The following is a 144,179-nucleotide window of genomic DNA, read 5'->3' on the forward strand; positions in this document are numbered from 1 at the left end:
CAAATTTAAATATTTCATAGTTCGAGGGGAGGGGGGCATGACCACCATGGCCACTCCCCTGGGTACGGGCCTGTAGACCGTAATATTTTATTTATTCAGAGTTGCAAAATTTTGGATCAATGGAAGAATAATATAATGGACGAGAGTCGAATATGAAATCATCCACGAGAAATAATATACCATATTCGCATTTTAGAATACAGAAATTTTCTCACTTGTATGACATTTGAGGCGTTGCGGATACGAAGGGCGAACTCAACAAACGTGCATTGTGAGGAAAATGCGTTTCAAGTGGTCAAGCACAGTGCGAACTACACAAGAAACTTTGGAAATCATTCCGATCTACCGTTACCAACATCCATGCCCAGGCCAGGATTCGAACCCGGGACCCCTGGCGTCGTAGCGCGATGTGTTAAAACACTCCGCCACGGGGCCCGGCTGATAATGTTACATGAAAAACTCTATATCCATACACACACCTATACAGGATGGAAATCAGAGCAGTCATTCCTGCCCCGGATGCTGTTCCCCTATACTTCCCCCCTCCCTATCCTTCCTATGTCATGTCATACCTTTCACTATCCCTTTAGGCTTGCAATTTTTTCCTTCGTTCCTTCCAGATAGTGTTCAGATAGATACCTAGGGCTCTGATGTCACGTTCAATTGTATATTATTTAAAGTAAAAATCTCCCCACCCCCACAAAATATCGATGGCGCGATCCGTCTGTTATTCCCTCTCAATTTCCTGTGGCCATCCCTGTTAAAGACGCGGCACAGTCTGCCGGGTAGAACATATTATCATTACAAATGAAAGAAATATGCAATCTTAATCCCCGATTAAGAACACGTGTTAATGAAGGCCCATTGTTACTAACGTTCAGACAACAATTGAAGGGCTCGAAACAAGGCCTTGAAAAGCCACACTTTTTTTCGAAATCGATTTTTTTCTGTCTAAGTGGTGCTTTATTCAAATATGATTTACTAAAGCTGCTAAACCACTGTCTAAGAGTCATAATACGGTGACGACTTGCTCTCTCTCTGGACGAAATTGTTTACTTATGATAATTCATTACGCAATTCTAGTGATCAAGATCAAGATTTATCATGGCGGGTTAAGATATTTTGAAATTTCTCTGAACGCAACTTCAACTGGCGGCTGACCTTGACTGCTATTTCTGGCCGTTTCTGTCACCCAATCGTCTTCGGGGGGTGGCTCGATGGGTGTCAACAAACTCAGTTTCGAAGTAAGAGCTGAAGGGCTCACATCGCTCTCCCGAAGCAACGTTGCCAAGTGTACTTCTGTTTTTGCCAGTTGTCTATTTGCGTGTTTGCGTATGAAACTCCTTCATGTAGGACCACGTGTGCAGTTGTACCATGAACACCCCGCTGATTTCTGGTGCTGGCAATATCGTTGTCCGAGAAGACTCTCTCGCGCTTTACAGTGCGTTCGGCAACATGTGGTGGACCCAACGCTCATTTGTTTCGTCTTGCGAACAACGTTCGGCACTTTGTAACTCGAAAATGCCCGATTTCAGTCGAAGAAAATTCAACTGATCGCTGATTCGCTGTTTCCCAGCCGCCAGTTGGAGTTGCGTTCAGTTATAGTTCGTGTTGTGGCCTTATCTCTATGTCTTGGTTGCAAGTCTGTTTTTTTCCCTTTCCTCACGGCTGTCGTGCTACTTGGGTATGTGAATCTTGAAACACTGTATAGTTGTATATCTATCGCCACGTATTTCCTTTGGACCAGGTAATAGGAATAATAGGCGTAATTTAATGTACTCCGAACGTGACGAGTTTCATGTAGTAAACTTTTAATTAACAGTAATTGAAATGTTTTGATTTGATAGAATTGACTTCCACAATTTTCATCCAAGTGCTTACCAGACATAGCGCTGTTTGACTTTCCTTTTTATTGGATTACATTGATAAACTGGCATATTAGATTTGTTTTCAATTAAGTCTAGGCATTTTGTGAATGAGTCTTCTTGGATCTCGTTTGCCTATGGTACATGTACTTATTTATGGTCGGATTTGGATGGTGAAGTGACTTATAGCTGACACTGTCGATGTCAACAGTGTCTCAAAAGCAACATATCTCGTTGCGAGTGCGCACAGGTACAACAGCGACAGCTAAAAATCAGCGAAGCCAGGGTTGGCTCGGTATCTCAGTTGGTCGACCAAGGTGGCGGAGTGGTTAGCACAATGTAGGGGTTCCAGATTCGATAAGACAAGAATGTTTCTGTTTATTCTTAATGAGAAAATTAAGTAAAAGTAATATATGTGAAAACAGAAAAAGATAATGGGGGAAACTCCATTTTGGGGGGGGGGGTCCTTTTTACAAACTAAAAAGAAAAGTTGGTATAGCAATGGCAGAGACCGGGTTTCGAGTCCTAGCCTGCATTTCTCGCTAATATTTCTACATAGTACAGTCACGGACACTTCTGGGCTGTAAAAATCCCATTAACTTGCAATGTGATCGTTACAATCCAGAAGTGTCCGTGACTATATCTGTGTGATCCCCCCCCCAAAAAAAAATGTTCACCGGGGTCATGAATTTGTATGGTTTACGCACTAGTGACCATTTCCTATGTTTCATTTAACTAATACCATTTTAAAAAATAAAATAATAGCCTATACCAAAGCCATTCGTAAATGCAGCATAAAAGAGGACAGACTGGATAAAACATAGTTCAGTTTTAGGCCTAATATTTTCAGCTAAAGAGTGCAAAACGATAATATACTCTATGAAACATTTGTACAGCTAATAATCAGCAATTTCCAAAAGTAGATTGGTGGAATGAAGAATGTTATCATGAAGACACGAAACAAATAGCACGATGCAAGGATAGCGAGAGCTCCCATATCTTTCCTTCCACTAGGCTGGTACATTTAACGATCAAAGTCCATTTTCCGAATAATCAAGTACCAGCATTGTCAGTGTTCACGACAAGCCTCTTAGTGGTGACGTAAACATCATATGAATATACTTTTTACGGCATTTTTACCATGACAAAGCCGAAGCCCTCGTTGAACGTGGTGTCTAACCGTGTGGAAAGCGTGGAGGAGGACTTCGGGAGTTTGAGAACCGCCTGCGGGACGTCGCCGGACAGCAGACACCCCTTGGTAGCAGCGACACCGGAGTCCAGCCAGCGTTGCAAGATCTGAGCGCGGCCTTCCTGGATTTCAAAAAGGAGGCCGAAGAAACGCTGAAATCCGTGAAGTTGGACATCGAGGCTCTCAAGAGATCTTCGAACGAGAACGCCCGGAAGATCGACGATCTGGAGATGTACTCCAGGAGGAACTGCCTCCTGTTGCACGGTATTCCCGAAACGACCGGCGAGAACACGGACGAGCTCGTTCTTCAAGTGATCCGGAAGAACCTGAATATGCAGGACATCAGCATCGATCAAATTGAACGTTCCCACCGCATCGGTCCCCAGAGGAGAACAGTGGCGGACGCAGTGAAGTCCGGGAAGAGGCCCATCATCTTCCGCCTCTGCAGTTACCGTACGAGAAATTCAATCTGGAAGAGAAAGAAAGCTCTGAAGGGATCAAGATTCCTTCTGACAGAATCCCTGACGGCCGCTCGACATCAGGTGCTGCAAAGGGCCAAGGACCAACACGGCCCCAGGAACGTCTGGACCCAGGATGGAAGGATAATTATACTTCGTAGCAACGGGCATAAGATCTCGGTCACGACGATGGAGGACTTGCAAAAATTCGAGTGAACGTGGAGGGGAAAGGACACCCTGATACATGGACATGAAAACCCTCAGCGTCCATTTTAAAACTGTGTTGTACATACATTGTGCAAGTTTCTTTTCTACATATATTTGTTATTGTTTCTTGTGTTTCCGTGTTAGTGTATATGTTTATCTGCGTGTGTGTGTGCTTAAGTGTGTTGCAAAGGGTTTTCAGTGTTCTGCAAACATCATCTCTTCTGCCGCCTTGGTAAGTAGACTTATAATTCCTTACATAGCATGCCTTTTTGGATCATCCAATAAATTGAAATTCAACTCTCTGCGATGGCTGGAACCGGAAGTTTGGTCACTGTAAATTTGGCAACGCCCCCATCCAGCCCATTTGCGGAACTCGGAGACTTGTCCCTCTCCCCAGGAAGTGTGACCGACCCCTCCCCACCCCCTTCTCGGCAGACGATTGTAAACTTTTTTCCCAAACCCAGGTCAACTTTCGCCGCCGGCAACCTCAATTTAGCGCACATAAATGCCCAGAGCGCCCTCAAACATTTCCTCGAGATTCAAAATATATTTTCCACGCTCGATCATATCGATGCTCTTTTAATCTCCGAAATGTGGCTGCAAGAGTCCCTCTCGAGCGATCTGGTGCATGTGGCGGGATTTAAACTCTTTAGGAGAGACAGGATCGGAAAAAGTTGCGGCGGAGTAGCAATATATCTAAGGGAAGACATTAACGCAAAAGTAATAGGAGAATCTCGCGGAGAATATAACTATTCTTCTGAATTCCTCATACTCGAAATCACCGTAAGACAACAAAAGGTTCTTTTGTCCGTAGTGTACCGACCTCCTTGCACTTCCCTCGTCAACTTCGAAAATGAAATCGGGAATTTCTTGCCCAACTATGAACATTCGATAATTTTGGGGGACTTTAATATCGATCTCTGTAGCACAAAGAAAGAAGTCACGTCGTTCCGAGACACGGTGTCTGCTCTGAACCTTTCCTTCCGTCCTCTCGACCCAACTCACCACACTCCAACCTCTGAATCGTGGATTGACTTAATTCTTGTTTCCAGCCCATCACGCGTAGTAAGTCACGGACAAACCCCAGTACCCGGAATCTCTTACCATGACATGATATTTTTATCTTATGAGCTGCGCGTTCCCAAGTACAAAGCCAAACTTGTATGTTACAGAGACATTAAAAACATAAACGATGCGCAATTATCTGCCGATGCCGCCCTTCTCCCATGGCACGTAATCAGCACGTTGCCCACTCTCGACCAACAGGTGAATCTCCTTAACACTTTCATTCTCCAGCTGTACGACAAGCACGCCCCGGTGAAAAGGAAACGCGTCTCTCGCCCCCCTTGCGGCCAGTCGGCAAGTGGCAGTTTCGAAAGTTTCAGAATATTACGAAATCGTTGTAACCAAGAGGTCAGGAAAGCAAAGCGTCGATTCGCGTACGACCTTCTAAATTATGAGAAAAAGTCGGATGTTATTTGGAAAAAACTGAAAACTTTAGGTGTGGGTAAACAAAAAAGGAACGATCAATTAAACTTCTCCATAGAAATGTTGAACGAATATTTCAGCGAAGTTCAAACACTCGACAATAATGTAAGGGAAGAAACAATACGAACGATTTCGACCACCGTTCACAGCACCGCACCAAAATTTTTCTTCTCGCCCATTCGGTCAGAACACGTTCAGTCAGCTCTCAATAAAATAAAATCCACTGCTGTGGGAATAGACGAAATCTCTGTTTTAATTATTAAAAAAATTCTCCCGTACGTTCTCGTTCCTATAAGAGGCATTTTTAATTTCTCCCTGTCCTTCGGCATATTCCCGTCGATTTGGAAACTGGCTAAGGTTAGCCCTCTACCGAAAACAAACAAAGTTCTCAGCCTCGGCGACCACCGGCCGATAAGTATTCTTCCGGCTCTGTCCAAAGCTCTCGAACACGTTGTCAGTAACCAAACGCGTAATTTCTTATCACAAAACAATCTAATGAATCCCCTCCAATCGGGATTCCGGCGCAACCATAGCACCTGCACAGCGCTCATCAACGTGACGGACGACATAAGACACGCCATGGACATTAAAGAAGTAACTATTCTTGTACTTCTGGACTTTAGTAAAGCTTTTCAGACTATTGACCACGACATCCTGCTATCGAAGCTATCCTTCCTGTACAACTTCTCTGACCCAACCGTAGATTGGTTCCGTTCGTATATTAATGAACGCCAACAATGTGTCTTCAACTCTGGTGAGAAATCGTCGTGGCGGTCAATCAGCGCCGGTGTCCCCCAGGGAACCGTCCTCGGTCCACTCCTCTTCTCTCTGTACATTAACCATATTCCTGACGCACTCGAACACTGCAAATATCACATCTATGCAGATGATGTTCAGCTGTATTTGTCCTTTCCTCCAAAGAATATTGAAAATTCAATTCGCGATATAAATTATGATCTGAACAAAATCAGTACCTACTTGGTCAGCTAATCATGGGCTACTAATTAATCCTTCGAAAACCCAAACTATTATTATAGGTTCACAAAAAATGCTTTCCGCATTTGAAATTTCTTCCCTCCCGCCCATAATGGTCTTAGGGAAAGCTATTAAATTAAGTAAAACAGCCAAAAATCTGGGCGTAATGTTTAATCAGCATCTCTCATGGTCAGATCACGTAAATTTAACTAGTAAAAGAGCCTTCGCTGCATTACACGCTCTTGTTCGGCTTAAACATTTTCTACCCGTTAGCATTAAAATCAAACTGGTGCAAGCACTTGTTTTTCCACACTTCGATTACTGCGATTCTGTCTATTCCGAATTACCAGATGATATCGCTCAACGTCTTCAACGAGTACAAAACACCTGCGTCCGCTTTATTTTCGATCTGAAATATAGGGACCATTTATCCGTTTTCTTTACAAAGCTAAATTGGCTCAAATTAATTGATCGGCGAAAGGTACACAACCTCACCCTTCTCTATAGGGCAATCAGTTCAAAGGAACCGGCTTATCTCTCGAGCAGATTCTCAATGCTTTCCGAATCACACAGCCTTGACACCAGATCGCGAGGGAGAACTCAACTACTCATCCCCCTTCATAACTCAAATTTTTATTCAAAATCTTTCACCGTTTCTACTTCTCGTCTTTGGAACTCTCTGCCCCTCGAAATCCGGAACTCATCTTCAGCATATGTCTTTAAGACACAATTAAAACATTTTTTATTGGGCACAAATAGTTAGTACATTATATTTTAGTGATAAATTGAATACAGTTAAGCGCAGAAAACACTGAAAACCCTTATTCACCTTAATATTTCAAATCCCTGACTACTGTCATGAATATCTGATTGTGTGTGTGTGTGTGTGTATGTGTGTGTTTTGTTGTATGCTCGTGAGTATAGGTTAGGTTTTTATTCCCGTATGTATTTTTTTTCTTATCATTTTTTTCTGTATTTTTTTTTCTTTGTAATTTTATATTTCTCTTTTTATATTTTAATATTTACCTTTCTATGTAATGGTTTAAATGTTGTTGTAAACATGGTTAAGTGGTAGAAAAGGCTACAAAGCCTTAACTTCGCCATGATAAACAAGACGAAATAAATAAATAAATAAATAAATACAAACAAATATAAACACTGATAAAATTTGCAAATAATCCTTCAACAGCAAATTTGGTAAATCTATAAACAGCGAAATCTCAAAAGTTAAAAGATAGTTGAACCAAAGGTGATCGACCCTAGTTAGGCTTCTAGGGCAATTTACAAATATATTCAGATAAATTTCTGAAATTAGAAAAAAATAACTCCTACAACTAAATAACAACGTGTACCAAATAGATATTTTGTAAAATTGCTTGCAACTTTTTTAAAAAAAGAATTACAAAACCGTTACGTTTAGTTCGTTTCCCAAGGTTGCCCATGGGTCTCGAAGGTGGCCAGGGCCGGATTATGGTGGGTGCTATTGATGCTGCAGCATTAGGCCCATTCCTGAAATAGGCCCAGATGAAATCCGACGAGAATTTTCCGAAAGCTGAACAGTTTTCTTCTGCTATATTAACCTGAAAATAAATCTTAGAATGAAATTTGCAGCCCCAATTTTGGACGCCTAGACACGGGTAGTAAATATTACACCTTGAAAGTTAGTTGTACAGAAAAATTCAACGGCATGCAGCATCAGGCCCAATTTCGTCTTAATCCGGCCCTGAAGGTGGCCCACGGCTTATAGTTGGCTTAGGAAATGATGCTTGTGCTCAAGAGAACACATTTATTCACGTTTCTACATCTTATTAAAGTCAGTAACAACGAATAGCCGAACGGCAGACACTATTGGACAGTAGAAATACTGAACAAAAAAATTCATGAAACATGGGTTCAATTGTTGGCGACTGTCAAATTTAATCGCAAATATCGACCAAATTTTATGAACATCATCCTCAAGAGGACTAGAAGGAGAAGCTTCATCTTCGCGTATGTTATCACAAAGTCCTGGCTCATCAAATCAAGCTGAGAAACGATTAAAACGGACATCCTCAGCCGAAAAAACTGGGTTTGTCAAAAATATGTTTTGTGTGACAGACAAAGAATTCCATTCAATTCCCTTCCCTTTTACAAGAAAGAGGGAGAGTAAGGAAAAGACTTACTAAAGTTGTTGAGCTTAGAACTGATAAGAAACTGCGTGATATTGCAATTAAGATAGTCTTTATAAAAATCATCGCAATCACATCAAGTGATATCGTAGCAGGAGAAGCATATTATCATAAATCTTGTTACTTTGTCTGCAGCAGATTCAAAATAAGTCCAAAAATATTGTTGAATATAGTGAAGCAGGGAAATTCGCTCACAAAAATACGACTTTTTGTGCAAGAAGATATATTCTTCAATTATAGGATTGAATCTGAAAGTTACTTACTAATCGAGTACTTCAAGGATGATGTTGATGAATGATCCCTCCTTAAGTTTTCCCTCATTGACTGTAGGGTATATATTTCGCCAGATAATCTGATTTACGAAATGTGTGAGGGCTAAAATCATATTAGAGGAGCACATTTCAGCTAAGAAAGGGTAGAAACCTATTCATGAAACTGCGAAGCAAATAACAGCAGATGTAAGGGTTGCAGAAAAACCGCAAGTCTGATCTCCATCACCTCACGCACTTTACATGAATTACGTAGTCATACCTGATTAATTGCTATCCTTCTTGCAGAACCTTATTAAAGATTCGTCCCCTTGAATGTCTAGATTATTATGGTCCATTTCACAAGATATAATACATGCTCTTTCCAAGGATGCCGTTTGGGCATGTTCTATCAGTGACTGTGAAGACTTCGGAAACGTTCAGATGATTTTAATTCTAAATCACCTAGGCCATGGAGATAGTCACTAAACGTTTAGAGGTGTAGTGGTGTCATCGACATCTTGTAATCAAGGAGCCCCGAGTTCGATACCCAGCAGAGGTGCATAGTAGTTTGGATCCCACTTCAAACTGTAGGTCCAGTCCGGATTAGCCTATCTGTGGACTTAAAAGTGTACTTAAATCAAAAACTCAATCAATTAAACTTTTAGAAACAGATACAGAGTGTGCATGGAGAAACTTAACAATAAGGGATGGGGTGAATATTCTTACTGTTGAAATCTATGACAATACAGACCTTAAGAATTATAACCGGAAATATTACATAGTTAGGAACGCTGGTACTCGCCAACCCAAGTGCGATAGCTTGCCGCCGAACTGACCGTTGAGGACTACGCACTATAGCGTCCCGTACACGATTCGCGTTTTCCGGTGTACGTACCGAACGAGGACGTCCTGCAGGTTTCCTGTCCTTCACAGTTCCGTCTTGACGCCATTTCGATACACATAGCAACAGAGTATTGCGACTAGGGGTATCACGTCGACCAAACTTGCGTCGAAAGTTATGTTGTGTAGCCGTGATAGACTCTGTCTTTATAAACTCCTCTACCGTCGCAATGCGGTGTTGCAAAGACCAGCGCTCCATCTCAATTGAACTTCAGAGGACAGTGGCCGTAGTGGCGTGTAGTATTACAACGACGCGTAGTGGGTGTCCTGAATGTAAAAGAATAAAAACCGTCAGGTGTTTATGGCTCACCCTGTATATAAAACGAGCTTCTTTGAACGAGTGTAGCGCCGAAACGACGCACCAACGAGAAAAATGTTACTGAGAAAAGTTGTTTGTCTTGATGTTCTCTATATGTTTCTGTGGTCTGTGGGCGCCATTAATATGACACCCTGTGTATAACGTAAATATATGTATAGTGTATATATATGTGTGTGTGTGTGTGGGTGTGTGTGTGTGTGTGTGTGTGTGTGTGTGTGTGTGTGTGTGTCTAAATCTCTTTGGGAGTGACATCTGCGAGGAGTGGATTATTCCCGTAGATACATCCGACATAAGGTCCCAATGCTGCGCACATCGAGGCATTGTTCATAACAAAGTTTGAAGAGCCACAAGCAAACATTTATGAAACGGTATATTCTACTTCGGTATTACTTTTTAAATATTTGGAGCTTTTTGTGATTTTTACAAGGGACTGCATTAATTAAGCGGTCACAAATTATGGCATTTCAGTTTAGAACAGGCAACTTAAAGATGAGTTTGCAAAAGTGAATACATTTTTTCCACCCTTGAAACTCATTTTCCCCAACGATCATGTGCTTTCTTCATTTTGCATTGCCCTAGGTTATTCACTCACCATTTTTGTTGTGAGCCTAGATTAAGTGAGACTGAATCTTATCCTTGATCCTCTCTTCATACAACTTGGCTATGAATGGGCTACAGGTTTCACATCTTAACAGAACTCCTATCAAACATCACTCATATTTCACCTATCAGCCCCTGTTTTCCAAAATTCTGCATGTTACATATTCTAATGCTACGCCTGACATCGTATCATTAGAACATGCTACATTTTCATTATATACATGTGGAGATTGCTAAATGCCAGCAGTGGCGTAGCAACATATCGTGAGGCTCTGGGCAAGATTAGTAGGGGAGGCCCCATCCGTTCCTTAAATTTGAAATCTCAATGTGAATCGATACAAAATCTTCAGGGATACGTCAACAATTCATCAAATTTATTATATTAAATAATTTCACTCAGACTAAAAATGTCTTTCTCTGTTTTCTGGGAGTTGAAATCTGAAGCTGTAGGAAAGTCCCGTACCCAGGAGATGGGGTCATGTGGCACATGCCCTCCTCGAAATATATAACATTATAATGTGAATATATAGAAACCTATGAAAATAACATTGACAATTTTTCAGATTGTGCAAGAATTTCGATTTCGCCCTTGCATATATGAATTGGTTGTTTGGGGAGAAAGGCAGGCTGCAGAAGTCTGAGGTCTGCAGCATTGAATACTTTTTGTCTAAAAACTATTGATGCAAGTCTACAAGATATCCCGATTTAGCAGGACAGTCTCTTCTTTTTAATCCCTGTCCCTACTTTTTTCAAACTGCAGTCGTGTTGAGAAAATGTTTCGTTTTTTGGTCAACACATATTTAGATGCGTTCTTCATTGTAATAATCATTGCAAATACGTATCATTTAATTTATAAATATATTATTTTCTAACAATAGTAGATAATATTGGTCATTGTGAATTCACGTAAATCAGCAAACATTTTACGTTGTTTCGAGATCATCCGTTAGTATACTGAATCTGAGTAGAGAAAATTCTACTTGCAAATCATAAATGCAATGTCCAACTGATCTCCGTATGTAGCTGTTTCTGAGATGTGAATAATATGTGGCCAGCCCCCTAAACAAAACAGGGATTGCCAACCACGTCCCTGCAGAATAATTTTAGATCTAATGTCACTCAGAAACTAAGTATCCAAAAAGAAGGTATTTAGCATGAGTAGAACAAAAAATACTCCTTAGTAATTACAAATAATTATAAGCCAGCTCGTGGTCGAGAGTTATGCCCAAACATCTCCATTTTTGGTTTCGAGCTCGAGTCCTGATCTGATCAGGACTATCTCTTTGCAGTGGCCGAACAACGGGGGTGGGGGGGGGGTTAAGGGGGGAAACATTAACGATTAAGAACACCTGCCAGGGGCACAGAAGGACAATTGCCTCCCCTCGATTTCAAATTTTATGCAAATAAAAATAAATTTATTTTTTATTTTTGCTCGCTTCGCTCACAATGCCGGATTTTCTTCGTCTCATCAAGTTCAGAGGGTCGGCGTGATCTAACGCCGAACGATCTAAATGAAGAAAGTTGTAAAAGATAATGATTGGTTGATTTGCTTTATTTTACTTCGCTTTTGTGCCACTTTTGGATAATTTGCGAAGATGGGGATGAGTGATGATATTATGAAATTGATGAATGACACTCACAAACTTCCATGCCCAGGTCAGGACCTCTGACGTCGTAGCGCGATGTGCTAAGCATTCCGCCACAGGTGCCGACTTGTAAAACAGAGGTTGCCATGGTGCCTCCTGAAATTTTGCTCTCAATATTGTTATCAGTTTGCAAAAAAATGCGTCTAAAACTTTTCTTGCTCGCTTCACTCGCAGTGTGGTTATTTTCTGTAATGCGTTGTTAATTATCATAGAGAGAGAAGAAAAACTTCTCTTAATTGAAAAGGTGCGCCCACATTTAAGAGACAATTTCAGTCCCGTCCCCAAAAAGGGGGGGGGGGCAATGGGATCAAGGTTTCCCCTCCAGCTATGAAATATTTTAATGTGAACTATAAGAACCTGTGAAAACAACATTAACAACTGTTTAGATCTTGCAAGAATTTCGGTTTAGTCATATTACAGAAATATATGTAATTGTATTCACTATGTATCCTTCACATGGGCTCTGTAATTTGGTATGTACCTGTTGAGTTCGATAAATAAATAAATAAATAAAAAAATAAATGGGTGTGTTGTTTCTGGAGAGAGGCAGGGTCCAGAAGTCTGGAGTGTGCAATATTTAATAATTTTATTTTTATAACCATTGCTGCAAGGCTATCAGAAGTCCCAACTTAGTCCGAACAGTCTTTCCTTTTAGTCCCTGTCCCAATTTTTCGAACTGCATTAGTGTTGCCCACGGGACGAGACGGCACAGGCTTTTAAAAATTCGAGACGAGACGAGATTGATCATGTGTCCCGAGACAAACGAATATTTTCGAGACGAGACAGCATTTCCACGAGACGAGACAGGCCAAAGTCTCGTCTCGTGGGCATACTGCATACGCAGCATTTAATTTATAAATATATTATTTTCTAAACACAGATATTATCATACCTGTTCAATGGTGCTGATATAAAAAAATTAAAGAAAATTTCAACAGAAGTAGTTGATAATTACTATTTTGTGGTTTAAGAGACCATTACTTACTTTTCAGTCATCTGATGTTCGAAAACGTTGTTAATTTTCGGAATACAGTACTATTCAAATACTTCAATTGAATGTACACAATAAGCACAAAGCCTTTGTCTGTCTGCAACTGTGTTGCTGATTGTCAGGTCAGAGAGGCCTATTATTGGTGAGTTGAATTTCTCAGTTACTTTGAACTAAGATATTGCAATATTGCAACTCTACAATTGTAAGTCTATACCCTGTATCAGCTAACTGTAGACCAGGCGAACGAGAACAAGTCTCTGCGCAAGTAGTGACGCAAGACGGCTCCACTAATGAACAGTGAGAGAAACGGGATTGCGTAATTTACGGCTGGAGTTACCGCTTTCTTCTGCAGCGTTGCAATATTTTGGAAACGATAATACCGTACGCACATGGTAATCGGACCGTATTTTTGTCTCCAGGTCCGTATGTGACGGAATTACATTTTGGACAACTATCTCATTACATATTTCCCTCATACACTTACATGTAATACAATATGTGTGTTTTCGACCTATATGTAATGATCCAATGTGGTACAACTCCAAGCGTGCAAAAGCATGTAAATTAGCTGGATGTACTAGGCAGATATTGTGTCTATAATCCGTGTGACGGAATTACCTTCTTGGAAATCTTCTTAGCAGGTGCATTTTGACATTTTCCAATTTTTGTTAATTGAATTTTTGTATGAAATATTAATATTAGGAAAAATAGTTCAAAGCATGCTCATCATGCCAGGGCACAACAACTGATTTTTTTTAATTTTTTTTTTGTATTCTGATACTTATTCTTTTCGAAAACAGTGTGTGACGGAATTAGCATTTGTCCAAAAACGTTATACATATTTAATTGTCTTCTTGTTTTCAAAATAATATGATACAGCCCAACTGAAAATTTATTTTATTGATCGAAATGCAAAACAGTATTCGTCTTCTGAACAATACAATACAATAACATTCATTCATTCATTGTTTTCTGCCTAATTGGCAGGTTTTTCACTGCAATCTCCAGCTTTCCCTGTTCTCTGCCTTACGCTTCGTAATAGCATACGACCCAGTTAATTTAATATCATCCATAAGCTGATATCTCTTTCTTCCACGGACTTTTCTTCCTTCAACCATTCCCTCCAAGGCATCTCTTAGCAGGCAGTTTCTTCTTAGACAGTGTCCTAACCAGTTTATTTTCCTCTTCTTGATGGTCTCCAGTATAGATCTTTTTTCACCAACTCTTTTCAGTACGGCTTCGTTTCTTACCTTGTCCGTCCATTTTACACGCTCCATTTTTCGCCATGTCCACATTTCAAAAGCTTCGAGTCGTTTCTCTTCATTTCTTCTCAACGTCCAGGTTTCTGCACCATATAGTGCTACACTCCACACAAAATATTTCACTAATCTCTTCCTTAGACCTATGTCCATGGGTCCACAAAAAACATTTTTTCTTCTATTGAAAGCTTCTTTTGCTATTGCGATTCTCATTTTCACTTCTTGGTTGCAGCTCATGTCACTGCTTATAGTGCATCCCAGGTACTTGAAGCTATCCACTTGCTGGATTCTTTCACTGTTTGCTCTCACATTAATATTCCTTGGTTTCCGTCCTATAACCATTGCCTTTGTCTTCTTTACATTAATCTTCATCCCATACTGCTCACAGCTGCTGTTTAACTCTTCTAACATACTATTTATGGTTATTTCATCCTCAGCGAATAATGCCATGTCATCAGCAAATCTTATGCAGTTTATTCTTCTTCCTCCTAATTTGACACCTCCTGTGCCCTGGAAACAAGTTTTCACTATATCTTCTAAATAAATATTAAACAAAGTAGGCGATAGGCAGCATCCTTGTCGTACTCCTCTTCCAATTTCACAGCCTTCTGTCATTTCGTCTCCTGTTCTCACTTTAACTCGTTGATTCATGTATAAGTTGCTTAGAAGTCTTCTCTCTTTCCAATCTACACCAATTTTCTTCAGAATTTCTAAAAGTTTAACCCAATTCACTCTATCAAAGGCTTTCTCCAGGTCTACAAATACTACAAACACCTCCTTTCCTTTCTCTAAATATCTTTCCCCAATGGTCCTCAGTAAACCAATTGCATCCCTTGTACCTCTTCCTTTCCTGAAACCAAACTGTTCTTCCTCTAACTCGCCACTGACCTTCGAGTATAGGCGTCTGTTCAGAATTCTTAGAAGAATTTTTGCCGAGTGAGATATCAAACTGATTGTCCTGTACTCAGAACATTTTCTGGCATTGCTTTTCTTCTGCAGAGGTACCAAAACAGTCTCCGTGAAATCTTGTGGCCAATCCCCTTTCTCATAGATTTCATTGCATAAGTGCAGTATTTCTCTTTTTCCATCTCCCAGGCATTTGATAAGTTCAACAGGAATTTCATCAGTGCCCGTTGCTTTCCCATTCCTCATTTCTTTGAGTGCTTGCTCAAATTCTTCATTCAGGATATAGTATCCTTTCTCATCGTCAGGCACGTCGTCTTCATTTTCTACATTCAGACTGTCTGGGCGATTCTCTTTCTGGTAGAGCTCTTCAACGTACTTTCCCCACACATTCGATATTCCTTTTTTGTCTGTGATTTCACATCCTTCCTCGTCTTCTATCATCCACATTGTTTTCCATTTCTTCTTTTGGAAGCCCAAGCAGTTTACTTCACGATACATCAAGTCATAAATACAATAACAATATGACAAAAATATTTAGTATGAGGTGAGAAAGTCAAAATGTAAACCGAAATTGTCACTTTTTTCGAAACGAAATCTCGTAGATATTTGGAAATTGTATTGAATAATTGTTTGGCTGGGCCTATGTTGCATGTACTGGACTGTCTAAAACATGTCAAACACGCTGTTCAGAAGCAAACAGTATTGGCTGTTGGCATTGGCGTCCGGAAGCCCTTCCCCCCAAGGGGGGAACCACGCATGAAGGGCTTCAGCCATGTGATGGACGCAAGCAACAGAATTTGGACAGGCCACATTTTATATGAGGATGCTTTTTCACTGAAGAATTGAAAAGATTCTGCTTCTGGATGTTTTCATAATTTTTTTACACATCACTACATAATCTTTTTGCCCTGGCGGCATCCAACAAATGCTATCTTCATTGAAGGAATGAAGCACAATGCTAATCAAATCATTACATTTTGATGATGGTCATGGTGATGAAGCACTGAACTAATACATGAAGGCACTGTACAGTTTTGTGTAACTTTCGAGGACTTTTGGGAAGACTTCGTTGGACACGGCGGATGGTTTGCTAAGATTTTGACGAATCTTGTATGGCGATATAACCATTGAATAGCCTCCTTGGTGATCACCATTAATGCTTGGAGTGCCCGAAGTACCTTAATAGCATCCGTTCTGTTCCCTTAATCTTATCAGTTGGCGTGAATGCATATGCTTCCTCTTCAATCGCTTCCGATCATGGTTCTTCTCTTTCATGTTATCATAGAAACCTGTTTTTTCTGCCTACTTTCGCATTGACGTTCAGCACCTGTCTTAGTCATTATACTGCAGTAATATTACAGATTCACCTGAAAATGAGTTAGCAATATACCTATGGTAATCTAACATTATGATACATCACAAACACAATTTGGAGCAATTTGCAGATATCACTGGTAATTCCATCATACACAGTTGCTAATTCCGTCACAGAGATGTACGGCCATTCCGTGAACATTGCTGGACACGTAAGTGTTACACATGTGAGTAGCACCAAAACATACCTTTGCAGGAAAAGTTTTATTTCCGTGTATCAACAACCTACGTTTTTATGCTAAAAAACTTGAAATATTGTGACGGAATTACCATTTTGCCTTACCTATCAAAACACGCGAATGTCTCTCACTTTACATACACAGGATATCATAGTAAAATACACCAATTAGTTCTTCTAGGACTTGTTAATCTTACCATACTATCATATTAGTTACTTCTTGCAACATACAGCGAGTTCTTGGTTCGTTAAGATGCACAATCACCATATCATGCCATGTACCTTGGGGCCATCTTGTAAAATGGTGTTTCTGACCACCTACTGCATTCCTTTTAATGAAACAACGGTATGTTCCATTAACTACTGTACAAGTATAACTCTCGTATGATATTATCTTCATTTTCATGTATAAAGCTTTTGACTTTTTGGTCTGGAGGTTGACATTTCCGTGGAATTGCCCATTTTAAACCTAGAGATCGATTAACAGATCTACACCAATAGCAGTGGCGTGCGGTGACATTTTTCGTTGGGGAAGCAGATCCCGAAAAATTAAGAAAACCAACAATTCATTGCTTCTACATGGTACGTCATACTGAAAAAAAAAGCACTCTACCAGATACTGTTTCCATAACGCCTCTAAGGGGAAAGGTGAATGTCCTGACGCAGTTGTTCATTTTTTCGAATTTCAGTTGGTCTGTTGACAAACATACATATTTAATGCAACAGACGATCGCGGATGATTGAAACAATTTTCAAGGCTTTCACACACTAAAAAACCGTAACTTTTCGCCTCGCAAACCGCTTGAAAAAAAATGCAACCGCGGGCAGCGAGTTTTACCAACTATTTGGCGGATGTGTCCATGAGCATGTTAGCTGTCTTAATAGACCGACCGTTTATCATTACATAGAATATGTCCTCAGTATGTCAGCAATCATATTTTTGTTTTTCTCCTGTGTTTTGAAACTTTGTAGTTTATTTATGAACATAAATTTTAACTAGCTTGGTGGATATGCTACATCGCTGGCAGTATACAGTACACTTGGACACTAAATCGTGCAGTTCGCAACACTGAGGACACCAGCAGACTGGAGCGATGGTACTCTGGCTTTCTTTCCACTCTTGCCGATTGGGAAAAAGAATTTGCTCCATACAACGTACCCTCCCATTGGATCCTTGAAGGTCGCCTTTTGATTTTTCGGGCCCTTGGTGGAATTAGGATGGCCAGGGTGATGTTACGCAGATGTTTGTCAACACGCCGCGAGAGGGTGTTGATGGCCCCATATCGGAAAAGGACGAACCATGGAAGCTTGCAGGTTGATTCTGCTGAGGTAACACGGAAGGAATAATGAAAAACCAAAAATTAAAGAAGTAATTTGTAACAGTTATGCTCTGTGCCACCACTGCTGGCCTTGCTGTACCGGAGTGCACGCGTATGACCAATTGCAACATGTACAAAATAAAGATAAAACACGAATGCAACCAGGCACGTCTCCAGAGGGGGGCTTAGGGGGCTCGAGCCCCCCCCCGAAAGTTTTAGGTTTACACTAGATAAAATGAGGTTTTTGATTTCTTGTGGTGTGAAATAAAATAATGTGACAATAATTTAAGGAGAGAAATAATTATCGATGCTAGACGAACCCTGTTATTGATAATAGCACGTATCCAAGATGGGACACAGGGGGCTCGACCCTCTCCCCAGGAAATTTTTCAGTTTTCGTTGGATAAAAATAAGGTTTTTGGCTTCTTAAATAATGTGAAAATAATGTAAGGAGAGAAATAATTATCGAGGCAAGACGGAGCATGTTTTATACCCCTGTTATTGTTAATGGCTCCAGCTCCCCCCCTCCCTCAGGAAATTTTTCAATTTACACTAGATAAAATTAGATTTTTGGCGTCTTGAATAATGTGAAGATAATAAATTTATAAATCTGAGAGAAATAATTATCGAGACAAAACGGAGAGTGTTCTATAACCCTATTATTGTCAATAGCACGTATCCAAGGTGGGAATCAGGAGGCTCGAGCCCCCCTTCAGGATTTTTTTCTGTTTACACTAGATAAAATTAGGATTTTGGCTTCTTGAATAATGTGATGATAATTTGGGAAAAATTATTATCGAGACAAGATGGAGAATGTTCTATAACCCTGTTATTGTTAATAGCACGTATCCAAGCTGTGGTTGAGGTGGCTCGAGCCCACCCCCCCAGGATTTTTTTTTATTTTACACTAGATAAAATCAGGTTTTTGGCTTTTTGAATAATGTGACGATGATTTAAGGAGATAGACAATTATCGAGGCAAGACGGAGAATGTTCTATAACCCTGTTGTTGATAATATTGCACGTACACTTTTCTTGCGCTTTCGGTGTTTTCAGCATTTGGAAGCTGCACAACAAAGGTAGCGCCACACGTAGGGCGATTCGTTGTAATTTCTTATCTCTGGAAGGCGGGAGAGGGTACGTTCTTGAATGAGAGAAGGAGTCAACTACAGGTGGTATTAACGAATCGTTTTATCTGCGGAACGTTCTAGAATATAATGATAATATAAATACGTGGATTCAATTTTTCGGTTGATCTGTACAAAGAATCGGTTAATGAGATTTCAGAGGTAAGTGTGACAATTCATACAGTCGATTGGTGATCAGATCAGTCAGCGTCCTCTGGTTGCTTTGTAAGATATAGTGATTTGAAAATGAAGACATTGACGACAGCAGAACTTCCGAGGCCTCAGTGTAGTGCTAGTTCGGTTCGAGGGCCGAAGAGATCAAAGGTCTCTCTCTAAAGTGAATATTTCAGCAGTACTGGATATTGTAGTGGTTTATTAAAACAGAAATAAACTGCATAGATCAAGAAAAGCAAAGTTTTGAGTGATGATTTAGTTTTGCCAGAACTAAATTTCGTATATGCAGTCAGAGAATTTCATGGTATAAAAAAATACTTTTGTTTAAGCCTACTGGGTTTGAAACACATTCAAACACTTAACTACTATAAAGACACAGCCGAAAATTTCATGAATGTCGAGAAGAGAAAGCAAGAAGATGTTGAATATGTAGACATTTTAGGCTCTACCAGAACCCGAATCAGGGCTCTACCAACTGAGCCACCTAGCCATCCTTGACTTCAACCGATTTTTCGTTAAAATGTCTACATAGTACATATCCTATGTATATCAAATCATAAGGTGTTGCCTGTATTGTGAACAAGCACAGAAAATATAGGAGAGAGAAGAAAACTGAGGAGCATTCCCACCGGTTGAGAATATTTTTTTTCTGTGGTCAACAAGAGCTACTACTTCGAGGTGACAATGACAGTGGCCTAATAAGGGAGATTTCACACCGTGTCGCCTGAAGATTAGGTTTGTGCTGACTTTTGTGTCGCTACGGTGTGAAACGTTGCTGTTGATTGGCCCATTCCAATCGACATATATCGCGTGTCCCTTCGGTCTGAAACCTTTCTAAGTCTTGAAAATCCAAGTCACAAGGATGGAAAATTAGGGCCTTGTTAAGGTTAGGTGTGAAGGCAGGCAGACGACAACACCCTAAAGGATCATATCCAAACCTGCAGGAAGAACGCATCTTACTTCAATCTCCAATACGGAATGATAGAATCTTCTGGTGAGTTGATTTTAAAAAATGTGTCCGAGATAAAGAGAGGTGTGCCCAGGATTTTCGGAAGGGAGAGGCGTTATGCATACTATTTTTGGTGGTCAGTCCCGATTTTGCCATTTTCTTCCTGTCTTTGACGTTCCTCTTTTTTATATATATATAAAAAAAAGGAATATTGGGTCAAATGGGGTTATTACCTCACCAAACCTCCCTTGGGCACGTCACTGGAGATAAATGAATAAGCATTTCATCATACTGAGAGACGAAACATTAGATGTGTTGGGAACGGAAGGGTTTTCCCTGTGCATTAATTGTTTCGTGATCCACCTGTATTCGAGAAGACTTCCTTTGTTTCGTGCCGATATATGACAAGACAGCGGAAGCTGTGACAGGCATTTTTGAACACTTGCGAGTGCTAAGGCCTGAATCTGAACAATTTGGTGGGTTTCGGCTTTTATAAGAACTGAAAAAATGGGAGGACAAGACACGTTAGTGGTGTTCAGGCTCGAATCAGAGAGAAATATTTGAGAGCTGTCTGCTTCCAGTTCGCAGCCCACAATTTGAATCTTGCGTTGTCGAGTGGATTGTCCATCCCGTGCATGTGTAACAGCTTCGTAAAAACACTCAAAGACACCATAGATGTTTTTATGCTTGATGAGAAGAAATGGACAAACCCACATACTGAGGTGGTTCCGGCACACAATATTAATGCATGGAAACAGAGGAGTCGAGTGATAAAAAATGTTCCGATTTCACGTTATGATTAAAATGACAGCCTACAGTGGCATTGATTTAAGGGATAGTTGCTCTCCATTTTTTATTTTTTTGCCTCAACATTATTACCTCGTAATGTTAAGCCTTGGCTACCAAGAGAAAATATTAAGTAAAAATTAAATAAAATGTAACACTTAATAAAACACACACAACTATTTCTTAATTTCTTGATATTTTAAACTAGTTGGTAAAGGAATAAATTTGATAGTTTGTAAATATATCACACCCACCCACACACACTATCTCTCTCTCTCACACAAACACACACACACACACACACACACACACGCACGCACACAGATAGATAGATAGAAAGAGAGAGAGAGAGAGATATGCATAAACGTTTAAACACATTTTCGGATTTAGCACCTCCTCAAAGAAATCTTGGGTACGGGCCTGGACATTTTACATCATTTTTGCTCTTGGTTTATTATGATGTGGATGAATTGATTATGTAATGTATTTAAATAATATATGTTGTATATATGATTCGTTGCTTGTTATTAATTATTAGTTAATGTAAAATTGATCGTTTTGAAAAAAATAAGCACCGACTTCTACCCCCCTTTTTGCGTAATTTACGAAGTTAATAACGTCTTTGTAGCTACTAGTACTACTACAACTAATAACAATATTATAATACCATTATTATTGTTGTTGTTATTATTATTATTATTATTATTATTATTATTATTATTATTATTATTATTATTATTGGTACATTTATCCTTTATCGTGGTACTTGCACCGGCCACCGATAAAAAATCGTGTTTTTTAAAAATAATATCACTGATTTAAATCACTCTAAATAAATATAATTTATAGAATAATGTACATAAGGATTTTGTAGATATCAGAAACACTTTTGGTGAAAGTACAGTACTCTCGTGATCATTTGGACGGGTTAACGTTACAGTGGCGTAAGTCAGTTTGTTAAAAAGCAAAAACAGCCTGACTCACAGCACTTTGCTGATCAACACAACAGCTGTTTCCTTTATTACAAGACCTTAAACTGTCATCTGTTGACAGTTGAATGACTCTATGATTTAGTTCACGTTCTCTGTTAACAGATTAACTTATCTCGATCTGGTTTCTATGTGTAAGTGTTTTTTTTAAAGTGACTTACACCACTGTAACTTTTACCTGTACATTTAATGGTGATTATTAGGTTCTAAGATAGGAAAATAAAGGAAATAAAATATATGTATTCATACTCATGATGTGAAGCTCATACGAAAGGAAATGTAAACACAAGATTTCTCTTGATTTAAAATTTTATAATTTTATGGGCAAAAATAACAAACATTTTGTGTAGAAAAATATACAAAATACTAATCATGTTAATAAATAGTGTTAATATCATTAAACTGTAAGTAAACATGGCAGCTGATATTTTTCGAACTATCATTAAAAAATCTCCAAAATTTAGGTACTACAAAGACTATAAAAATATTTAAGTAAATATTTTAAGTTACAATTATAGAGTACATCCAGAATGTTTTAGTTTCACTGGGAGAAAGTTACTGAAATTATTATTAGTTTAATTAATAAACTCAACAAACATTTCCATAGTAGTTACAGTATCAGAAACAGAAAAATGTACGTATGTTTACGTATATTTTTTATTTGCTTTAATCAAACTGTTCAAATATTTTACAGGGTCATTTACTAGAAAAAGCCTTTCTATAAAAAACATACGGTCTATGTGCATGGTGCCAAAAACCATGCAAGCAATTTTGAGCATGTTTTTTAAAAAATAAAAAAAATGATTTAAAGTAAAAAGATAGAAATGATTTTTATGCACCCTGCTCACAAGCCTACAAAAAAGAAGAGAGGAGAGGGGACGAGACGATAGGAGATGAGAGAAGGACGAGGATGAACAAATGAGGACAGAATAAGAAATGAGATTGTAGACTTAAAGGAGACATCAGGTGATGACAATTTACGTAAATTTCGATTTATTGATAGGTTTAGGGATGTTTGAAGGGCGATTGGCCCCTCAGTCCTCTCTCTCTTGTCTAAATAAGATAAAAGATAGGATTCTGGCAACATTTCTAGGAACCCTTCTCCTAAACTTCCGCACTCCCGTAGGAAATTTCCCTGCCACTCATACACACACACGAAAGGAAAGAGATTATACAACAGGAACGAGAGTCGGTTGGTTGGACGGCCACCAGGTCGCCAGAACTACCGCGAAAGGGATTAAGCGCGAAATTGAAATTGTCACTGTTAATCCGTTTCGCGGTTGTTCCTTTCGCTCTTATTCCTTCGAGGTTATTCCATTTGCGTTTAATCCGTTTCACGCTTCATATTTTCGATCTTATTCCGTTCACACTTAGTCCGTTTCGCTCTTATTACTTTCGCGCTTAATCCGTTTCGCGGTTGTTCCTTTCGCGCTTATTCCTGTGTTCAATTTTGGTTTCGCGCTTAATTCGTTTTGCGGTTGTTCCTTTCGCGCTTAATCCGGATTTTAATTTTAGTTTTGCGATTAATCAGTTTCGCGGTTGTTCGTTTCGCTCTAATTCCTGTTTTGAATTTTTGTTTCGCGCTTAATCCGTTTCGCTGTTATTCCTTTCGTGCTTATTCCTGTGTTCAATTTTGGTTTCGCGATTAATCCGTTTCGCGGTTGTTCCTTTCGCGCTTAATCCGGATTTTAATTTTAGTTTCGCGGTTGTTTCTCTCGCTCTAATTCCTGTTTTGAATTTTTGTTTCGTGCTTAATCCGTTTCGCTGTTATTCCTTTCGTGCTTATTCCTGTGTTCAATTTTGGTTTCGCGATTAATCCGTTTCGCGGTTGTTCCTTTCGCGCTTAATCCGGATTTTAATTTTAGTTTCGCGGTTGTTTCTCTCGCTCTAATTCCTGTTTTGAATTTTTGTTTCGCGCTTAATCCGTTTCGCTGTTATTCCTTTCGTGCTTATTCCTGTGTTCAATTTTGGTTTCGCGATTAATCCGTTTTGCGGTTGCTCCTTTCGTTCTTAATCCCTTTCGCGGTTATTCCACCGCCCCCGGCCACCGACAGAACGTGGAATCTTCCGCGAAGCCCCTTTCGTGCAGCAACTGTAAAAGCCATCGACGGGAGCGACGAAGTGTGCCAGGATGTAAGGGGCCGACTCAGTTTGTTTTGGTTGGTGCGCGATTAGGCCTAACTGCATTGTGTGTCGGTGGATCTCAAAGGCCACATGGAAAGCCAACCGCTGGCGTCGGAGGAATTGGATGCTCCACGAGAGTCGTCTGGCAGCTGGACGGAATGACAGGGGCAGATTAGGAACATGAGATTGCCTCACTGCTACACGCTGTGCCTTGTGGCGTCGTATCTCGCATTGCAGTGCAAGTGGGCAGCAACTGCGCCAACGGAGAAGCAGGAAAGATCTATCGGTAACGGACAGGTATGTTTCAATTCCATCATAATTTTATTGCTTGTGTTTCTTTCTCATATGAATTATGCTGCGACTTCTTTTCGTTTCTTTTTTTCTTCTTTTTTTGGTATTATATGCACGCGTAGGGCACAGGACAGGTCAGAAAATGCGCGGGGAGTCAAATAGGGGAACTGGGAAAGATAATATTTTCTAAAGGATGGGGGGGAGGCAGTTATGTAAAGTATACTCCAAAATATTTTTTCTTATTTTCTAATAATTGCCCTTCATTTTGTTTTTCCATTACCCGTTGTGGAGGGGTCGATAGTGGGGCTGAATGGTCGACTGTTAGGGCACTCACCCCCTCCCCCCTCTGACATTTGTGACCATCGTAAGGTGCCCTCAGATATGTACTGCTCTTCGCTTTTTTCTGCAGATGTGGCGTTTTAACAGGAAACTGTATAGATCACATAACGTTGATTTGTTGTTTTAAGTCCACTTTATGCACAGATAGGCTAATCGGGACTGGGCCTACAGTTTTAAGGTGGATCCGAACTACTGTGCAATATGTCTCCACAGGGTATTGAACCCGGGACCCCTTGATTACAAGGAGACCCGATCACATAACGTACATGGTACATACAGCCTCACCAAGCCATCGCAGACATTCTTATATATTTATTCGAGTGGAGCAAATGAAACGTGCTGGGAAGTGCATACGTCATTGTGTTCGCCCTGTCATTTCCATCGTCAGTACATAAATCATACTCTCCACACCTATAGAGGTAGAAAAAATCGTAGAATAAACAGATGTATTTTGCTGCTTTAATTTTAGAATATCGACGATAAGGTTGATGAACTAAAAAATATAAAGCAGTTTATGTAAACAACTAGGGCTAATAAACATGCACCTCCCAGTTGTTGTTTTTTTCCCACGGTATGAGATCTGGTGATATGTGTTGTGCGTTTCCTTCAGTCCTTGTTTCATAAATGCATGCCGGCAGATTGCGAATTAACGGGGTGCAGTGTTCGAATTGAAGGGTGGGGGGAAGCTAGGGAATCCCCCCTTCTACTTTTTCATCCCTGGATTTACATTTATATTTTCATTCCCAACCAGCGAAAGAAAATTCCCCCCCTCTGAACGTGTATTTTTATTTGGCATGGTATGACAGTCATTCACTGATTAAGTCATAAATTCGAACCTGCTGTTCACGATGTTGTAAAAGAAGATACAGTCATTGCACTTTAGATCCTCTATGGATGCACTTTATTTGATGTTCACTCAAAACAGCAAAAATCAAAAGGATCTGTTCGAGAGTTGTCAATCAGTGGCATCAACAATGATGAAAATGAACAAAATGTTTGACATTTGTTGGGTGGCATCTTATCAGTCTGTATCGGCAGAAATAAATAATTATCCGGCCCTTGTACATTTCTTTTCGAGTCATGAGCTGTGCAGCTATCCGTTGAAAAGAAAGAGAAAGTGCAAAGGAATACTAACCATGGCAGGAACTGGCTGTGACAATAACATCACTAACTTCAATGAAAGAGCGCCCTGGAGAAAGTGTAAGGATGTAGGATTTTAGTTTTCTCCAAACAAAGCATTTATGAGTGTATCAATCATATTTTCCGAAGCATTTCCTTCATGGATTTACCGAGAAACATCAATTCCAGATTTGAAGATCATGGAATATTCGAAGAAACATCTGTTTTGAACCATGCGAAGTGGCCAGTAGGATAATTTTGAACTCTACCTACAGGGACGATTTTCCTGTGACAAAATTTTCTGAAATGAGTCTACAGGAAGGACATCATGCTGCAACACAAAATGTATATATACATGAAAATCAGTAGTGGTGATTGAGTGCCAAAACAGGGGGGAGGGGCGCAAGGGCAGTTGGGAGTTTAATTTTTCTTTGTAAACAAGGTTTAGTATTAAGAGGGCATAATGCGGGGGCAAAAAGTAGGGGAGGGGCAACTGCCCAGCACACCCCTCTAGTTACTGCCACTGATCAGTAGTTCTGAAGTTCCCTCCCTTCATTTTCTCCCCATAAAAACCGTATTCAATTTCGGAACACAAATATTTCAACTAGATTTTTAAAAGTAAACTGCTTTAGAAAGCAAGTATCGTTTCTTACTTGCAAACGTCATAGGTGCAATCCAATGGCAACGATTAGGTTCCAAAAGAGGGGGGCAAGGTACCAAAACTTCGGGGGCAAGGACAGTTTACTTCCCTTGGCAGATAATGTTTAGCATAATGCGGGGTCAAAAGTGGCAGAAAGTGGTGGGGGGGGGGGTAATTGAACCTCACACACACACCCCTAATCGCTACCAATGGTGCAATCGCTCCACTCGCAAAATATTTGACTATCTTGAAAATGACAGCCATTCCGACTAGGGATGGCCAAACGGATCCGGATCCGAAAATTCCGGATCCCTTCGGATCCGGATCCGGATCCAAAAGTTACGGATCTGGATCCGGATCCGAAAATTCCGGATCCGGATCCGGGTCTGAAAGTTTCGGATCTGGATCCGGATCCGAAAGTTACGGATCTGGATCCGGATCCGAAAATTCCGGATCCGGATCCGGGTCTGAAAGTTTCGGATCTGGATCCGGATCCAAAAATTCCGGATCTGGATCCGGATCCGAGAATTCCGGATCCGGATCCGAGAGTTTCGTATCTCAATCCCATTATAATATTACCACAACTTGAAAGGTATTATGATCTTCTATTACAAAGAAATTTTTCGTTAGTCCAACAAGAATTTTTTTCAAGTGTTGTTCCTAAAATACTTTGCTACGCATCGGCTAACACACTCGTGCACACATGTCAGAGGTGATTTTGTAAATGCCATTGAAACGAATATGTATTCATTCGAATGTATTGGAAATGAAAACACACATAAATGTGAGACATTCCATTCCAGGATGAAACCTTTAACACATATAACAAGATAGAAATGTTATACAAAAATTATACAATTGTTCTACAGTTACAGTTCTACAAATTAAAATAAAACATTATAATATATGCAGTGTTAAATAATTACAAGGGAGGTTATCTAAGTATCCCCCTCCGATTTCCATGAAACTTGGCAGGTGTATAGTGGGGCCCAAAGGCAGAATTACGTGTTTTTTTGTTTCAGCTAAAAACTGTGTTAAGGGGCAAAACGCCCTCAAATGTCAAGATGAAGACAAATTGAAGTGAGGATCTGACCCCTGTGTCCCTCTCCGATTTCCATGATACTTGGCAGGTGTATAGTGGGGCCCAATGGAAGAAATACGTGTTTTTTTTGTTTCAGCTAAAAAACGGGTTTAGAGGGCAAAACCCCCTCAAATGTAAAGATGAGGACAAATTGAAGTGAGGATCGGACCCGTGTCCCCCTCCGATTTTTACATGATACTTGGCAGGTGTGTGTATAAACGGGCCCAAATGAAGAAATTCGTGTTTTTTTTTTGTTTCAGCTAAAAAACTGTTTTAGGGGGCAACCCCCCCCCCCTCAAATGTCTATATGAGGACAAATTTAAGTGGGCATTTGACTTATGTGTCCCCCTCCGATTTCCATGAAACTTGGCAGGTGTATAGTGGGGCCCAAAGGAAGAAATACGTGTTTTTTTGTTTCAGCTAAAAACTGTTTTAGGGGGCAAAATCCCCTCAAATGTCAGGATGAGGACAAATTGAAGTAAGGATCTGACCCCTGTGTCCCCCTCCGATTTTCATGAAACTTGGCAGGTATATAGAGGGGCCCAAAGGAAGAAATACCTGTTTGTTTTTTTTTGTTTCGGCTAAAAAAAACTGTTTTAGGGGGCAAAACCCACCTCAAATGTCACGACGAGGACAAATTGACGTGAGGATGATCTGACCCCTGTGTCCCCCTCCGATTCTCATGAAATTTGACAGGTGTATAGAGAGTCCGTATGCCCCTTGTTTCTTCCTATGCCATATTTACGTGGTTTCAGGGTCAGATCCCCACTTCAATTTTTCCTTATCTTGACATTTGAGGGGGGGGGGAATGAAAACACACATAAATGTGAGAAATTCCATTCCAGGATGAAACCTTTAACACATATAACAAGATAGAAATGTTATACAAAAATTATACAATTGTTCTACAGTTACAGTTCTACAAATTAAAATAAAGATCTGGATTTCGGATCCGCTAGGATCCGGATCTGACCATCCCTACTATACACCTGCCACGTTTCATGGAAATCGGAGGGGAACACAGGGGTCAGATCCCCACTTCAATTTGTCCTCATCTTGACATTTGAGAGGTGGTTGCCCCCTAGAACAAATTTTTTGCCGAAACAAAAAAAACACGTATTTCTTCATTTGGGCCCTGCAAGTTTCATGGAAATCGGAGGGGGAGACTTAGACCTCCCTTGTAAGTGTATTAATTAATTACAAATCGCGCACGCGCGCACACACTATATATATATGTGTGTATGTATATTATATATATCGGGTGGGCTGAAAAGTTCGTAGGCTGACTCATAGATGGCGTTACTAGAATTAAATCCATGTGATTTTTACTTAGTACTAACCTTCAAAATATACGTGTATAAATTTCACAGCTGCCGGATAATTAGTTCGTGAGATATAGCATTGTGAGCGAAGCAGCTTTTGTTATTGTGAAAAAATGTATAAAAAAGAATTTCGTGTGTTAATAAAGCATTGCTTTTTGGCGAAAAAAAATACTGTTGAAGCCAAGGCTTGGCTTGATAAACATTATTCGGACTCTGCACCAGGAAAATCAGCCGTTGAGAAGTGGTTTGCTAAATTTAAACGAGGCGAAATGAGCATCGAAGACGATGCACGCAGTGGACGCCCCAAAGAGGCTGTTACCGACGAAAACATCAAAAAAGTCCACAAAATAATTTTAAATGATCGTAAAGTGAAGTTGATCGAGATAGCTGAGACTTTAAAAATATCAAAGGAACGTGTTGACATATTGTGCATGAATATTTGAACATGCGAAAGCTGTGTGCAAAATGGGTGCCGCGCGATCAAAAGCAACAACGTTTTGATGATTCGGAGCAATGTTTACCGATATTCAACCGTAATAAACACGAATTTTTCCGTCGATATATTACAATGGATGAAACATGGCTCCATAACTACACTCCAGAGTCCAATCGACAGTCAGCCGAGTGGACTGCACGTGATGAACCGAATCCAAAGCGTGGAAAGACGCAACAGTCGGCTGGCAAGGTTATGGCATCAGTATTCTGGGATGCGCATGGTATTATATTCATCGATTACCTCAAAAAGGGCCAGACCATCAACAGCGATTATTACATAGCGTTGTTGGAGCGTTTAAAGGATAAAATCACGAAAAAACGGCCCCATTTGAAGAAGAAAAAAGTGCTGTTTCATCAAGACAATGCACCGTGTCACAAATCAATGAAAACGATGGCAAAATTATATGAATTAGACTACGAATTGCTTCCCCATCCACCATATTCTCCAGATCTGGCCCCCAGTGACTTTTTCCTGTTTGCAGACCTTAAAAGAATGCTCGCTGGAAAGAAATTTAGCACTGATGAAGAGGTAATCGCCGAAACTGAGGCCTATTTTGAGGCTAAAGAGAAATCGTACTATAAAAATGGCATCGAAAAATTGTATGACCGCTATAATCGTTGTATCGCCCTCGAAGGCAACTATATTGAATAATAAAATCGAATTTTGTCAAAAAAATATTTTTTACTTTGTTAGCCTACGAACTTTTCAGCCCAACTGTTATATGTATATTAGCAGGTAACAATATGTTATAAGCACATTGTTACTTTCCAAAGAAGCGCATGTGGGATGGCAAAACGGATCCGGATCCGAAACTTCCGGATCCGGATCCGAAAGTTCTGGATCCGGATCCGAAAGTTCTGGATCCGGATCCGAAAGTACCGGATCCGGATCTGAAAATTCCGGATCCGCGGATCCGGATCCGAAAAATTTTAGGATCCGGATCCTTAGGATCCGGAACCAACCGGATCCGGATTTCGGATCCGCTAGGATCCGGATCTGGCCATCCCTAATTCCGACATGCATGGTCCCATGAATTTTCAAAATTACAAAAATGAGATTTTTATGTCAGTGTCTTCACATGACTAAAATTTTCTCCAAACTCTCAATTTTCTGACTCACAAAAAATTTTATAACTATTTATTTATTTTATACTACCATTTTAGTGTATCAGCTGTATACATTTTTTTAAAAAATGTTGGACTGGATAATGACTCACTCATCTGTGGATCGAGTACAAAAGTTATCACCGAGGATACAATAACAATAAATAGGAAATACAATAATAATTTAATACTAGTATTTTATGATAGCATTGCTATTCTTTATTATTATTATTATTATTATTCCACTGTTCTATTTTATGTCACAGCTGCCCCGTCCTTTGAATATTTTTGATGACTCCTGTTATAGCGCTCTTTCCCAATATCAAGCAGAATGTTCAATTCGCACCCTGCACGCACTGAATAGCATGCCAATAAATTTCAATCAATGTGCGTACAGAAAGGGTGGAGAACGGTCACTTCCTGCCCCCTGTAAACTAATATATCAGGCAAAAATTAATTCTCTTGAAGGGAGAATTGATAATTGAAAGTATAACTTAATATTCGCCATATGACCGCCAGAATTTGAAGTCGGCCAGCATCGTTTGAAAAAAAAAAAAAAAAAAGCTTCCTTCTTGCTCCTCTTCATGCGGACAACCGTGCTTTATCTGATCTTCAAATCAAATTTTATCCAGAGGCACTGCATAATGGAAGGTACGCATTATTTGGCAGCGAGGCAAGAGAGGAATTATCTTCGCTTCTTTTCATATATGCATTCATTAATTTTTCAATCTGAATGGATCAAAATAATATTCAATGGAAAATTAGAATATACAGAAGTAAAAGGATTGTGTATCAGGATGTTTTTGCAGGCTAATGAAAATATTACTCACACTAGGGGAGATTAATTTGCAATATTCATGTCTGAGTTGAAGTCCAAGGTTAGAAATATGTGTGCCCCGATTTACAGATAGCATAGCAGTCCTCAGGGAAGAAGGTCTCAACAATATAATATACGAAATTGAAGAAACCCTCAGAATTGTTATAAAAGGAAATGTATATGTAAAGGAAGTAAATATTATGATATGCCACAGAAAGCCCTGGCCCTTCAAAACAAGCATAATGATAGGAAGAATAAATCTGATGAGATGGAAGAATTTTGACATCCTGGGAGAAACTAATTATGAAATGTGCAGGAAAAATCTCAAAAGTTGTACAGCACAGGCAACGAAGAGCTTTTACCAGAAGAAGCAATTCTTAACCTTCAGGAACACTGATGTGTCTATGAGGAACCTCTTCGTAAAAAAATCATCAAAATGTAGGCAGCGGCTGACGCTAAAAGGAAAGGATTGGGAACCTTCGAAGTGTGCTGCTACAAGATAATGCCGATGATAGACGAAGTTTGTCTGAGAGACTCACATATCAAGAGAAGCACGTGGAAATCTATCGTCCAAAGAAGATGCAGGCTGTTATGTCGGGATGTTGAGACAAGACGAGACGAGACATCTCAGTCTCGGCCTCATAAAGAGTTGTAAATCGTTGTCTCGTACTCGGTCTCGTCTCGAGTTATAAACTTCGTTCTCGTCTAGGTCTAGAGGCTCGAAATAAATAAAACAAAATTAAACGAAAAATATTGTCACAAACTTTCACGGCGTATAGAAAACATTAAAGGAAACAACTGTTCTCGATAAAGTTTTTCTGTTCGACGCCTCGCTACGAAAACGGAATTTTACGCTGAGCATATGCAATTACATGAAATAGATTGACTTTGTTACTACTATAAACAAAATACACAATTTATCTATAAATAATGAAGCAGATATCCGCTTAGTTGTCTGAAGAAGTCACATAGCAAAGTTTGTTTATGGAAAATTTTCAAATATCGTACGTAAGTCTCGAATGAGTCCGAATGTCTCGGACACCAAGTCTCAGTCTCGTCTCCATTTTATACAGCTCTGTCCGACCGTCCCGTTCTCGGCCTCGTCTCGAAAGTCTAGATAGGCTGTAACCGGATATAGGTAAAAACGAATGTAATATTCAACCAAATCGTACCGGATTATCTCACCTCGCATTAGCGAGTAGGCAAAACACTAATGTCACAAAGAGAAATAACAGTCTGTGTTATAGAAGATTAATGTATTGATGCATTGAACACATATGGAAGTAACAGATAACTTACACAGAAGATTACACATGAAGAAATAACTATTTATGAACAAAGTCCGCGACACAAAACATTTTACACAACCGTCTCGTCTCCGTCCTCCATTGTCACTCCCTAGTGTTGCCAGGTCCTATTCGAAATTATTTTCTGCTTTACATCTACAATATTACAAACACTAAGAAGTAGTATTACCTATCTGGTTATAAGGCCTAGGCTCGTTCTCGTCTCAGTACAGTGGGATCCGTGAATATTACCGTGCCAAATTGTCCATCACCATGTTCGTGCACTTTATTTGACCCAATAATAGCTTCAAGAATTAAAACTCAAAACAAGCTGTTGACAACTTCTGCACCAGCATACATAAAAATCCATCTCTCAAAAACACATAGGATGTAAGAGAAAAAATAATGAAAATAGTCATGGACAATTTGTAATATTCATGGATCCCACTGTACCATCCTTATAATCCATATCCTGAGATGAGAAGCAATATTGAGAGAGTAATCGAAGGAGGAATGCAAATAAAAGAAACACACATTGGCGGGTTCAGGATGGAATATATCAAGTAAATCGCTCACGATATGAGTTGCGAAAAGTACAGAGAAATAAAGACATAGGCGGAAGGTGGGGGGAAAATGAATGAATGCCACAAATTAAGAAGAACCTAATACAACCAAGTTTCACAACCCGTATTTCCTGTATAAGAAGGATTGGGAAACAAAGAAACGAGGAAGGAACAAGAGAAGGGAAAAAGGAAGTAAACAGAGAAATAGGAGGAGAAGGATAAACTTCTAGAAAGAAAAACACTTGAGGACGATATATTTTTCCTATTGAGATTATTACTTAATTCTGTGGCTATGTAATATAAATGCATTGCTTTAAAAGCCACTGCCACCTTTGGCTAATCGCGACAATGAGGATTTGTGATAATATGATGAAATTGATAAAGAAACACTCACAAACAACACCCTTCCCAATCCGGGATTCGAACCCTCGACCCCTGTCGTCTTAGCGCCCTCTACAAACCACTTCATGACGGAGGCTGGCAAAGGCTTGTTGTAATTAACGTTTCAATCTATGGTGATTTTATATAATTATGAGGAAAAGTGTAAGTTCTTATCCTGGCATACATTTCTGAGAAGAGGAACCAGTGGTAACGCAACATTTTTTTATTTGCATTTTTTTATTTACATTTATATTTATTTATTTAGCTAATGTTCCATCAGTTCAGCAGGAGCCCTTAAGTGAGAGAGACGTATAGCAGCTGTTGCAAAAGAAGAGAATGTAGTTACTATTGAATGCTAACAGCTACTCTTGAAAGGGGGAAGGGTGTCTGCACATCTTTTCTTCTCTCATTTAAGGTGCTTTTTCACTATTGTGTTGTTATTCGTATCCTGAAGGAAGACACCTCTCCTCTTAATACAATTAGACTATGTAGATTTGAAGTATGTGTGGAATTTTTCACAATATTTGTCCCAAAAATAAACTTGATATATTTCTTTGGATCATGATGCTCCCTCCTTTTCTATCTTCGTCGCAAGGTAAAGCAATGTTGCATTTTAAAAAAATCTCAAGATTACTCAGAGACTTTTATCAAAAACAAAGAATGACAGGAAAGCTTACTGTAATGTTGCTGCGAATAAAAGAAAAAAGTTCATGTCAAGAACGCAACACCACATAGGTAAACTGTGATGAAGAGGATACAAGGTTAGCAAAGTAAATACCTCATCCTGGATTCGAATATATTGTACTCTACCGGTTTAGTAACTCTTTCAGTCGAAAGTCTGGCAAATATAATATTCAAATTTACATGTTTTTGAATTCATGTATTCATGTATTAAACGTTAGAATATTAGGCACAGTGATTTGCCATTACTGTCAAATCCACTTTTTAAATGGTAGACTTAATTCGCTTGTCAGAAATTTTTCTTGCATTTAACAACATAAATGATAATCACTTATTCTTTATTAATATTTTTTAAATAATTTTGCTACATTCATTTGTTGCTTGTGTAGATGCTCTTTACCGCATACATTTTGAAGCCGCCCTTTTTCTTTAATAAATAAATTATATTTGTTGTGTCTTGCACCAAAGCTATCCTCTCTGTTGATAACGGATTTCCGCCAGCGCGCTTTTTGTAATGGCATCAAAGAGTTAGTCGGCTGCCAATTTGCATCTGAAGCATTGCCACTCCCAAGGCCTGTCTTCTTATCGTCCAATTGAGAACAAAGGCGCCGGCGGGAGAGATGTGTGCGCTGGGGAGGAGCCCGAAGGGACGGCTGGGGGACTCGCTGACGGGATCACAAATCTTCCCACAAAAGACCTGCCTCGGCTGCAACCACCTGTAAAAACGGTTGTCACGTGACTTGAGATCATCCCTTCAACCCCCCCTCCCTTTCCCTTCTCCCGCACGATAGTTTAGGGGGCTCACACACTAACGTGATTCCTTGCGCCAAAATACATGGTGGTATTTTTTTTTTGACACAGAAAAAATAAAGCATTCACATTGAAGTAGCGTACTATTATACAACTTCAGTGTGAATATTTTCTTTTCTTTGTGCCGCTTTCAAAATTCAATAGCATTATTTGAGCTTATATGTAACTGCTGAAAGACATACTGACAGCTCAACTTGGCACCGAACCGTTACTTGTATCCAGGTTTTGTTACGCACAATACTAAAATGCCACTTTACTTCAAGGTCGGATTAAAGAGGGTGCAGATGGGGCGACCGACCCTCAGAGATCCTCGAGGGGGCGTCGTTGGCGACTTTCACCGAGGACCTATTTCATTTCTTTACATATTAATAAATAATTTACACAATTGAAATATAACACACATAGTGGCAATTAAGAAAGATACAAGAGAGGAATAAAGGGGGTCGAAGAGGGCGCCTCGCTACCCGAGGGCGACAGACCCTTAAGGGCCTTATTTTATTTCTTCAATAAATTGCACGGTTGAAATGCAATAAAGCAAATATTGTGGCATTTTACGAAGAACTACAGTTAAGGGAGAGCAGGAAGCTTAACGGTGAATGCAACAAGTGACTATAATATGGGCAACGAGAGATAGGAAGCGACGAATGACAAAGGGGCGACGGAAGATAGGAGGCGACGAAAGATAGAAGGAGACGAAAGATAATAGGACGATGAAACATAGGAGATGAAAGGTAAAGGCGATAATATGTAAGGTGCGACGAACGATAAGGAGTTGAAAGGAGGATAAATGATAGGAAGCGGTAAAAACTAGGGGGCTACGAAAGATAGGAGGTGACGAGAGACAGGGGCGAACAAAGATAATAAGATGTCGAAGGATGGGGGAGACGAGAGACAGGGTACGAACAATAATAAGGATGACGAAGGATGGGAGCGACGAAAGATAGAAGGCGACGAGAGACAAATGCGAACAACGACGAATGATAGAGGCGACGAAAGACTGGGTGGACAAAGATAAGGATGGGGGCGATGGAAGATAGGCGTTAACAAAATATTAAAGGGTGACGAGTGAGGGGAATGCGAACAATAGATGGCGAACTCTCACTGAAAATGGCAAACGGGCTGAACAGAAACGCCAATAAGGAAGTCAATTCAAAAGTGTTCATATCCAGCCTCGTATCGTGCACCAAAAAATAAATGTAAAACTTCACAAAATCCAGAGAGCGAACCTGCAGATGTGGAACGTTGTTATGCTACGACGGAAACAACTTAACCTTCGTCATTGCGGCAAGTGGATCTCAAGATGTATAATAGAGGTGATTCGACGCACTGTTGATTGATCTTCAGAGATCACCAAGAGTAAACACTAATAGTGGTCGTTCATATTCATTCAAGCCTCGACCAATGGAAGGCTTTCTGGCCCAGACTGTGGTATTCTTCTTTTCTTGAGAACGTAGTTTGTCCTTTGCAAGAATCACTTTGTTTCTCGGCCGAAGAAATCATTTCGGGCTCCTCCGCACACGCAGAAACAAAAATGTATTTAATACATCCAGCGCTTCCTGCTTCCGAATTGTGGAATTTGAGGTGCGGTTACTACGCCATTGGACAAGTAGAACGGTTTAGTAGGAAAACTAATCGGTCAGCATTGTTGATATTTATGAGCTTGTAATGAACTATTGCATCTGAGCGATCTAATGAAAATTATTTCGTCTGGTGAGTTCTTCGGTTGTCAGCAAAATATTGGACTTTAAATTTTGTCAAAATTATAGCTTCTATCAAATATAAAGTTGTATGTGACGATTCTATTATCATTCAACAATTTTCGAAACTTCTTTTTTACACTCGAAAGAAGAGTTAAATAATAACTTATACCATTTCTGATTTCAAGAATTCAGAACAAAAAGCATAATTTCTCCATATTTACTTTGGACGTTACCGTACATAAATAGGTGGGCTCTGATTCTTCTTCTTCAAATATTTTCCAGAAATTAGAAACAGCGAATTAGCACCTCCCTCTGAATGAATAATACTACATCGACATTGGTTTTCAGGGCTTTAAAATTTAATCATTTCTGAGTGGTTCAGTGATAAGTAACAAGGACATCTGCAACGGCAATTTCTATTCTGATATGGATCTTTTTTTTTAATTATGGAGTTATCGATTCTACGGACAAAATTTTTAATTCGAAAATATTGGGTTACGAAATCCAGAAACATGAACATTAAATCTACTTTGCAACAATATTTTACCTACACGAGCTCCTCCGCATTTCACTGGTACTCTCCTTTTTCACTAGGCTTGGATATGTTGCCACATTAATTCTAGATCGTTTTCAACAGAGTTGGTCTGGTATTTTCAATAATATGTAGTATGGGTCAACAATACATCAATTCAACAATATATAAACTAAATAAGCAGTTCATATTGCCAAGCAATTGAGTGCTAGATTTAAGTGATAAGGACTATATTTCAAACGTTCCACCCAACGTAACCTAATGGTTATAGATTTTGCCTTTCATGCCTGTGGTCCTGGTTTAGATCTTGGAAAGGACCAAAGTTTTCAGTGTCGACATAACATGAAGAAAATTTTGCAACTTCAACCAGAATTTCGATGTTCACCCAGCATAAGTGAGTGGAGTTACAACTGTAATCAATCTGTTTGATACAGAGCCGAAAGGCAAATGATCTTGTGTCGATATACCAAAAAATCTTGTCAGAAAGTTGCACGGCTAGAAAAAAGGTAGGAACGAAATTTGTGTACATTTTTTCGGAAATAAGTAATTTTCTCCGTTGGCATTGCAAACATTGTCAGTAAAGTCAAACAAGTTATCTACGAAAAAGGACATACAAGTGTTGCTTGCGACACTTTTTGCCTTTCGTATTTTTCCAGAGTTTGTGACTGTCTTCTACATTCACAAAAAATTAACATTTAATTTATTTCTATTGTGTACAAGTTTATAAAATTAACAGGAAACCATTGAGATAAAGAACGCAGTATCAATGTCGATATTTGTTTTAAGTTGTTGATTTCGATTCGTTTTTGATATATGTAAAAAGACTGACTTAAATGTCTTGTGTTAAAAGTTGGAAATGAGTTTATATCGGATTCTTTGAGATGAAATAATAGTTTAAGGAAGATAAATTGTGCTCTTTCAATTCTTGAAAAGTAAGAGATTTAATATTACGTGAACCCAGATGAGCACTGAGGACATGAAACGCAATCTTTAAATTGCTTAATAGTCTGCTCACCCTTCGCGTACTGTATAGACTATATTCAGTGTAATGTATAGTTGCAAGTTCGTTTCCTTCCAAACTCCGCACAGGCACATTATAATTATAAATACATCAGAAAAACGTTTTAAAAAAATTTAGCCTATGGACCTTTCAAATTGAATGTGTAGTCTAAAGGAGAAGGTGTTTTGTGTTGTAACGGAGTGAAAATACGTATGTATTTTCAGCACTGCCTGTTACTGAATATCGACAAAACGTTTTTTCATACTATCGTAATTCATAGGTCATTATTAATAGCATGATAATAATGACAAAATAATAATGTTTTTCGTGAACTACTGTAGAGTACGAAGATATACAAAGTTACAGCAGGGCGTTGGATTTAAACTCAAAAGCTTCCATTTCGTTGGACGATTGTGGAAATTTTAATAATATTAAAAACACTGTTAATCCATTTTATTTATCTCAATTCGCATTTCTGCCACTTTTGACTGACTAATCGCAAAAATGAGGATGAGTGATGATATTATGAAATTGATGAAGGGACGCTCACCGGAGATCCCTGTCTTCGTAACCCGCTGTGCTAACCACTCCAATACAGAGATCGGCATTGAATTTAAAACACTGTGAACCTCATTATATATAGCTAATAATTATTTACTACGAGATATTTTTTGTTGCTTACTTTCCTTACCAGCGTAATTCCACTCTTAAGTGAAAAATGTGACTGTTATGTTGGCCTTGTTTCATGTTATAAGTTCTCCACTTAAATCTTATGAACGGGCAACTATAACTGAATTATAGTTTATGTGACTTAGTAACTTAGATTGGGATCATGCTCAGAAAACATGGTATCCCATAAAAAATTATTAAGAAAAATTCAAAGTTTTCCATCTGAAGGCTTCGTCGCTGAATTGAACTGTTAGAGCCGCGGCCGGCTGAAGATCCTCGAAGGAGCATGCGGTGCTCGTTACCTGCACGCGTGCCGGGGGAACGTGAGGAGCATGGCAGCAGTTTTTGTCCGCCTTCTTCTGGCCGCCACCGCAGCAGGCAATCAGCGCCCCGCTGCCCCACATCCTTTGAAGTCGCCGCCGCTTCGGAGGAGATGCAGAAAATGCTTAAATCTCTCTAAATGGCGTTTCATCTTCCTTTTCCCGATGAACGTTCTCGAGAGAGGGGATGTGCCGAGAGGATTCCCAATCCCAAACACTGTGAAGCGACCTTGGGAACAGCGTTGGCAAGTCCGGCATCGTTTCACTCTTGTGGTGCTCATCCTGATTAATCTAACGGCGTAAGAAAAGAAAAACAGTTACCAAACTGTCTGCAAACTGCACAGTATGTTACCAAACCTCACGTGCGTTCTACAATGACCACATGCTCATAAGATCTGAACTAAAGTCAATACTCCCTTTTTTAAAGTACTAATCCGCAAAAAAATGCTAAAAAAGAAAAATACTCTTATGAGACAGTCGGGTCTGTGCATCCGTCTGTCTTATCTGAAACACTACCAGAGTTAAAAATATACATTTTGATGAAGCGTAGCAAATGGTAATTCTCTGGAGGTTAGTGAAACAGATAGGCCAAAAATAACCGAACATGCATGGATTGAATCACATAGAATTCAGTGGAGCAACGTAACAGTACTAAGCTAAGGAAGATAAGGAAAATCAAAGAAGCAGCATTCATAGCAATGGTCCAAAACCCTATAAGCCAACCCAGTGTAGAATTCAAGGACATATGGTGCCCTCTCCTAAAAATATAAATAGTAGCATAAATGAAGCAAAAAATAGTATAGAAATCTAGGGTGTGCCGTGTACTAATTGGTTAAAGCACCGGATTTGTAGTAAAAATCACAGATCTTTGGTAGCCTCGATTCCCACCACCGGCCGTCTGCCTGACCCCGAGGTCAAAAGTCGGCTGTCCCTTGCCTGTAACGTTGTTTTAAGTGTTCGTCACATTCTTCTAGAATGTGCTGACTTTAATTTCTTCAGCTAGCCTTTCCAACGATTTGTCTTCCATTTTGGGAGACAATGACGTGTTTTAGCAAAGAAGAGCGGGCCTTTTCCACTGTTTCTGAGGATGTTTTTGGACTTACCTTTTAAACTTGTTTTGCATGTTCTGTGCACGTCCCTTTCCAACCATCCACTTTTAACTTTTGCCAAGTGGCTCTTTACACCCTGTTTTAATTTTAAGATAAGGGTTTTAGATAAGGGGACATTTCCTGCTGTCCTTCGAAGGGTTCAAAATGGCCATACATGTCGACGCGCTGAAATATTTTAACTCAATCGATATCTTGCAAACAAACAATTGTGACGATCTGAAATTTTCTTACCACCAAAAAGCATAAGCTAGATTAGTGTGACAAATAATTTCGATTGGCTTTTATCAATGAGAGCAAAACCATCAAAAGTCAACAATCGGAATATTTTTAATGGTGCTATTATTCCATTTGAGCTATAATGTAACATGTGGGAAGCTGTTTAACGCTCCCATTAAAATATTCCAGTCAACAATCAAAACCAATCGATACATATCAATTGCTCAGAAAATATACCAATCTAATAAGGATTTCGATCTTAATGTACTGTCTGTCTATGGCAGCCAACTATTCGAAAATCAACAATCGTACTAACTTTCCATATCTCCAAAATAATTAAAGCTACAAACAAGAGACTTCTCTACAAAGTATCCTAAAGATCGGCGTCATACGTTTCCTGACACAGTTTTGAATTCTGGATGAAATTGCAACATCCTTATTTCAGGATTGTGTGAGAGTTTTTCTGCCCTCAATACAGGAAGGAAATTACGGTACGAAGTAGAAACAGTCCTTCAAAGCCATCCTGAAATCATAAATCTATCAATAAGAATTAACTAGATGGAGCCCTTTTATAGACATACGCTCCCCTCCTTGACGGATTGATTGATTTTATTTTACTTGGCGTTTTGTACCTCTTGGCTAATTTGCGAATATGGGGATGAGTGATGAAATTGATGAATGGACATTCACAAACAACCAAGCCCGAGCGGGATTCGAACCCGGGACCCCTGGCGGCGCAGCGCGATGTGATAACCACTCAGCCACAGGGCCCGGCCCCTCCTTGACGGAGTGGCCAGCGTAACGCAATGCGTAGCCAGATGTCCCATGTTCGAACCTGACTAGTGGCGGCAAATGGCTTCCAGAACTGGGGGCGGGGGGATAGTTTACTTTCCCTTGGTAGATAAGGTTTATCCATGGAGGGGCAAATGTGGCAAAAAGTGGGGGGCAAGTGCCCTCCTCGCACCTACTGAAGCTCGGTAAAGCATCGATAAAGCATTGTGTTTGTCTCACCGTCCATATCGCCAGTTTATCATTCATCTTAATCGTCGCAATTAACCCAAGAGGTAGAAAAACGATGTAAAATGACCGATGGAGAAAGAGAGAAACGTACTCGCATAATTGAGGAGCAATTTTTTAATGATTAAAGAATCTGTTGATATATTGAATATTCATTTTATATTGAATAATACATTTTTCTAAATTTAGTATTATCCTATTGAACATTCTTGGATTCGCATAGATTGACAAATTGTTGTCCTCTAGCCCCTTCGAGGAACGGTCAGATTCTAAGAAAAACTTTTAAAAAAGTTTTTCTCCGTTGTGACCAAGTATGGTGTGATGTTGGCCAACATTAAATCCATGCAATCCATTAAACTCTACTGTAGGTTGCGCACTCGTAAGGGGTTAAAGCTACTGATGTTCTTTCCGCATTCGTAACAACACACACAAAGTCGAAATGACTTTTTCATTGATTGCTCGCCAGCGTACGTAAGTGTTTTTGTATACTCTTGGCGTTGGCCCTTTTTCCTACCATTTGTAATGTCATATTTCTTACGAGAATAGTTGGCAACACTGCCTTTTGGTTAGAGGACAGGAAAAAGTTCTAGTTTCCACCTGCTGTAAGCATGCATAGGAATTGTGCGGTAAGGAACAAACACACAAACATAAATCTTTGCCCAGATATCCGGACCCAAACGGTACGTACACATAAACAACCCAAACGGAGGTGCTTTGGGAAACAATGGACAATTAAGGACGAGTCGCGGGGTTCACCACCAATTCCAAGTAAACAAGAATCGTGAAAGCGTCCTCGTCGCTACGTTATAATTTGTTCCGTGCCGCTGGCTCCGAGGGAAGAAGGTTTCGACACTCCACGATCATCATGTCGGACGGAGTAGTATCTCTGGAGCCTCGTCCTTCATTTGGGGTTTCTAGATGATGTTAATAGCGTGTAATTTTTGAACGAAAAAATGCGTTTATCGGTCATTTTTTGGAAGGATGTTTACACAAGAGGGATTCTACCGTGGAATTCGAGACAGGTTTCGGACCTCCTCCTCTTTTTTTTCGGACAAATTTTCTGGAACTGAAGCACCTCTTTCGGCAGCTCTCCTTTAAATAATGTAGTAGCAAGTTCTTGTTAAGGAAGGAGGGAGGACAAGGGAACTCAGCCCTCCAATACCCTAGGAACTTTTTTTGGAACAGATTGGGCCTCTCCGATGTCATACTGTAATACCCGTTCGATCCGTTCCGCTATGGAGGCACATTGCATCGTGGTTAGTATCGCACTTTAAAGTGTAGGACCAGTTACGATTAGCCCATATGAGCATAAATGAGACTTAAATTAACTGTCCGCAGATGGACTTGTACCACAATACCAATATGTTAATTCTAGAATTATATGCGGCAAATACGTTTACTATAATACATTTAAAATCAGGAATTTTTGAGAACTCGCTACACATTTTTTTTGTAATATTTGAGTTGGTCCCGGTTGAAAGAGTAAGGTGTATGCTTTCATGAGGGTAATCAAAGTTCGATTCCCGAGAGATGCCAAACAGTATTTCTCCAGTTGCTTAATGTAAGGCTACACAGAATGAGTTCCAAAGAATCTTCAGGAATGTGGGCAGTAGCTGGAACCTAGTGCGGAGAATATGAAACACTACATAGTATCAGCATGTGCCGATAACTTTTATAATTTATCTACTAGAAGTTTCTGGAGAAAAATTTACATTACAGTATAAAACGAGCTGTAAACTTTGAGTTGAAGCAGCCAAGATTCACATTTTGTACTGTAAAGTACAGTATGTTCCCAACAATATGAAATATAAATGGATTTCCTAACATAAAGTCCCTAGTTTGCCCGAGACACGATTCAATAAAACAACCATTAAGAAGCTGGTTTAAATTTTTTTAATAATTGAACTGAACAGAATTAATAACCTTTTGGTTGTTAATTCTGTTCAATTCAATTTACTTTGAATCTTACATATTTTCTAGTCGTTCATCTCCATATTTTTTCAACTTCTATACTCCTTTGTTCTACCAATGCAACAACATAGAGTTACTGAAAAAAAAAACAGCAACTCAGATTTAATTTACATAATGTACACAAGGCATGAAGCTCACAACCAAACGGTGAGTTGTTTCATTAAAAAACACACGGAAATAGCGTAGTTACTGTTGGTCACTCGGATAGGCTCCAATATATAATCAGAAATACGCCACCGAGTGGGCATCCTCCCCTCTACACCCATCCCAAAGCAAAGAGCTTAATTTGCACAGTGATTACATATCATTGGATATGTAGTTTTAAACTAAAATAAGTGTTTTTTACCAGTTGAAGGTTAATAAACATTTATCTGGGCTTATAAGGATTTACCTAGGTACAACTGACATATATGTGTGAAAGTCTGGACTAAATTAATGCAGTATTAAAAAGGTTCATAGGAATTCATAACAACAACAGGAGTAAGACAAGGTGATATTTTATCCCCATACTTGTTTATCATTCTGATGGATAATGTTCTGAAAGAAATAAAACCAAAGATGAGAAAATTCAAAGTAGGAAATTGGAAACTGAAAACTGTAACTGTATCTGAACTTTTATATGCAGATGATATTGTATTGTTTGCAAATTCACAAGCAAACCTACAAAGAAATTTAGAAATAATAAATGGTAATATGTCAAAGAAATATATGAATATAAACAAAGATAAAACAACTGTGTTAAGGATAGGGAGAATTGAAAACCCCTGCATAATAAGCCTTGAAGATTCAGAACTAAAACATGTACAAAGTTTTAAGTATCTAGGTGTTACAATCAATAGTAATGGAAAAATAGATGAAGAATTAAACACTCGAATAACTAATACAAACAGATTATATTATGCCATAAACAAAGGAGTTTTAGGGAAAAAGGAAATAAGCCAAATAACAAAAATATTGTGTACAAATCAACTTATGTACCAACATTGATATAATGAAGTGAATCCTGGATAATTAATGAAAAACAAAAACAAAACTTACAAACAGTAGAAATGAAGTATTTGAGGAGAACAATGGGAAAGACCAAAAGGGACAAAATCAGAAATCAAACAATCATAATAACATTAAACATAAAACCAATATATCAGGATGTTGAGCAAGCACAACTCAGATGGTTTGGACACCTCAGCAGAATGCCTGAACATCGAATACCTAAACAGGTATGGGAAGCAAGAATGAGAGGATTGGATGCAAAGAGACCGAAAGGAAGACCACGTAGGACATGGAATGTGGGAATGAAGGATAACCTCAGCAGGAGGAACATCTCGTGGAGTGAAGGAAGGAAGGAAGGAAGGCGAGCTCTCTGCAATACCTCGACACCAATCGGTAGAAAAGGATCGGAATATGTAAGTAAAAAGGAAAGTTTGTATCACATATGTCGCTATTCGTTTTGTGAAGCAAATATTTTTCTCTCACATGGAAAAGGAATGCACGCACGGTTTAATGGGAACATGTATAGTAATTGAGGTAACAAATAGTTTACGCTTTGAAGAAAGTGACGTTGTATAGGTGTAGTTTATGTTTTTAGAGCGATTCTCAGAAACATACACAACCATACAGTTTTGAATCCTTGTCCCTAGGTTCAAAACTTGCAGTACCTGAAGTTCTGTGGATGCTAGTTTAGGCAATAGACAGGCACTTCTTCAAATTATAACTTAACGCCCATTTCCTTTTAGATATATATAGGTTTACTCATATTATATTTACATAAGTTAATACTTGGCCGTCATTAGCAAGGTCCACATTTCAGTGCTCTGTCCCCCTTCCCGAAGAGAGTGTGTGTAGACTCGTGTAGACTCGTGTAGCCACTGACTTCACGAGTAAAAAAAAATATATAACCTTCAGTACCAAAAAAGGTGACTGGAGGTATGTGTACATGTGTACCCGGTTTCCCACATGAGATGTACTATTGAATTAAGTGTGAAAAAAGATCAAGTGGGTGTATTAAAAGAAAGAAAGAAAATTAAAGTCCCCGCCGATTCATAGTATCAAGAAAATTCTTCCTTTCGTCCCATAGAGAAAAGACACCTCTTTACCTCGTCGTATTACACCAAACATCTGAGGCCGACTCCTCCCTTCCCTTTCTTTATATAGGCCCCGCTAATGACCTAACCGTTACTGGAAACTTTCCGCTGGTCGGCTGTCCAGCGACACACCTACCTACCCAACGGCCAAGAATACGCATGTACATGAATACATAGACATCCACAACATTACCAAACACATGACACTAAAACCCGACCGATCCAATTAGATTAATTAATTAAACATATAAAATAAAAAAGGATCAAGTAATGATCGCATCATTACAACGTGGACTCAAGAAATTTATTCAAATTGATCATCGTAGCTACCCGGCAATGCATATATTTTTCACAGGTTACTGAGGGCTGTAAGGGTGACGTTTTCGGAATACACCAATGTCAACCCCTCGACTGGGTATTACTTAATTTTTGCAGGTCATCGAGTCCCAGACGCCTTGAACCACGGTCAGGGTTATCCTCTGTGGGGTTTGTGCTCTGTGTCTTACGAATGAATTCATGATTTGATTTATTTTATTTCACGTTTCTGCCACTTTGGTCTAATAGCTAAGATGACAAAGTGATCCTACCACATCAAGATGTAAAATTAGTCCAAATACTATTTATCAGCATTAAACTTAAGCCTTAGCTTTAGCTTAGTGCTGGACACTAAATAGTTACTAATTTGATATTTACATGTCCTTGAATGGCTTTAACAATACCCGGTGGAGGCGCAGTGGTTCGGATCCCACTTTAAACTTTAGTTCGTGTTCAGATTAGCCTTTCTGACCATAAAATTGACTTAAAAACAAACAAATATAAACGTTTTCTGATCAATTTGTGACAATTTTTTCTTTTTACCTCAGCTGTACTCACAAATTCTGTTGAATTCTCTGACGCTTCTAAAGTTAAACACTTCTAAAGTTAAACACTTCTAATCGTGTCTAATTATCGGTCTCTAAACGCCTCCGACTGAAACATTCTTTCCACCCCTATCCCTCTTTTGATTCTATGCGAGTTAATTTCTAAAAAAAATCACACAATTGCACAACTGGTGGGGAATATTTATGCGTAGAAAGAGGACGTCTAAATAAGAAGCCACTTATTATCGGCTCGATAATTCTGTAGTTTTTCTCCCAAACCTACAAGCCTGTTATATCAAAATTAAGTCATCTCGGTACTGTACTGATTATTATGATTTATTAATTAGAACAAATACAAAAAAAAATATTTTCAATGTCATATCGTTATTTGAAGATAACATGCATGAAAATTGTGATGAAATAAAAAAATGCATCAAATTACCCATGTCTTTCCTGGTATTCCAATGTGGCTCTAACTAACTAGCTCCCTAGCCTTCTTAAACCCGAAGGTTCATGGCTGCAGCAACACAGGCCTTCCATCTTTCCCTATCTTGAGCAAGTTCTATATACTCATTTCCATCCCTACCGATTCCCCTTAGGTCCATCTCAACGTTGTCCCTCCATCTTCGTCTTGGCCTTCCTACAGGTCTCTTACCATCAGGTTTCCCAACAAAAATCCTGTAAACTCCTCTTTCCTCTCCCATTCGTGCCACATGGCCTGCCCACCTAAGTCTTCTTGATTTAATTATTCTAATAATATCTGGACATGAATACAAATTATGTAGTTCTAAATTATGTAACCTTCTCCACTCACCTGTCTCCTCATCCCTTTTAGGTCCAAATATTTTCCTAAGGATCTTATTTTCAAATACTCTCAATTTATGTTCCTCTTTCAATGTAAGGGACCAAGTTTCACATCCATATAATACTACAGGCAAAATTACTGTTTTGTATATTTTAACTTTTAGTTTCTTAGATATTAAACGAGAAGACAAAAGTTTATGAAGAGAGAAGTAACATGCATTTCCTGAATTAAGCCTACTTTTTATTTCCTCTTTAATATAATTTTCATTTGTTAATATTACTCCTAAGTATTTGAATTTGGAAACTGGTTCAAACGAGTTGTTATCAATAATTAGATTTTGATTATTACCTAACACTTAGTTTCGGCCTGTAAGCATATACTTAGTTTTCTCTTTGTTAACTTCCAAACCTATCTCTTAGGTTTTTAGGAGTTTTGAAAAATATTTTAGCATTATTCTTAATTGTATTCACATCATCCCCCAGTAAGTCTACATCATCTGCATATGCTAACAACTGAGTCACACCATTTAATTTTAGTCCTTCTTTAGTTTCTTTTACCTTCCTTACAGCATATTCTAAGGCAAAATTAAAGAGCAATGGAGATAATGCATCTCCTTGTTTTAACCCATCATGAATTGTAAATTTGTCAGACATATTAATACCCACACGAATTTTACTTTCTGTTTCACTGGTGCATATTTTTATCATACTAACAAGCTTCTTAGGTATTCCAAACTCTACTAATATATTATATAATTTATCTCTTTTGACCGAATCATATGCTTTTTTGAAATCAATGAATAGCTGATGGACATTTTGATTATATTCCCACTTTTTTTCAAGTGTCTGTCTGATGTGAAAAATCTGATCTGTAGTTGATCTGTTACGTTTAAATCCACATTGATAATCATCTATAATTTCATTAGCATATGGGGTTAGTCTTGTTAAAAGAATGTTAGATAATATTCCAATGTGGTTCTAAGCTGCGATTTTATATGTAGAGACCCAAGCACAACACCTATTTTTACTTTTAGGCCAACTTGCATCAGATGTCTAGTTATGTTTGAAAATGCATTTACCACGTTTCCAATACCTCTTTCTTATTATTACAGTATATGACCCTTTCCAAATATTCAATATCCGCCAGTGAAGGTCCGGAGCTGCAGCCCTGAAGCCCTTCGAATCCGGCTCTGATGACACCCCTCATAATTTTGCGCCCTGCATAAAACCGACCCCTGGGTTCAGATTACTAATCACCGAAATGTTTATTATATCACAATTATTGTTTCAAGAGCTCGTTCATTTTCTTTCGTGCTCTTAGTAAAGTTAAGGAAGTTTAAAGAAAAGCTTAACTTCTTTCAACAGGTTATTTCCTCCAATATCGTAAACTTACTCACTAAACGAATATTTATCCAAAAGAACAGCAAAGCTTATTATGACATGATAACTAGTATCGACAATATTCGGGAACAAATTATTTATAAGGAATACCAGAATATACTAATTTATTGAATCATTAACTTTTTCTTCAAGTGCTTTGATTTAGTGAATATGTTCGGGTGGACAGAGTAATTTTTGTCGCCCATCTTTGTCGCCGTCCCTAAATATTCTAGACATTATAATGCAATACATTACATTACAATACAATGTGATTAGTAGGAAAAGGATTAAGGTGCAAAATTATGGTCGGGAAAGGGAAGAAAAAGAGGTTCTGAAAATGTTTTCAAGAATGTGCAAAAAAATGTGTTGATAAAATGCCTTTATTCAATGCTCTTTTTCTGCGCCTTCTGTATACAATTCGCGCGGACCGCACAGAGAACTGTGGTTCTGCCGAAAAGATTTTGTTCAAGTTTGTGTTTTCTCTCGCGGGTTTTGCTACATTATCTTGGGAACAATTAGGGCTGCAATGATTATATTATACCATTTCATAGCTCTCGTTCTGATCTACAAAATGAGACTATAGGATTATATGTAGCTCCTCAAGAAGATGAAAAAATATATATTATTGTCCAATTTTTTAACAAAACATGAAAGAAAGGGAAAGGAAAAGATTCTGAAGCATCAAAGAGGAGATAAAAAGGGGATAAATGTGCTAATCGCACGAAAAGGTGCAAAAAGGTGCAACAAAGTTGTTAATTTTACTTGATTTCATGTCCTGAAATACATATCTCAAACGATCGGCATGAAAACAGCTATATATTTGGAAAGGTGTTGCACCTTAAAATCCGTTTACTAGTGATTAGAATCAGCATGAAATAGAATCTCATCCACGTTCACATCTATTCACTTCATAATTCCAATTATCAATAAATTATATTCAGTAACATTTCCACTCGCACACTAAACCCTTGTTTCTTTGCCTTTTAAATTGTACAGTGTCTCTCAAAAGTTTTAGGACAACGACATTTTAAACTAGGCAACCCAATTTACACAAGGCGTTGGTGGGTTGCGTGTAGAGTTAGGCTTAATTTCAGGGTTGCGACATGCACAATAAATATTTATAAAATACGCGAGAGAAATAAAACACAAGTTTTAGTGTATAAAAGTATTAACAATATCACTATTATATCGCAAGTGACAAAATTCTTCATGAAAGAAAAATAATAGGTTTTCTAGTATTTCATCGCTGATGAGTCTACAGAAAGGAAAAGAGGTGAGGGAAAACGAGAGGTGACAAAGGAGAGGAGAAAGAAAAAGCGAAAGGAGAAGAGGAAAAGTAGAGGAGAGAAGAAAGAGAGGATAGACGAGGAGAGGAGATGTAGTGAAGAGAGTGGAAAAAGATTCTAGGAGAGATGGGGAAAATGGAGCAAAGAAGAAAAAAGAGACGGAAAACGAGATGAGAGAAGAGTGGAGAGTAGAGTAAAGGAGAGAAAAGGAGAAGAACGAAAATAAGAGGAGAAAAGTGCGTAGAATCGGAAATCTAAGACAGGAAAGGAGATACGAGGAGTGTAGATGAGTGGGATGGAGATAAGATGCGAGAAAAGTAGGGAAGGCGATATGAGATAAAAGCAGAGCAGAAGGAGGGGAGAGAAGAAGGAGAAGGAGAAGAGAAGAACAGAAGGGACTGAAGAGAAGTGGTAGTTGCAGAAAATATCGTCTCAGCGTCAAGAATTGATGCATTGGTCAAATTATCGACATGAAACATTCAATAACATTTTGAAATGTATTGGAGAATGTATTAAATCGGTGCGAAATGCCTTTTGGCTTAGTTCAGAGCAAGATAAAATCTTCCATGTAAGATCTTTGATTTTACCTGCGATTATACCACTAAAAACATGAATGTAATTTTAATATTTATAAGAATTATCCAATTTTTGTCCACTTCTCGGTTCGTTGAAATGGAGATTTTGTAATTTAATATTTCCCGTCACCTCATCGTTAATTCGAAACTGAATCATTCCGTTTCACACGGTATGAACAATGAACACAATGGGATTGGTCTAAAACTTACGAAAATTTTCTGCCACTGGAAGGGTTTGAACCTACGACCATCAGATTGACAGTCCTGAACGTTAAACACTACCCTTGTAATGATGCGATCATTACTGGATCCTTTTTTATGTTATAAATTGTGTATGCCTATGTCTATGTCCTGTACGTTTGAGTTCTTGGCCGTTGGGGAGCGGTAAGTTTCCAGTAACGGTTTAGGTCATTAGCGGGGCCTATAAAAGGAAGGGAAGGCAGCAGTCGGCCTCAGATGTTTTGGTGCGATACGGCGAGGTAAAGAGGTGTCTCTTCTCTATGGGGCGAAACGAAGACTTCTCTTGATAATATGAATAGGCGGATATTTTAACTTTCTTTCTTTCTTTTAATACACACACTTGCTCTTTTCACATTATTTCAATAGTTTATTTCATGTGGGAAACCGGGTACACAACACACATACCTTCAGCCACCTTTTTTGGTACTGAGGGTTATATTTTTTTTTTTACTCGTGGAGCCAGTGGCTACGCGAGTCTACACACTCTCTTCGGGAAGGGGGGACAGGGTACACCGGAATGTAATGTTGTGAATAACGGCCAAGAATTAACTTCTGTAAATATAATATGAATAAACCTATATATATCTAAAAGGAAATGGGCGTTAAGTTGTAATTTGAAGAGGTACGTGTCTATTGCCTAAACTAGCATCCACAGAACTTCAGGTACTGCAAGTTTTGAACCTCGGGACAAGGATTCAAAAATGTATGGTTGTGTATATTGTGTATGTTGCCGAGAATCAGCTTAAAAACACAAATTATACCGTCACATACTGGGGGCTCATAGTCGGGATATTTTTTGGGAGAAGTACTGAAGGCATATGTTATTGCGAAGTGGAAAGAAAATAATAGAAGACAAAATGGCAATTCAAATAGACAGGGAGCTCATTAGCAAGTTGCTAGGCAATGCGAACTTGGAGGGAAGGCCTGAGGAAGATATTGTTGGGGAACTTGAGAGACTTTCTCTAAACCTTACGCAAGGAACTTCGGCAAGGACGGGCGAGGAGAAAATGAACAAAATCTTGGAAAAAAGCAACATTAACATTCCGATCTTTAAGGGAAACGTCGGCGATGTAAGTCCACACGATTATTTGTATGAATTACGCAATTATCAGGAAATCATGGAAATTGGGGATACTTTTCTCTTAGATAGAATCTTGCCGCTTTCGTTGAAGGAAATCGCTGCAGATTGGTTCAGATTTTCGAGACCATTCGGCACTTTTAGGGAATTTGAGAAGGCGTTCTTGGAAGAATTCTTTAGTGTCGATTACGACTCGGAAATAGCAAGGATCATTCAGAACAATTACCAGTCACCAGACCAGTCTCTTCTTGCATTTATTCGACACACCAGGAAGCTTTTCGCAATGAGGGAGAAACGGGGGACAGAAGACGAGGTCATCCAGCACGTTTTGAAATTTTCCCATCCTAAATTCAGAACACACTTGTACAACAGAACATTCGCAACAATCAAAGATTTGGAAACCCATTCTATGGACATTCAAAAGAGATTGTATTCAGAAGCCTTGTACTATTGTCCAGAACTGAGGGACAACAGTTCGCCGCATCTGTCTGCCATGCCGACTTCAGCGAGTGGCACAAGGCAATTAGCAGCCGCGGGGACAATGAACACTTTCGGCCGCGTGGGAACAGAGGTATCGATGAGCGCCATAAATCCTGGACTGGTCAACCGGCTAAGCTTTTCCGGGAATGTTGGGACCCCGTCGAGAGCAGAAGAACCGACGAAGAGAAGGGGGATCCGTTGTTTTCGGTGTGACGGTCTTGACCACAAAGCCGCCATGTGTACTGCTCCAAAAAACTCGTTAGGCCCGAACAGAGCGACACCGCCATCGTAGCAGGCGCTGCGTGGAAGAAAAACAAAGGGGGGAGTAGGAAGATACGCAACTGCAGGAATTTCACTTCTGGCGACAAAGAGCCGTTAGTCCCCTGTAAAATCAATGGAAAGGACTTCTCCTTATTCGTAGACACAGGGGCCTCTGTGAGCACTGTAAATTTAGAGATAGCAAAACAACTGGAAAAACAAGGAAATAAGATTAACAATAAACGTATCAATATTTCTTTGGCAGTAGGCTCTGTACAATCATGTGGGGAAATGTATCTTACTGTACATTTGAATGGGGTGAAACTTAGGCATAAATTCGTCGTTTTGCGCGATTGTTTCAAGGGATTCATCGCAGGTCGTGGGTTCATAAGGCAAGCCGGATTATCTCTGCACTTGAAAGAGGGAGGCTACAGCTTTGCAGACAGTGACGTCATCTATTTGTTTTCTGCGGAGAAGAGGGAAGCGGGGATGAGTCTTCCGATTCTGCAGGGGATAACGTCGACTGTGGAGGCTGGAGCTGGGGCAACCGCGACGGTAACCGCGACGATGGGAAAAAGTGAAACATCTGATGCAACAACCGCGACGATGGGATATTGCCAAAGACGTCCCGAAATAGCAGAATTGATTGAGCGTGCAGAATGTTCACCAGAAGTAAAGAAGAAATTAGCAGATATTTTAAACATCTACAGTAACGTCTTTTCTGAAAAACCTGGCGTTACACACATCTTACAGCACAAAATAGAACTAACCGATAGGACACCATTCTATTCTAAGCTTCGTATTTTGACTCCAGAAAAGCAAGAAATAATGGATAACTGTATAGATGAGCTGTTAGCTGGGGGTTTCATTGAGCCCTGCAAATCTAATTACATTAATTCACCGTTGTTAATCAGGAAAGGGGATAAATACAAGGTGATCCTGGATCCTCGAAAGACAAACGCAGTAACAAAGAAATCTAGGAATGAAGTCCCGGATATGTTTGAATCTTTGAGTAAATTAGGCAAGGCTAGATATTTCTGTAAATTAGATTTGGTAAACGCTTTTGGCCAGCTTTTATTGGAAGAAAACTCACGCCAATACACGGCATTCAACACTTCACGAGGAATCTTTCGCTATTTGAGATGTCCCTATGGATTGAGCATGATTCCTAACACACTGGCGAAACTGATGAATATTGTCCTTGGAGAGCTGCAGGGTGTCTCATGCATTGCATTTTACGATGACATTTTGGTTTATGGAGAAACGGAGGGAGAATTGTTGCTCGCGCTGAAAGAAGTTTTGGAGAGAATACACAAGGCGAACTTAACACTTTCACCATCGAAGTCCCAACTTTTTACTTCGGAAGTGGATTACCTGGGTTTCAGAATTTCTCACAAGCAAGTGATGTGCCACCCATCCAAGATTGAGTATTTGGACCAGATAAGGGCTCCGAAGAATGTGAAGCAACTCCAGAGCATTTTAGGATTCTTCGGATTTCTGAAAGGTCACATTAGCCACATGTCAGAGTTGACGAGTCCTCTCACTGACATGTTACGTAAGGGAATTCGCTTTCGGTGGACGGATGTTCACGAAGAGTGCCTGACCAAACTGAAGGAAGCTGTAAAGAATAACGTTTATTTGTACATTCCCGTACTGAATGAGCCGTTCGTCATCTACAGCGACGCGAGCGATAACTGCGCCGGTTTCTTACTAGGACAGAGGGACCAAGGGGGGAAACTGCATGTTGTATCCTTTGGAAGTAAAAAGTTCTCACAAGCCCAGAAGAACTACAGCACAACGCACAAAGAATTCCTCGCTTTGCTCCTTGCAGTCGAGACTTTCGACAAGTACATCTGCCACGCTCCGGCAGTGGAAGTTTTCACTGACCACAGTGCTCTGACCACGATATTCAGTACTGAAAACAAGAGCGCAAAGATGTCAAGGTGGACAGCTCGTCTCTCGCGCTACCCTCTGCTCATCAAATACGTGAAAGGAGAGCTAAATCTGGTAGACTTTCTATCGAGAAATGAAGTATGCAACACCCATCCGTCTGAGTACGACGGGTTACCCGCAGCGCAGGAAACATTCCCCCTGGAAGATGAAAATGATGAAGGCTACGTAAAATTCGAGATGGAAGACGGAGTTGTGATCGATTCGTCAGATATTGCACAGAAACCAGTTGCTGACCTCAGTGCTTTGTGCACTATACAAAGCGCGAAGCAAATAAAGAAGAAACGACGAGAAAATTTGCTTCGAGGGATCAAACTACCCAAGGTTCGTCTCTCTAAAAGTGAAAAGATGCAGGGCTTTTCATTGTTGCCTTTCTCCGTGGCCGAGGGGAATGAAGAACACGAACCGCTGGATCCGAGCAGGCTTCTGGACACCACTTCAATCATTTCAGAGCAAATGAAAGATAATTTTCTTGCAGACTTAGCGAAGACTGTTAGGAACGAGGAGGTGGAAGGGACGAAGATGTACAAGGAAAAGTTGAAGACACTGGCCAAATCTTCGTATTTCGACGATGATGGAATCCTTAGGAGAAATTTGCCTGCAGAAAAGTACAAAGAGAAAGGAACTGGCAAAATATGGGCACCTCTTTCTCTACGTGCGCAAATTCTTATGTCCTTGCATGATAGTGCATTCGCTTCTCATCCTGGAAGATTAAAAACTTTAGCAAAGGTCAGAGAACAATACACGTGGTTAGGCCTAACAAAAGACGTTATTCAATACTGTAAGTCGTGCCAACCATGCTGTGTATTTAAAGGGGACACGACTAAGAAGCAAGGCTTCATGGCAAGTAATAAGGAAACAGAAGTTGGCAAGAACTTATACTGTGACATTCTGGGACCAGTCGTTCGTTCGAAAAAGGGAAATTTCCAATACGTTCTAGTATGCGTTGATAGTTTTAGCAGATTTACTATCTTGCGCCCTCTTCGCGTTGTGACTGCGAAATCTGTGCTAGAACAATTACTGGATATATTCTCGATCCATGGATTCTACCCGAGAATCTCCACTGATAATCAAAGCATTTTCAATTCCAGAATGTGGAAACAGATGATGAAGATGTTTGATTCCAAGCAGATCAGAATTTCTCCATATCGCCCGCAGGGCAATCTCGCAGAATGCTACGTAAAGGCAACTAAACGTGCTCTTTCCACACTAATTTCGTCGCACAACGAGTGGGCGTCATCGTTACCGTACGTGCAGTTTGCATTGAATTCCCAAGTTTGCAACACGACCACATTCAGTCCAGCATATTTGCATTTTGGACGTTCTGTGAGGGGTCCTTTCGAGAAGGCCAGGGACGCTTTGCCTCAAGGACCTGAAATCAGACAGGAGGACATCTTGGAATTCGTGGAAGAAACGAAATTCAGGATAGAAGAGGCCAAGAAGATAGCTTGCAACAATCAAGAGCGCATGCATAATGCACAGAAGAAAGTATATGATAAGAAACGCCGCAAGTGCACGTTTAAGGTGGGGGAAAAAGCTTGGCTTAAGGAACATCCTCTCTCTGATAAGGCCCGTGGAGTAACTAGTAAACTCTCGGGGAAGTTCTCTGGACCGCACGCAATTGTTGAGCAAACTTCGGCAAATACTTTCAAACTAAAACACAGCGAGGACGGAAGAATATTGAGAGCCAACAGCGATCAGTTAAAACCTTATTCTTCGCCGCCTGAGTTCGCGAAGAAAGTAGCCGGGCAAAATTCAGCGAAGGGAGCGCACGTATCTTCTCCAGAAGACGAGAATGAAGATGTACCCCAGATGCGTTACAAGCTGAGAAACAGATTCTGATCTAATTTCAAAAGGGGATTTTTGTAAATATTGTATATAGGGATTTATCTATCTTTTCTTTATTTTTCATCTTTCATTTATTTTCTCTCTCTGATACCTCAACACACTACTCCTGCAAACGTTTCGTTCCGCAGTCAACAAAAGTAACGCAAAGTTAGTGCGTATTTTTTTACCGCGTATTTTCGTCGAGAAGCCGCAGTTCGGTGGTGAGAAAATCCAGTGAATAGCAGTGACATCTCTGGATGTAGAGCCATTTAGACCCATTCATGTGGAAGCCGGTCGAAGCGGTGTCTTCCGATCTCGGCAGGAGCGCAGAGCAGTGGCGTTGCCGGGAGTCGAACCAGCAGCCTTGGTGACTTGGATGGATTTCCAGGAGACTGTCCCTAATTGGTCCAGGAGGAAGGATGGAAGAGATGCTGAGTGGGTAAGAATCGACGTGGGTTAACCAGCTCCAGTGCTGAGGGAAGAACGCAGATCTCGAAGTACACTTGTGGACAAAATTAGAGTGAACATTGACTGTCAGTGTCGTGTGACCTAATGAAAGTGTGTTTGTAGTGAACAGAAACTGCGGACAAGTGTATTGTGTATATTATTATTATTTTTCTAGGTTACAGAACTTTGATTTTTCTCTCTTCAGGAAGGGGGGACTATGTAATGATGCGATCATTACTGGATCCTTTTTTATGTTATAAATTGTGTATGCCTATGTCTATGTCCTGTACGTTTGAGTTCTTGGCCGTTGGGGAGCGGTAAGTTTCCAGTAACGGTTTAGGTCATTAGCGGGGCCTATAAAAGGAAGGGAAGGCAGCAGTCGGCCTCAGATGTTTTGGTGCGATACGGCGAGGTAAAGAGGTGTCTCTTCTCTATGGGGCGAAACGAAGACTTCTCTTGATAATATGAATAGGCGGATATTTTAACTTTCTTTCTTTCTTTTAATACACACACTTGCTCTTTTCACATTATTTCAATAGTTTATTTCATGTGGGAAACCGGGTACACAACACACATACCTTCAGCCACCTTTTTTGGTACTGAGGGTTATATTTTTTTTTTTACTCGTGGAGCCAGTGGCTACGCGAGTCTACACACTCTCTTCGGGAAGGGGGGACAGGGTACACCGGAATGTAATGTTGTGAATAACGGCCAAGAATTAACTTCTGTAAATATAATATGAATAAACCTATATATATCTAAAAGGAAATGGGCGTTAAGTTGTAATTTGAAGAGGTACGTGTCTATTGCCTAAACTAGCATCCACAGAACTTCAGGTACTGCAAGTTTTGAACCTCGGGACAAGGATTCAAAAATGTATGGTTGTGTATATTGTGTATGTTGCCGAGAATCAGCTTAAAAACACAAATTATACCGTCACACCCTACAAGCTTTTGCTCCTGAAAGTAAGTAGAAGGAGCTGACCAATGTGAAATGTAGATGCAACTCTCCTCCTACATGTAATGTGCAGTGGCGTAGCATGAGCATTTCGGATGGGAACGCCAAGTTCGAAGGAAGGGTAGGCCTTTTTTTTTGCTTAAGAGTTTACTTATGGAATTAGCCGACATATGTATTGTCTATTTAAAATCACAATCTCATTGTGTTTATTACATTAAGTCAGCCGGGTTCCGATAAAACATGATCCGTGCTTGTTTTATCTAGAAAATAAGATGCTTCATTGTGAAATAAATGCTTGGAGCACTGGTGTTTTATACCATTTTTAATTACATTGCTCAAGTCAGAAACACCGGACACCATTCGGAGTATTTTGCTCCACACGTTACACATGTGTAGCAAAACAGTATTTTATAATCAAGGAAACCTTTCGGCATGACGCAAGTAATTAAAAAAACAACAACTGAATCACAAGCGCCTCTAGAACAACACTAGACTTCAATGTTGTGGATGATACAAGTATTGATTGATTGGGTTTATTTTACTTCGCTTTCTACCACTTTTGGCTAATCGCAAATATGAATATGAGTGATGATATTGATGAAGTTGATGAAGAGACACTCACAAAGAACAAACATGCGTAGGGCGGGAAACCTCTGGCGTCTTAGCGCGCTGTGCAAAACACACTGACACGAAGGTGGGTGGATGATCCAACAATCGTACACTCTACTGACGTAACAGTGCCTATTAGTAGTAATTCAGAATGTCAGACCACTGTTATTGTATCTTGAGAATGCTGATCAAAATTTTAAAATAATTTCGTTAAGAGATCATACGATGTTAAGAGTTTTGAAACGAATGCTAAACATTTCCACTGGCACAATATTAGGCAGTTAGATACTAACGATTTTTTTTTTTAAAAAAAGTAAATAGTTTTGTGGGTTAGGTGGTAGAGCAGCCACAGGCTGAACTTCTACCACGAGGACTTTATCAACTTGTTTGACAAAAACTTTTTTGTTCTTTTAGTTTTTAATGCACTTCACTGTTCTTGCGATGAATTACACAATGCAGTGGTCATTAAAGATACGTCAGTCAATATTGCGTATTGTAGCATCACACAGCACGAGCAGAGGCACGAGCGCGAAAAACCGGGTAGAAATTCTACTTCTGTCGTCTGCATCGGAAGTACAGCGCCTTGAATCGGAAGGCAGGAAAGGTCACATGGCCCCTAGAACCAATCAGGTCTCCGTACGCCCGCGTATGGCGAGAGCATTTCGCCCGTGCTGTAGAGATCCAAGCCACAAACTTTCCCTCCTTCTCTCTGCCTACAGGAAGGCATGGTCCTGTACGCCAAACCTAGCCGGCGTCCTCAAGCAAAGACATTAGAGAAATGCTACAAGGAGAGCTGTTAGTGGAGCGTTGCTAGACGGATCGCGAAAAATAGCTTTTATAATGCCATTATCCTCAAACATGTATATAATTAGTCACGTTTTACTTTATATTTACAGCATTTAAGCATTTTTAAAATTTTAAATCAGGGAACGCCGGGCGTATGGGCGTACTAGGACGCTACGCTACTGGTAATGTGCAAACAATACTTGTTTGTAACAAAGAAAACGAAGGTAGTACGACTCGGCGAAAACATTTAATGGAGAATTGCACATGATGAGAACTTTTCATTCGATATTTGCGGAGGTATCCTTGCATTGAACTCGAGTGGGAAAAGGGGTAAAATTAATATGTCCTGAATTGCCAAAAATATAAATAGTTATTTCATTAATATTTGCCAATGTCTTTGAAGCAGTACACAATTATCGTTAGAGTATCATAATTCACGATCGTATACATGAAAATATAGGGTTACCAGATCGCTATGAGGGAAATGTAGGACATTATGTTCCAAAATGTAGGACATTGAGTCAAAATGTAGGACACAAAACATTCACAATAAATAATACATATTTCTATAGAACACGTTAGAGAGTAATTTAAAATTGACACTTTTCAGTAAAAAAAAAAATATTTCTTAATGAATTCTTTAATTCAAAATTTCCAAACTTCTAATTATACTAAACAATGCACCTGTTTTAACGGTACTTCTCAGAGGAGCCAATAATTCCCAAAATTTCAGTCAAAATATATTTATGAGAGACTGAACAGTCAAACTCTTATATATTTTATGGGCCAGTACCAAAATTCTTACAGACTTTATGAAAAAAAAAATCTCTCGTGAGTCCGTTGTGCTGATGGTAATAAACGTAGTCTCTCAACCTTTGCATTATGACCTGTAATGGCAAACAAATATTTAGCAATTACCATAGAAATAGTTCCAGAAGTTTCATCTTGGGTACTTTTTAGTTGAATAACAGGGTGTCTACCAAAATAAAAAATCCAAAATTCATTTATTTTTCGTTTTTGTTTACCTAAGTAGGGTCGAATAAATAAAGGTTAAGTTTGAAATTAGCAATTAAGAAAATAATATTTAATAAGAAAATACATTTATTTTACGTTTTTGTTTACCTAAGTAGGGGTAGAATAGATAAAGGTTAAGTTTGAAATTAGCAATTAAGAAAATAATATTTAATAAGAAAATTCTACCAAAAGGCTGGTTAAAATGTAAACTGCAGCAGTATACAACAAGAGATTTAGATCTATATCTATTAATGCATGCTGGACTGCATTTTGCAGACTAGCGAGGCTCTGGCGTTTGGATTCACAGCCAGTATAATCTTATGTGGGGCTCGTGTTCTCGTCCCTATATGTTTGTGATTGTTTCTTCATCCATCTTATCTTATGGTTATTCATCCTCATCTTCGCGACTACCCAAAGGGGCAGAAAAGTTAAGTAAAATATACTAAATCCACTAATCAGTCATTGCGATAGCAAACATTCTTGACCACAAGTATAATTTCTTGACTTTTTATTGACTTCTTGACCTACTTTCTTTATTTTTTTTCTTGATTTTCACGACTTTCTTAACTAGTAGACACCCTAAATAACTTCGTTCTCTCAACCCCTGCTTTACAATCAAGATAATGAATAAGAATGGAAAAAAAACTTCTTTCATCAGTATAAACCCCAAGGCAAGAAATTACCCTCAGGCATTGAACGGTCGCATCATCAGAATGAAGCCCCAAAACTTTTGTTCATTAATTGCTTCCGTTTTTCCGTTTGTCCTGTAGCAGGACAATATTTTATTTTAATTTTCAGCAATGACTGAATCAAAATAAATGCCACTATTGAGTTTGAGAGTGCAGTCCATAGACATGTAACTTGCATGATTTCTCTTTGTTAAACTGAAACACGTATTTCCCTAATTTTATTATGTGACGCTCAAAATGTAGGACATTTATGACATATTTCAAATTCCTCCGGACGCCGGACACAAGGCTAAAATGTAGGACATGTCCGGGAAAATCCGGACGTCTGGTAACCCTATGAAAATATCCTTTTTGAACGTGTGGCAATTCATTTATTTGTTTATTTTTTTATAAATCCCATTTGCAGAACAATGTAGCTACTATACATTGCTATTACAAATAATGTTATCATGCTCTTGTTTGTAATGAAAGGAGAATTAAAAAAGAACACCTCCTAAGGAGGATCGAACCTGGGACGGCAATCAATGCTTTCAAGAACTCTAACCAATACACTACGCCCTTTGCTTCCCTTGAAGCAACAGTTCTTAAGTATTCTGTCGCGTCAATATTGTAAACGTTATCCTGCAAAAAGAAGTTCAATACTCTGATATAGCTCTGTACTTCTAGAATTACTCTATACACATGCATTTGAAAATTAACTCTGAATTTATTTCTTTGTTGTAAGTATATCTAGGCTTGTGAATATACTTTATTTGTAATTTTATAACGGTTACATGAACATCTACGAAATAGTTTCTTATAATAACCTCAGGTTGACCAAATTGCCAATACAAACAAATGGAATACAGATTGTCTTCGAGCTAACATTGTTAAAAAGGAGCGGATACACGTATTACCAATACTTATTCAATAAGGTTTCTTGGTTGTCAGAAATTATCACTTAAACTATTGCATGTTGAGCTAGTGCCCACCTAGCCGCCTGTGATGAAATCTATCACTCTTCAGATTCTCTTTAATATTCGACTCTGGTCACTTGTAACTTGCTGGGTGCAGACACTGTGCATCGACGCACAGTGTTTTGCGATAAAAAGCGGCCTTGAATAGCGTGAGTGAGTCACTTTGAACGCAAGCAAGCTACGCTACCAAGGTTGTCTGACTTTGAAAACCAAGTCATTTTTTTTCACCGTTTCCGATCGCGATTGCTATTGTACAGGTATATATTCTTTTAAAAAGAGCAAGAAAGGAAATTATACCAATAATCTCCCGTCGTTTAAAACCAAATATTATCTATTAAACGAAAAGTTCACGATTGTCAATAAACCTATCTGAGCATAAGGTGGATGTAAATAATAAATTTAATACAAAGATTCTCCAAAATTTCTCTCCCACTGTCTACGTCAGGCCAGTACCCAGGGGGGCATGGGGGCCATGCCCCCTCGAACCGTCAAATATTTAAATGTGAATAATACGAAACTACGAAAATAACATCGTCGATTTTAGAAATGTGTAAAAATTTCAATTTTGTTCTTACATAAATGAATCTGTTTCTTGCCCAAAAGTCTTCAGGCTGCATATTGGATGGTTTTAGTTTTATAATGCAAGGCTAGCAGACGTCCGATTCACCGATTTAGTTAGGACAGTGCGTTACTTTCAATCCCCGTCTCGACTTTTTCGAACTGCAATCGTGATGCGAGAATGTCTCTTTGTTATTGTTTTTTTCTTAACTCACAATTAGACATGTTCTTTAATGTAATAATAATTCCTAGTACGCAACATTTAATTTCTAAATATATTATTTTCTAAACATTTTCTGCCACATTCAGCGAAAAGAAAGATAAGTTAATTTCCACTTTGTCTGCGCCAGAACGCGCCCTTCCGGCACCATTCATTTTTCTCGTCGTTGCAAACACTTTAATCACCAATACACACACACACAAACAGAACCACGGTAACGGAAGATACAGGAAACTCGTTAGCAGAACACAGTGTGTACGACACTACAACTCTTCTACGTCCAGTATTTCAAAGTCCCTTCGAACTTTTGCAGTCCGGTCTGTTTGGTTACGAGGACACAAGCAGAATAGTCCTGTTGAATCTTCATCGCGGTATTAACACTGATTACTAGGTCTGGTTCGATACTCCGTCTGCATTCTCCTTCAAACAAGTGAATGGGGCTCATTTCGAACATCTTCTGTAAATAGTAGGTAAGTTCAATTTGACTTTTAGTGGTGTACGTGTTGTAACATCTTCATACCCCTCCCCCCCTCCCATTTGCCTTAAGTTGACATTGCACATGTAACTACGTGCCTCCTTCACCATTTGCCTTGAGTTGCGATTGTGCATGTCGGTCCTTGTCCTCCCCTGGTAGCAATCTCAGAGGGCGCGATGATATGCGGTTTTGTGTACGGACGCTTGCCATCTTCTTGGGGGGGGAGGGTGTACGTATTTGTAGACACTGCTAGGATATCTCCGAATCATGCTACAGTGTATGAACATTTTTCCAGCTCCCACTGTTGTCTAGGATTAGTACCGTAGGAGTTGGAGTCCTGTCCAATGCTGGTCATGTTCCACATTTTTGATTTCATGCCATTGTGAATTGGAGCTACGTAGAGACCCCGGATTTGCTGTATTATTGTTGTTATGATAAGACCTTTCAAACAACATATTCTTCGACCCCCCTTGCTATTTGAAGAAAATGAGTCGACCCTAGCGTATCCCCTTGTGGGGGCCCGGGTAGGGAATGGTTGCCTCAAAACGTTTCCCCCTGAACATCATGGAATACGTGTTTCGCCATTTCTTCCTATTTACAGCCGTTCTCACAATACCCAGGGTAGGGTGAGACTTTATGGACACCCTGTATATAAAGCCCAAATCCCACCACTCACTCACTCACTTACTCACTCACTCACTGACATAAATGTTCTCCATGAAGGAAGCTCCGGAGGCAAAAAATGCCCGATTACGCCCCCCACCCCCCCATGAAAGGCCGAGAAAATTTAAAAAATCGCGCACTTGCCCCTTTTCTAAGGGTAAAAATGCCCTTTTTTACGTCCTTAGCAAGAGTTTCCACGGCATTTTTTGCAGCACACATTGTTTCCTTCAATTCTTAATTGTCTCTCTACATTATATTTCTCACAGATCACACACAGATGAATGAACTCCTGGTTTTGAAAAGGTACCTTAAACAAGGGTATCATCTACATAAGGAGATTCAGTCCAGATACAATTACGTATAAATTGTTATATACTCGATGCGAAAATATCTACATCGTGCTTCTTTTAACTAAATGTTTAGAGACATAATAACAAACAATTATTTAGAGCTTGCTGTGCTTGTTCTCAATGGAAATGGACATTGCCTAGGGAGCTTAAAAAAAGTTTAATTTCACCCCGGAAACTACTGTTAGTGAATTATGCTAGACTTTTCGAATTTCAAAATATGAGCGTCAGAATTTATTGCAGAGGAGAGGTAGGAATTTGAGGGGAATGACGGAAAACAATTATTTTTCAATTACATTTAAAAATGTCATCAGAAGTAAATGTTGCTCTTCCAAATTTAAAAAAAATCACTAAATTAGCCCTTTTTAAGGGGGAAATCCCTTCTTTCATGTCCTTAGCAACTCGTTTCCACGGCGCATTTTTTTCTCACGTTGTTTGTTTCATTATTCATTGTCTAGATACAATGTTTCTCACAAATCAATAACACACAGATGAATCATGTCCTGGTTAGTAAAGGTGTTTCAAACAAGAGTGACATCTACATGAGGAGATTGAGTCCAGATTGGTATACTCAATACGAAAATATCTACATCGCGCTTGTTTTAACTAAATGTTTGGAGGTATAATAACAAACAATTCTTCAGAGTTTGCCGTGCTTGTTGTTGGCCATGAAAACGTACGTTGCTAGGGAATTTAAAGAAAGTTTATTTTCACCCCGAAAACTAAGTTAATTGAGCTGTTCTAGACTTTTCGTATTTCAAAATATGTGCAATTCGAATGGAATGACGGAACACAATTATTTGTCAATTACGTTTAAAAATGAGAAAATTACAAAAGACGTAAATATTGCTTTTTCTATTTAATGTCGCTATTGAATTCATTCACTTAAAACATATCACTATCTTGAAAATGTTTTACTTACCCAGTTTAATATTTAAGAACGCAGAATATAATATTTTGAATATTTGTACCATATTAGAGCACGTACAAGTACGTTCACAGATTTTCAAACAAGCGAACCACGTCAGCGAGTGCACGAGCTGTGGCCTTTGGCCACGACGAATGTGTGCGAGTTCATTATATATATAGCCCCAATCCCACCACTCCTGACATAAATATTCTACATGAAGGCAGCCCCGAAGGCAAAATAATGCCCAATTACGACCCCTCCCACCCATGAAATTGTCCTAAAACACCGAGAAAATTTAAAAAATACTAAATTTGCAGGATTTAAATGATGATGAAAATATAAATGAAACAGACGTAAATAAGAATTGGGAGCACATACGTAATGCAATAGAATCAGCAGCTAAAGAAAGTATAGGATACCATAAACCGAGAAAAAGTAAGCCATGGTTTGATAATGAATGTCATAATCTAATAGAAATAAGAAATCAGGCTAGACTTGGGTGGTTAAATAACTATGATGATACAAATCTAAACAATTATAATACAATAAAGCGAGAAGTTAACCGCACGTTTAGAAGTAAAAAAAGAGATTACTTGAAAAGCAAAATTAACGAAATTGAAACAAACAGCAAAAATAAAAATATCAGAGATTTATATAAAGGTGTAAATGAATTTAGAAAGGGGTGGCAACCTAAAGTAAACTTGATAAAAGATAAAGACGGTGATTTTCTAGCTGACCCAAGCAATATTCTAAATAGATGGAAGAACTACTTTAATGACCTTTTAAATGTTCATGTAGGAGATAAATCAGAAGTAAATGAAGTCCACACAGCAGAACCTTTAGTTCCAGAACCTAACTTGACTGAAGTTAAAGATGCTATTAAAAAGCTAAAGAATAACAAAGCACCTGGCATTGATTTAATACCAGCTGAGTTAATTAAATATGGTGGAAATTCATTAATATGTCAAATTCATAAATTAATTTGTTTAATATGGAATAAAGAAGAAATCCCTCAACAGTGGAAAGAATACATAATTGTTCCTGTGTTTAATAAAGGCGATAAAATGAACTGCAATAATTACCGTGGAATTTCTCTACTCTCAACAACATACAAAATATTGTCTAACATTCTTTTAACAAGACTAACCCCATATGCTAATGAAATTATAGGTGATTCTCAATGTGGATTTAAACGTAACAGATCAACTACAGATCAAATTTTTCACATCAGACAGACACTTGAAAAAAAGTGGGAATATAATCAAAATGTCCATCAGCTATTCATTGATTTCAAAAAAGCATATGATTCGGTCAAAAGAGATAAATTATATAATATATTAGTAGAGTTTGGAATACCTAAGAAGCTTGTTAGTATGATAAAAATATGCACCAGTGAAACAGAAAGTAAAATTCGTGTGGGTATTAATATGTCTGACAAATTTACAATTCATGATGGGTTAAAACAAGGAGATGCATTATCTCCATTGCTCTTTAATTTTGCCTTAGAATATGCTGTAAGGAAGGTAAAAGAAACTAAAGAAGGACTAAAATTAAATGGTGTGACTCAGTTGTTAGCATATGTAGATGATGTAGACTTACTGGGGGATGATGTGAATACAATTAAGAATAATGCTAAAATATTTTACAAAACTCCTAAAAACCTAAGAGATAGGTTTGGAAGTTAACAAAGAGAAAACTAAGTATATGCTTACAGGCCGAAACTAAGTGTTAGGTAATAATCAAAATCTAATTATTGATAACAACTCGTTTGAACCAGTTTCCAAATTCAAATACTTAGGAGTAATATTAACAAATGAAAATTATATTAAAGAGGAAATAAAAAGTAGGCTTAATTCAGGAAATGCATGTTACTTCTCTCTTCATAAACTTTTGTCTTCTCGTTTAATATCTAAGAAACTAAAAGTTAAAATATACAAAACAGTAATTTTGCCTGTAGTATTATATGGATGTGAAACTTGGTCCCTTACATTGAAAGAGGAACATAAATTGAGAGTATTTGAAAATAAGATCCTTAGGAAAATATTTGGACCTAAAAGGGACGAGGAGACAGGTGAGTGGAGAAGGTTACATAATTTAGAACTACATAATTTGTATTCATGTCCAGATATTATTAGAATAATTAAATCAAGAAGACTTAGGTGGGCAGGCCATGTGGCACGAATGGGAGAGGAAAGAGGAGTTTACAGGATTTTTGTTGGGAAACCTGATGGTAAGAGACCTGTAGGAAGGCCAAGACGAAGATGGAGGGACAACGTTGAGATGGACCTAAGGGAAATCGGTAGGGATGGAAAAGAGTATATAGAACTTGCTCAAGATAGGGAAAGATGGAAGGCCTGTGTTGCTGCAGCCGTAAACCTTCGGGTTTAAAAAGGCTAGGGAGTTAGTTAGTTATCTAAATTAGCCCTCTTTAAGGGGGAAAATGCCCTTTTTGCATGTCCTTAGCAACCCGTTTCCACGGGCAATTTTTTGCCCACATTGTTTGCTTCATTCTTCATTGTTTAGATACATTGTTTCTCACAGATCAATAACACTCAGATGAATCAACTCCTGGTTAGAATAGGTGCTTCAAACAAGACTGACATCTACATAAAGAGCTTCAGTCCATTATATATATATATATATTGACCCTCAATACGAAAACATCCACGTCGTGTCTGTTTTAATTAAATATTTGAAGGTATGACAAACAATTCTTTAGAGTTTGCCAAGTTTGTTGTTGACCATGGAAACGAGCGTTCCTAGTAAAATGAAAGAAAGTGTATTTTCTCCCCGAAAACTAGGGTAAGTGAGTTATACTTGAATTTTCGTATTTCAAAATATGAGCGTCAGAATTCATTACAGAGGTAAGGTAGGAATTTGAGGGGAATGAAGTGAAAATAATATTATTTCATTAACGTTTTAAATGTGAAAATGACAACAGACGTAAATGTTGCTTCTCTAATTGAGTGTCGCTATTGAATTTGTTTATACACAACAATTAACTAACTATTTTGAAATAGATAGCTATAACTTACCCAAGTTATTATCAAGAAAGTAGACAATATTATTTTGAATGTATATATACAGTATTACAGCCCGTGTCCCACATAACGTTTCGTTCTAAACTTTTCAAGTAAGCAAACATACTAGTTTCCCTTCCTCCAATAATACACTCCTATATTGTCAAAAGCAATAGTAGCATTGAGGAACCCAAAACGTTGCCGAAGCTCAAGTATGTGAGCGCACAAGACGTGGCCAAAGGACAAGTCAAGCGTGCGTGAGTCTCCTGTATAAGACACACCAGTTGCAACAACATATTATCGACAATAATTAAACAAGTTGTTTTTCAATTTCAATTCAATCTCCTCACTCTGTTTACTTAATCTGTACAGTATAAATATAAGTCTATGATGCTTGGCCTTCACTTATGGTGTGTTTCCATTTATGCAATTACTGTTGCTCTTTCGTACCGTCACAGGCAGGCGGAGGGAGCGCTTCTCTTACAACCTGCTTCCACCTGTCTATCTTTCTCACTCGTCTCCTATCTCTGTTAGGAAGTGTACGGCCACCTGCATATTGCCCCTTCTGACATTTAATCTTCCATATACTTGTACCAGAGACAAATTTGTCTGTGCTTGTACTTACAAAAAGGTATATATTGAAGTAGAAATTTCAGTGAAACTCTAAAGGGAAAGTTCAAGTATGTTGAAACTCGATTTCAACTTAATAAGCAATATCTTAGGTACAATGTGATGAAATTTATACCTATTTTGTTACGGCATCTATTTATATTTCAATTTATTTCAGGATCCTTCTCCGCTGACTCCGTGTCCACTGATACAATCTGAAGAATTCAGCAACATGCACATCAGCAACGAAGAAACTGTTGCGCAATCAGAACAACGAAAGAACCGCAAATACCGTCACAGAAGTAAGGAGCGTCATGGAAGAAGAAGGAGTAGGAAAAACAAGGGAGGGAGACGGAGGAATCGTAAACCCTTGTCCCTGGAGCTGAGCAACGAAGACTTCATCCCTTTGCAACCGCCAACAGTACACGAACATCGTCACTTCGAAAAACAACAGCTAGTGAAAAACAAGACACTGAAACTCCTGAATTCTTTGGTGGGCGGGGCATCTAGGATTCTGGCAGGTAATCACGAACTCGGTGTTAATCACAACACGAGGCAGACTTTAAACGATCATCTGCATCACATATATGCAGATGCGAACTCCACATCCTCATGGAATAAAAGTGGAACTGATCAAAGTGGAACTGTTGCATCTTCAAGCGAAGCAGTGTCGTCTCAAACGGATTATTTAGTGATAGATCCAGTTTCGTCACAAGTTTCCCACCGAGTGGATGTTCACGGCAATCACACTAGAAAGAAAAACAACGCCTATTATTCCGACAGCTATGAAGATTACGGTAGCGAGGTGCAGCCAAGTTGGTTCGGTCTCTCGAGCATGAACAGCTTCGATCCTTCGTCTTCCGGTGGATTTGTGGCGAGTATGGAGACGAAGGGGGAGGAGGGCCTACTCTCCCGTTTTGGGTCCTCTCTCTCTCACTTCCTAGGATTCGGTGACGAACACCAACCGGACGCACCTAGCGCTGGTTTCAAAATCCTCGATGCAGACATGCTCTCAGAAGAGGAAGTACCTGACTTGTGGGGCACGGACTACGACTTTTTCGATTCCTTGCTGTACGACGGAAGTGGAAGTGGGGAAAGAAGTGATGACGTGTCAGAATGGTCGCCTTGGTCTTCGTGCAATGCTACTTGCGGAGAGGTAAGTTAATAATTGTAAGTTTAGAATTATTAAGTTATCATAATTTAATTTGTGTCTGTTGTTGGTATTATTAGAATAATTAACAAGAAGACTTAGGTGGGCAGGCCATTTGGCACGAATGGGAGAGGAAAAAAGAGTTTATAGGATTCTTGTTGGGAAACCTGATGGCAAGAGACCTGCAGGAAGGCCAAGATGAAGATGGAGGTATAACGTTGAGATGGACCTAAAGAAAATCGGCGAGGATGGAAAAAATTGCATTGTTCTTGCCCAGGATAGGAACAGATGAAAGGCTTGTGTTGCTGCAGCCATAGATCTTCGGTTATAAGAACGCTGGAGAGTTAGTTAGTTAGTTATATCTGTTGTTGTTCTTACGTTTCACCAGTTTTAGTCACGGTAAAAATTACTCCCAGCTCCGTCATCGGAGAACAATTAGACTCAAACGGCTTATTATAAGTCTACCTCAGACGTACCCACACCACAGTACCTACATATTTCTCAAGTTCAGTACTAAACACTGTTTCCACTAATATTCGTTCTTAATACTTTGTACGCGGAAGGAAATAATATTGAACTTCCTTTCTTCCATAACATTTGTCAAAATTACACAAACCATGTAATACACGCACACATTAATATGTAAACAACAATTTCCTTTATACGGAAAATCTACGGGATGGTTCATAACCATTTTTTGAATCTACGTCACATACTAGAATTGACGTCGTATCATTTGATTATAATTAATCATAGCATTTTTAAATGTTCAACAAAGGCGGAGGTGTAAGATGGTGAAAGTGTATTGTTGTAAATTTCTACAATCAATATGAAATGTATTTTCGTAAATCATCTCTCTTTTATCTCGCTTCTCTCCACTCACTTTCTTGTTTCTTTTTATTAGCACATTCATCTTTCACATTGTTCACCTATTAGAGATGATTGATCCTTCGTCTTTTTCAAAATTAGCCTCCGATATTTTCTGTTTTCATTGCTTCAATTTTAGTATATTATCCTATGGGGGACAGGTGGCTTTCTTTTGCCTGCTAGCTTGATTTAAGCTTTGTTGATATTTGCAGACATCTCGGTCGTAAGCAGTACTTTAATTTTATCTACGTCAGAGGGTAATGATCCCCTTATTGGATGTCATGATGAGCTGATAACCTTCTCATGTCTCACCTAGTCGGCTCATGAATCAACATCATCAATCATTCCTTCCAATTTCAATTTCTTCTCTCTTAATATTGTTTTGGACATTCTGTTCTTTATCTTCCTCTGCATGCCCCAGTAGTTGTATTTGATATGCTTTCGTTTATCTAATTGAACTGTACACTTTCACGATTTGTCCAATATCATCATAGATCCTATTTCGCAGGTAATTTGAGAAGAATGCCATTTCTTCCTTATTTAAAGCTGTGGAAACATATTACAATTTTTATCCTCAAAGGTGGTGGAAGAATGTAATGTCTACTTAAGTAGAAAACACAACTATTCAATGTACACTAATACTTCCTCGCCTTTCATGGTGCAGTGCATTCTGGAACTGAAGAAGTGTTTGATTAAAATTTCTATCTGTCATAATATATAATGTATTGGTCTTCCAAATTTAAAACTTGTGCGTAAACCAGTCTTCTTCCTTGCATTTAAAAGATGGTATAATTTTAAAAAGATAAAAGAGGGTTTTAATGAAACCGCATGAAGGCTGTGAAAACTATATGGCATGATTAGCCTCATTATCTTACAAGGGCTAAACGCTTTTGTACAGCACGTCAAGTGGATATCCTTTAAAACGGGAAGAACTGCTTTGGAGGGCAGGTTGTGGACGTCTGACGATCAGTCACGCTGTCCCATATATCTCAAGAGACAACAGAACTTGATAACTGAAAGGTATCAACTATAAAATAGTTTGCGCATTATTTTAACCCCAAATATTGCTTTTCTTCCAAAATTTACTCTCATCTCCTCTACGCTCATCTATTCATTTGTTGCTGAAGACGTTACTGCCTGAAGGCTTGGGGAAACTAGGGTGTCCTACATGCTATGCAGAAAAAATGGAGGCCAATCATCAGGATAACCGATGGAGCAACGAGACTTGGCTTCTTTGTTCCTGAACAGAAGTTCCAAGTTGATCGTTCCATCCGTCGTAACCATTTGGGATCAAAAGTAACTGGATTTGCCATGAATCAGAGTCAAATTATTGGAGCGCAGTTGTTGGCGGCGTCTTTTGTCCATCAATGAACGTTCGTCATACGCATCACACACTGATCTTTCCCATTTGCAAGGAATTACTCAGTATTGACCCAACACAGCCAATTGAAATTCCTGCAGCCAGATCGTAAACTTCTGCGCTTGTCTCGAATCACGAGAGCATTGACACGGATGGTGTCTTCTGGACGAGTTGTATTCCCACAAAATTATTTTGGAGAACAACTGTCCTTTACCACTTGGCCACTTTTCAATGTGGATATGAACATCCTGTAAATAATTGTGAGGAACAAGTACATTATCAATGCTCTCCATTAATCTTCCTCAATTTCGATAAGGGTTCTGTCTTTGACAAAATCAAGACGGTTGCTATTGGACAATAGCTTGAATTGATTTGACAAAGTGTTATCTTGAGAAATTTGGATTACGCTATACTAGTGCCGCTATACGAACATGCCTCCATTCAAAGCGTTGAACGGCTATTTTGACAATATCCTGTCTCCCTGCTGGCTGGGGGGTTTCAAAGGTTTTCCCTTGTTGCCCAAAGAGGGGGCAGCGGTAAGTCTAAGTGGCTGTTTGACCGCAAGTTCTTTCTTAGGTAAACGCGGCAACAGCGGGTTACTGACAGGCGGGTCCCGCGGCGGGAAATACGACGGTTTCACTATAGTTGTTAGAAATGTATTTTAAAAATCTATCTTTCACAGCCGGTCTTGTATTTAAGATTTACAAATCTTTATGTTTGAGTATTTAGTGACATTAGGTTAAAATTGTAATATTATACAAAAAGCAAAGGAAAATAGTCATTTATGACTTACAATCCCGTTCAAATAAAATGCCGCAAGGAATTTGTCCAAGTCCAACGTTTCTCGAAATAATGTTGGCAGCTCTGCAACAAGGAAGTGCTTCGAAAAAAATCGCTCCTCGAATCAGAGTGACGTTGGCTTGGGAGGGGGAGGAGGCGCCCAATAAACAAGAATGTTGTATTTTCGTAATTTAAGCACAAAATGTGTTGAAATTCGTGGTAAAGGCCAAGATTCTCATTTGAAGGGTCAGTGCAAAAACCAGGTTAAGTCAATTTCTTGTCGTAAGAGAAGTAGTGGTGTCATTTCCTGTCATGTGAATCCTGTACTGGAATTTACAACATGCTTTCTTTCGTTTCATACATTTGACACTTCCATTCATCAAACTTTTTTCTTTCATTTGCATGTGCAATAACGTTTTGCAATTAAAATTTAATTTTTCTGGAGTTCGAAGAACGTTGACTTGCCTTGAGGGAAAAACCCTCTGACCCATCATTATGGCAAATTCGCGTTATTTTGCGGTTTCGAATGCATGAAAATGTGTTCAGAACATTCCATTGCACATACATAAATACTTTCTTTGCAACAGTCAACATTTTCCCGTGTTGTCGTGTTTGCGAAAAATCAAGGTCCCTAGCTATGACGGAACATCGAGGAAAAGCGGTGACAAACTACAGACAAGAGATAGAGAAGCACATGTATCAACCGTAGTGGATCTGTGATACATGTGCTGTCTTTAAACTAACCAATTCCCTAGCCTTCCTAAACCCGAAGGTTCATGGCTGCTGCAACACAGGCCTTCCATCTGTCCCTATCCTGAACATTCTTTTCATTCCCTGCCGATTTCCTTTAGGTCCATTTCAACGTTAACCCTCAATCTTCGTCTTACCATCAGGTTTCCCAACAACAATCCTGTAAACTCTTCCTTCCTCTCCCATTCGTGCCACATGGCCTGCCCACCTAAGTCTTCTTGATTTAATCATTCTAATAATATCTGGACATGAATACAAATTATGTAGTTCTAAATTATGTAACCTTCTCCACTGAACTGTCTCCTCATCCCTTTTAGGTCCAAATATTTTCCTAAGGATCTTATTTTCAAATACTCTCAATTTATGTTCCTCTTTCAATGTAAGGGACCAACTTTCGCATCCATATAATAATAGAGGCAAAATTACTGTTTTGTATATTTTAACTTTTAGTTTCTTAGATATTAAACGAGAAGACAAAAGTTTATAAAGAGAAGAGTAACATGCATTTCCTGAATTAAGGCTGCTTTTTATTTCCTCTATACTATCATTTTCATTTGTTAGTATTACTCCTAAGTACTTGAATCTGGAAACTGATTCAAACGAGTTGTTATCAATAATTAGATTTTGATTATTGCCTAACACTTGGTTTCGGCCTGTAAGCATATATTTTGTTTTATCTTTGCTAACTTCCAAACCTATCTCTTTAGCTGCTTTGAAAAATATTTTAGCATTATTCTTAATTGTATTTATATCATCCCCTAATGAGTCTACATCATCTGCATATGCTAACAATTGAGTCACACCATGTAATTTTAGTCTTTCGTTAGTTTCTTTCACTTTCCTAACAGCATATTTTAAGGCAAAATTAAAGAGCAATGGAGATAATGCATCTCCTTGTTTTAACCCATCATGAATTGTAAATTTGTCAGACACATTAATACCCACACGAATTTTACTTTCTGTTTCACTGGTGCATACTCTTATCATATTAACAAGCTTATTTGGTATTCCGAACTTAACTAATATATTATATAATTTATCTCCTTTGACCGAATAATATGCTTTTTTGAAATCAATTAATAGCTGATGGACACTTTGATTATATTCCCACTTTTTCTCAAGTGTATGTCTGATGTGAAAAATTTGATCTGTAGTTGATCTGTTACGTTTAAATCCACATTGAGAATCACCTATAATTTCATTAGCATATGGGGTTAGTCTTGTTAAAAGAATGTTAGATAATATTTTATATGTTGTTGAGAGAAGAGAAATTCCACGGTAATTATTGCAGTTCATTTTATTACCTTTTTTAAACACAGGAGCAATTATGGATTCTTTCCACCGTTGAGGGATTTATTCTTTATTCCATATTAAACAAATTAATTTATGAATTTCACATATTAACAAATTCCCACCATATTTAATTAACTCAGCTGGTATGAAATCAATGCCAGGTGCTTTGTTATTCTTTAGCCTTTTAATAGCATCTTTAACTTCAGTCAAGTTAGGTTCTGGAACTAAAGGTTCTGCTGTGTGGACTTCATTTACTTCTGATTTATCTCCTACATGAACATTTAAAAGGTCATTAAAGTAGTTCTTCCATCTATTTAAAATATCGCTTTGATTGAACAATATAATTTCACCTGAGTATCCATGTGCAATTAACATAAATTCCTTGCCTGGTCGCTTACAGGTGCAAGCGAGCTGTATCTTTAAATTCCTTTATATTGTTACCATTCCTCAAAGAATGTATTTCACAACTGCAGAAACTATATATGGTGTGTGTACACCAGGCCCACAAATGAGAAAAATATACGTATCTATCACATAACATACACCGAAGAAGACGGATCTTTCAATACTAGAGAAACAAGGAGAATGTAAGAAGATGGAAAGACGAAACAGGGACGACGGAGAAAATAGAAGAATGTAATATAGATTTTAAACTATTGAACAATTTTGATTAATAAATTGGACCCTAAAAAGGGAGGAGAAAGAGGGGAGGAGAGATGAAGAAAGACAGAGAGATACGGACTGTTACATGTTGAAACTGCTTTCACTATGTGCTCTGTGTGTTAACTTTCATGTGCTTTAAGGAATATATCCACCATATTATAAATCAAGCGAACAGAAAATTTTATTTTCTAAGACGTTGTGAAGAATGTCTGACAAGCTTGGCAATATTAAAAATGTTATACCTTGTTCGCTCAGTTATAGTGTATGGTCTGCAATATGGCAGTGTCTCAACCAATGCTATATAACAAAGTAAAGTAATTCAATTCAAATTCTGTAGATATTTCAAGCAGATAGAAGACAAACTTGACCTTAAATCCATCCCATATTCTGAGAATTTTAACTTAATTCGAAACAATTTAATTTAAATGTGTAGAAAGTGCTACATAAAACTGCAAATAACAGAATAGACTCAGTAGTGTTAGTACCCGCATTTAAATATCGTGTACCTTTTGTAAGAACCAGACCAAAGATTAAATTATTTACTTGCTCATGCTCCTTCATGAGAGAAATCTCAGAAGTTTCAAACATTAAGAAAATTAGAATCGATCGTTCATCCTTTCAATATTTCAGCACGTTTAGTTTAATAACGATAATGGTAAAACTTAGTGAGAACATAAATTGTGTCACATAAATAAAATATATAAATTTATTCCGCTTATTGAATTAAATGGCTTATTTGATGCATTGTACAGTCCCGTTAAAAAAAAGTGGCGTGAAATTTTGCTCCAGCGTTATTCGAAATTATGTTGGCAGCTCTGCAACCAGGAAGTGCTGCGAAAAACTCGATCTGCTAATCAGAGTGACTTTCGCTTGACCCGGAGGAGGAAGAGGCGTGACTCATAGTCTTCTTCACAGGAGGATCAACGAATATAAGGGTATCAAACGTTGATATAACGTCGCCATTTGTTTTTTGATTTGATTTGATTTAGTTTATTTTACTTCGCGTTTTGTGCCTCTTGGCTAATTTGCGAAGATGGGGATGAGTGATGAAATGATGAAATTGATGAATGGACATTCACAAACAACCAAGCCCGACCGGGATTCGAACCCGGGACCCTTGGCGTCGCAGCGCGATGTGCTAAACCACTCGGCCACAGGGTCGGGCAACGTCGCCATTTGTAACTTATGTTAAAACATACTGTTGACCTTAATAATTTCCGTATATTATTTCAGCTTCTGTTACCTCTTTTCCCGAAACTAACGACTTAGTCTAATCACTAATTCGACAAATAAAGGAATAGGCTATATCTAAATTAATTAATGAAAATCAGTTTTTGTTAATAGATCCAAATCACACAATTCTCCTGTAACTAGCTATAAATGAAATCGCGTAGTGACGGTTCTAATGACTAATATATGCATACATAAATTAAGTTGGTGAACGATCACTGACACTATTTATTACGAACTGGAAACAATGCGACAAAATAAACTTTTATTCACTCTTTATGCTGATTCGCGTTAGTGAAACAATATTTAACCAATGGCGACGTTAAATCAACCTGCATTGGTTGATCTTCCTATGAACGAGATTGTGTGTCACTCCTCTTCCTTCTCCGAAGCTAACGGCACTGTGATTAGCACATAGAGCTTTTCGCAGCACTTCCTTGTTGCAGAGCTGCCAACATAATTTCGAGAAATGCTGGACAGCAAAATTTCACGCCACTTTTCGCCTGAGGGAAGAAATAGACAGGAAAAGAACGGCTTACATGTTAATAATACTGAAAGAATGGAGACACAGCTGATACATTATCTATCCTAATGTGCCTCAACAAAACACTACATATAAAGTAGCAATCAAAGAAACATGTTCTGTACTCACGTCTTAAAGTTGATAGTCCACAATCCTAGAATATTCAAAACTAAGGAAAATCTATTTGTATGACCAACAGTCGGATATATCTCATTTATGCTACTTACATAGATTTACAGAAAACATAGCAACGGAAATTTATAACAATTGGTTACGTCATTATTGATCACTATTAAAAACTAAAGAAACAACAATCCGACAATATTGTTGCATACATTTGTGACAATATGAGATTAGTCTCGTAGAGAAATTGTCCCCATCAAGCGCCTCGAAGTCAGAAATTCCACGTTCGATTTCTGACCAAGGCGTGGATGTACCGTTGTGCTTGTACCATACATTTAATCTGTTACATTTTCTTCGTCGCGATTAACCCAAGAGGTAAAACTCCGACGCAAAATAACCGAAATAGACAGTTTGAGTTACTGTGCTTTATTTGATCAGTCACGACGATAAGGGCAATGCCTTTACTGGGACTCTAATCCAAGTTCCTTTGCTTCTAGCTTGTTCATTCTGTAATGTAGGCTTAAATAATGCAAGTAAATTGATCGTGTATTAAACTTTTCAACAATACTGGATAGATATAAGACTTCTTGAAGTTCATCTTGTTTCAAAGTGTAGTTTCAATAAGAAACACGCATCTGAGAACTCAAACAGCATTGATCACTTCGCTCATCAAAATATTAGGCCACAGAATACAGTGTGTCTATCTGGTTTTGATGTATGCGGCTGACATCACCAGGTAGAAGATATTTATTGTTGATGTGCAGGGATAGATTCAGTATGTACAAGTCTTCAAGGAAGACTTACATTCACTCTGACATGTGTACTGAAATTGAATGTCGTTATCCCATTTATTACACCATTAAAAGCTCTCACCTAGAAACTCGATGAAACAGTATAGCCTACATCTTTCGGATTTCTGAAACAAACAAACAAGAAGAAGAAGAGGAAAAGTCAAGATCAGCGTGTAACCCTTATTTTGCAGGTAGCTCACGAAAGCAAATTTTTCTTGGACACCCTGTTTATTAGTGCAACTAAAGAAAGGTTAGGAACATCGGCGCAGGGCTGTAGTCGAGGATATACGGCGGTATACGTTCTACTTTTGTTTACATATATTTATGTAATTTTGTAACGAGTGCACTCACGGTCCCCGAAATGACGTGTGAATCATACCCCGGCACGGGGCCAAACGTCGTTATGTGTACGGGAAGCCGGTCGTGACTCTCGGTCCAGGTTTTCAAGTTCGGTACTGAGACGGTCGTTTATTGTCATACTATTGCGAGGCGGGGATTAATACCTTGAAATGTTACACCGTTTTGTTTACCTTTGATACGTAGATTCGAACAATCATAAAACACTAATAGCATAATATCCGGTACCTGAAAAACGTCAAATAACAACACTGACGAACGGTAAAAAAGTGAATATATATTGTAACAACAAAAAAAACATTGCAATCAACAACTCTTTACAAAGCCTCCTCAAACGCTTACTCATTCACTCTTTCTCTCTTTCACACCTCTGAGGTATTTTTACATGTGAAGTATAGATACAAATCATGGATCTCATTAACATATCATTCCTTTTAATTTTTAAACCTTTATGTGAATTTAGGGCATTTGTCTGCCAGCTCCTGTGCTCTTTTAAATTAACTTAAGTGCCAGCCCTCGGAAAGCGGTTAACTAAGACAATTGGGTCGGCGTGGTTAAATCTTTCGTTCGAATGAACGTATGCATCCAGTCGTAAGCACGACATTATACAAGTTTCTCGGACGGGGGTATTACACATAAGCCTCTCTCGTCCAATGAGAACAACTACACAATTACATAGGGATGCAAAAACTTAATTGGCTCCAGCTGCCGGAAATACACAAATCAATCGTCGGCACGAGCAAAAATTACATCAAAAACCACTATGCAACAAATAATACTACTTCATGCGCACGACCTTGCAATAAAAATTACGCTTTCCACAGTTAAAAAGGACTCCTCAGTCAACTATTGACAAGTTAAATGGCGCGACGGGGCGGTCGGTTACACAAAAAATGGAGCACACTTTGACAATTTACACTAAATATTAAAGAAATGAAATGGAGCTTCTAACTCTGAATGCAGACAATTAAATTAGAACATCTGAACATGAAATAACCCTTTTTTACAACAATACCAAAAATTATCAGACACGGAAGTTAGGTTTGGGGTTTCCTGAGTAACTTTGCAAATAAGTGAGACTTCGGCGTTAACAGTACGGTGTTGATACTAACAATGCACGTTTACATGGACATAGACCCTCTGAAGTATACTCTACCGGACTCTGCTACTTTGCGTGGTCATTCATCTCTCCTGGACGCGGGACTTGCACACGGTTCCTTTGTGGCGAAATTGTTCTCCGAGGTCGATCGCGACGAAGAATAATTGCGACGATATGGTGTACTTGCACCTCCTCAGTACTTCGGGCGTTCCTCTCGTCACTAGCGTCGGGTGTACGTGGTCACGCGCCGGTCCGGAATCTCTCTAGTGTCGGGCATCAATTGGGCGTCGATCTGCAATCATCTCTCTCTGGTAACGGGCTTCGATTGGAACGTCGATCTGGAAACGTCCTTCGGGCTTTGGTTGGAACGTCGATCTGGAAACGTCCTTCGGGCTTTGAGCAGTGGTTGGTTTTGGCGTCGTCTGGCTGGCTTCTGCATCGTTGCGGGCGTCAGGGGAGTCGACGGACTCCCTTCTCTATCTCCTTTAGCCGCCCATAATTATGTAGTCCACGCTTGGCAAAAACAGATCACCGCGTGATACTTTACCAAAATAAGGCGCACACTGGTAACTCTCTATCTGCAATTCGCTCACGGTACGTAAGAAAACAAAGTCCACGGACACAAACAATAACCACGCGAGAGTGTAGCGCGGAGATGCTCTCTCTATGAAATCCGGGTAAAAACTGTGTCTGGAATCTTGGTACTCTTGTTTATATAAGAGATCCAAATTCGTCCGTTGAAAAGCACGCTCAGGGTGGCTTCGCTTCGGTTTTGGAGGAGATGCGAATGACCTGTGTCCATTGTCTTGAAACGCGGTCACCGAGGCGTCTTCGATCCTTGCAGGCTTGGGCTCCAGCTGAGTTTTCTGGTCATCCGTGAAGAATGGGTTTGCTCACCCGCTGTTACTTCAAGCCCCGGTAGCGACGAAAATAATCCTTTCTTTTCTCCGTGTTGCTGCAAATATGTCATCTTCAAAGCAATGACAGCTCGGCTGTCACTCAGGAAAAACCCGTCTTCCAACTCCCGACGTCTGGCTCGGATACAAATTTATCCACAAAATAAAGAACCTCACACTTTTATATTTGAACATAAAATGAATCAATAAACAAAAGATAATTTATATCGAACTGCGTTTTACATGTCACTAGATACCGTGACATCTTGCCCTCCTTCCAATCAAAAAATTCTGTAGGCGAATAAAATTTTTCACTACTCAGTGGCACGAAATTTTGACTACAAATTTTTTAACACCCTGTACAAGAAAAGTAAACCAGTTCGATAACACAAAACACATGATATAAATGATACCTCCAATTTACATAATAAATATATATATTATACACTCTGGGTATGGCGCAGTGTTATTATATACTTCTAAAACGGCGCGATGTCGCTTAACCATGTTTCGCCATCCCATTCCTCCCTTCGGCACTGACGACCTGACGTCCCCGGCTGTGGAGATGTGTTGCTGGGATTCGGCCCGTTCGCGTTTCGCGTCGGGCTCCTTTGAACCCTCGGCGGGCTGCGCCTTGTGTGCCCGTTGTCAGAACGCGGGCTCTCCGGTCTACTGTCGGGGTGACGCTGATAATAACCATTGTTCACTCGCCCGTTGGAAAAGTTGCTGTCGTTGCTGTGGTTACATTGACCCGGCGAAGTGCGAGTCTGACCACCTCGACGTCTCTGTCCCCGATAGTGGCGTCTCTGTCGTGGCGAAGGCGGACCATCTCGAAGCTGGCGAACTTCGGCTCCTGGAGCGCGTTGCTGCCCATCGTACCTCCTATGGACGAAATGGACGCGTGGGTGCTTGTTTCCCCGGTTTCCTTCATCCTCCGGTCGCCTCCTTTTGGTCCATCTGTCACTCCGCGTCCTCTCTCGTTCCTCTTCACACTGGTTTAGGTTCTCGAGTGTGAGCGACATGGCTTCTGCGTCGAAAACGCACGCCCCGTTGAGATGCCGTCTTATCTCTTGCTGGTAATGATAAATTAGGGCCGCAATTATCTCCGACGTGGTCATCTCTGGCTGGAGAGCCTGGAACTCATTGAACTTACGCCAGAAATATTGTGCAAAATTAAGTCCCCCGTTCCTGTCGTACCTCTCGTTCCTCAGTTGGATGAGCATCCTTTCCACTTGCATGGGGCGCTGAAAGTGTGTCAGGAACGCTTCCCTAAATGCCGAGTATGAATGAAAGTGTCTTTCATTCCGATCCAGCCAGTTCTTTGCCCGATCTTGCATTAGGCCTTTTAGCACGAGTAATCGCTCCCCATCCGCAAGTCCTAACTCCCGGGCTGTTGCTTCGAATTCCTCGATGAAGGCAGACGGAAATATTCTGTCGGCCCCGGAGAACTTCTTGAAATGTTTCTTATATTCCGGCGGGAACACAGCCCTTCTCGCCGGTGTTGGTTCAGACCGTATATCTTCCCGGCTTGAAGTTTGGGCTTCGAACGGCCGCGGCGATGGAAGATGTAGTCCAGGTTCCACTTCGCTTCCCCCGTTGACAAGCGTAGTCGGTCTTGCGTCACTCGCGCGCCTTGAAGACGAGGGGACCGCAGCTGGCTGCGATGACGTCATGGCTGCCGGCTCTCGCGATGATCCGGGAACGTCGGCTACGTTCAGTCGTTGCAGTTTCTCCTCTATTTCCTTTATCTTTTCGGAATTCCCTTCCGCTAGACTGGCTGCTCGCCGTACCTGTCGCTCGAGGGCATCGTTACTCCGATTACAGGCTGACTCCAGCTGTGCACATTGTTGGCCGATGTGTTGCAAAGCTCCTTCCTGCTCACTTACGCTCTGCGCCAGTGTTGCCACCTTGGCTTCCTGTTCATTGATGCGAGCGTCGGTCCTGGCGATCCTGGATTCTATTCGAGCCTCGGATTCTAGGATCGTCTGAAGGAGTTGTTGCGTTATTTCTTCTCCGAAGGCGCGAACCGTCCCTTGGAGGCGTTCTTCCATCCCTCGTGCGTCGGTCTGCATCCTGGTTTCCAATCCCTGGATGTTGGCTTGCATGTTGACTTGCATCTCTTGGAGCATCTGGAGAACCAGCTGGAATTGGTTGGCAAAACTGCCACTTCCTACGTCATCTTGTTCCTTGCTGTGGTCGCTGTCCGCACGTGACGATGTACCCCCTTGGTATCTCTCTTTCCATTTCCAACGGGCCCTTGCACTGGGGACAAACCGGTCTGGCTCCCTCCCTGTCGATTTCGGAGTCAGAAAATTCCTGTCCACAAGCATCGCAAACCATCATGACGTCACTCTTGTTCAAACAGTCTATACGACTATTTCTTAATCTCATGAAGGCTTTTCGCTAAATATCTGCTCAATCTTCTGTCGCACTTTGGAACAGTTACGCAAACTTACGCGAGCTCACACAATATATGAATTACAAATTGGAACATAAAAAGAAAAAGGAGGTCCGTCGGGAATCCCTTATCCCGCAACTCAGCCTGATGCCATAAATTACGCCAACAACCAAGAAAAAAAGTACACAAAAAGTACATAAAAAATGCCCTATGCAGCTGCCCTTGCTGCTTTCGCCGAAAAAAATATCTGCTCTATTGTTACCAATTACGCCCAATAACATGTCCTTACACATGAACCTACGACAAATACATGAAAATAACCCTCGAAATTACAAAACGAAAAACACACAAATAACCAGGAACCTAACACAAGAATTTTATGCATGACGTATACAACAATGAAATTTCTACCGCTCTCGCAACCTGGTTTTCTTGGAAAGGAATGACAAAAGTTGCCGTCCCATGTTCGCGGTGCCAAATGTAACGAGTGCACTCACGGTCCCCGAAATGACGTGTCAATCATACCCCGGCACGGGGCCAAACGTCGTTATGTGTACGGGAAGCCGGTCGTGACTCTCGGTCCAGGTTTTCAAGTTCGGTACTGAGACGGTCGTTTATTGTCATACTATTGCGAGGCGGGGATTAATACCTTGAAATGTTACACCGTTTTGTTTACCTTTGATATGTAGATTCGAACAATCATAAAACACTAATAGCATAATATCCGGTACCTGAAAAACGTCAAATAACAACACTGACGAACGGTAAAAAAGTGAATATATATTGTAACAACAAAAAAAAACATTGCAATCAACAACTCTTTACAAAGCCTCCTCAAACGCTCACTCATTCATTCTTTCTCTCTTTCACACCTCTGAGGTATTTTTACATGTGAAGTATAGATACAAATCATGATACGGCGGTATACGTTCTACTTTTGTTTACATTTATTTATGTAATTTGGCCATATTTCCAGTGAGTTTATTGAGATTTGCCTTTTGTTATTCAAAAACAAACAAAACGAAAATAAAACGCTGCCAACATCAAAGTTAAATGCCAGTATAAAATGTCGTTGTCCTGATACTTTTGATAAACACAGTACAGTCACGGACACTTCTGGGTTGTAACGACCCTTATGAAGAAGCAGTGAAGCAAGCCATCCATGTCTGACCACCAAGCGCCTTGTGACTAGACAACCCAACCAGCATTGCATTTCTGCGGCTTGTATACCAGTCACGGGTATACATCTCTGTAAATTGAGTAGTGATGCCAAAGAGAAATACGAGATGAAGATTGTCGATCGTAATGTCTCGTGTTCTCGACATGGAATAATACTCGGTCCACGTTACGTTCCATTATTTAATGTTGTTTGGGAACGAACCTGACGGACTGGGGTTATATTTTCACTCCTTGCATTACAGTAAATTCCATATTTTGCAATTATATTAATGCTTTGAACGAAAATAATCCCCAGAAAAGAATCGAACACACGTGCACACCACTCTTCTCACACACATGCACGTGAAAACAAACACACAAAGCTAAGTTTTAACTTCCAAGTGAATGTCCAAATAACAGTAAATGGAGAAGCACGATGTGCGAAACATTTGATTTTTCACAGAAAGAATGCGTCTATTTTTGACATACGTGGTTTCTATTAATAGGCAATGAAACAATTATGAGACAAATTAAGATGCATTTTCGTTTTCAGGTGTTGAGGAAGGAAACAGACTGACTGGAAAAAACAAAACGTTGTGTTATTGATAGAGTGTTGGTTAGCGTACAGAGCTTTCACCAGTAAGATCTAGGTTCGATCCCCACCAAGGACAATTTTCTTTATTCTTTTCTATTAGTTAAGAAGTATGTAATATTGTTTTCTAGGCATTTTGACGAAAGGATACACATGAAATTCGTTCGTTTAATCTGTATTTTCATTCTTCTAATAAGTTCTCTTTCACAAGGGGATATAGAGATTCTCTATCTAGGCGATAGATATCCTCTCAATGGTTCCGTAGCTACGATTCTCCAGTCCCTTCCACCCACTTGTCTTATTTATTTACTTTATTCATATCAACTCACGAAATACCATGAATCTAACGAAAACACACAGATATAGTTAGAACAAGAAACACACCTCGCGTCGAAGGTTCCAGACTCGAGTTTTGCCTTTTTTGCGAGGGTGATTATTCCTGTGTGTCTGTTTATCATCTTTGTCTAAAAAATATTCCTCATTATTGCCGTGATTAACCTAGGGAGAGACCAAAGCGACTGAAATAAGGAGCGATTTGACAATACCGGGAATTTCTTCATTTTGTTTGAAATTCGGCATAGTCACTAAATTATAGCTCCTAATCACGAATCTGAAGTTAAAATTTGGCGCTCACGTGTCAAACTTGCAAAATAAGAGGGTCCGTCTTCGCAACCGACAATCCATAATTGCTCATTATTTATCGCAAGATTTTCCGTTTCGAATACTTAAAGAACGAAATATATATATTCCTGATATTACTACGACCCTAATATTTAACTATGTTTCCTAACCTAACCTAGCCTAACCTAACCACGCGCCAATAGTTCGTGGGGCTAGCGCCAATGGTCCGTAGGGTTAGCCATAATTCAGGAATTTCTATACGTGAGCGCCAAATTTTAAGTGCAGATTCGTGATTAGGAGACCCAAATTAGTAAGTATCCGAAATTTCAAATAAATTGGAGAAATTCCCTGTATTGTTAAATTATACCTGAAAGAACAAAACTACAAAAAATGCAAGACACATCTGCCTAGGCATGTTATATCTTGGGAATTAGCAATCTGAAAATTAACCTGCGTTTCTGTCGACTACTTGCAAAAGAGTTTTGTGTTGTCTCGTTTGGAGTGTTGGTTATCGTGTCGGACTAGCATGCGCGCAACCCGAGTTCGAGCCCAGCGGAAGAGAAGTTCTTTTTTTGTCTAATTTCATTAAATCTTTTTTATAAATCTGAGGTATCTGCAAAACCTTTTGAATTGCATGCCACTTCGTATGTTGGTAATCTGAAAGCAGCAAAGATGAAAAGCCAAAGCCTGGCTTGTCTGCCAAACACAGTTCAGGATGCATTAATACGAGAAAGCAGATCTAATTCTCTTATTCAATTCAGCTTCAGTTTTCATCTTAACTGGCCCATTGGTAGGGGGTTTTCATTAAATAAATATTTATTTTCTTAATTACTAATTTCCAACTTTATCTAAGTAGGGATCGAATAAATAAACGTTAAGAAAAACTGGAAAAAGATCTAGAAAAGTAAAAGTCAAGATTTGTGGATTTGTTATTTTTGTAGACACGCTGTTATTCAACTAAAAACTACACAAGATGAAACTTTAAATTACGGTAAATGCTGAATATTTGTTTGCCATAACAGGTCATAATTCAAATGTTGAGAGAGTACTTTCATTACAATCAGCATAACAGACTCACGAGAGAAATTATTTTTTCATAATGTCTGTAAAATATTTGGTACTGGTCCCTATAATTTCAAAGAGTTTGACTGTCCACTCTAACGTAAATAATAAATATAGTTTGACTAAACCTGAAATTTTGATAAGAATTGTCTCCTCTGAGAAGGACCACTTAAATCATGTATTAAGAGGTGCATTGATTAGTATGATTACAAGTTTTGAAATTTTACATTTAAAAATTCATTAAAAATTCATTTTTTTGAAACTGAAAAGTGTCATTTTTCAACTACTTTCTACCGTATTGTATAGAAATATGTATTATTTATTGGGAATGTTTTGTGTCCTACATTTTGACTTAATGTCCTACATTTTGGGTGAGCATGTCCTACATTTCCCTTACAGCGATCTGGTAACCTTAAGTTAGTGTAATGTGCCTGAAATTGAATGCCCTACTTTTTACCGTGAACGTGTTTTGTCTCTTCAATTAAAACTTTTAGTTTACAATTTAGTTCATCATACCAACCTGTGCCCTTCTCCTTTGTTTATTTATAGTTATAAATAAAATCCCATTGGAGCATGGAAAAACCTTTCACTGTTCATTAGTCAATCATTATTCTCTGCAGTTTTCAATGCAACATTCAGGACCTCTGATCGTGCATCGTACGTTTCACATCAGGTATCCACATAATTTAATATATTTATAAGTTGTTTTAAGCGAAATTCTCCATTTTTAGTCTTTCCATATATGATATCAATATCACATTGCAAACGGTTATTAATGGTTTCAATGTCATTTGCTGGGCAAGAAATTTTCGTATTACTTTAGATTCGAACATGCGAACGCAAGTATCAAAGTATTGCTTTAGACAGCACTCATGATTTTAAAACGTGGAAAGGTAATCATTTTACGGGGAACGTGAAAGTTGGTGTGTGTTGACAGACTGTAGCTACTGCCATATTAGCACTGACAACTAGGAAGCGTTCACAATGATCACGTGGCTGCATGCTTTTGCTAATTAATAACTACTTTTTTCAAAACATACACAAATACATCGTCGCTTCGAAACATCAAATTTTCATCTTTGCTGCTTTCAGATTACCAACATACGAAGTAGCATGCAATTCAAAAGGTTTTGCAGAAACCTCAGTTTTATAAATAAGATTGGATGAAATTAGACAAAAAAAAAAAGAAACTTCCCTTCCGCTGGGCTCGAACTCGGGTTGAGCGCAGGCTAGTCCGACACGATAACCAACACTCCAAACGAAACAACACAAAACTCTTTTGCAAGTAGTCGACTGAAACGCAGGTTAATTTTCAGATTGTTAATTCCCAAGGTATAACATGCCTAGGCAGATGTGTCTTGCATTTTCTGTAGTTTTGTTATTTCAGTCGCTTTGGTCTCTCCCTAGGTTAATCACGGCAATAATGAGGAATATTTTTTAGACAAAGATGATAAACAGACACACAGGAATAATCACCCTCGCAAAAAAGGCAAAACTCGAGTCTGGAACCTTCGACGCGAGGTGTGTTTCTTGTTCTAACTATATCTGTGTGTTTTCGTTAGATTCATGGTATTTCGTGAGTTGATATGAATAAAGTAAATAAATAAGACAAGTGGGTGGAAGGGACTGGAGAATCGTAGCTACGGAACCATTGAGAGGATATCTATCGCCTAGATAGAGAATCTCTATATCCCCTTGTGAAAGAGAACTTATTAGAAGAATGAAAATACAGATTAAACGAACGAATTTCATGTGTATCCTTTCGTCAAAATGCCTAGAAAACAATATTACATACTTCTTAACTAATAGAAAAGAATAAAGAAAATTGTCCTTGGTGGGGATCGAACCTAGATCTTACTGGTGAAAGCTCTGTACGCTAACCAACACTCTATCAATAACACAACGTTTTGTTTTTTCCAGTCAGTCTGTTTCCTTCCTCAACACCTGAAAACGAAAATGCATCTTAATTTGTCTCATAATTGTTTCATTGCCTATTAATAGAAACCACGTATGTCAAAAATAGACGCATTCTTTCTGTGAAAAATCCCATGTTTCGCACATCGTGCTTCTCCATTTACTGTTATTTGGACATTCACTTGGAAGTTAAAACTTAGCTTTGTGTGTTTGTTTTCACGTGCATGTGTGTGAGAAGAGTGGTGTGCACGTGTGTTCGATTCTTTTCTGGGGATTATTTTCGTTCAAAGCATTAATATAATTGTAAAATATGGAATTTACTGTAATGCAAGGAGTGAAAATATAACCCCAGTCCGTCAGATTCGTTCCCAAACAACATTAAATAATGGAACGTAACGTGGACCGAGTATTATTCCATGTCGAGAACACGAGACATTACGATCGACAATCTTCATCTCGTATTTCTCTTTGGCATCACTACTCAATTTACAGAGATGTATACCCGTGACTGGTATACGAGCCGCAGAATTGCAATGCTGGTTGGGTTGTCTAGTCACAAGGCGCTTGGTGGTCAGACATAGATGGCTTGCTTCACTGCTTCTTCATAAGGGTCGTTACAACCCAGAAGTGTCCGTGACTGTACAAGAGAAAAATGTATAGGCAAGTCAGAAGTACAAATGCATAGTCCTTAGGGAGCTTTCAGATCGAAGTTACAAGCGGTACGCGTTACTTGGAGGGCCTCCCCGATGGCGTAGTGGTAACGTCGTAGCCTTGCAATTAAGGGGTCCCGGGTTCGATTCCCGGTGGAGGTACATGGTGGTTCGGATCCCACTTTAAAAACTGTAGGTCCAGTCCCGATTAGCCTTACTGTGCATAAAGTGGACTTAAACATCAAATCAATCAAGGGGTTCCGGGTTCGATACCTGGTGAAGGCACATTGCACAGTAGTTCGGATCCCACTTTAAACTGTAGGTCCATTCCCGATTAGCCTTTCTGTGCATAAGGTGGACTTAAAACAACAATTCAAATTCAAAGCGTTACTTGGAAACGAACCTCCAGAAATAAATGCACCCTTTTGCACTGGAGTGATAGACGCTGGCTGCACTTATCTCTTGTCATTGCTGCTTACCGCTAGCGTGTCTTTCTAGGTTGGCCGTTTTCTCGATACCGTGCGTGACGCGTGGTGTCGCTTCGGTCTTTTGTGTGTGCGTAATTTTCCTTTTTCAGATTGGCGGGAAGAGTGTCAATTCCTGTGCTAGCAGTTTGTGATCGTGTCGCTTGTCACTTCGGGGAGAGCGCCTCTCCGATCCCGCAGTGGTAGCGTCCGGGTTCGATACCTGTTGGAGGCACATAGTGGTTCCGATGCCATTTTAAACTGTAGGTCCAGTCCCAATTATCCTTACTGTGCATAAAGTGGACTTAATGCACCAACTCAATCAATCACTTCAGTGAGAATCACCCGTGTCGCTTCGGTAATGTATGGCAGCTTTGAGACCACAACGACAGGGAATGTTCATACCGATGCGGTAAGCGACATGGACATTTCCAGTCTATAAAAAGCATTCACTAGCAGATAAAAGTGACACGATGAGAAAACAGACCAGTCCGAGTGTCGTGTCACTTCGGAAAGAAAGGTTGCATCTATTTCTGAATGTTCGTTTCCAAGTGACACGTGTCACCTTCGCGTGCCGCTTGTCACTTCGGCTGAAAGCTCCTTGAAGTGATTAAATTGCAATAATTATTTTATTTGTATTTTCCTTGTGCGAGCTGTACGCACTACATAAATTTTACTTTACACACAACTTACTCTTTCCTTACTGTCATGTATTAATATTGTACCCTCTTTATGTTAATATATAGATACTCTTAGTAGTTGATCAGATATAAGAAAATAAGAAAATTAGACATAATAAGTATAGTTTAGCAATCAAATAAATTTATTAGACATAATATGTATAGTTTAGCAATCAAATAAAGTTATGTGTCTGGTTCCTTTGGTATCCAGTCTCTATATACCTCTATTCCAATCTTTCACTCCCCCCTTGCACTATTTTTCTGGATGCCTTTTACACTCCCATTCTCCCCTCTTCTTTATGTGATAAAGGGTGTTTACACTTTATGTTACACTATAAAGATGGCTCGGTTTGAGCATGATCACTAATTTCGCTGTCTTCTCTAATAGCTTTCCCCCGCCGTTCTCTTACTTCCCACAGGTATTTCCCCACTTGTTGTCCCGCTTCTTTTGTCTTTATTCTATCGTTTCCCACTTCTATCACCTCCCTCGCTGTTAAGTTGTTCAGAAACTTGTCCCTTAGGTCACGTGTAGAAGGGCAGTTCAGGGGGATATGCTCGTCCGTCTCCTCTCCATCGCACATTGACATACTAATCGACATTTTTTTTTTTTAATTTAAAAATAAATTCCTCGCCTTCACTTCGGGAAGTAGGCTATATTTCAACACAAAACTTGGTGTATTTTCACCTTCTATTTATTTAACATAGAGAATTTAACTTCTGTACATAACCCAACACTTGGACTTGAAATCCAGCATCACATTGCGATGTTGCTGTTGTTGATTATTTATTTTACTTTACTTTTGTTTCCAATTTTATTTACTGAATGCAATCACTCCACAAATATAACGCTTTCCATCAATATACTTAACACCTTAAAAGACAAACAAATCCATATGATGTGTTCAGAGAACAAACTAAGCTGAATTACTACTTTCATAACAAAATTATCATGACTACAGATCGCACTGCAATCTATGTTGTCATCTAACTTCGGAAATATCTTTTTTCGGTCGTTTTCCACACTAACCCTTGTACGCGGTGCAGCAGGACTTTGAAAAATATTTCTTGCATCCAAGAACAGTGAGGTGCCCAGGATTTTCGAAAGGGAGGGGGTTATGTGTACGTTTTTAGTAAATCAGCCCTCATTTTGACATCTTTTCCTGCCTTTGACGTATTTAGGCCTGGGGCCAAAATGGTTTATGAACCCTACCCCTACCAACCACCCGAGCACACGCCACTGTCCAGGAAGACCTATCATTGGACCTGTTGCGAGGATACAATGTGTATTTAATTTCTATCATCTCGTATTTATTTTTCAGGGTGTACAAATACGGAACAGGTCTTGTGGCAAGAACTGCGTAGAGACAGTGAGGTCGCCCTGCTGGGGACAGGACTGTGCCAACCAGAACTACAAGGAAATGACCAGTGGGTAAACGAAACACATTTTCTTAGATCAATGTAATTTTTAAAAATGTATTTATTTATGAATAATACTAATAGTTTAGTACATTTTATGTGAATATAAACCACTACAAATAATGTTGAAAATACTACTTTCTTTATATTCCTGCTTTATATAAAACTAACAATTTTCTTAGTATTAATCTGAACAGCTAGTAACCTTACGAAATATGTGCGGAAAGTATCTAATGATTCAATTAAATAAGTAAGTGTAAAAAATGTAGAAATAACTATATATTATTTTTTTCACATCAGACAGACACTTGTGAAAAGTAGGAATATAATCTAAATGTCCATCAGGTATTCACTGATTTTAAAAAAAGCATATGATTCTGTTAAAATACATAAATTATTAGTAGAGTTTAGAATACCTAAGAAGCTTGTTAATATGATAAAAGTATGCAATAATGAAGTAGAAAGTAAAATTCGTGTAGGTGTTAATATGTCTGACAAATTTACAATTCATGATAGATTAAATGAAGGAGGTGCATTATCTCCATTGCTCTTTAATTTTGCCTTAGTTAGAATATGTTGTTATGAAGGTAAAATAAACAAATGAGGGACTAAAATTAAATGCTCTGACTCAGTTACTAGCATATGCAGATGATGTATACTTACTAGGGGGATGATATAAATACAATTAGGAATGATGCTAAAATATTTTTAAAAGCAGCTAAAGAGATTGGTTTGGAAGTCAGAATAATTAAATTAAGAAGACTTAGATGGGCAGGCCATGTTGCACGAATGGGAGAGGAAATAAGAGTTTACAGGATTCTTGTTGGGAAACATGATGGTAAGAGACCTGTAGGAAGGCCAAAACGAAGATGGAGGGATAACGTTGAGATCGACTTAAAGAAAATCGGTAAGGTTGGTAAAGATTGGATTGATCTTGCCCAGGATAAGGACAGATGGAAGGCTTGTGTTGCTGCAGCCATAAACCTTCGGGTTTAAGAAGGCTAGATAGTTAGTTAGTTAGCTAGTTAGCGAAAAATGTTGTTGCGTTACAAGTAACTAGTTACTTTCAAACGCTAATTTCAAGCAAGCCTTGTCGCTTCACCATTTTTTAAAAAATATATTTATAATTTAACCACTTGTTTCTATATTCTTTAAGTACACAAACCCGTTTTCGATATTTTTTCAGGCTTGCGTTGAATCTGACTGCCATTTTCAATTAATCGCGTGATTCTAGAGTTTTCAGGTGTTTATGAAAATCACTGTAACTTCTATTCTGTAATTCCAAATGTAATTATTCAATAACAATTTTCTTCACAATTCAATGCTCTTTCTTTTTCTTTATTACCATTTTTTATCTCAGATTAATAGTTTCTATGCTATAGTAAAGTAAATCAGATAAATATTTTTAATAATTTCTCATCTTTTGGAGCACAAAATAACCATCAAGGGGCGAAAGAGCTTAACCGTATTTCTTCTGTTTACTGTGCGGTATCACGTACCTCCGAAAATTGTTAATCGTATGAGGTATGAGGTGCCTGGACCCTCTTTTTACTAAAGTTCCAAACAGTTTAACATTTTGAAGAATGTACGAGGCGCATCCAGAAAGTAAGTTTCCCTATTTTTTTTAAAAAAAAAAGAAAACCAACACAGTTTCAGGAAACCATTTATTGGCAACAGGTACAGCAAAGGTTCAGCTATTTTTCAACATAGCAACCACCAGAATTGAGACACTTGTCGTATCGTGGTATCAACTTTTGGATCCCACTGTCATAGAACTCTGCCGCCTGTGAATGGAACCAGCGTGTGACAGACGTCTTCAGCTCTTCGTCGTTGCCAAAACGCTCACCGGAGGACAGGAATTTCTTGAGGTGCAAGAAAACGTGAAAATCGCTGGGAGCCAGATCAGGACTGTAAGGTGGATGATCAAACAACTCCCAGCCAAATTCCGTCAAAACAGCTGTTGTGCGCCGAGCCGTATGTGGACGAGCATTGTCATGGAGGAGCACAACACCTGCAGTAAGCATGCCACGCCTCTTGTTTTGAATGGCACGTCGCAATTTCCTTAGTGTTTCACAGTAATGGTCAGCGTTCACCGTTTCACCTCTGGGGAGGAAGTAAATGAGCAAAATGCCCTTCCTGTGACCCGACCCCCGCGACCGGCCCCCTCTGACTGGCGGTACTCCAACGAATAAGAACAAGAAAATTGCATCCTCGCCGTCGGTCAGGGGATCTACCTAGCTTGAAGTTGGATAGACTAACGGTAAGTAGCAGAGGTCGGGCGGATCTGGGACTGGCGCCCCAGGGTGTGGGTAGCCGCCCTCAGGAGTTTTAAAGTGTTGTCTCGTGGTATATGTGATCTCCTGAGGTGTTTTAGTTTGTCAAGCAATGGGCTAAGAAGTTATTTGAACTTTTAACTGTTGGTTTTGTTTAGAGATGTTTGTTGATGTCCATTGTGTTTGTAACGGGAATAAGTCAAATAGTTCCATTACAGCGGGAACCAGGTGGAGTAGTTGGGTAACAACCGATCTGAAAAAGTGATGACCGGTGGGTTAAGACGGAGATATTCCCTTGTCATATTTTATGATTATGGATGTTGAATAAAGGGACAGTATGAATACAGACAAAAGTCTGAAAAGACCTAGATTAAGTACTGAGAGAACCAGCCTGGAATCTCCATTAACTAAGAGAAAAATTGGAGATACGAATGGAATTATGGAAGAGGGAGCGAGCAAAGAAAATGAAGATGCAATCTGGGATTGCTAGAGAAAAAGTAACAATTCCAACGAAAACACTAATGACGGAGGTAGTTAGCAAAATACTAGCAGCGTACGAGGACTTGAACAAGGAAAATGAGGTCCTGCATGCTATTAATGAAGAGTTGAAAGGAGAAACTGCTTTCCTGAAAGAAGAACTTAGAGCTAGGAGAAATACGCATAATGAAAGTTCAGGGAGTGATAGTAATACATACGCGGACAAATTAAAACAAACACCCAAAGAAGTACCAAAACCATCTAGACAATCTAGACCGACTTTATTCGTAAAAGCCAACAATAAAAACCCAAAGGAAATCCAGAAGATCGTTACAAATAACATCCATCCTACTCGGGATAAAATAAGAATTACAGATATTCGATCAACTAAGGAAACACTAATAATAGAGTTTGCGTCACCAAAGGAACTCCAAACTGTAAAGAATAACCCAATACTACAATCCGAGGGATTAAAAATGGAAATAATAAAAAAGAAAAATCCTTTGGTCATTTTATATGACATACCTAGGACTTACAAAGATGAAGAACTATTGGAAGATCTATATCATCTGAACTTGCATGACTTGATGACGGTAGAAGAAATGAAAGCAAATCTCAAAATCAGCTTTCGGACGGGAAGACGTGAGGATTCGTCTGTAAACGTTGTGTTAGAAACGTCTCCCGCAATGAGAAATATATTGGTAAACAAAGATAGACTGTACTTGCCATATAAAGTGATTAGAGTGAAGGACTTTATCTCAATTCCTAAATGTTATAATTGTAACGACATTGGACATGTAAGTAAATACTGCAAAAATGAAAGCACATGCGGAAAATGTGGTGAGCAACATACTGTAGAAAATTGCAAGTCGGCTAATGTTCGTATCTGTATTCCGTATAAAATTCGGAAAAGAAATTGCAATAAAAATGCCTGTCCTACCTATCAGGATTTATTGGATAGAGTAATTTCAAAAAACTAATTATGGATAATGTACACAAGATTACATCTAGTAACTCCATAAGACAGGTAAGACTAATACAAAATAATGCAAAAGGGGCTAAAATTGCAATGCAAGAAATTATACAGTATATCTTAAACAATAGTATAGACATTGCTATGATTCAGGAGCCATACCATTATAAAGGTAAGCTCCTGGGTCTACCTCAATCAGTCCGTGCATTCACCTGCACTGAGGTACCAAAGGTAGCTACTCTAGTAATGAATAAAAATATTCAGGTCATGTGGAACAAGACACTTTCAACGTCACATTGTATTGTTCTAGATGTGGATATGGGCACTGGCCCATGGACTTAATTAATTTATATTGCCAGTTTAAGGACCCGATATCACCTTACATACGAATGATGGCGAGAGCAGTTCATGGATTGGTGGACCGTAAGCAATGCAATAATTAGTACAGATGCCAATGCCAAATCTCCTCTTTGGTATAGTGGCGAAGTGGATGATAGAGGAAGAGAAATGGAAGACTTCCTTTCAAGTGGAGGATTTTGCGTGGTAAACAAGAAGTCGAATACACCAACCTTTTGTAGTAGTAACGGTGCCAAGTCAAATATTGATATTACCTTGGTTAATTATGGTGGACGATCGTTTCTGAATAACTGGTGGGTGAAAGACCTTACCACCAGCGATCATAATGTTATAGGATGGAACATTAGTCTTGAAAAAGAGAGTTTACAACAGATACCAAACCAATCTCAAAAAAGGAATTGGAATAAAGTGGAGCAGAACAAATTAAGATCTAAGGTTACAAGTCTACTCGCAAGCAAACCTGTATCTCTGGATAATAATATAGAAAATAATATTCAGATCATTACATCTGCTTTAAAAACAGCTACTATAGGCTTTTTTCCGGTGCCGCCACATGAAAAAAGAAACAAACTTCGCCAATCTATCTGTTGAAAAGAAGAACCACTACAAGACGGCTAAGGAAATTATTCCAAAAAGCAGTAGATCTCAGACTTAAAGAGCAATTTTTAGAGAAGTACCGGAAGTCTAAGTGGATTTACGCAGAACTGATTAAACAATACAAAGTCAGGATGTGGGCTCGACTGGGACAAAGTAAAATTACGAAGGACCCATGGGGCATTCCATATAAAGCCGCAACAGGCAAATTAAAAGAGATCTTCACTCCTACCACATTGAAAAAGATGGAAAACTCCTATACAACTACATGGGAGGACACAATCTCATATTTAATGGAGGTTCGTTACCATCCGATATCGAATTGGAGGACTCGGAAATACATCAAATTGTAAGACAGCAATCACGGGAGCCCTATGAGAATGACACACTGGTTTATCCATTTGCCAACAAAGAAATTGCCTTAAAAATAGATCGACTGAAGTGCAAAAAAGCCCCTGGACCTGATGGCATCACTAATGAGGTCATTAAAATATTAAAGAATGAAATGTTGGAGTCCTTGCAAGTGGTGTACAACCAGAGCTTGGCTTCTGGTAGGTTCCCAAGGGAATGGAAACATGCAAATCTTACTATACTTCTTAAAGATAAGAAAAGAGATCCTGAGGAACCAAAATCCTATAGGCCGATATGCTTATTAAATAGTTTTGGTAAGATACTCGAAAAACGTATAGTATCAAGACTCAATGAAAGAAGACTATTAACCAAACACTCGGGAAAACAGTTTGGTTTTATTCATGGAAGATCAGCTGAGGATGCACTTAACTATGTTATGAATTTCGTCCATGGAAATCAACACAAATATGTACTGGCCATCACTCTATATATATATATGTGGAGCTTTCGATAATGTGTGGTGGCCATACATCCTGAAAGTACTGAGAGACAATTATATACCAGGATCTCTCTATAATCTGATAAAGGATTATTTAGGCAATAGAAGCGTACAGTATAAAGGATCACAAAAGGTCGTAACAAAGGATGTGAACAAGGGTTGTCCGCAGGTCTCAGTGTTAGGCCCAACCCTGTGGAACCTTACTATGGAGCCTCTGTTGATGGAATTACATCAGTCTAGGGAAGTTGCTGATGTGATAGCGTATGCAGACGACATACTTATTCTGATTATTGCCAACAGTAGAACTGAATTGGAAAGAAGAGCTAACCGAGCCGTAACTCTGGTAGAAGACTGGACTGAGACATCAAAAATGAAAGTTGCTAAAGAAAAATCTTATCATATCTTACTTAAAGGGAAGCTATTAAGATCTCCAATTATAAGGGGTACAAAAATAGCTATTAAAAAATCTACTAAAATTAAATACTTTGGCGTGTTCCTGGAAGCTCAATTGAGATTGAGACAACATATAGAGGAGGTTTCCTCTAAGGCGAAGGCCCTACTACATAATATCTTGAATATGGGGAACTCGGCATATAAACTTCCTTTTGATGTTTCGATGATCTATTATAGATCAAACTTCCTGCAAGTGATATGCTATGCTGCGTCAGTCTGGGCGCATCTCACAGCGCAAAAACAAATCAGAGATAGTCTTAGATCTGTACAACGGAATGTCCTGTTAAGGATCCTCGGAGCGTTTAGGACAACATCCAAGACTTCGATAATAGCTGTTGCTGGGGTACTCCCCTTAGACTTTGAAGTTCGACAAAGTGCCGCTTGTTACTGGTTGAAAAAGGGACTAAAAGAAAATGTACATGACCTGCTGGGAACTCTGGTCAATTCCATCCAAGAAATTAAACAACACTTATGGAATTCTTGGCAAGAAGAGTGGAGTCAACTCCAAGAATCTGCCCAGACTAGAAAGTACATACCGGATGTACGAGATAGGATGAAACTTTCCTTCTTCAAACCAAGTAGGGGTATGGTCCATTTCATGACGGGTCATGGCCCATATAGGACTTATCTTCGAAGATTTAATCTTAGCAATGATGATCAGTGCTTAACATGTAGGGTGAAAGGAACACCAGAACATGCAATAGTCAGCTGTAAAAAGTATTCTGATAGTCTGATACCACGATTAAGGCAGGGTCTAGATGAGGTCACACTGGCACAGGAAATTCATAGCATCAAGACCTTTGGCAGAATTAACAAATTGGCCGGACTAATTTCGTCATTAGAAGAAATTGACTACAAATCAACATCTCGAGTTAGTTCAGGAAATGAGACTTCAACATTAAGTACCACCCGACAAGTTGGAATAAGAAGAAGTAGCCGAATCAGACAAGAGAATATCCCATCGTCAAAACAGAAGACCGAACAAAATGGACAGACTCAAAATGAAATAAGATATTATGAGGAGGGCCCAACCGCCTTGAATCGAAGGAAGTTCTACATAAAATTCTTAAGAGGCAGTGCAAGTTCGAAGAACTAGTGACTTGAAAAGTCGTATGGGTAATTGGTGGAAACTAATTAGCGATTGTGAGGACATTGACGTTCCTGTGAAACGGATTGATAGTGTGGAATTAAGTGTGGTTCTATCAAGATTTGACTATGTATGGACGCGAAGTGAATAATGGAAATTTGGGAACTGGTATAGTGTGAACTTTGATATGATGAGAATCATTAAGAAGAATGAAGAAGATGACCACAACCTTATGGAATGAAGAAGAAGCCCTTGGAACTTTCTTCTCTTCTGGAAGTCCATTTCATTTGATTTTTTTATGAGGCTCAAGGTCTAAGGACTTATAATTTGGTATGTTCTAATGATTTAATATATATAAAATTTCTCTTTCATTACTTATTCATTATTTATTCTTAATGAAGAAGATAGCCTAAATTCCTTGAAAGCAAAATAAGAACGTCCTACTTCTGGAAGACCAGAAACTTGCAACTCCTGTTCCTTTGGGAGGCTTAAGGTCTAAGGACCTATATTACTAAATAAATGTACTAGATAATATCATATATTCCAAGTTAGTATTTTATTATATTGATCATTATAAATTTCGGTAAGATTTTCAAGCTGAAAATCAGCACCAACCAAATCCTTAACATACACATCACAATTTAGAAATTTTGGAAACACTGGTCAAACATATATATGATTTTGTTTGTTATATTTTATATTCATATTCTGTATATACTTTTCTTTTATTATATTTATTCCTCAAGTACAATAATCTTAGAAAACACAAACATATATATACACACCTTGGTTTTATTAATAGGCACCAAGGTCCTCTTCCATATTCCAATCCTAAACGGGACACTACCGCTCTTGGCGAAATAAGAGCTATGATAAGCAATCTACGCAAAAGTATACCAAGAGAGAGGGTTGCGTAGTGTGAGTGGCGAGAGGAGGCTGGAGGACTTCGTCCCTCAGTGTCCATTTTAAAAAGTTAAAAAAGTTCCTGTCCCAAAGCACGGTGCACATCACTTTCTGTACCGACAGCGTCTGTTTGAATTTCTTCTTGACCGGAGATCCACTATGCCGCCAATGCATTGACTGCTGCTTGGTTTCCGGGGTGAAGTGCGAAATCCACGTCTCATCGCCCGTGACGATCCTGTCGAGGAAATCATCGCCGTCATCATGGTACCGTTGCAGGAATGTCAGTGCTGCTCCTGAACGTTTCATTTTGTGTTCGGGTGCCAGGTTTTTCGGCACCCACCTGGCACACAATTTTTTGAACAGCAGGCGCTGCGTGACAATCTCATGCAACACGGATCGCGATATCTGCGGAAAAAGGCTACTCAACTCCGTAAACGTGAAGCGACGGTTCTCTACGATGCACTGCCGCACCAGCTCAACCAGATCATCAGTGATGAGGGACGGACGCCCACTGCGCTCTTCATCATGAACACTTTGACGACCTTCCGAAAACTGCCGACACCAGCGACGCACCATCTGCTTACTCATAATGTTCGGCCCATAGACCTCACAGAGCTGACGATGAATGTCAATTGGCGCAATGCTTTGTGCTTTCAGGAACTTTATCACCGACCGAACCTCGCATGCGGCGGGAGAAGGAATACGAGCTTCCATTTCGGACCACTGCTGCTTCGCTACTGGCATGCGGCGGGAGAAGGAATACGAGCTTCCACTTCGGACCACTGCTGCCTCGCTACTGGCGCCGGGCGGGATCTGTCCGCCTGGTATATGATTGATACGTCTTAGCTTTGCTGCGCATGCGCAATTTACACGGCTCATTATGTTTACTTTCACGGGAAAAAAATAGGGAAACTTACTTTCTGGATGCGCCTCGTACATATATATCTGACGCTCTGAAACTCAAATTGGGGACAGAGGGAAAATGTGAAATTTACACCATAGTGAGATCTCCTGATATTCAACATCACATAAAAATTTAGTGAAGGTGTTTCTTTCGAATAAGAAAGATATTTAAGATTAAATTGAGCCCTAATTAGCGCCTTTATGATTCTAAATAAAACATATGTGTATTTAGAAATTAAGAATTTTCAAGACAAAAGATAGTTATAAATACATTTAAAACGTAGACTTATTTAAATTATTAAATATGAAACTATGAAGGATCCTCTTCCCAAACAAACATACGATTATAACTAGTAAGCTAACTTACCAGATGGAAAATAGGACTTCCTCGATGGCGTAGTAATGACGTTGTCGCCTTGTAAGCAAGGTGTCTTAGGCTCGATCCCCGGTGGAGGTTCTGATCTTGCTGTAAACTGTAGGTCTAGTCCCAATTAGCCTATCTGCGCATAAAGTGGACATAAGAACAGATGGAAAACAATTCATCTTTGTTATATAGTACACATTAAGGTAAATGTGATGTCATAAATTCCCGAGAGATTGTGAGGAGGTTTCTATTGATTCACAGCGAATTCAAATATAGTTCCAAATGGATTGTACGAGATTCCCATGCCTTTACGTAGTTCACGTTTAACTTGTCAGATTCCAAGCACCTTATAAGTGGCTTCTTACTCACTAAACTTTGCGGGCAGTGCAGTACCGCAGATGTTTACATGGGAGGATATTTCCATATTGACTTTATGACCACCTTTTGTCATAGCACTTGCTGCCCCTGGATACAATGACTATTGTCTATTTCCTATTTCAGCACACACACACACACATATATATATACGCACACTCATATATCTATGTTTGTGTGGATGTAAAGTGGGGATAATAGCAGTAATTCACAGGAACAGTGTATAGATTCATAAAAACCTGCTATACCTGTCCCAGCTAACTGTAGAGCAGGGACGCGCATAGCGGCAAAGGAGGAGGAGGGAAATCGTGTGGTGAAAGCGCAGCGTTGCCAACCGTACATGTACGGAAAGTTCATGGCATGTACGGACGTACGGTCCAGACCTTAGTCCGTACGCTAAATGCACGGCTTGTCAGAATTTGCACTTGCAGTTTTATCCCTAATATTTCCCTAAGAAATTCTTAAACCAAGCATACGGACCTGGAGACAAAATCCCGGTCCGTTTGCCAAGTGCATACGGTATTATCCTTTTGAAAGGTTTGCAACGCTGACAGAGAAGCAGGAAAAGCGGGTAACTCCAGTCGCCCATTACGCAATCCCGTTTCTCTCACTGTTCATTGGTGAAGCCATCTCGCGTCACTACTTGCGCAGAGACTTGTTCTCGTTAGCTTGGTCTACAGTTAGCTGGTTCGGGGTTTAGTACGGCTTGAAGTGGAATTTGATAGCGAGGAGGATGTTTGGTCGAGCCTTGGAATTAGCTGGGGGAATGCTCCTATGGTTTAGAATGGTGACTGTGAGGCAGCTGGGGGGATGCTTTGCGAAAATTTTGCTAGCTGGAGAGGATACGATTCTCCCTCATGCCCCCTCACTCCGAGCACTGCCTGCTAGTAATAACAAGTATGGTTATTTATATTCCTGCAGGACTGAATGTTTGTTTCAAGACTTTTTCCAACTTTTCAAATGAGCTTCTTCTGAATTAAAGAAAAAAAAAACGTTTTTATTATTCAAAGTTAATATTTATTATTCTTTCTCTATATATTTTACAGCCTTTTCCTCTACGATTGCAACTCAGTAAGACTTAACGCGCTATCTTATGTAGAAAAAACTTGGAATTTCTTTCTTTGTGTATTTTATCAAGCAGTCACGTATTTAAAATAAGGCTATCAGGAATGAGCATCCTCCAAAGTAGCAACATGTTCTTCTTATCATTACCGTTAATACTACCATCCGTATACAAAATTGTATTGAAAAAGAATAGCTTACCGAAAATGAAATTGTCAATACACCGCTGATTTGAAGACCAAACTGCTCTAACGATACAATTGTACTGAAGATATTTCTCTCTCGTTCTTTCTTTCAGATAAAGACCCCTGCGAACACTGGATGAACTGCAGGGACAAACTTCAGGTTCTGTCGGTAAAAGTTAACAACCTTCCCTCGTGCCCCTGCTACTACCCTACCGCCATCTTCTACGACGACAAGGTCTGGGACGAGGCCCACCAACAGTACGTGCGATGGAGGGACGTCAGTGGCGAGGGCGAGAAGTTGAGCGTGTACAAACCAGGAGCTCAGTACTGCATCCGGTCATTGCTTACTCAAGGAAGCTCATCACTGGCTGCGCAACACTGCTGTTACGACAGGTGATTCCGCCAATGCCTGCAAATAATCATATTTTAATTAGCGTTTTCTAGGTAATATTGTTGTTAGGAAAAAAGTTGTGTTCAAAGTTTACGGTTCACCGTTTCTTTGAGGGGAGGGCTCTGTTGAAATTACGATCTTCTCTCTTATTTTCACAATTTCAGATCTGCAGCCTCCCTCAAATCCTTGATACTTGTCTCGTGGCACCAGGCGTTGACGGCGATCGGGTTCCAAAACCGGGGGGGGGGGGGGGGGGGGAGCAAGGTGCCAAAAGTGGGGGCCAAAGACAGTATATTTCCCTTTGAAGATAAGGTTTAGCATAGTGCGGGGGGCAAAAGTGGCGAAAGGTGGGGGCAACTGCCCCCTTCGCCCCTCTAATGCACCAGGTATGAGAATTTCTGTGTGATTTTGTTTGTTGTGACATTCCTTGATGCAACACTGCATCAAAGATTACTAAATCAGATTTTATAGATCAGTCCATCTAAGGTCCAAATTACGCCATCTAAATACAAGAAGTAATTGGTCCAACCTCTATAGTACTAGCAGTTTTGGAATCTGAGTAAATAGCACGTGATCACATTAATTTGTGACGTTCCTTTCTGGTGTTCGCCACTGGATCACTACGTCACGGTAGCTACCCAATCTCCCTGTGCGGTGTAGTTATGAGACTCTCCTTAATGTTATGCTACAATCAGCATTCTCAGGACGTAACGATTTGAAAAAGAAATAGCTTCTAGCCATTTTTCAAATTTAATAACACATTTTACCTTTAAGTAATCACTGCAAAATAACAACAATATTCACAAACACAATCACATTTCAATTAAGCTGCGGCTTTTCCTTTATAACAGTGTTTTTCACAAAATTAACATCATCTCATGCAATTCAACTTACTTTTTCCTTTTCAAGCACTGTTGTCCCGGCAACGGAATCAATAAAAGATTGGACAGTTCTACAAATGTTTATAAACCGGAAATGACTTCCGCTTCCGATATTGCGTGTAACAAATATACAGCAAAAATTACAAATTTAAATCAACACAAACAACAGTATTGAAACTAACAAATAAATCAAACATATTTCTGTGAAATTAACAGAAAACAAATAAAATATTACATATGGCCAAAATAAACAAGGCGTATCAAATTTAATGTATTTAGCTAGTCGTTTTAAATTAAACATAAACCGATCTCCGTGACAGAGTGATTCTCACATCGTGCTACGACACCAGGGGTGCCGGGTTCGAATCCCAGCCTGGGCATGGGTGATCTTTGTGCATCCTCAATTTACAATTAGCCAAATGTGGCAAGAAAGTAAAGTAAAATAAATCAAATCAATCAATCAATTAAACAAAGCATAAATATTAATGCTAGTATTTCAAGCAGAAGAGTATTTTTTGATTCCAATAAAAGTAAGGTGTGCAGATTCCATTAACACCAAAATCTCTTGCAGGCAGAGAAGCCTGATCACCAGAGGATCAGGAGCTGGAACTCCCAATCTAGTGAGCCCTGAAGTCTCTGCTCTGCTACACGAGAAGGTGGACCTCTTGCCTTGGAAGCTGTGCAAAGGAGATTTCACAAGGTATTGCAAGTATTCAATACACGGGTGCCCACAAGGGGGATTCATGACGCGCCTGTGTCATGGGAATTTCTTGGGGGACAGAATTTTATACCAATTCTATATATCTTCAGAAAAAAATGATGGGGATCGTATCGTTTGATTGACTTGTTATTGATTTCTAATTTTGGTTACTATGTATAGTTTTTTTTTACTTACCTGTGGGTGATCGCGGCGATAGGGTTGAAATGAAACACCACCTCTTATGCCTTTAGAATCGGTTTGAATGGGGGGGGGGTGTGGTATTCACATTAATACAAGGTTAGTCGAGCAGACAAGCTGTGCAGAATAAGGTTGACTAACAATGGCAGTGAGCCTAAAGTATCTAAAGTAAATAATATATATTGCTTAAATATGCCTGTATTATAGAGTGACGCAACCACAGGGGGTCCCAACCCCCAACTTTTGACGGAAGTCAATTCTAGGGGGCAAGGGGGGACAAATGTTGATAGCCAAGGGCACTTGCAGTGGGGCACAGAGGAGCAATTACCACCTTCAATTTCAAATTTTATGCAAATAAAAATACATTTTGTAAACTTTTCTTGCTTCCTTCGCTCGCATTATCTGCTTTTCTCGTTTTCGTCAAGTTCAGAGCTGTAGCTAGGGGCGGCGGGAGTCGACCATGGGCGCCGAATGATCTAAAAAAAAAAGTTGTAAAAGAGAGAATGCCATGGCGTCCAGTGAAATTATCTGCTCCCTATTAAATCAATATTGTTTTCAATTGCAAAAATTGGATCTACAAATTTTCTTGCTCGCTTCGCTCGCAGTATACTTGTTTTCTGTAACTAACTAACTAACTCTCTAGCCTTCTTAAACCCGAAGGTTCATGGCTGCAGCAACACAGGCCTTCCATGTTTCCCTATTTTGAGCAAGTTCTATATACTCTTTTCCATCCCTACCGATTTCCCTTAGGTCCATCTCAACGTTGTCCCTCCATCTTCGTCTTGGCCTTCCTACAGGTCTCTTACCATCAGGTTTCCCAACAAGAATCCTGTAAACTCCTCGTTCCTCTCCCATTCGTGCCACATGGCCTGCCCACCTAAGTCTTCTTGATTTAATTATTCTAATAATATCTGGACATGAATACAAATTATGTAGTTCTAAATTATGTAACCTTCTCCACTCACCTGTCTCCTCATCCCTTTTAGGTCCAAATATTTTCCTAAGGATCTTATTTTCAAATACTCTCAATTTATGTTCCTCTTTCAATGTAAGGGACCAAGTTTCACATGCATATAATACTACAGGCAAAATTACTGTTTTGTATATTTTAACTTTCAGTTTCTTAGATATTAAACGAGAAGACAAAAGTTTATGAAGAGAGAAGTAACATGCATTTCCTGAATTAAGCCTACTTTTTATTTCCTCTTTAATATAATTTTCATTTGTTAATATTACTCCTAAGTATTTGAATTTGGAAACTGGTTCAAACGAGTTGTTATCAATAATTAGATTTTGATTATTACCTAACACTTGGTTTCGGCCTGTAAGCATATATTTAGTTTTCTCTTTGTTAACTTCCAAACCTATCTCTTTAGCAGTTTTGAAAAATATTTTAGCATTATTCTTAATTGTATTCACATCATCCCCCAGTAAGTCTACATCATCTGCATATGCTAACAACTGAGTCACACCATTTAATTTTAGTCCTTCTTTAGTTTCTTTTACCTTCCTAACAGCATATTCTAAGGCAAAATGAAAGAGCAATGGAGATATTGCATCTCCTTGTTTTAACCCATCATGAATTGTAAATTTGTCAGACATATTAATACCCACACGAATTTTACTTTCTGTTTCACTGGTGCATACTTTTATCATACTAACAAGCTTCTTAGGTATTCCAAACTCAACTAATATATTATATAGTTTATCTCTTTTGACTGAATCATATGCTTTTTTGAAATCAATGAATAGCTGATGGACATTTTGATTATATTCCCACTTTTTTTCAAGTGTCTGTCTGATGTGAAAAATTTGATCTGTAGTTGATCTGTTACGTTTAAATCCACATTGATAATCACCTATAATTTCATTAGCATATGGGGTTAGTCTTGTTAAAAGAATGTTAGATAATATTTTATATGTTGTTGAGAGTAGAGAAATTCCACGGTAATTATTGCAGTTCATTTTATCACCTTTTTTAAACACAGGAACAATTATGTATTCTTTCCACTGTTGAGGGATTTCTTCTTTATTCCATATTAAACAGATTAATTTATGAATTTGATACATTAATGAATTTCCACCATATTTAATTAACTCAGCTGGTATTAAATCAATGCCAGGTGCTTTGTTATTCTTTAGCCTTTTAATAGCATCTTTAACTTCAGTCAAGTTGGGTTCTGGAACTAAAGGTTCTGCAGTGTGGACTTCATTCACTTCTGATTTATCTCCTACATGGACATTTAAAAGGTCATTAAAGTAGTTCTTCCATCTATTTAGAATATCACTTGGGTCAGCTAGAAAATCACCGTCTTTATCTTTTATCAAGTTTACTTTAGGTTGCCACCCCTTTCTAAATTCATTTACACCTTTATATAAATCTCTGATATTTTTATTTTTGCTGTTTGTTTCAATTTCGTTAATTTTGGTTTTCAAGTAATCTCTTTTTTTACTTCTAAACGTGCGGTTAACTTCTCGCTTTATTCTATTATAATTGTTTAGATTTGTATCATCAGAGTTATTTAACCACCTAAGTCTAGCCTGATTTCTTATTTCTATTAGATTATGACATTCATTATCAAACCATGGCTTACTTTTTCTCGGTTTATGGTATCCTATACTTTCTTTAGCTGCTGATTCTATTGCATTACGTATGTGCTCCCAATTCTTATTTACGTCTGTTTCATTTATATTTTCATCATCATTTAAATCCTGCAAAACATCAAATCTATTTGACAGTTTAGTTTGGTAATCTTTCTTAATTCTTTCATCAGTATACTTTCCTGTATCAAATTTTAGAACTTTTAGATTTTGTTGCTTATGATTTATCACTGAGAGTCTTTCTCTTAATTTAGCAATTACTAAATAATGGTCACTGGCACAGTCAGCACCTCTATGTGTACGAACGTCAATTATACTAGTATGCCTTCTCTTATCAATGAGAATATGATCTATCTGATTGTGAGTTTTACCATCTGGAGAAGACCAGGTATATTTATGGATATCTTTATGTTTAAAAGTGGTACTTTTCACAATTAAATTCTTTGAGGTTGCAAAAGTAATCAATCTTATACCATTATCATTACTTAATTCATGAAGACTTTCTTTACCAATCGTGGGTTTAAATGTCTCTTCTTTGCCAATTTGTGCATTACAGTCACCTAACAGAATTTTCATATCATACTGAGAAAATTTATCAAAGACCTGTTCTAACTCTGCATAAAAATCATCTTTAGTATTATCATCTTTATCTTCCGTTGGTGCATGTATGTTTATTAAAATAATTTTACACCACCTACCCTGTAAAACTGCATATGATATCCTATCATTAATAAATTCTACTGTTTTAAGAGCCGATATAATTCTATTATTTATGAAAAAGCCTGTTCCAAAATTATGATTTTCAGTACCACCATAGAAAAAAGTATAATTTTTAGTTTTACAATTCCCTTCTCCTGGCCACCTAACTTCCTGGACAGCTACTACATCTAATTTATACTCAACTATGTCATTAACTGTACACTGAAATGCCCCAGGCCGGTAAAGGCTCAGAACATTCCAGGTGCCTAATTTAATATCCTTCTTCCTAACGTAGATCTTATCCTTAGTCCAGAGACCTCCCAAAGTAGTCCCCACCCGGAGATCCGAACGGGGGACTATTTTACCTCCGGAATATTTTACCTTGGGAACATCCATGGCCTTATATTGTTGTTTCTTGACATGTGTTTTTACAGTGCAGAGTTGTCAGCTCTACGCCTAACCCCCAATATGAATGGAGGAACTACTACACAAGACGAACACAAACACATTAGACAGCACAACTACTACACAAGACACACACAAACACATCACAACTACAACAAAATATAAACACAAACACACCACAACTACTACACAAGACAAACACAAACAAATTAGACAGCACAACTACTACGCAAGACAAAACCAACATACTAGACAGCACAACTACTACACATACATACTAGACAGCACAACTACAACACAAGACACATACATACACACCACCGATACTACACAAGACATTATACAGCATAACTACTACACAAAATAAACACAAACACACTAGGCACTACAACTACTACACAAGACAAACCCAAAAACACTACACAGCACAACTACTGCACAAGACACACAAACACATAACAACCACTACACAAGATAAAACACAAATGCACAACTACTACTACACAAGATTATATATACACACATACACATACATACATATACATACATATGTACATATACACACACACATATATATATATATATACATATATACATATACATATTCTTTCTGGATCCCTTAAAACTGGAAACAAAGCAGCTAAAATACACCACAGAAAGCATTTCTCATCGTTATTTTCAATATTAACCACGGGTCTTTTGTTTTTAATATTGGCAGGTAATGGCAGATATGTAGATCCTTGTAATGGGCTGAATTCAGAAATATTAACATAGAGCCTGTGTGGAGATCCGCATAGGCTCCATCCAGACTCTTTTCCAGCAAATTCAGAGTGTTTAATATTCAATACTTGTTTTCTGTAATGTAATATATTTAAATAATGTGTGCTGTATATTTGTATTGAATAAGCTTTGAATACGTACACAATTTAGTGTTAGCTTGTTTCATATGTATTTTCTTATTTTTTGGTCGCTCCATGTTGCATATGTGTAAAACATATGTTGTACATGAAAGTTACACATATATCTTTGGAATGCATTTATCATTCATTTTCTTCCATTCAAAAAAACAGTTTGTGTGGTTGATTTCCATTATTAGCTAATGTGAAATTGACGGTGTTGAAAAGATATTTCAAATCGTTTGTTCAAAACAAATGCTTTAGTACAAACTTCTACCCCCTTTAATCGTAATTTATGAAGCTAATAACTACTAGTAGTAGTAATAATAATAATAATAAAAATAATAATGTAATTATTGTTACGTTTATCCTGGCACGTGCCCCCCCCCCCCTTTCCAGACAAAAATTTGTGGTTGCACCTCTGGTATTATATTTTTCCGCAAATTTTGTGTGATAAAATAATTTGAGTAATTAATTCGGCATAAACGAGGGGAGCAAATGTTCTACCTTTTGGGGGGAGCGTGTCATGAGCCTTGGGGAGGATGGGCACCCCTGATTCAATAAAACAGTTTAATCAATTTCTCTAACATGCACACATTTGTTAAATGATTGAAAATTGTCACCTAACATTAATCTTCAGTCAGAACTTTCTGAAACCAAACTATCGGGTGTCCCATAAGTCTGGAACCATAGGTATTTTTCATATTACCCTTTTGTCTGTTACAGGTGAACCATGGCGCTGACTTAGGAGGAGCGAATCCAAGTTATTTTGCATGTGGCGACTTCCAACACATTCTTTAACTGTGTTGTACAATAATAAGTTCCTAATATTAACTTGATTTGTTCTTGTCCTATGGTTCCAGCCTTATGGGACTCCTTGTACTTGAATTTTTATTATTCGAAGGTGCTGAATATGAATGTGGCAATGAAAAATGTTACTTGGCTCCAGTTTTTAAGATTTTCAAAGCAGCCCGTAATAGTTTATTGGCCAGTCAAGAATACGGTATAATTTAGAGGGTACTATGTCCTTTATGACACAGTTATTTGGGTGTGTAAGGATACCAAAAAACGATGATTGCCATCTCAAAGTGGTAGCTAATATAAATGGCGGCCAATCCAAAGTGGCGGATGTTGACATTTGAAAAAAACGACTGTATCTCTGAAACCAATTTCAACGATCTTTTTTTTCAAATGAAAGGTTAAGATGTATTCTATATTTAAGGTTATCTTACATTATTCGATAGGAGCAACCATTAAGTAGCTAATCAAAGATTAGTAAAGAAATCGTATTTTTTACTAATAATTATGTTTATCATTAATTTACTAATGGTCTAGGCATCTGAGAAGAAAGTGTTCCAAACGTTGTAGCGTAAACGTTTATCTTTAATTTGACATATTACACTTGTTGTTTTTGGCCCCGAAATATACCAAATTCTTGATTTTGGCTACTTGGCCCATAGACTAGTAATATGATGTTTCATTTGCTCCATGCAGGCGCGGCTTTTGCATTGTGTTCCTGGGATTCACCCAAATCATACCGCACATAATGAGTTTCCGCAAATAGACAAGTTGGGGGAGGCAGGAGGTACAAGTAAATTTTGTCCCAAAGAAATAATAAATTATAAAAAATTTAGGGGTTGTCTGGGTAAACAATGAAAAACTGTTAAGAGGGTGTTTGGGATATGTGCATGAATCACTGACCCAAAGTATAATGTATAATGTATGAATTGAAAACTATACCTGCAAGTAGAAAGTGGCTAATCAGAACTGGTCCTACAGTTCTTGAAGATGAATCGTAAGAAATGATATGTGCAACCTAACAATCGAACCTGAGACCCATTCATTAAAACGCAATGGCTTTGTTCGAGTTAGGGCTGGGTCGACCAGCACACACTTTATCTCCAATTTCCTATCAATGGACGAGAAAGCTTGTTTACATTAATTATTCGCATTCCTAATGGTCATTTCTGATCTGTACAGACAGCATGCAACAATTTTGTAATCAAGTAGACTAACAATGCTACGATTACAAAACAAGGTAAACATTCCCCTGTTGCTTACCAGAATTCCCTTCACTTAACAAAGACTTCCCTTAAACTGCATTAGGTGAAACTGCAATTCCCGTTTTACCTAAAATGGCTGACACCTGTCAAATTTGATTATCTTGTGCTGATCAGCCATTAGGCGAAACACGAAGGAACAAGCTGCACTCGAGACTATCCTGAATACAGTTTCCATGGTATGTACAAGTTAATATTTGAGCCTCTTCTGAAATACACTCAGGCAAAATGTATCAGCTTTTGTATCACTTTATATTGATTTACTCACAAGGGAAGCTCATAGACCTTCCAACGAGAAGCAACATGCAAACTTGCAGAATATGATGATAATGGGACCAAAGTGACAAGTGTGCAGTGATATTTCCAACTGGCTGGAACCTCTTGAACTTGGTTAATACATTTACGAGTGCACAGTACTTGTACTACACTGAATATGTACCAGAAATAATAGGAACATTTCTTCTGTTACTTGAGTCAACGTCTGGTCAAAACCTTTGAAAACAGGAATGTTAATTTCCACACATACTTAAAAGGTACAAAGTACTGCCAGCTTCTTGATGTCTATGTCTTTCGCCAATAAAAACTAATTGCATGATGCATGGAAGAGTACATGTAATACGATGAGAAGCATTCCGTCAACCTGGATTATTTGCATTCTTTAATATACAATCAATTGAGTGTAAAAAAAAACAAAAAAAAACAGTGTCAACCTATGCTGCTTTATGCATGCAAAGCATCAGAATATGTATCACGAGAAAAGCTGCCTTTGTTTCGTAATATGTTGGAATATATTTTACACATATCTACTAAAGTTTCCAATGTTGCTGACTGCAATGCAAATTGCTATCATTATCTATTTCTGATGCGAGAATCAGCTGATCTTGCAGCAATCTCTTTACACTACACATTACCATGAAATAGAATGGCGTAAGTACATAGTACTTTCAATTTATCCTGGCATGTGTCCAGTGGCGTGCCCAAGGGGGGTGGGGGGTTATAACCCCCTTTTTCATCCAGTATTTCTAAAAAAGAAAAGGACGTCAAAGGCAGGAAAATGTGGCAAAATGAGGACTGACTACTTAATAAAGTATTATACATAACCCATCCTTTCGAAAATCCTTGGCACGCCACTGCATGTGTCAAATAATGATATATCTACTTTGCTGCAATTGATCTCTGTAGATATTTGGTTACATACACTTCACTGCTAGTTGTCTTTGTTTCTACGTGATTACATTATAGGTATGGCCCTAAATATCTTGATCAAGATCAAGGGACTTTGCCCATTTGTGAAATGTCTCATTGCACACTTGGTTCATTGATTGATTGATTTGTTGTTTTAAGTCCACTTTATGCACAGGAAGGCTAATCGGGACTCTGCCTACAGTTTAAAGTTGGATTCTCGTTGCACACTTGAAACTTTGGTCTCATAATGGTCCTACTCTGCAAGTTCCATGGTTTGGGTCTCTCCGATGGCGCGGTGGTAGCATCGTCGCCTTGTAATCAAAAGGTGCCGGGTTCGATACCCGGTGGAGGAACATGTGGTTCGGATTCCACTTTAAACTGTAGGTCCGGTCCCGATTAGCCTTTCTGTGCATAAAGTGCACTTAAAACTTCAACATTTCAATTATCAGGAGGTTTGGGAACTTTTCTTGTCAGTGAGAACAGGGCACATCGCATGAGGTCATGAAATTTAAATTATTTTCAATTTCGTTAATTGTTACTTTATTTTCCATAGGTATAACAAAATCAGACCGCCAAACAACGAAAATAATTGCACCGAGAATCCAGATAATGAGGAATACAGAAGACAAGTTGAAGCAACTAAATTCTATTAATGCATTCTTTTTACATTTGATGTTGTGCATAGTAATACAAATACTGTATTATAATGCTTACCAAGATTGTTAAGGATGTGTTTCCGATTGAAACAGTGTTCTTTTTAACTCAATGTGTCCTATTTAGATTACAATACTTAGATTTTTTTCTACACGACATCCACATCACGAAAATACTGATGAAGTAAATAATTATTGATTTTGAAAATTGAATGGATTAGCACAATAAGATATAACAACAAAAGTGTTCAAAATTACATTCAAATACTGACGAGCTATTCCAAGAAACCTGTAAGTAGAAAATGTTTATACTTAGTACAAAGCATACAGGCATGTTCAATACTGACATGTGCTCTAACAAGGAAAACATTGCTATTTCTATTTCTTCGGAAATATTTCTAGTGCAAATTTAGCACAAAAGGTTGTATGTATTATCACTGTAGTATATGTTCCTATTCAAACAACAATGTATATTTCTTATACTCTGTTTTTGTAAATAAAGTTTTTGTAGACAGAAGAAATATAATATTATGTAGACAATGGCACATATTTTCCATTTATGCAATGAATACAAAAAATGTAATAGAGATGTTTATGGTTTTGATAGTTATTGTATTTTGCTCTATATGAAACTTGAAGAAGATACATTTTTAATCGCATTGAAAAAAGTGAACTTTCACAATGGAAGTAGACATAAATTAGAGAGACCCGGTGGAGTTACATAGTGGTTCGGGCCCCACTTTAAAATGTAGGTACAGTCCTGATTAGCCTTTTGTGCAGAAAGTGGACTTAAAAAATAAAAATTAAAAAATAATAAATAAATAAATAAAAACTCAAGAATTGGTGGTACAAACTGTAAGGGTGAAAGTAATACACACCAATAGAATCAACAAATTTGGATTTAACGTGGACCCCCAAATGAACCATTTCCGAGTAAATTACAGATATGTGAATTTATTGTCACGACCCGCCACTAACGTATCCGCTTGTTGATGCCAATGTTCAGCATCCGCTGTTCTCCTTGCACACATGTCCACTAGGTGCACACAAGTAGGCGCTGCAGTACTAGTACTAGTCGAGAACCAATTGAAGACCAAGCATCCCTGATGGCGCAGTGGTAGCGTCGTCGCCTTGTAATCCTGGTGTCCCGGGTTCGATACCCGGTGGAGGCACATAGTGCTTCGGATCCCACTTTAAACTGTAGGTGCAGTCAGTCACGAATACCCTTACTGTGCATAAAGTGGACTAAAATTAGTGTTGCCCACGGGACGAGACGGGACAGGCTTTTAAAAATTCAAGACGAGGCGAGATTGATCATGTGTCCCGACACAAACGAATATTTTCGAGACGAGACAGCATTTCACAGCATTTCCACGAGACGAGACAGGCCGAAGTCTCGTCTCGTGGGCAACACTAACTCAAATCATCAAATCTATAAATCAACCAAATGAAGACCACTGCAAAAGAACGTGCTTTGTCCATTTTCTTGATTTTAAAGAAGTTCACGGTACTTGCTTTTTATGAGCGTTCTCTTTCCCTGTATACGAAACCAAAACCTCTTTTCAATGGATTCCTAGTTAGAAAGACCCTTCACAGAGCTATTTGATAGCACCTTTACCCAGGGTGCGAAATCATTGAAAACTGGTGAAGGGGAGAAAGTTCTTAATTTACAAACTCCCTCCCCCACATATGTGTATTATTAAAAGTAAAAATAAATTACTCAATTAAAAAATATTATTATTATTATTATTATTATTATTATTATTATTACTATTATTATTAATTACTAGACCTCGGATTTTTAGGTTCCTAAAATAGGCTCTAAAAATCCTAAAATTCATAAATAGGTTTTAAAAATTCTAAAATAGGTTCTAAAAATCCTAAAATAAGTTCTAGAAATATTAAATTAGACTAAAAAATCCTGAAGTATGTTCCAAAAAACTTAAAATGGTTCAAAGATCATGAAAGATACTAATTAAGTACGTAGGGGAGAGCGGGGCAAGTTGATACAATTTGAGAGTTTGATTTTTTCTTCGTTTTTATGTTGATAGCAAGAAAATAAAACATGTTACTACTCGATAGCTTAACTCTTTACCTTTATAAAAAGCACATAAAAATTTCACAGATATAATTTGTAAGCTGACGAGAACCTAATTAGTAACCCAGGACGCAACGTCTCAACTTGCGCCGTCGTGGGGCAAGTTGATACTGGTATGGGACAAGTTGATACTAATTTGAAGTAGGTTGATAACGATGTGACATAGTTTGATTAAATAAGACAAAATACAAGAAAGTAATTTTGAATTAAAGTTTAGTATTCAGGAAAAACATACAAACATGAACAAAATATCGTATCATGATGGATAGCCTACATGCAGTCAGCCACTATCACTTTCTGTTATGCACATATCTGATTTACAGTGAACACAGGTGTACATAGAACTATCGTATTGACGATATCATTCGTTGTTTCCCTTTTCGATTTGCTTTTCGTTCTCCAGCCTTAGGGTACGGACGGTAACTCTTCTGGGCTTACTGACACACGATGCAATTCTTGACTGTCACTGCTGGTGGAAGGGGTGGCTTCTAATCCCAAGACGTTGGTTTCAGAGATTCTACTTCCATCAGGTAAACGATCTTGCTCATTTTCTTTGGTCATTGGTCGATCAGTTACGGAACATGATAAATAATCTTCTTCACTAAAAATATCTGGATTGAATGGCATGATTCCCGTTCCTTGAAAGCTTGATATAATATTTTTTGGTGTTAGAGCATTGAGTAGTGAACTAGTGACGACTCCTCGTATGTCGTATATAGTAAAGGTCTTCCCTGGATTGCTGGTCATCCAACTGTCAATTGCTGCAAAATAAAATTCCTTAAAAGGTCCAGGGGTTGGAGTTTGTGGGAAGTATGAGGCGGAAATGACAACATAATGATTCCGTTGTCCTTGTAGAAATTCAACACTTCAATCGACAAATGCGAATCATGATTGTCCAGTATCAATAGACATGGGTGATCTTTACTTGCCTTCACGTGGCTCTGAAAGTGTTTCATAAGCAGCAAAAATGAAGACGTTGTCATCCATCCTGTGGGATATGAAGTTCCAATACAACCACGGGGTCCGCTCGGAATAAAGTGATCTTTCAAATATACCCTTGGAAATATGAACATTGGGGGCACGGAATTTCCAATCGCATTTACGGCAGTGGCAAGTGTTACAATTGTGCCCCTCTGTGCTGACGTTGCCTTGGCTACTTGACGTACACCCTTTTCTGCAACTATTTTCCCAGGGCGCTGTACAGTGTGAATGAATACCTGTTTCATCGGTGTTCCAAATATCTTTGCTCTCAAATTTGTACTTCTCGAGAACAGCTTTTAAGTTATTGAAAAATATTCTACGTTGTGTCGGTTCAAGCTAGTACCACGGCTTAGACTCGTGCCTTCATGCTCTCTAAGAGACAGTCTAGGATGCTTTTTCATGTATGCAGTAAACCATTCTTTCGAGGCAATTTTATTATTTATCCAAGTGTCAGGAATTTTCACCTTGTTAGCTACTGCTAATTCATATGCGAACTCTCTGATGTTTTTAGGCGTCAAACCATAGTAGATACTTGAACAGTGGACAATGTATTCCTTTAGTTGCAGTTCTAAATCGTCACTGAAGACCTGACGATGTTTGGAGTAACCCATTCGTATTTTGGTACCCACACTTTGGTTTACTTCTTTTTTCTTACTATACCTCATAAGAGTAATTTTGTCGATCCCATATGTCATTGCGACTTCTTTCAGTGACACGGTATCATTCTTGACATCGGCGTAAGCTTTCTTAAATGTTTCAATTGGTATTTCTCCTCGAATGCCGGACAATTTTCTGTAAACAAACAAAAAAAAAAACAATTAGAAGCAGCTGGGGGAAGTTGATACACCGTATCAACCCGCCCCAATTCAGCCGTATCAACTTTCCCCAACCGGCGCCATTTCGATTAACGAACTATAACGTACTACAGACAACAGAAAAACAAACAACAATAACCGAGTTTCCTTACCTTTTAGTGGCACAACACACATCCACCAAGACAAAATAATTCACAGTTCATGTAAGTCCACCAGGAGACTTCAAACAACATCCAAAAAAGTTACTTTACATCCTGAAAAATACACTTGGTCGGATAACTTCGCGCACAAAATTGTTCATTAGCCATGCACACGCTCAGACAATAGGGACTGCTGAACGGCGTCTTCTGTTTAACGGACATTACCCAGCGCATGCGCGTTCCCTCGTAAATGGCAATGTATCAACTTGCCTCCGTCTCAACTTGCCCCGATCTACCCTACAATTATTAAAAAAAAAAAAAAAAAATCGAAGGAACCATGAGAAACTTTAATAGTTATACGTAACCATTAAATAACAACCAAATTTTCATTTTTATGCATCATTTTCTAAATGATCCACTAATTATTGTAATACTAATACTTGTATCGTTAGCAAAAGTTACATATCGATGTGATAAATGAATTATGTATAATTTCCTGCACAATACATAACAATATTTTTCACATTATCCTCACACAAAACCCCGCCTTTTATCTGTGAGGATCATCTTATATGCTGAAAATGTTCTTTGAACAGATGCTTAGTCAATGGAGCAAATTTGAATGCTAGAAGCACCAAAAGTAAGCGGGTCAGAAGTTTGCACTTGGACTGTTCAGGTAACAGTTGCATCAGGCATCTAATTTTGTTTCGATTCTTGAAAAACATAGACTTGAAGGGAGGGAAATCGACAGAAAACACGGTTTAAAACGACAATCATTGAATTACTTTTATACATATCAGATATTGCAAAGCAGCTAACTAATTCCTTTAGTAACTGGTTAAAGATGTTAATAAATTATGAAATAGTTGTAGTGGTTTTATTATGTGTAAGTTTTGTTTTGTTTGTGCTTTATGTTAATATAAATCAATTAGATTTCATAGTTATAATTTTCTTGCATTCTTGTTTTACTTTAATTGTGTGTATTGATGTAGATTTGTTAATGATCTCTTGAGAGAGAATGCATTCAATACTCACAACTACACTAATTTGTGTGTGTTTTCGATATTCTTAGTAAAGTATAGTAAACATAATGGATGTAAAGATAAGGGAAATAATCTTTGTTAAAGGTACAATGTCAGCATTCGTGTAGAGTATAATAGGAGAACAACGCAATGGACTGGAATGCGATATATACATCCTCTTCGATTTCTACGTGGAAATAGTTTTCGTTGGGAAAGAATGTATATCAGTGACTAAGTCTAAAATGTTTAAGGTCCTTTGTTGCATACATATTCCTTATTTATTTTTGAAGAAACGAAATCGAACCTGGATACTGAAGTTAAAAAACATCATATACGCAGTAATAGATTAATTACGTCCTAGCAAATAAATGTTTGTTTAATTCTAATATCCCAGTGGGTAATAATCTCGCCCCACGGGACAGGTCACAATACCCCACTCGGCCCACCAACATGATTGTTTACAAATGCAAAGGTTATTGTTTTCTAGTACACTCCAAACTGAAATAACATTCATAACATTTGCCCCAAAATATTTTTTATCTCCCAATCAGTTCGATGCACTTCTTCGTCGCCACGACAAGTTTTTGATCTCGCCACGAAAAGTCTCGGGTTCGAGTCTCTGCCTCTGCATTGCTATTATTTGTGGTGTCTCTTCATAAATTTCATCCGATCATTACCCTTTCTCATTGTGGGCATTATCCAAAGGTGGTGGAAAAGCGACGTAGAGTAACAAAAATAGAAATACAATACGATACACATTCTCTGCAAACTTTCGAAGCAATTGAGGCGCTTAGAATAATAACGGCAGATCAAAACCGACCTCGAATTTTGAGATACAAGAATGACGGTATACTGCTGCCACCTACCTTTCATATGCTGAAGTATCAAAAGAATTGGGATATGCCAAAACTCTCAAATTCCACCTTCAGAATTCGTCCGTAAGGAAAATGAAAAAAATATCAGTGAAAAAATGACATATCCCAACTGTGTGTGCTTTTGTTTATGTCCGCTACGAGTTCGGTGGCGTTGTAGACAATATGGCAGCGTCCGTGACTGAGTGTGTTGTTATGCCAGAATCTCTGAAAAAAGGTAAAAAACGAGTGAAAACTCAACTGAATGGGTAATAAACAAACGGAAGTTATGCAAAAACAGTGGCAAGTCAACAGAAACTTCACTGTGGTTCCAGAGAAAAGACGTCAACCATTAGAGAAGTGCTGTAACTTTCCTGATTCAACTTGCATGTTTCAACGTTTGTCTGACAATGCGAAGGACAGTGGCGTACGCAAGGGGGGGGTTACGGGGTTTAAACCCCCCTTGAGCTTGTGAAATATTATGAAAAATGCTGTGGAAAAAAAATTAAATGGCCAATTTTTCACAGTCAAAGATCTGGGACAATAATATTACTATTACTACTTCTACTACTACTACTAATAATAATAATTTAAATTATTATTTCCATGTAGCATGGAGAAAAGCACAGCAGTAGTTATGTTCCCGGATATGGGTCGATAAATCAATTGATTGGAAAAGATCGATGAAAGATCAATTGATGATAAAGGGCAGTGGACAAGGAAGCATTGTTTGTATTTTGGTGGAAGGCCAGAAATGGGCGGGGTTTGAGATATGTGGATGGGTTTTGATTGGTTGTTTGGATGAGGAGATGATGACGTCATAGGTGTTTTGAGTTTTGATTGGTTGAAGAGTTTTTTGACCCCGGAACGGGAAATTCCCGAGCTTGATTTCAACAGGAAATTACTGAGTCAGTTGAATGATGATTAAAATGTTGTCTGAGAAAGGTAAAAGGTTATAGATAAGAGGTTGAGGTTTAGAAAATGTTGTGTGAATCACGTGAAAATCACGTGATAGGAAATTGTTGATTCGGGCCGATTCTGAGAATTTCCCGCCAAAATCACGTGAAAGTCACGTGACCGGAAATTCCCGGCTCGGGTTAATATTCGAGTGAACAAGCAGACATTGTTATTATTTGGCAGGGTTCCAAAAATGTGTGGAGTTTGAGATAGAGGTTAAAAGGTTATAGATAACGGATGGGGAATGTTTTACTGTTGTTTTTTATTTTATTATGTTTGTTTTTCGGTACAGAGGTTGATTTAGGTTTTCGAATTTAATGACGCATTCAGTATAGAGGTCAACAACCTGTCTTTGAGAAGCCGGGAAAATGTTGCTGACCCATTTGATTCAAAGATCGTTGTATTAATTTAAGAATACAAAAAGTATTTATTTGGACATGTTTAAGGAAAATGACGTAATAGGAAGAAGGGTATATATATGTAGACGGTATAAAAAGAACGAGAGTGTGTCACAATGGCAGAGTATTACATAACGTTTCCGGAGAAAGCTCTGAATTTCTACGAGATAAGTTACGAAGAGTTTTGGGAAGTCATAGAATCCTGCGGCGATATCGATACCGATCGTGAGGCTGTACAGCGAGTGTTGAAACGGTTCCCGTTTATGTACGTAGCACTACGTGAAGCTCCATGGTGCGGATGTTATCTGTTCAATAGATCTGGAGAAGCGGTCCATCATTCCTGCGAGACGTTGAAGGAGATAGTGGAAAGAAAAAAGTTTACGGATGAGAGAACAGGATTTCCCAGTCACAAATGTTCGTGTGAACTCATTCAGAGGAAGGATGAAGATGAGATTGCTGAAGCTTTAAAACAAAGAGTGAAAGAGTGGCTTGCCGTGTTAGTGAACAAAACTATTTTGTGGTGTACTACCTGCAACCGTTCTCTACTACGTAAATTAGAAGGACACCCCTGTTTTCCAGTGGTATCTTCGAATCGTCTTGGTTTTTCCAGAGCCCTGTTCGATAGTGATGTAGAAGATACTGTGCCGGTACCGTTATCACCAATACCTGGAACCCCATCACCTATTGTATCAGATTGTTTTTCTTTGGCTGATTTATGAAAGTGTTCAGTTACCCCTGCTACCGATTTTCGGGGCATTGTAATAACTACCTATCAGTCGATTCTCGATACAAAACTTACGAAAAGTGGCCTGTAGGATTACAACAGACACCTGAAGAGTTAGTGACTGCAGGATGTTACTATTCAGGCCACGGTGATAGAGTACTGTGTTCATATTGTTTTTATGGATTTTGTGATTGGACACCGGAAGATTGTCCTGTTATAAGACATCTGGCAGCAGTGCCCCATTGTAGTTTTATACAAAGTGTTGCATTACTACATTATAAGGTCGAATGTAAATATTGTGCTAATAGAGAAAACTCTGCAAAAAAAGTTATTGAAAAAAAATGCAGATTCTGTAATGATTTGTAAAATCTGTTTTTTGAATGTTTACGATATAGTGTTTCTTCCGTGCAGACATTTTGTCAGTTGTCGATCCTGTGCCTCACAACTCGATAAGTGTGCTATATGTCGTAGATCTATTAAAAATACATTGACAGTTTGTACCTGTTGAACAATGGATGTATGTTTTTTGGACGTTCAAGGTTTACGAGGAAAAGACGGTGAATTTGTGTGGAAAGAAGTCGGAATATTGAAGTCTCCTTTTGAATGTACATTTGATTATTTAGTAAAACCTCCATACGGTCTACATTTGTTAAGTGAAAAATATCGTCGTGTGAATTATTGGCTCCGTGCAAACAAACACGGACTCTCCTGGGAAAATGGTTGGGTACCGTATGAGAAGTTAGGAGATCTTTTATATTCTGTACTTGTAAATGAAAATGTGTATGTTAAAGGTACTGAAAAAACTAAATGGTTGGAAAAATGTATCGGAGAAAAACGTATGAGTACGTTAACCGTAGATAATATTGAAGAATTTGGGTGTCCAAATTGGAGAGTGTGAAACTTTCGGTAGAGAAAAAGAAATGTAGAGAACATAGTGAATCAAAAAATGTGAACAAAACCTGTGCAGTTGAAAATGTTTGGAAAATGTACCATTTTTACTGTAATAGAGAAAAATAAAAAAATGTTTAACCTTTTTTCAAATGTTTTATTTACAATTTAATAATATACATATAAAAATATACATTTACAGTAAAAATACATAATGGATAATAAAATTATTTATAATATCAATGAATGTCCAAGATTGTGTTGAAGATATATTTCAATCATCAATTCGTTGTACCAGAGAACGTGAAAATGACTTATCAGGTTTTCCGGTACTTCTTTTCTTTCTGAAAACATATTCTTTTCGATACAATGCACAAAAGTCTGTATATGTGGCTGTAATTTATGATAACGTTCGTTCGTTAATTTTCTTAAGGGTGTGAAAAGTTCACAAAAAAATAAATGTAGTTCCGGGGGTGTAAAATAAAAGCATCCGGTGAGGAATGTTGATACATGGAAATACAACGTTTTCCGAAAAAATTTACAGCACTGACAGTAACATTCCCTGTGACGAGATAATTAAATCGTCGACCTGTTTCGATGTAATTAAGTACATCAGATTTCAAAACACACAATTCTCTAATCTGTGAAGAATTAATTCGTACGGGTAATCTTCCTTGTTGCGAAAACTCCCATACCAGATTGAAAGGTGTTTGTTTTTCGAATCCTACTGCTACATATTTGGTTTTTTCTGTGTTCAGAAAGTATATATTTGCAAGATAAAGATCCAAACAGTCATCTATGTTGTGCAGTTCCGAACATTCGGTTTTATTTTGGGAAGAACTGTTTTCTTGACGTATTTTCATGAAATCACAATCCTTTGTCACATCCGGTTCACTCTCGATCGGTTCAGTTTTTATAACAGGAATCTCAATTTTGGTAGGGGGCAGACGTCTACGTTTTCTACATCTAGAAACACCATCCTTATGAGTAATACGGTCTAGAAGCTGATCATGTTTTTCCATTGTAGAATTTTTGACCGGTTCCATGATGTTTTCACTAAAGGTGTCAAGATGATACTGAGAGTGAGCAGAATCATCATACATATTTTATATAGAAATCACCTTATACACTCCCGAACTGGTTTGATGGAACGACACACTTGTGCTCCTTTAGGACACTTTGAATGCGGTAAACATTTGAAGATCTGACGAAAACGGTGTAAAATATATTCATCTTTACTGACACCCGGTGGGAATATCCGGATGAAATCCCTGGTTGTGACGTGATGTGCTTTATAATAAGCATATACACAACAGTAATGTCCGCAAGTTGTAGCAAATATTCCTTGTAAGGGGGTATTATTGTGAGTCCAGATAGAGGAATGACGGTTCAAGAATGTTATGAATTCTGGGTAATAGGGGTGGAAACCGTATGAATCAAAATATTCTGCCTTATTGTTTTTGTCGAAATAGAAAGCAACCCAGTGTGTTCCTTCGGAATCGGAAGTATCCGTGTTTGCGATTATCAAAGCAGGGGTGGAGAACGTTCGAGGCAGAAGATCTCTCGGGTAAACACCACAAAAAATTGTTTTGGTGGAACAGTTGTGAGATAAAATATGTCTGATCTGTGATGTGTTCATGTCGGATACGTTTATAATAAAGTACACAAACACGGCAGTCTTTTTCTATTACGATACAGGTAGGTTTCTGTGGCAGAAAACAGGAACACACCAAATTTATAGAGTAAAATTGTTAGGTTTATTAGTGAAGGATAACACCTCTGTCTTTTGTCACATCCAAGGCCACTTCGAATTCAGCATAGAGAAGACAGGTAACATTTTCCGACAGTTGTGGAGAAAACTGCATTTCTACTCCTAAGGTACCTTGATCCTGTAGACTGATGTGTGTATCGTTTCCTGAAAAATCTGGTGTAATGTTGTAAATTAGAAAAAATGATCCGTTTTCAAACATCTTCCTTGTTATCTGATGTCCATAATTATTGTGATGGATACCTGTGCCGGAAAAGAGAGTTTGGTAGGCACGTGTTACTAAACCGCCATTTCCTCCTGTACTGATTCGTAAAGGTTCAGAAGGTGTGAGCTCTCCATTTTTTACAAGATGGAAAGAAGATAGGTTAAAACTTCTAAAGTCGAACGGATTTTTTTTACTGTCTCCGAGAAAGCTGGCGGTGGATACCATAGTAAAAACAATAACATTCGGAAAAGGCCCTTGAAAAGCATTGTCGATAGAAATCTGTTGCGTTCCTGCAACTTAAGAGTATGCCTTGATAATACTTCTTGTGAACGGATAATGTGCAGGAGCGTAAGAAAGTGCTCTGTCTATAGCCAAACTGGTGCTAGGAGTAGGAATGACGTGATTTATTTCGAGAGCAGCTTTTAAAATTTTTATTTGTACGCTAGGTGAATCTTGATCTCCCCAGATATAAAAAGCATCACGTGACTTGATAAGTTCGATACGTACTTCCACACCATTGAGTAGATATTTAGGCTGATTGAAAAAATCTATGTGGAGTTTTCCCATAAGTTCCATTTCGGCTGCTACTTCCATAGGATTTCCTGATGACGGAACGTACTGGAAAAATTTTTTTCGGGTGGTAAAACCTTCGTTATTGGTTGTGATTTTATCTTGGTTTCCAGGTGTGTCCAGGTACCATAAAGCATTAGTAAGATGTGTATTTGCAGCATCAGTACCGTAATTGAGAAGTACCTCAAAAATCGATTTGTATGCATAATTGTTGTCAGCATTTGTTACAGATATACCGTTGATAGCAACGTTACATTGTGAAAATATAGTATTGAGGAGATAATTTACTACCCCACAATTTTTTGTGGTTGCATTATCGGTCGGCAAAGCACTCATACGACTCCCATCTTGTTTAACCATCTCCACCTGTAAACGAAGATAAACAGATGCAAGATCCAGAAAATCTGTTGCTGTTGCAGGTATGAGAAATGGTATCACGTTCTGGTTATCGATGGATGCAATAGGTTTGTAGGTAACAGTGTAGGTTTTTTCGACATTTTGTTGAATAGGTTTTTTCCGAAAAAGATCGAACTGTGAAATCATACACGTGTTGTCCTGCATCATTGTGTAAAAATATTTTTGACTTTGATAGTCTGTTTGATTTTTCTGATCCTCGAGGTTCTAACACGGGTACCTGAATGTTTTAACATCGAATGAGTATTTTTTCTTGTAATTCTTCTTCTTATACCCGAACCTGTCAGAGAATCGATTTTTATAGTGCTCTAGTTTTAAGATTCTGACCAGCTTCACGTATTCGCTGACGAATAATAGTTTTCGGAGTCTGCTGACTTGTTGCAATCTCGGTAACAATATTAGCACCAGTTTTTAAAGCTTTTTGTTCGATAGTTTTTGTATCGTTCCAGAGAAAAGGTTTTATCATTCTGAAGAGTCCAGCAAAAAAAATTATCGGGCGGCCGCTGTAAGCGAAGATAGAGAGGTTCGAGAAACGAAGTTACATTCTGGTTATCGAAGGAAACAATAGGTTTGTACGGAATAGTATGTTTTTCTGAAAAAGGTCGAACTGTGAAATTACCCAGGTGCTGTTCTGTATCATGATGTAAAAATATCTCTGACTTTGATATTTTGTCTGATTTTTCTTTTACGTGTTTTCCTAGATTTCGATGATGTTTTTCGACGTTTTACGGATGTACGTTTTTTCTTGATTCTCGAGGTTCTAGCACGGGTACCTGAACGTTTTAACACCGAATGGGTATTTTTTCTTGCAATTCTTCTTATACCCGAACCTGTCAGAGAATCGATTTTTTGTTGTGCTCTAGTTTTAAGATTTTGACCAGCTTCACGTATTCGCTGACGAACAATAGTTTTCGGGGTTTGCTGACTTGTTGCAATATCTGTAACAATATTAGCACCAGTTTTTAAAGCTTCTTTTCCGATAGCTTTTGCACCGCTCCAGAGATGAGGTTTCACCATTCTGAAAAGTCCAGCAAAAAGAGAACCTAATCCTCTTCCTTTCTGAATTCTGTTAGAACGAAAAATGGGTCCGATTCCTCCATGTATTTGGGTTGTGTAATATTCTGCTTGCGAATTCATGATGACTCATTCGTTTACCAATATAGACTGAGAAAATAGTGTTATGTCGGTTTTTTAAAAGGATTTTGTTTTTTTACGAAAATGTAAAACAGCGATAGTAGGAACGGAACCGTTTCTTAAAGGTAAAAAGTTTCCTTTTTGATCGTTTAAAGTAATTTCTATTGTTTCAAAAGAACTTTTATCCAGAGAAACATAGTGAATCGGATTGAATGTGTGATGAGCTACAGGTATCGTACATGTGGTATCTACTTCTGAACATTGTTTTCGAGTAAGACGTAAAAGACGTATCATTTCTTCACCGACCAACTGTTGTTTTACAATATCTGAATATACAAATATGTAAGGATTTTTATCGACAACGTTATTAGATATTACGTGCGAAGAGTAGATAGATTTTAATATATCATATCGAAATTTAGCATAGTCGTCTGTTAAATCTATTGGTGTTATTGTATTGTCTACAGAGGCATCGGGTTCAGGGTCGAGCATTCCTGTTTCGGACAAGTGTTTATATACGGCAGCTTTAAAATAGAATCGAAGATGAGTAGGAATAGCTACATTTGCAGGGTTGGTTTTCAGGGAAAAAATAAGATCATCTATTGTATAAGTAGCTGCAGGAAAATAAAACGGTTGATCGTTAATATATAGTGTGTTATCTGTAGAAACAGATGACTCGAATGAACTCCATTGTGGGTCAGCCAGAAGATGCCAGAATTTGTAAAGCACAGATTTTCGTATTTCTCGATTATCGGGAAGGGAAGTTACGATCGACGAAATCAAGTCGTCAACATTTGTATATGTTCGAACAGGAAATGTTAGTTGTCCTGAATCTGTTTCCAGAACGTTATCATAAAGAGTTGAATGACATAATTCTGCTAAACCGACTTCCCACAAATCTGGAGGCAGATCGATACGTTTTGCCAATTTTACAGTAAAATGAGTTAATGTGTTGTTTGAAAAATATTTTTCTGATGAAGACGATGGGTGGTAGATATAGAAATTATCATCCATTCTGACTGAACAAGAAGAACTCACTGATTCGAAATGGTGATATATTTCGATATATATTGAGGTTTAGTTGTTTACTATCGGTTTTAGCGATGATGCCTTGATCCATGAATCAAAACTGGAGGGATAACCCAGCCAACGAACAAGGTATTCTAAATTTTTACCTTTACCTCGTGTTTTTAAAATTTTATCAATTTTATACTCTTCGTCAGGATTCGAATATACTTTCTGAACCTCCTGTTTGTAAAATGTTCCTTTTACAGGTTCACCATTTAAGTCGGCCAATATGTAAACAGGTACCGGCTGCCGTTGAACGACGGAATGAATCTTAAAAAGTTCTCGTGACCACGATTGTTCGTATCCTTTTTCGAAATGTCCTTTAACAACAGAAATTCGCACAATGTCCCCAACTTTCAAATCTGAAATTGTGTGTGAGATACGGTTGTTGTGTCTATTGAGATGTTTCCACACTGTGTAAACATTAGTTTCGTTTACATCTTGAGGTGCCATTCCTATGGAACGATGGATCGCAGTATTGTAACCTTCAAGAAGTTGAGGTAAAATATCTATGTAACGTCTTGTCTGTTTTGCTGTAAAATATTTCCACATTCGTTCTTTTAACGTTCGGTTAAAACGTTCCACTATACTTGCTTTTACAGGGTGGTTAACTGCGATCGAAAAGTCTACTTGTTCATTTTTCAGAAAATTCTGGAACACAGAATTCGTAAATTCTGTTCCTTGATCTGTCTGTAATGTGGCAGGTTTTCTTTTGTTTTGTTCAAAAATGGTTCTGAAAGCTTCGGTTACAGAATTACTTGTTTTATTTTTTAGGGGTAATGCATAAGCATATTTTGAAAATACATCAATCACTGTTAGGAGATATTTAAATCCGTCGTTATGTTTTTGTATCGATGTCATATCGTTAAGATCGGCTTCCCAGAGCATATCTATGTTCCATACATTGTAATGGTTTCGAGGAAACCTTTTTCGTGCACTTTTGTGGAGAGTGTAGGTTTCCTGATGCATCAGCCATCACGAGATATATTCCTATCTCGTACAGCTTTCCATAAACGATCCACAGATGAAAATGACGCTCTGTGTTGAGGATCGTAATATATTCTAGCAAGAATTTTATCATGTTTTACTTTAGGGACTCCCATGATTGGTCTCTCTGTCTACGACTTTTTCTTAAAGGAACGAGTTTGTATGCATCAGGTGTTCTCAAAAATGGTGAAGTTTTTCTGGAAACACGTAAGACAACATTTTTCTTCTTTTTTTCGCAGGTTTTCGTTTACGAGACGGACCAGGAATCTCCGTTGGTGATGATGACGATGAAAAATTTAAAGATCTCGGTTCCGGAAGCGTTTTTTCCTGATCTTTTTCGATTAGACGTTGGGCTGTAGATTGATACTCATCAATAATATTTTCTAACTGCTGTCTTGTATTACGTGGTAATGTTTCTACCAGGTTTGGAGGAAAATACGTTGATCCTGGTGAAATACTAGAATCACCATTATCCTGGATAATAGGAATCTCTAATGGTTCTTTCGATTTTCGACTCAACCATAAATACTCAACCAATTCTTTTCTATAAAGACGCCATTTTTGGTCATCTGGTATATTATTCATTTTAAAAATTTCGTTCATTTTTTTATCCAAAATAGATAATTTTTGATTTATAGACTGTTCGGAACCGCGAATACGTGTCAATTGTTCTGGTGAAAGAACAATCATTTTTTTGTAAACAGGTGTCATTTTTAATGTGGAATGAGAGTTCCGAGAAGACCTGATAGTAGAGATCCTAAAAGTAGGGGTAGAAACCCTCCTCTCTGAACAAGAATTTTTCTTCGTTTTTCGATATCTACTTTAGGTTTTACAAGTCTACGTAAAACAGTTTTGTAAGGTGTTAGACGATGTTTTACAGACGGTCGAAGTTTTATATTACCTTTTAAAACATTCAGACAACATTCACTGATAAAACGGATTGTTTTTTTGGAGCACTTTTCAGTAATGTTTTACGAACTTTTGTTGGGGAATTTTTCAATATGTGCAAAAAAGGTGAATGTGTTTTAAAATAAATATTCCGTTTAGAACGTAAGTTGGTACGTCTCTTCCTCGTTTTCTTCATCTCGAGGTTTCAGGCATTCCTGAGGAAGATATATGGTTGAATGATCTGTATTAAAAATATATGTTTGATAACGTAAAGGATCCGGTGTTGACTGGGAAAGATCAATATACAAATAACTGTGAGGTTCTATTGTTGCATCTATATATACTTTTTCAAGTTCCTTCATGCGATGAGGTTGAAGCTGTCGTGCAAAAACAGTAAATTGGTTCATATCTCGTGGATTTTTAAATATAACAAAATGTTTTACGTTCAAAGAAATATCACTACAATTTTTTCCTTGGTGAAAAAGATTCTGTGTTATAAAAACAACTGAAATATTTTTGTGGTGACTACCTTTTGTAAAAAGGTCTGCAACTTTTTCTCCTTCAGCAACCATCATAAGATCATCTAGCACTATAAGTGTGGGAGTTTTTCCGTTCCATGATTGCCAATTAACAATTCCTTTATGATATTCCACATCACCGATATTTTTTGGGATACTATCTTCCTGATCGTAACACCATACTATTTTTTCAACAGGTTTTTCGACAAAAGAAAAAATGGAATTAACAAGTTTTGTTACAAAAGTGGTTTTTCCACTTCCTGATGCTCTACAAACCATCATCGTAAAAGGATGGATAAGTTTAGGAAACATTTTATGTTAAGCAAAAATTTTACAGATTTGTATCCAGGAACTTGAAAGAAAATGACGGTTTACCAGACTATTAATACATTTTATATTTATTTTGTACAAGATTATATAATACAAGTATACAATATTAAATACACTGAAACAAAAACTTGAACTTTGGACCTAAAACCTATTACAATACCTATTACAGATTAGGATTACAGACATATTTATAAGCTAATCTGTACGGTATCCGAAAGGAAATGATAAATGTCGGTGGTCAAAAAAACGTTTCATTAATACTGGCTGAAACAATTTCTTTTCATTTGTACTGATAACTTGAAACTGTTTTGTTCTTCTAATTCTAAAGATATTTTCTACTGTAACGTCAGATTTTTCATTGTTCATCATATCACACATAGTATCAAAGTTGACCAATTTTGATGTGGAAGTGTTTAAAGTGATCCCTTTAACTTTACAGATATATTGGGGTTCAGAAAGAGGTTTTTTAATTTTCATACTGTAACTTTTTGGTCCTGTTGAGACAAACTCTTCACAAATTGCATCGGGACCGAAATCACTTAATTCATCGGTGAGATCCCCTAATTTATCACCTGTTCGGGGATGATATTCCATTTCAGGACTATCTATGTAAATCACCGAATCTGTGTCACAATAACATACCCTGTCATCCAATTTTTCAAGAAGTTCATACAGTTTCAAACGAGCATGACATGTCGTAAAAGCTGCAATAGGAACGTTTACTTTTCTGTTCAGGGTGATTGCCTCTTCAACATATTTCCAGTTTACTATAACAGTATCCTGATTGATAAATATAACTCCTCCGATAATTATATTAGGATCGGTCATTTTATCGAGGAAATCTTTCGACTCCTTGATAATAGATGTTTGGGAAAGGTTATCTCGTTGACAAAATTTGCCCCATAAAGAATTAAGACAAAGTTTAGCCAAAGTACGTTTTCCAGGATTGATCTCAATATTGTCTTCCTCCAATAGAATCCCCTCTTTATCAAAATAGTCCTGTAGGTATTTTTCTTTATCCATTCTGTTTTGACACCAAGTAGGCCACCCACTGGCTTCCTGTTTTATTTTCAAAAATGTGTTGACATACTCAGCAAACAGTCCTCCAGTTTGTGTAACAGGATTGTACATAGATGTTTCATATTTCCACACTTCCGACATCTCCAACATTCTGTAACCTAAACTGCAAGCTTTACGTACTTCTGCGATAACCCAAGTTCCTGAAAGTGCACGCTGTTCATCTGAATGTTCACAAATACCTTCACATTTTAGTGTGATAGCACATTCTTTACATAATACAAACATCAGTTTTCCATTTATTTTGGAGGGTAAAACAGGGTGGAGAAGGGTTGTAGGGGGTAGAATTGTACATAGAAGTCCTTCCATGTTTAAAACTTCATCGACTGGAGGAATAGAATTTCCTAAAAATATGGTAGGATGCCTTACAGGATAGGTACAATATTTGTTCACATAAGGGTACAAACTTGTAAAATCGTTGTATTGTAATTTCTCATTTTCCTTGATTCTGTAATAAGTTCTGACTGTTTCAACTCTTCCGCCATATAAGGCATCTCTCGGATTTAAAGGAATACAGCAGACAATAGGGTGTGTAGATAGATGTCTATCGAGTTCAGGATCAGTTTTTAATATTCTATTAAAATCGCATTCCCACATTGTGACAACATGGTAACCTTCAGAACGTAAAGCTGCAAGTTTACGACATGTTGTTTCGTATCTAAAAGCTGCAGTGTTTAGCATGTCACTATTGGTTTGACCGTCATTTTCCTGGGTGTTTTCATCTTCCGTGATATCTTTAGGATACATATCCCTGTTTGTTGATATGCATCGTCTGCAGCCGTGCCAGAAGCAACCAAGCGCTTCGTACACTGTATTTGTCTCCTCGTGATATCCATCTACTTTATAACGTCCTCCTAAAACATATTTTTCACGAGTACGTCCGCCGTGGAGAAGTATTATGTGATTTTGTTCTTCAACATAGGTCAACCATTTCAACGCAAATTTTGACATTTTATCTGCATGATGGTAACCTCCTTTAGGAATTATTCCTATAGTGTCAGCGGGCATAAATTTATGTCTGTAAATTAATGAACACGCTGATGCTATAGTGATACAATTCCTAAAAATATCTATTTTACATATATCCAGAAAATTCTGTCTCAGTTTCAGACATCCTTGTCTTAACAGAGTAACATCTTTAATACAATATTGGAGTAGTTCTGTTTTGTTGTTGAAAGGCATATTTTTTTTGCATTCAGTATCATACCAAGACATGAAATTTGTCTGATCTTCAATTGTTTTCATATATTCATATCCGTATGCAGAAGGAGGAGGTGTAGGTCCTATGTAATTTCGATTTTTGTATGTGTTCCACAAATGCGGATAATATCCTTTCTGCACTGGAAGACCGAACAGTTTTGAAAACCCTGCAAGATTCGTTTGAACATAATTAAGACTGTCGATAAAGTAGAGATTTTGGTACGTCATACTGATGATTTTGGTTCCATCCAAGATTATACGAGGTTTCATCCCTTTTTCCAACATTTTTCTTAATATAAACGTGCAATCATAACCTCGTGCATTGTGTGCACAAATAGTTATATTGGAAAACTTATGTTGCAGTTCGAGATAGGAGAGAAATGTTTCTACAGGATCATCCCAGAATATAAACTGTCTTGTACCACAGACAGAACACGAAACTGTTAAATCCTCTTCGTTATGACATGCATGGCAGGCTGTTTGTACCACGATTAGATTCGGAACATGAAGAAAAGTTTTTTCTTTATCGCAGTACGGAATATCAGTATAACATTCGAAATCATAAAACACAAATAGAAATTTCGAATTCTGTTTAGATTTTGGAATGGACATGTAACACATATGATTTATAGGTTTCACACAGTTACAGACAGTACAGTATTTCATGTTACACCTATGTACTTTCTCATACGAATTATTTGTGAGAACAATTCTAAAACATTGAGGACACTGTTGGATTTCACTACATACTGTACCGTTTCGAAATAGTGTAGAAACATGATTTGTAAAACATTTCTCATTTTTGAAAATTCTGTGACATGTTTGACATGTTTTATAAACTCCTGTTTCAGGTACGCATGGAGGGATTGCGCGGCACATGGAACATATTTGTTTGCACTGATGAATATGTGGTTTACAAAATATAAGTTCGTTAAATCCCTGGCATTCCTGTTTTGCAGCAAAAGCTCCAACACGGTTCACAATAACATCGTAATGCTGCCGAGTACTGTCGTATAGAAGATATATGTATTTGGAGACATTCTCGACCTCTCCTTCAAAAAGAATATCTTTAACATCACGAAGGTTATTGTACACAGTGATTTTATATTCTGTAAGAACTTGTTGAAATTTTTTGAATTCAGGAATTCCACTTCCGACACACGTATTGTCTGTTAGATTTACACCTGCCTTTCGCATTAGTTCAAAAACAGGTCTAAGAAGATTTCTATTTCTTTTATATTGTGTATACGATGGATCTTTATCTACATGGGCTTTCCCTATAACCAGAGCTTCAGCTAAACAAAGAGGTTTTTTTCTATTTGGTACACTGACAACACTTCTCTTCAGTGTACTTAGGATATAATTTGGTAAACAATAGGCACGCTTACCGTCTCCTCCTCCTCCGACAGGTATATCAACACGGTCAGCCCGTAAAATTAGACGGTCTGTACTTGAAAATGTTTTTGCACTTTGTAGTATTTTATGCATAACAGTCCATACCATATCACTATGTAACTGATCACTTCTATGCCATCCGATATAAATATCTTTTACATTTGGGTCGGATATGTTAGATAGTGTTAAACCTATTTTATCTCCGTCCTTAGCATTCTTTTTCACATAGGTGAGAAGGTTTTCAACACCTTGACGAATCCAACTGTGAGGGCCAACATTTTCTGGAGGATGTGAGAAACTGAATTCCACACGTTGTCCCTTGGAACGAAATTTAGGGTATTCACGTTCCTGAATATTGTGTAACAATATATTTCCTATGTGTTCACGAGGTATTGTATCACGTTTTCTTTTCTTACCTCTTCTATGTGATTCAGAAATATTCTGAGGTGACTGTTCAACTGTCGGTAAGGGGTCCTCTCTCCAAGACGGTCCAGGTAGAGGTTCCGGGTCTGGTCTGGATACGGCATTCCTTGAAGTTCCTTGAGATGATGCAGTATCGGATGTGTGAATATTCGGTGGCGATGATACTCCTTTTCCGAAAAGTTCGGGTGTTGTTGTTGTTGTTGTTGTTGTTGTTACTGCCCGTAGTAATTGATCATACTCTTCAACTAAAGAGACAGTCTCTCCTTCAATTATCCTTTGTGCAATGTACGCCAGCAGTTTTCGTAACTGGTCAGCTGTTTTGTAATACCCGTTACAATATAACACTAACAATTCGTCAGCAGATAACTGTAAGTCCATGATAGGAGGATAATAGTATTCCAGAAACTACTCACGAAAGAGGGTGTCTATGTTATATACCTCAGCATCACAATACTGATTCTAACGGTTTTACTGTCTGATTTATAGGTTTCCAGGAAATAAGTAACACTCTTTCCGGTATCTACGACCCCTTGTGTTATAATGATTTATCTAACGGTTTCCTGGTTGTATTGTAAACTTTCTAGAAATGTGTAACGGTTTCCTGGTTCTTATCTATAAACAAGGTTAAAGTCTTCGATAATGAAAAGATATTTCTAATAAAATAGAACAACAATTGTAGAGGTCGAATTGCCTGATAACCTAAAACTTGGCAAAATTTCAGAAAACCTAAACATTGCGAAGGGGCATAGTCGTGTTGCTGATCGAGTTAGCCTGAAAACCGTTACAGATTTGGAATCTGCACATCGAGACCTTTTAGTAGAGTGGTCGGAAGGGGAGTCTTCGATTGGTAATAAAGGAAGTAGGAAACTGTTGATCCTAGAATGATGAAACCTTTTCCAATAGAAAGAGAACTTCATTCCGAGTTCAACGACCTATCGATCATCCTTCTATCTCAATTAGGCACGGAGATATAACGATTTGAAAATTTGCAAAAAAAAAAAAAAAAAAAAGTTAAAAAAAAAGTTCAAAAAAAAGTTCAAAAAAAAAAGGTCAAAGGTCGGGGTCAAAGGTCATTCACCATTTTCTAAAGGGTCCGGTCCGGCCCTGGTTTTAACATACAGTGATAACTTCACCAAACGTTGTTCATCATTTCCTAGGGTCCGGGCCGGCCCTGGTTTTCGATATACATACAGAAATAACGTTACGATGGTTATTCACCATTTCCCAAGGGTCCGGACCGGCCCTGGTTTTAACATGCAGTGATAACTTCAGCAATCGTTATTCATCATTTCCTAGGGCCCGGGCCGGCCCTGGTTTTCGATATACATACAGAAATAACGTTACGATGGTTATTCACCATTTCCCAAGGGTCCGGACCGGCCCTGGTTTTAACATGCAGTGATAACTTCAGCAATCGTTATTCATCATTTCCTAGGGGCCCGGGCCGGCCCTGGTTTTCGATATACATACAGAAATAACGTTACGATGGTTATTCACCATTTACCAAGAGTCCGGACCGGCCCTGATTTTAACATGCAGTGATAACTTCAGCAATCGTTATTCATCATTTCCTAGGGGGCCCGGGCCGGCCCTGGTTTTCGATATACATACAGAAATAACGTTACGATGGTTATTCACCATTTCCCAAGGGTTCGGACCGGCCCTGGTTTTAACATGCAGTGATAACTTTACCAGACCTTGTTCATCATTTTGGGGGGCCCGGGCCGGCCAAGGTTTTCAATAAATATCATTTGACACAAAACCCGGTTCCATATTTTTAAAGTGTCTGTTCTGTGTAGTTTCGTAAAAGATCGACCGCAAATAACCTCCTTAGGGTTTATTCTTCTTATAAACCTTTAACCTCATCTCAAAACTGTTGATTACAATTTCATCCTTAACTTTTAAACATTACGTCTACCGACATATTGAAACACAGAATTTATAAACACCGGAGAATGAAAAAGACTCGAGAGTTTATCGACTCCTTCATTATTTCTCAATACTCTCAAATGTAACAGAGAATCACTGTGAAATTCTTTTCGAGACTTAATTGCTACGTAACCTCTAACCTTTAGAATGATACATAGAGATACTTTCTGAGAACGTCAAAACAGTTTGTAAAATATGTTTCCCACTAATTGCTACGTAACCTCTATAACCTTTAGAATGTCAAAACAACTTGTAAAATATGTTTTCCGATTCCCAATTATAATTTGACCGCTAACCTTTAAATGATACACGGAGGATGTTACAAAATTTGGATCAAACTATACCGCCAATATATGGAATATTTATAGCAGTCTTTCTTCACATTTTACCGTCTGTAACAGAACAGAAATGGAGAACTGAAACTTGGTAAGTAATTTGCATCTTTGTCTGTTTCAAATTTATTTTATGTAAAGAGACTAATCACAACTAGACCTACAGTTTACACCGGGGTTTCGAATTGCTAGATCTCTCTGATGACACAGTGGTAACGTCATCGTTTTGTAATTAAGGGTCCCGGATTCGATTCCCCACCGGGGTTTCGAATTGCTAGATCTCTCTGATGACACAGTGGTAACGTCATCGTTTTGTAATTAAGGGTCCCGGATTCGATTCCCGGTGGAAACACATTTCGGATTCCACTTTAAACTGTAGGTCCAGTCCCGATTAGCCTTACTGTACATAAAGTGGACTTTAAACAACCAATCAAAATTAAGAGTTCCAATTGCTGTGTATTTTTACCAGGTCAAACCCGGGACTTTAATTATGAGACATGTCACCATAGTAAAATCGGATTCGAACCATTTTTATGGAATAGTAGATCCGGAACTCTGATTATAAAACAGCTATGTCACCAATGTATAATGAGAAAAAAGTAAACAACATACTGGTATTTCATATTAATATAAAAATAACATATTTTCTGAATATATTTTATTATAAACATTTCATATCCATCTAGTTATATTTTAAAATATATACATTTCATTTACTAAATCATTTATACACTTTCTCATTTAATTTTTCGGGTGTAGACAAACGAAAATCGGACAAAAGTGTTAGTGTATTAGTGGTATTAGTATTTATTTGTCCAATTTTCTTTTCTTTAGAAGTTCTGACATTTTACTCTCCATCTCCTTTTCATCGTTCTTTTTTGTCTCCTCCGTTTTTTGTTTTCTAATATTTTTGAAAACTTCCATCATTTCGAAACATACACGAAGGGATAAATGAGATGGCACATACTGTGCCTGTTTTACATTTTCCAAAAAATCCCCAAATACTGGGGACGTGTTCTTTTTTTCTGATATGTAACTAAACATTTTAGTGAGCGTGTCGATTTGGACTTCCATATCACGACAGACCTCCTCCAGGTTCTTCATCAGGTTCTCTGCTAACCCGTTCTCCTCGCAGAAATCTATGTAACATGCGATCTGTCTCTCCACTTGGCGAGCTTGGACCTTGCTCCACAGATTCCTTCGTTCCCCGGAATGTTCTGTATCTTTAAGATTCCCATGCAATACATTAAATTCAAATGGTAGGGATGCCATATCTGAAAATATAAAGAAAATATGTTAGATATATCGCACGTACACTTTGATTACAGTTATACATTTTTGTTTTAGAACAATCGGGGGTTGGCTCTTTTAGAGGCCTTCCTTCTGTATATGGCTAACGCCGATGTGCAGGAAGAAATCCAAAACATGCAGAGGGCATTTCGCCGGTACACGGATAGAGTGGTAGGAGTCAATGTGGAGGAACAGACAACTGGTGACCGTTTAGGCGCTGAATTAGAGGGTATCGGACACCGTTTGGTGGAAACACTCCAACGTGCCGTTACCGCGAACAACGGATTCATAGCCAGGCGGGAAGAATTTAGGAGAGAGTTGGAGGCAGAGATCGACGAGATCCAGGAAAGGTGATATATTTTTTCAATTATATCTATTACATCATCACCCCTATCTATACAATTTCCGATTTATGTGTGAATATGAAATATTATTCTAACTCCCTTCTTTTTTTCAGGCTCCGTCGTATCCACGAAGAACGAGCCGTTCAGTTCTTCGGGTTGGTGCCGGAGCCTCTCCTGGAACTCGTCCGGAATGGTGCTGTTGCACCACCTCCTCCTCCTGCTGCTGTGCCACCCCCTCCTGCCGCTGTGCCTGTTCCTCCCGCCGTTGTGCCGGTCCCTCGTGTTGCTACGCCACCGTCCCCTGCTGCTACGCCACCTTCTCCTGCTGCGGCGTCACCGTCTCCTCCTGTTACGCCTTCAATTATAGATATCACGGATGAAGAGGACGGTGATTTATAATCTATCAATAAATATAGGTAATATTTTTTCTCACCTTTTATTTTTACACGTCTTCCACTTCTGATGTATCGGTCTCCTCGATGATGTTAGGGAATTCACGGTGAGGTGGGGTCAAAGTTCTGCTAAACTTTTCTTCTACTTTGTGAAGGCTAGAAATAAAAAAATATTTATTTCTTACATCATCTCGTCGTAATGGATTGTAACAATAATCCGATAATTCTTCCAGATCCAATGTAGGGCCTTTTACTCCTAATATTTCACCTATCAGGTCCTCAGGGGACACACTGTATCGAAACCACCGGAATATCTCCCCCAGTGTTAATACAGATTCTCGGTACTGTCTCCGAAATATCTGCATTAACGTTGCAACATCGCAATGATCTACCATCATATACTTACCGTCCTATATAATTGAGGAATTTCGTTATTCAGCAGATTTTCCAAATTTTCGTACCGTGTCAATTCGACATCGGTACGGTCGCAATTGAGTCTTTCATTTGCCATCATGATATATTTTGTTGCCCGGCAACGTGGAGGAGCATGTAACTCAGATGTATCTAAATACTCCGAATTTAATTCCGATTCTGTTTCTATACAGATACAATCCAATAAGGAAAGCCCTGATACTAAAATAAAAGGTCCTGCATTGTAGCCGTGTGTCGCTATTTCACTAGCTACACGACTCGTCCATATACCGTACGACAAATGCCAGTATACAGGTGTTCTTTCGAACAGATAGTGTGTCTCACATAAACCGGCTCTGCGATTATTAATAAAACGCATACTGATCGGAAAACCGTTATTTTCAACTTCCAAAAACGTTTCAGACACTAAATTTTGATTGTAGACGGTAATTAAAAAGGATTCTCTGAACCGTACAGGGGCGTCAAAAATAATCAATTTTGTATTCTGATGTCCAAATATTTCCGATTTACAACTTTTAAATTTCTTTGATCTATTAACTGTTACAGGATATGTCTGATACACAGTCTTTTCGGGAGAACACTCTGTATACCCATACATAGGATTACACTTTACATTATACATATCACGTTTTCTCTTCCTCGACAATTCACCAGCATCATCGATACTGTTCTTTCTATAACGTCTAATTTTTTCATACCCGTGTTGGGCAGCGTTCTTTTCTTCCCACAACTTCGAAATTCATTCTCCGTAAAATATTTAGGGACATTCACATATGTCTCTTTTTTCGACAACATTCCTGACCGTATCGATGATCGTGGTGATTGTGGAGGAGTCGGTAACGGACGAGAACTCTGTCTAGTTACCGGTTTCTCTGATCGATCAGGAGATGAAGTCATCCCGATCATTCCTCCAATAAATTTCATCATCCACGATACTATACCCATTTTATACTTACCTCCGGATACCGTTATATACCTGGTAAATCACTTCGAAATCGACTCTGAAAGGTAGTCTCTGGATCTCTGGAAGAAGACGATGGTCACACAGGGTGCTCACTGTTATGTAAACATAAACAGATCAATCGTCCTTATATACCTCATCCTCCTTGCTTATCACGCACCTGTTTTCTCTGCGCATCCTCTCGCGCAAAGCGTCCAACGCCCACGTACCCCTCCTATCCTCTTTTCACCCCGGAATACTATACACACTATCCTCTAACGCAAATTGTACTTTTTTTCTATTTACTTTATTTACTCCCTGTTTCTCCACAACTTTTTCCTTTTTCACTTCTCCCTCCATCGGTCGTTACCCTATACGGTCGTTACCCTATACCGACCACACATACAATGACACCACTATTGATAAACACGCACAAACATTTCCCGGAAACATACAACGAACTTTATCTCCAACCTTTACACCGTCCACAATACCTCCTTTGTTCTACCCCACTTCCATATCACCCAACAGTCCCACACTCACATCCTGATTTCGTCATTTCAAACTCTCATCTGTAACCTTTCACCTTTCTCGGGCAACACTCTCACTCACCATCCCACGCCACCATCTCCCCATACCCCACAAACCAATCAAAACCCATCCACATATCTCAAACCCCGCCCATTTCTGGCCTTACACCAAAATACAAACAATGCTTCCTTGTCCACTGCCCTTTATCATCAATTGATCTTTCATCGATCTTTTCCAATCAATTGATTTATCGACCCATATCCGGGAACATAACTACTACAGCATTCCAAACACGCACGTCTTTCAGAGTGATGCCTTGAAAATAAACACGAGTTTCTGAAGTTAGGTTAGGGTAACTATGATTTAAAAGAGAAAAAAATATCTCAGTTGCAACAATGTTCAATACACTGGCGTATGCAGGATTCTATTTTTCGGGAGGGGCTGGAATAGTAAATGTGGATAGCACATGGCTTCGTTTTGGAGGGCAGGATGCATAATAAAATATTTCGTATTTTTGGAGCTTTTTAGTCTATTAAAATTGTATTCAAAGACAAAAATGGTCATCGGGATTCACTTTAAAAGAGGTTTCGCATTTACACATTTTAATTTTTTAAAGTTCTTAACGGATTTTTATTTGAAAATTCTGATTTTCTCAAAATTTCGGTAGGGGCTGGAACACCATCGACCATCCCTCTACGTACGCCAGTGTTCAACGAACATGTATTTTTTTGTGTGTGAACAATGAGAATTAACTAAATAAAGTTGTTGGTACGTTGTAAGAGGCTAATGTATAGACAAAGGCTAGGCGGACAAGAATACAGTCATCGCCTTCCCATTGTATTGTTGACCGCAGCACGTTTGAATGTCTCTCTTTAAAATGTCTCACCTTGTTGACTAGACAATTATTCAAACGACCATAAGATTAACTATTGTAAAATGTTTTGTTGGTAAGAACAGCGAGATAATCCAGATGTGAATTATCGGGAACATTTATGCGGGGAAAAGGCCGGAAAAATTCCAACCAATTTCGGGAATCGAATCCGGATCTCCCGCGTGATTGTCACTTGTCAGACGCTCTACCGACCAGATTCACCGCAGCTCCTTGGATGAGTTCCATACTTTGATTATTTCAATTTATTTTAATATATTTTCTTCTATTTATGGATCTTCTTCACCCTTGAAATGTCTCACCTTGTTGACCAGACAATTATTTCGTAACAAAGAAACAAAAAAAAATGCTCCCAGGATTTGCTAAAAATCGAATGACTAGAAAGTAATTTCTTTCTATTGTTTTCATAAATACTATATTTATGTAATCTCTACTACTTAATAGTAGTAGTAGTAGTGGTATTAGTAGTATTATTAGTATTAATTCAGCTAATTAATTAATTATAAGTATTATTAATTAATTGTTATTATTATTATTTAATTAAAGTATAATAAAACAATGGTAATGTGAATTTGGAAAAAAAGTTTCAAATAACACCCCCCTTGATGAAATCCTGCGTAAACTACTGGAGAAGGACACATTGTTTTTAGAGTTTTATGGCTTTGGTGATTATAATAGGCAGAATGCCTATTTGTTTAATTTAATCGAGAAAAGTGAACCTCGAAAAACATACAAAAAGGACAGAATAATCAGAGACGAAAGTACCTATAAGTTTCATGTTACGGTGAAGAATCATTACGGAATAAGATGGCTTTTGTTTGAGCAGCTGCTTTGATAGGTGATAACGGAATTCACGGTAAAGAAATGCATAACAATAAAATAGAGAATTATTATTTATATTGGCGCCACCGTCGTTCCCTGTCCATTTTGGGTCGTACACGTACCGGATTCGGTGCCCCTTGGAGCCGTCATCTTGAAATTTGGAAGTGCCCGTTTTCGAAGCCTCTCATGGACCCTCACGACTGACAATGGCCGGCTTCGCTGGCCAGACACTTGGTCCGTACGGTGTGATGGATGGCTTGCAGGTCACGTTAGTTCGAAATTTGAAAAAAGCCGAATTCAAAATGACGCTGCTCTTTTACTATTGGTCGTATAATAGAAACCGTGTGTGCTTTTGTTTATGTCCGCTACGAGTTCGGTGGCGTTGTAGACAATATGGCAGCGTCCGTGACTGAGTGTGCTGTTATGCCAGAATCTCTGAAAAAAGGTAAAAAAACGAGTGAAAACTCAACTGAATGGGTAATAAACAAACGGGGCCGAATTCAAAATGACGCTGCTCCTTTACTATTGGTCGTATAATAAAAACAAAAAAATATCACGTGGTAGCCCGAAACCACCTCTTTCGATTGAGTTCTGTCAGTTTTGCTCCATCTTTTACGGTTCTCGCGCCAAAAATTCCCAAAGCGACCCATGTTTTCGATACCGGTGGACAAGTAAAAAACGCATTTTTTTACTTTTTGGGACCCTGTAGCCAGGCCTCTGGGGCGATCCGGTTCGTAGTGGACTTTTCGCACTTGTGTGGGTTCCCCTTTCGATCACTGCCATTTTCGAAAAAAATCCTTTACGCGTTTCCAAAATCCACTCCCGAAAGGCCACTTTTGGGGGGGGGGCCGTTGCCATACCAACCGCGCCAAAAACTTTGCGCTGGGGTTGTAGACCAAGGTCCACACTTTCCAAATATCGACCCGTTTTTCATTTTAGACACCCGGTCTGAGCACGAAAAATCGCCTAAAATGGCCAAATTTCGGGGCCCCACCAGGGCCCAGGGGGACCCAGACAGGTCCCTCCTTCAAAATACCCCTATGGTTTCTATAAAAGCACCTTTAGCTATCTTAAGTTTTTCGTATCTAGCACAGTTTCTTCTACTCTTGGACAGCGTTAGCTACATTATTACTGATGCCTGTATCCTATTACATTTTTTCACTTGTGTATATTTTTTTCCGAGTAAACATCACAAAATCTGTGAAACTATTAACCACAATGGTTCAAAAATTTGCAGATAAACTTGAAAAACCATATTTTAAAGAACCTAAAAAAATTACGTCATAATGTTAAAAATCTGCTGAGTTTTGAAATTAAACAAAATGTCATTTTTCTCAAAATGAACTTTGGATGGGATCTACCGTTATTATTCTGAGCGCATCAATTGATGATGAATGTATGAATCCTGGAAATAAAGACCTCATGTAGGACAACTGGCTACGGAGTTCGAATCTTCGACCTTTCGAATACGTACACAACTAATTTGGAAACAAAAATACTAATTTCTTGGCAACGATCGCACAACGTAATTTGAAGACTAAAATTCATTCTCAAATGTGGTTTACAATTTCACCTTGCAGACCTAATCAGATTTTCTGGTTTCGAATCCTACTGATGAGGCTTGTGGTTGCGATAACGTTTTAACCTATAGATCCAGTCCAAATTAGCAAATTTGTGCACAAAAGCCAAGAAAGAATTAATTACATTACGTAAGGAGAAAAAGGGCTGTAACTAAACAGTGGTACATGTCCTTATCAACATTTATCCCCCGCATAGCAACAGCAAAACTCATCGAGCAATAGAACCACCGCGAAGGGCTATAAGTGTTGAAGAGCTGACTAATTGTTGCAACTTTTGAGGCGACTAATTCTTGCAACTTATGAACGACCTTAGCCTACTATCACGCCGGGGAGGGGTGGTGGAACTTCGGCTAAGGTCCTGCTCAAACAGGCGACATCTCGCCCGCCTTCTCTCCCCGTTTGATCTGAATTAGTAGTAGGCTCGTGGCGTTAGAAGGAATAGGAGCTACGAGGCCTCAAAGGGTATGGCCACATTTCTTCACTTTTATGAACATTTGCTCTACGAGAGCGGTGCTACAGTTTCATCAGAACCACAGGAATTATCGCCTCTCTTGTGGATATCAAATCCTGGAATTCCTCTTCAAATAGTTTTGATGTTTTGCAGGATTTAAATGATGATGAAAATATAAATGAAACAGACGTAAATAAGAATTGGGAGCACATACGTAATGCAATAGAATCAGCAGCTAAAGAAAGTATAGG

General features: G+C 38.6%; 1 protein-coding gene across 1 annotated transcript; it reads left to right on the plus strand.

Moving 5' to 3' along the window:
• Nucleotides 1-24,329: 24,329 nt before the first annotated feature.
• On the plus strand, nucleotides 24,330-113,573 carry LOC145990224 (uncharacterized). Its single transcript, XM_083125898.1, has 6 exons — nucleotides 24,330-24,538; nucleotides 68,962-69,939; nucleotides 91,524-91,629; nucleotides 102,590-102,869; nucleotides 104,320-104,448; nucleotides 113,046-113,573. The coding sequence occupies exons 1-6, from the start codon at nucleotides 24,422-24,424 to the stop codon at nucleotides 113,143-113,145; spliced, it is 1,710 nt and encodes a 569-aa protein (XP_082982024.1). The 5' UTR covers nucleotides 24,330-24,421; the 3' UTR covers nucleotides 113,146-113,573.
• The last annotated feature ends 30,606 nt before the right edge of the window (nucleotides 113,574-144,179 follow it).

Source organism: Lepisma saccharinum, chromosome 7 (genome assembly GCF_977018435.1).
Source record: "Lepisma saccharinum chromosome 7, izLepSacc3.1, whole genome shotgun sequence".
Classification (NCBI taxonomy): domain Eukaryota; kingdom Metazoa; phylum Arthropoda; class Insecta; order Zygentoma; family Lepismatidae; genus Lepisma; species Lepisma saccharinum.

Bases quoted from the DNA above. Each gene is read 5' to 3' on its own strand.
- LOC145990224 (XM_083125898.1), top strand. From the start codon at position 24,422: ATGAGATTGCCTCACTGCTACACGCTGTGCCTTGTGGCGTCGTATCTC. The intron at 91,630-102,589 runs GTGGGTAAACGA...TCTTTCTTTCAG, and splicing joins GAACTACAAGGAAATGACCA to ATAAAGACCCCTGCGAACAC. The intron at 102,870-104,319 runs GTGATTCCGCCA...AATCTCTTGCAG, and splicing joins CAACACTGCTGTTACGACAG to GCAGAGAAGCCTGATCACCA.